Here is a 144179-nt window from a genome sequence, read left to right as displayed (position 1 = left end):
TTTACACTGGTAGCAATTATTCGTTTTATACAATGGGAAAATTGTTCTATTTATTTCGTATTTTATTCTCCGGGCGTTGACTTCTAAAGCCCTAACTGTGTGATCTGGTGGAGCAACGCGTCAGAGTGAAGCCTAGGTTGCCCGGAACGTAGAAATGACCATCACTTTCACACTGGTTGCTATTATTCGTTTTATACGATGGAAAAACTGTTGTATTTATATAGTATTTTATGCTTCTGGCGTTGACTTCTTAGGCCCTAACTATTCGATCTGGTGGAACAACGCCGTAGAGTGAAGCCTAGGTTGCCCGGATCGTAGAAATGACCATTATTTTCACACTGTTTGCAATTATTCCTTTTATACGATGGAAAAGCTGTTGTATTTATATCGTATTTTATGCTCTGGCGTTGACATCTAAGGACCTAACCATTCGATCTGGTGGAGCAGCGCCCTAGAGTGAAGCCTAGGTTGCTCGGAATGTAGAAATGACCATTACTTTCACACTGGTTGCAATCATTCGTTTTATACGATGGAAAAGCTGTTGTATTTATATTGTATTTTATGCCTCTGGCGTTGACTTCTACGGCCGTAGCTATTAGATGTGGTGGAGCGACGCCCTAGAGTGACGCCTAGGGTGTTCGGAACGTCGAAATGACCATTACTTTCACACTGGTTGCAATTATTCGTTTTATACGATGGAAAAGCTGTTGTATTTATATCGTATTTTATGCTTCTGGCGTTGACTTCTTAGGCCGTAACTATTCGATCTGGTGGAGCAACGCCCTGGAGTGAAACCTAGGTTTCCCGGAACGTAGAATTGGCCATCACTTTCAAACTGGTTGCAATTATTCCTGTTATATGATGGAAACACTGTCGTATTTTTTTTGCATTTTATGGTTGGGGCGTTGACTTCTAAGTCCCTAACTATTCAATCTGTTGGAGCAACGCCCTGTGGTGATGCCTAGGTTGCTCGGAACGTAGAAATGACCATAACTTTTACGCTGGTACCAATTATTCGTTTTATACAATGGAAAAACTGTTCTATTTATTTTGTATTTTATGCTTCGGGCGTTGACTTCTAAAGCCCTAACTGTTTGATCTGGTGGAGCAACGCCCTAGTGTGAAGCCTATGTTGCCCGGAACGTAGAAATGACCATAACTTTCACACTGGTTGCTATTATTCCTGTTACATGATGCAAACACTATTGAATTTTTTTTTCATTTTATGGTTCGGGCGTTGACTTCTAAGGCCCTAACTATTCAATCTGGTGGAACAACGCCGTAGAGTGAAGCCTCGGTTGCCCGGATCGTAGAAATGACCATTACTTTCACAATGTTTGCAATTATTCCTTTTATACGATGGAAAAGCTGTTGTATTTATATCGTACTTTATGCTTCTGGCGTTGACATCTAAGGACCTAACTATTCGATCTGGTGGAACAACGGCCTAGGGTGAAGCCTAGGTTGCCCGGAACGTAGAAATGACCATAACCTTTACACTGGTAGCAATTATTCGTTTTATACAATGGGAAAACTGTTCTATTTATTTCGTATTTTATTCTCCGGGCGTTGACTTCTAAAGCCCTAACTGTGTGATCTGGTGGAGCAACGCGTCAGAGTGAAGCCTAGGTTGCCCGGAACGTAGAAATGACCATCACTTTCACACTGGTTGCTATTATTCGTTTTATACGATGGAAAAACTGTTGTATTTATATTGTATTTTATGCTTCTGTCGTTCACTTCTAAGGCCCTAACTATTCGATCTGGTGGAGCAACGCCCTAGAGTGAAGCCTAGGTTGCCCGGTACGTAGAAATGACCATCACCGTCAAACTGGTTGCAATTATTCGTTTTATACGATGGAAAAGCTGTTGTATTTATATCGTATTTTATGCTTCTGGCGTTGACATCTAAGGACCTAACTATTCGATCTGGTGGAACAACGGCCTAGGGTGAAGCCTAGGTTGCCCGGAACGTAAAAATGACCATCACTTTCAAACTGGTTGCAATTAATCCTTTTATACGATGGAAAAACTGTTGTATTTTTATTGCATTTTATGCTTCGGGCATTGACTTCTAAGGTCCTAGCTATTCAATCTGTTGGAGCAACGCCCTAGGGTGAAGCCTAGGTTGCGCGGAAAGTAGAAAAGACAATAACTTTCACACTGGGTGCAATTATTCGCTTTATACGATGGAAAAGCTGTTGCATCTTTATTGTATTTTATGCTTCTGTCTTTGACGTCTAAGGCCGTAGCTATTAGATGTGGTGGAGCAACGCACTAGAGTGACGCCTAGGTTGCCCGGAACGTGGAATGACCATTACTTTCGCAATGTTTGCATTTTTCATTTTATACGATGGAAAAACTGTTGTACTTGTATTGTATTTTATGCTTCTGGCGTTGACTTCTTAGGCCCTAACAATTCGATCTGGTGAAACAACGCCCTAGAGTGAAGCCTAGGTTGCCTGGAACGTACAAATGACCATCACTTTCACACGGGTTGCAATTATTCCTGTTATATGATGAAAGAACTGTTGTATTTTTAATGTATTTTATGCTTCGGGCATTGACTTCTAAGGCCCTAACTATTCAATCTGTTGCAGCAACGCCCTGGGGTGTAGCCTAGGTTGCCCAGAACTTAGAAATGACCATAACTTTCACACTCATTTCTATTATTCGTTTTATACCATGGAAAAACTATTATAATTATATTGTATTGTATGCTTCTGGCGGTGCCTTCTTAGGCACTAACTATTCGATCTGTTGGAACAACGCCCTAGAGTGAAGCCTACGTTGCCTGGAACGTAGAAATGACCATCACTTTCACACTGGTTGCAATTATTCCTGATATACGATGGAAAAACTCTTGTATATTTATTGTATTTTATGCTTCGGGCGTTGACTTCTATGGCCCTACCTATTCGATCTGGTGGAGCAACACCCTGCAGTGAAGCCTAGGTTGCCCGGAAAGTAGAAATGACCATAACTTTCATACTGGTTGCAATTATTCGTTTTATACGATGGAAAAACTGTTGTATTTATATTGTATTTTATGCTTCTGGCGTTGACTTCTAAGGCCCTAGTTATTCGATCTGGTGGAGCAACGCCCTAGAGTGATGCCTAGGTTGCCCGGAACGTAGAAATGACCATCACTTTCAAACTGGTTGCAATTAATCCTTTTATACGATGGAAAATCTGTTGTATTTTTATTGCATTTTATGCTTCCGGCGCTGACTTCTAAGGCCCTAACTATTCAATCTGTTGGAGCAACGCCCTAGGGTGAAGCCTAGGTTGCCCGGAACGTAGGAATGACCATAACTTTTACACTGGTTGCTATTATTCGTTTTATACGATGGAAAAACTGTTATATTTATATTGTATTTTATGCTTCTGGCGCTGACTTCTTAGGCCCTAGCTATTCAATCTGTTGGAGCAACGCCCTTGGGTGAAGCCTAGGTAGCGCGGAAAGTAGAAATGACAATAACTTTCACACTGGGTGCAATTATTCGCTTTATACGATGGAAAAGCTGTTGCATCTTTATCGTATTTTATGCTTCTGGCGTTGACTTCTTAGGCCCTAGCAATTCGATCTGGTGGAACAACGCCCTAGAGTGAAGCCTAGGTTGCCTGGAACGTACAAATGACCATCACTTTCACACGGGTTGCAATTATTCCTGTTATAGGACGGAAAGACTGTTGTATTTTTACTGTATTTTATGCTTCAGGCGTTGACTTCTGAGGCAGCAGCTATTCGATGTGGTGGAAGAACGCCATAGAGTGAAGCCTAGGTTGCCCGGAACGTAGAAATGACCATAACTTTCACACTGTTTGCTATTATTCGTTCTACACGATGGAAAAACTGATCTATTTATTTTGTATTTTATGCTTCGGGCGTTGACTTCTTAGGCCCTAACTATTCGATCTGGTGGAACAACGCCGTAGAGTGAAGCCTAGGTTGCCCGGATCGTAGAAATGACCATTACTTTCACACTGTTTGCAATTACTCCTTTTATACGATGGAAAAGCTGTTGTATTTATATCGTATTTTATGCTCTGGCGTTGACATCTAAGGACCTAACCATTCGATCTGGTGGAGCAGCGCCCTAGAGTGAAGCCTAGGTTGCTCGGAATGTAGAAATGACCATTACTTTCACACTGGTTGCAATCATTCGTTTTATACGATGGAAAAACTGTTATATTTATATTGTATTTTATGCTTCTGTCGTTGACTTCTTAGGCCGTAACTATTCGATGTGGTGGAGCAACGCCCTAGAGTGAAGCCTAGGTTGCCCGGAACGTAGAAATGACCATCACTTTCAAACTGGGTGCAATTATTCGCTTTATACGATGGAAAAGCTGTTGCATCTTTATTGTATGTTATGCTTCTGTCTTTGACGTCTAAGGCCGTAGCTATTAGATGTGGTGGAGCAACGCACTAGAGTGACGCCTAGGTTGCCCGGAACGTGGAATGACCATTACTTTCGCAATGTTTGCATTTTTCATTTTATACGATGGAAAAACTGTTGTACTTGTATTGTATTTTATGCTTCTGGCGTTGACTTCTTAGGCCCTAACAATTCGATCTGGTGAAACAACGCCCTAGAGTGAAGCCTAGGTTGCCTGGAACGTACAAATGACCATCACTTCCACACGGGTTGTAATTATTCCTGTTATATGATGAAAGAACTGTTGTATTTTTAATGTATTTTATGCTTCGGGCATTGACTTCTAAGGCCCTAACTATTCAATCTGTTGCAGCAACGCCCTGGGGTGTAGCCTAGGTTGCCCAGAACTTAGAAATGACCATAACATTCACACTCATTTCTATTATTCGTTTTATACCATGGAAAAACTATTATAATTATATTGTATTGTATGCTTCTGGCGGTGCCTTCTTAGGCACTAACTATTCGATCTGTTGGAACAACGCCCTAGAGTGAAGCCTACGTTGCCTGGAACGTAGAAATGACCATCACTTTCACACTGGTTGCAATTATTCCTGATATACGATGGAAAAACTCTTGTATATTTATTGTATTTTATGCTTCGGGCGTAGACTTCTATGGCCCTACCTATTCGATCTGGTGGAGCAACACCCTGCAGTGAAGCCTAGGTTGCCCGGAAAGTAGAAATGACCATAACTTTCATACTGGTTGCAATTATTCGTTTTATACGATGGAAAAACTGTTGTATTTATATTGTATTTTATGCTTCTGGCGTTGACTTCTAAGGCCCTAGTTATTCGATCTGGTGGAGCAACGCCCTAGAGTGATGCCTAGGTTGCCCGGAACGTAGAAATGACCATCACTTTCAAACTGGTTGCAATTAATCCTTTTATACGATGGAAAATCTGTTGTATTTTTACTGCATTTTATGCTTCCGGCGTTGACTTCTAAGGCCCTAACTATTCAATCTGTTGGAGCAACGCCCTAGGGTGAAGCCTAGGTTGCCCGGAACGTAGGAATGACCATAACTTTTACACTGGTTGCTATTATTCGTTTTATACGATGGAAAAACTGTTATATTTATATTGTATTTTATGCTTCTGGCGCTGACTTCTTAGGCCCTAGCTATTCAATCTGTTGGAGCAACGCCCTTGGGTGAAGCCTAGGTAGCGCGGAAAGTAGAAATGACAATAACTTTCACACTGGGTGCAATTATTCGCTTTATACGATCGAAAAGCTGTTGCATCTTTATTGTATTTTATGCTTCTGGCGTTGACTTCTTAGGCCCTAACCATTCGATCTGGTGGAGCAGCGCCCTAGAGTGAAGCCTAGGTTGCTCGGAATGTAGAAATGACCATTACTTTCACACTGGTTGCAATCATTCGTTTTATACGATGGAAAAACTGTTATATTTATATTGTATTTTATGCTTCTGTCGTTGACTTCTTAGGCCGTAACTATTCGATGTGGTGGAGCAACGCCCTAGAGTGAAGCCTAGGTTGCCCGGAACGTAGAAATGACGTTAACTTTCATACTGGTTGCAATTATTCGTTTTATACCATGGAAAATCTGTTGTATTTATATTGTATTTTATGCTTCTGGCGTTGACTTGTTAGGCCCTAACAATTCGATCTGGTGGAACAACGACCTAGAGTGAGGCCTAGGTAGCCCGGAACGTAGAAATGACCATCACTTTCAAACTGGTTGCAATTAATCCTTTTATACGATGGAAAAACTGTTGTATTTTTATTGCATTTTATGCTTCGGGCATTGACTTCTAAGGTCCTAGCTATTCAATCTGTTGGAGCAACGCCCTAGTGTGAAGCCTAGGTTGCGCGGAAAGTAGAAATGACAATAACTTTCACACTGGGTGCAATTATTCGTTTTATACGATGGAAAAGCTGTTGCATCTTTATTGTATTTTATGCTTCTGGCGTTGACTTCTTAGGCCCTAACAATTCGATCTGGTGGAACAACGCCCTAGAGTGAAGCCTAGGTTGCCTGGAACGTACAAATGACCATCACTTTCACACGGGTTGCAATTATTCCTGTTATAGGACGGAAAGACTGTTGTATTTTTATTGTATTTTATGCTTCAGGCGTTGACTTCTGAGGCAGCAGCTATTCGATGTGGTGGAAGAACGCCATAGAGTGAAGCCTAGGTTGCCCGGAACGTAGAAATGACCATAACTTTCATACTGGTTGCAATTATTCGTTTTATATGATGGAAGATCTGTTGTATTTATATTGTATTTTATGCTGCTGGCGTTCACGTCTTAGGCCCTAACTATTCGATCTGGTGGAACAACGCCCTGTGGTGAAGTCTAGGTTGCCGGAACGTAGAAATGACCATAACTATCACACTGGTTGCTATTATTCGTTTTATACGATAGAAAAACTGTTCTATTTATTTTGTATTTTATGCTTCGGGCGCTGACTTCTAAGGACCTAACCATTCGATCTGGTGGAGCAGCGCCCTAGAGTGAAGCCTAGGTTGCTCGGAATGTAGAAATGACCATTACTTTCACACTGGTTGCTATTATTCGTGCTATACGATGGAAAAACTGATCTATTTATTTTGTATTTTATGCTTCGGGCGTTGACTTCTAAGGCCCTAACCGTTTGATCTGGTGGAGCAACGCCCTAGAGTGATGCCTAGGTTGCCCGGAACGTAGAAATGACCATAACTTTCACACTGCTTGCTATTATTCGTTTGATACGATGGAAAGACTGTTATATTTATATTGTATTTTATGCTTCTGGCGTTGACTTCTTAGGCCCTAACTATTCGATCTGGTGGAACAACGCCGTAGAGTGAAGCCTAGGTTGCCCGGATCGTAGAAATGACCATTACTTTCACACTGTTTGCAATTATTCCTTTTATACGATGGAAAAGCTGTTGTATTTATATCGTATTTTATGCTCTGGCGTTGACATCTAAGGACCTAACCATTCGATCTGGTGGAGCAGCGCCCTAGAGTGAAGCCTAGGTTGCTCGGAATGTAGAAATGACCATTACTTTCACACTGGTTGCAATCATTCGTTTTATACGATGGAAAAGCTGTTGTATTTATATTGTATTTTATGCCTCTGGCGTTGTCTTCTACGGCCGTAGCTATTAGATGTGGTGGAGCGACGCCCTAGAGTGACGCCTAGGGTGTTCGGAACGTCGAAATGACCATTACTTTCACACTGGTTGCAATTATTCGTTTTATACGATGGAAAAGCTGTTGTATTTATATCGTATTTTATGCTTCTGGCGTTGACTTCTTAGGCCGTAACTATGCGATCTGGTGGAGCAACGCCCTGGAGTGAAACCTAGGTTGCTCGGAACGTAGAATTGGCCATCACTTTCAAACTGGTTGCAATTATTCCTGTTATATGATGGAAACACTGTCGTATTTTTTTTGCATTTTATGGTTTGGGCGTTGACTTCTAAGTCCCTAACTATTCAATCTGTTGGAGCAACGCCCTGTGGTGATGCCTAGGTTGCTCGGAACGTAGAAATGACCATAACTTTTACGCTGGTACCAATTATTCGTTTTATACAATGGAAAAACTGTTCTATTTATTTTGTATTTTATGCTTCGGGCGTTGACTTCTAAAGCCCTAACTGTTTGATCTGGTGGAGCAACGCCCTAGAGTGAAGCCTAGGTTGCCCGGAACGTAGAAATGACCATAACTTTCACACTGGTTGCTATTATTCCTGTTACATGATGGAAACACTATTGAATTTTTTTTTCATTTTATGGTTCGGGCGCTGACTTCTAAGGCCCTAACTATTCAATCTGGTGGAACAACGCCGTAGAGTGAAGCCTCGGTTGCCCGGATCGTAGAAATGACCATTACTTTCACAATGTTTGCAATTATTCCTTTTATACGATGGAAAAGCTGTTGTATTTATATCGTACTTTATGCTTCTGGCGTTGACATCTAAGGACCTAACTATTCGATCTGGTGGAACAACGGCCTAGGGTGAAGCCTAGGTTGCCCGGAACGTAGAAATGACCATAACTTTTACACTGGTAGCAATTATTCGTTTTATACAATGGAAAAACTGTTCTATTTATTTTGTATTTAATGCTTCGAGCGTTGGCTTCTAAGGCCCTAACTGTCTTATCTGGTGGAGCAACGCCCTAGAGTGAAGCCTAAGTTGCCCGGAACGTAAAAATGACCATAACTTTCACACTGGTTGCTATTATTCGTTTTAAACGATGGAAAAACTGTTATATTTATATTGTATTTTATTCTTCTGGCGTTCACGTCTTAGGCCCGAACTATTCGATCTGGTGGAGCAACGCCCTAGGGTGAAGCCTAGGTAGCCCGGAACGTAGAAATGACCATAACCTTTACACTGGTAGCAATTATTCGTTTTATACAATGGGAAAATTGTTCTATTTATTTCGTATTTTATTCTCCGGGCGTTGACTTCTAAAGCCCTAACTGTGTGATCTGGTGGAGCAACGCGTCAGAGTGAAGCCTAGGTTGCCCGGAACGTAGAAATGACCATCACTTTCACACTGGTTGCTATTATTCGTTTTATACGATGGAAAAACTGTTGTATTTATATTGTATTTTATGCTTCTGGCGTTGACTTCTTAGGCCCTAACTATTCGATCTGGTGGAACAACGCCGTAGAGTGAAGCCTAGGTTGCCCGGATCGTAGAAATGACCATTACTTTCACACTGTTTGCAATTATTCCTTTTATACGATGGAAAAGCTGTTGTATTTATATCGTATTTTATGCTCTGGCGTTGACATCTAAGGACCTAACCATTCGATCTGGTGGAGCAGCGCCCTAGAGTGAAGCCTAGGTTGCTCGGAATGTAGAAATGACCATTACTTTCACACTGGTTGCAATCATTCGTTTTATACGATGGAAAAGCTGTTGTATTTATATTGTATTTTATGCCTCTGGCGTTGACTTCTACGGCCGTAGCTATTAGATGTGGTGGAGCGACGACCTAGAGTGACGCCTAGGGTGTTCGGAACGTCGAAATGACCATTACTTTCACACTGGTTGCAATTATTCGTTTTATACGATGGAAAAGCTGTTGTATTTATATCGTATTTTATGCTTCTGGCGTTGACTTCTTAGGCCGTAACTATTCGATCTGGTGGAGCAACGCCCTGGAGTGAAACCTAGGTTGCCCGGAACGTAGAATTGGCCATCACTTTCAAACTGGTTGCAATTATTCCTGTTATATGATGGAAACACTGTCGTATTTTTTTTGCATTTTATGGTTGGGGCGTTGACTTCTAAGTCCCTAACTATTCAATCTGTTGGAGCAACGCCCTGTGGTGATGCCTAGGTTGCTCGGAACGTAGAAATGACCATAACTTTTACGCTGGTACCAATTATTCGTTTTATACAATGGAAAAACTGTTCTATTTATTTTGTATTTTATGCTTCGGGCGTTGACTTCTAAAGCCCTAACTGTTTGATCTGGTGGAGCAACGCCCTAGTGTGAAGCCTATGTTGCCCGGAACGTAGAAATGACCATAACTTTCACACTGGTTGCTATTATTCCTGTTACATGATGGAAACACTATTGAATTTTTTTTTCATTTTATGGTTCGGGCGTTGACTTCTAAGGCCCTAACTATTCAATCTGGTGGAACAACGCCGTAGAGTGAAGCCTCGGTTGCCCGGATCGTAGAAATGACCATTACTTTCACAATGTTTGCAATTATTCCTTTTATACGATGGAAAAGCTGTTGTATTTATATCGTACTTTATGCTTCTGGCGTTGACATCTAAGGACCTAACTATTCGATCTGGTGGAACAACGGCCTAGGGTGAAGCCTAGGTTGCCCGGAACGTAGAAATGACCATAACTTTTACACTGGTAGCAATTATTCGTTTTATACAATGGAAAAACTGTTCTATTTATTTTGTATTTAATGCTTCGAGCGTTGGCTTCTAAGGCCCTAACTGTCTTATCTGGTGGAGCAACGCCCTAGAGTGAAGCCTAAGTTGCCCGGAACGTAAAAATGACCATAACTTTCACACTGGTTGCTATTATTCGTTTTATACGATGGAAAAACTGTTATATTTATATTGTATTTTATTCTTCTGGCGTTCACTTCTTAGGCCCGAACTATTCGATCTGGTGGAACAACGCCCTAGGGTGAAGCCTAGGTAGCCCGGAACGTAGAAATGACCATAACCTTTACACTGGTAGCAATTATTCGTTTTATACAATGGGAAAACTGTTCTATTTATTTCGTATTTTATTCTCCGGGCGTTGACTTCTAAAGCCCTAACTGTGTGATCTGGTGGAGCAACGCGTCAGAGTGAAGCCTAGGTTGCCCGGAACGTAGAAATGACCATCACTTTCACACTGGTTGCTATTATTCGTTTTATACGATGGAAAAACTGTTATATTTATATTGTATTTTATGCGCCTGGCGTTCACTTCTTAGGCCCTAACTATTCGATCTGGTGGAACAACGCCGTAGAGTGAAGCCTCGGTTGCCCGGATCGTAGAAATGACCATTACTTTCACACTGTTTGCAATTATTCTTTTTATACGATGGAAAAGCTGTTGTATTTATATCGTATTTTATGCTTCTGGCGTTGACATCTAAGGACGTAACTTTTCGATCTGGTGGAGCAGCGCCCTAGAGTGAAGCCTAGGTTGCTCGGAATGTAGAAATGACCATAACTTTCACACTGGTTGCTATTATTCGTTTTATACGATGGAAAAACTGTTGTATTTATATTGTATTTTATGCTTCTGTCGTTCACTTCTAAGGCCCTAACTATTCGATCTGGTGGAGCAACGCCCTAGAGTGAAGCCTAGGTTGCCCGGTACGTAGAAATGACCATCACCTTCAAACTGGTTGCAATTATTCGTTTTATACGATGGAAAAGCTGTTGTATTTATATCGTATTTTATGCTTCTGGCGTTGACATCTAAGGACCTAACTATTCGATCTGGTGGAACAACGGCCTAGGGTGAAGCCTAGGTTGCCCGGAACGTAAAAATGACCATAACTTTTACACTGGTAGCAATTATTCGTTTTATACAATGGAAAAACTGTTCTATTTATTTTGTATTTAATGCTTCGGGCGTTGGCTTCTAAGGCCATAACTGTCTTATCTGGTGGAGCAACGCCCTAGAGTGAAACCTAAGTTGCCCGGAACGTAAAAATGACCATAACTTTCACACTGGTTGCTATTATTCGTTTTATACGATGGAAAAACTGTTATATTTATATTGTATTTTATTCTTCTGGCGTTCACTTCCTAGGCCCGAACTATTCGATCTGGTGGAACAACGGCCTAGGGTGAAGCCTAGGTTGCCCGGAACGTAGAAATGACCATAACTTTTACACTGGTAGCAATTATTCGTTTTATACAATGGAAAAACTGTTCTATTTATTTTGTATTTTATGCTTCGGGCGTTGACTTCTAAGGCTCTAACTATTCGATCTGTTGGAGCAACGCCCTAGAGTGGAGTCTAGGTTGCCCGGAACGTAGAAATGACCATCACTTTCAAACTGGTTGCAATTATTCCTGTTATATGATGGAAAAACTGTTGTATTTTTATTGCATTTTATGCTTCGGGCATTGACTTCTAAGGTCCTAGCTATTCAATCTGTTGGAGCAACGCCCTAGGGTGAAGCCTAGGTTGCGCGGAAAGTAGAAATGACCATAACTTTCACACTGGTTGCTATTATTCGTTCTATACGATGGAAAAACTGTTATATTTATATTGTACCTTATGCTTCTGGCGTTGACTTCTTAGGCCCTAACAATTCGATCTGGTGGAACAAGGACCTAGAGTGAGGCCTAGGTAGCCCGGAACGTAGAAATGACCATCACTTCCATACTGGTAGCAATTATTCGTCTTATACTATGGAAAAACTGTGTTATTTATATTGTATTTTATGCTTCTGGCGTTGACTTCTAAGGCTCTAACTATTCGATCTGTTGGAGCAACGCCCTAGAGTGAAGCCTAGGTTGCCCGGAACGTAGAAATGACCATCACTTTCAAACTGGTTGCAATTATTCCTGTTATATGATGGAAAAACTGTTGTATTTTTATTGCATTTTATGCTTCGGGCATTGACTTCTAAGGTCCTAGCTATTCAATCTGTTGGAGCAACGCCCATGGGTGAAGCCTAGGTAGCGCGGAAAGTAGAAATGACAATAACTTTCACACTGGGTGCAATTATTCGCTTTATACGATGGAAAAGCTGTTGCATCTTTATTGTATTTTATGCTTCTGGCGTTGACTTCTTAGGCCCTAACAATTCGATCTGGTGGAACAACGCCCTAGAGTGAAGCCTAGGTTGCCTGGAACGTACAAATGACCATCACTTTCACACGGGTTGCAATTATTCCTGTTATAGGACGGAAAGACTGTTGTATTTTTATTGTATTTTATGCTTCAGGCGTTGACTTCTGAGGCAGCAGCTATTCGATGTGTTGGAAGAACGCCATAGAGTGAAGCCTAGGTTGCCCGGAACGTAGAAATGACCATAACTTTCATACTGGTTGCAATTATTCGTTTTATACGATAGAAAAACTGTTCTATTTATTTTGTATTTTATGCTTCGGGCGTTGACTTCTAAGGCCCTAACTATTCGATCTGGTGGAACAACGGCCTGGAGCGAAGCCTAGGTTGCCGGAACGTAGAAATGACCATAACTTTCACACTGGTTGCTATTATTCGTTTTATACGATAGAAAAACTGTTCTATTTATTTTGTATTTTATGCTTCGGGCGTTGACTTCTAAGGCCCTAACTATTCGATCTGGTGGAACAACGGCCTGGAGCGAAGCCTAGGTTGCCGGAACGTAGAAATGACCATAACTTTCACACTGGTTGCTATTATTCGTTCTATACGATGGAAAAACTGATCTATTTATTTTGTATTTTATGCTTCGGGCCTTGACTTCTAAGGCCCTAACCGTTTGATCTGGTGGAGCAGCGCCCTAGAGTGATGCCTAGGTTGCCCGGAACGTAGAAATGACAATAACTTTCACACTGCTTGCTATTATTCGTTTTATACGATGGAAAAACTGTTATATTTATATTGTATTTTATGCTTCTGGCGTTGACTTCTTAGGCCCTAACTATTCGATCTGGTGGAACAACGCCGTAGAGTGAAGCCTAGGTTGCCCGGATCGTAGAAATGACCATTACTTTCACACTGTTTGCAATTATTCCTTTTATACGATGGAAAAGCTGTTGTATTTATATCGTATTTTATGCTCTGGCGTTGACATCTAAGGACCTAACCATTCGATCTGGTGGAGCAGCGCCCTAGAGTGAAGCCTAGGTTGCTCGGAATGTAGAAATGACCATTACTTTCACACTGGTTGCAATCATTCGTTTTATACGATGGAAAAGCTGTTGTATTTATATTGTATTTTATGCCTCTGGCGTTGACTTCTACGGCCGTAGCTATTAGATGTGGTGGAGCAACGCCCTAGAGTGACGCCTAGGGTGTTCGGAACGTCGAAATGACCATTACTTTCACACTGGTTGCAATTATTCGTTTTATACGATGGAAAAGCTGTTGCATTTATATCGTATTTTATGCTTCTGGCGTTGACTTCTTAGGCCGTTACTATTCGATCTGGTGGAGCAACGCCCTGGAGTGAAACCTAGGTTGCCCGGAACGTAGAATTGGCCATCACTTTCAAACTGGTTGCAATTATTCCTGTTATATGATGGAAACACTGTCGTATTTTTTTTGCATTTTATGGTTGGGGCGTTGACTTCTAAGTCCCTAACTATTCAATCTGTTGGAGCAACGCCCTGTGGTGATGCCTAGGTTGCTCGGAACGTAGAAATGACCATAACTTTTACGCTGGTACCAATTATTCGTTTTATACAATGGAAAAACTGTTCTATTTATTTTGTATTTTATGCTTCGGGCGTTGACTTCTAAAGCCCTAACTGTTTGATCTGGTGGAGCAACGCCCTAGAGTGAAGCCTAGGTTGCCCGGAACGTAGAAATGACCATAACTTTCACACTGGTTGCTATTATTCCTGTTACATGATGGAAACACTATTGAATTTTTTTTTCATTTTATGGTTCGGGCGTTGACTTCTAAGGCCCTAACTATTCAATCTGGTGGAACAACGCCGTAGAGTGAAGCCTCGGTTGCCCGGATCGTAGAAATGACCATTACTTTCACACTGTTTGCAATTATTCCTTTTATACGATGGAAAAGCTGTTGTATTTATATCGTATTTTATGCTTCTGGCGTTGACATCTAAGGACCTAACTATTCGATCTGCTGGAACAACGGCCTAGGGTGAAGCCTAGGTTGCCCGGAACGTAGAAATGACCATAACTTTTACACTGGTAGCAATTATTCGTTTTATACAATGGAAAAACTGTTCTATTTATTTTGTATTTAATGCTTCGGGCGTTGGCTTCTAAGGCCCTAACTGTCTTATCTGGTGGAGCAACGCACTAGAGTGAAACCTAAGTTGCCCGGAACGTAAAAATGACCATAACTTTCACACTGGTTGCTATTATTCGTTTTATACGATGGAAAAACTGTTATATTTATATTGTATTTTATTCTTCTGGCGTTCACTTCCTGGGCCCGAACTATTCGATCTGGTGGAACAACGCCCTAGGGTGAAGCCTAGGTAGCCCGGAACGTAGAAATGACCATAACTTTTACACTGGTAGCAATTATTCGTTTTATACAATGGGAAAACTGTTCTATTTATTTCGTATTTTATTCTCCGGGCGTTGACTTCTAAAGCCCTAACTGTGTGATCTGGTGGAGCAACGCGTCAGAGTGAAGCCTAGGTCGCCCGGAACGTAGAAATGACCATCACTTTCACACTGGTTGCTATTATTCGTTTTATACGATGGAAAAACTGTTATATTTATATTGTATTTTATGCGCCTGGCGTTCACTTCTTAGGCCCTAACTATTCGATCTGGTGGAACAACGCCGTAGAGTGAAGCCTCGGTTGCCCGGATCGTAGAAATGATCATTACTTTCACACTGTTTGCAATTATTCCTTTTATACGATGGAAAAGCTGTTGTATTTATATCGTATTTTATGCTTCTGGCGTTGACATCTAAGGACGTAACTTTTCGATCTGGTGGAGCAGCGCCCTAGAGTGAAGCCTAGGTTGCTCGGAATGTAGAAATGACCATAACTTTCACACTGGTTGCTATTATTCGTTTTATACGATGGAAAAACTGTTGTATTTATATTGTATTTTATGCTTCTGTCGTTCACTTCTAAGGCCCTAACTATTCGATCTGGTGGAGCAACGCCCTAGAGTGAAGCCTAGGTTGCCCGGTACGTAGAAATGACCATCACCTTCAAACTGGTTGCAATTATTCGTTTTATACGATGGAAAAGCTGTTGTATTTATATCGTATTTTATGCTTCTGGCGTTGACATCTAAGGACCTAACTATTCGATCTGGTGGAACAACGGCCTAGGGTAAAGCCTAGGTTGCCCGGAACGTAGAAATGACCATAACTTTTACACAGGGTAGCAATTATTCGTTTTATACAATGGAAAAACTGTTCTATTTACTTTGTATTTAATGCTTCGGGCGTTGGCTTCTAAGGCCCTAACTGTCTTATCTGGTGGAGCAACGCCCTAGAGTGAAACCTAAGTTGCCCGGAACGTAAAAATGACCATAACTTTCACACTGGTTGCTATTATTCGTTTTATACGATGGAAAAACTGTTATATTTATATTGTATTTTATTCTTCTGGCGTTCACTTCCTGGGCCCGAACTATTCGATCTGGTGGAACAACGCCCTAGGGTGAAGCCTAGGTAGCCCGGAACGTAGAAATGACCATAACTTTTACACTGGTAGCAATTATTCGTTTTATACAATGGGAAAACTGTTCTATTTATTTCGTATTTTGTTCTCCGGGCGTTGACTTCTAAAGCCCTAACTGTGTGATCTGGTGGAGCAACGCGTCAGAGTGAAGCCTAGGTTGCCCGGAACGTAGAAATGACCATCACTTTCACACTGGTTGCTATTATTCGTTTTATACGATGGAAAAACTGTTATATTTATATTGTATTTTATGCGCCTGGCGTTCACTTCTTAGGCCCTAACTATTCGATCTGGTGGAACAACGCCGTAGAGTGAAGCCTCGGTTGCCCGGATCGTAGAAATGACCATTACTTTCACACTGTTTGCAATTATTCCTTTTATACGATGGAAAAGCTGTTGTATTTATATCGTATTTTATGCTTCTGGCGTTGACTTCTTAGGCCCTAACTATTCGATCTGGTGGAACAACGGCCTAGGGTGAAGCCTAGGTTGCCCGGAACGTAGAAATGACCATAACTTTTACACTGGTAGCAATTATTCGTTTTATACAATGGAAAAACTGTTCTATTTATTTTGTATTTTATGCTTCGGGCGTTGACTTCTAAGGCTCTAACTATTCGATCTGTTGGAGCAACGCCCTAGAGTGAAGCCTAGGTTGCCCGGAACGTAGAAATGACCATCACTTTCACACTGGTTGCTATTATTCGTTTTATACGATGGAAAAGCTGTTGTATTTATATCGTATTTTATGCTTCTGGCGTTGACATCTAAGGACCTAACTATTCGATCTGGTGGAACAACGGCCTAGGGTGAAGCCTAGGTTGCCCGGAACGTAAAAATGACCATAACTTTTACACTGGTAGCAATTATTCGTTTTATACAATGGAAAAACTGTTCTATTTATTTTGTATTTAATGCTTCGGGCGTTGGCTTCTAAGGCCATAACTGTCTTATCTGGTGGAGCAACGCCCTAGAGTGAAACCTAAGTTGCCCGGAACGTAAAAATGACCATAACTTTCACACTGGTTGCTATTATTCGTTTTATACGATGGAAAAACTGTTATATTTATATTGTATTTTATTCTTCTGGCGTTCACTTCCTAGGCCCGAACTATTCGATCTGGTGGAACAACGGCCTAGGGTGAAGCCTAGGTTGCCCGGAACGTAGAAATGACCATAACTTTTACACTGGTAGCAATTATTCGTTTTATACAATGGAAAAACTGTTCTATTTATTTTGTATTTTATGCTTCGGGCGTTGACTTCTAAGGCTCTAACTATTCGATCTGTTGGAGCAACGCCCTAGAGTGGAGTCTAGGTTGCCCGGAACGTAGAAATGACCATCACTTTCAAACTGGTTGCAATTATTCCTGTTATATGATGGAAAAACTGTTGTATTTTTATTGCATTTTATGCTTCGGGCATTGACTTCTAAGGTCCTAGCTATTCAATCTGTTGGAGCAACGCCCTAGGGTGAAGCCTAGGTTGCGCGGAAAGTAGAAATGACCATAACTTTCACACTGGTTGCTATTATTCGTTCTATACGATGGAAAAACTGTTATATTTATATTGTACCTTATGCTTCTGGCGTTGACTTCTTAGGCCCTAACAATTCGATCTGGTGGAACAAGGACCTAGAGTGAGGCCTAGGTAGCCCGGAACGTAGAAATGACCATCACTTCCATACTGGTAGCAATTATTCGTCTTATACTATGGAAAAACTGTGTTATTTATATTGTATTTTATGCTTCTGGCGTTGACTTCTAAGGCTCTAACTATTCGATCTGTTGGAGCAACGCCCTAGAGTGAAGCCTAGGTTGCCCGGAACGTAGAAATGACCATCACTTTCAAACTGGTTGCAATTATTCCTGTTATATGATGGAAAAACTGTTGTATTTTTATTGCATTTTATGCTTCGGGCATTGACTTCTAAGGTCCTAGCTATTCAATCTGTTGGAGCAACGCCCATGGGTGAAGCCTAGGTAGCGCGGAAAGTAGAAATGACAATAACTTTCACACTGGGTGCAATTATTCGCTTTATACGATGGAAAAGCTGTTGCATCTTTATTGTATTTTATGCTTCTGGCGTTGACTTCTTAGGCCCTAACAATTCGATCTGGTGGAACAACGCCCTAGAGTGAAGCCTAGGTTGCCTGGAACGTACAAATGACCATCACTTTCACACGGGTTGCAATTATTCCTGTTATAGGACGGAAAGACTGTTGTATTTTTATTGTATTTTATGCTTCAGGCGTTGACTTCTGAGGCAGCAGCTATTCGATGTGTTGGAAGAACGCCATAGAGTGAAGCCTAGGTTGCCCGGAACGTAGAAATGACCATAACTTTCATACTGGTTGCAATTATTCGTTTTATACGATAGAAAAACTGTTCTATTTATTTTGTATTTTATGCTTCGGGCGTTGACTTCTAAGGCCCTAACTATTCGATCTGGTGGAACAACGGCCTGGAGCGAAGCCTAGGTTGCCGGAACGTAGAAATGACCATAACTTTCACACTGGTTGCTATTATTCGTTTTATACGATAGAAAAACTGTTCTATTTATTTTGTATTTTATGCTTCGGGCGTTGACTTCTAAGGCCCTAACTATTCGATCTGGTGGAACAACGGCCTGGAGCGAAGCCTAGGTTGCCGGAACGTAGAAATGACCATAACTTTCACACTGGTTGCTATTATTCGTTCTATACGATGGAAAAACTGATCTATTTATTTTGTATTTTATGCTTCGGGCCTTGACTTCTAAGGCCCTAACCGTTTGATCTGGTGGAGCAGCGCCCTAGAGTGATGCCTAGGTTGCCCGGAACGTAGAAATGACAATAACTTTCACACTGCTTGCTATTATTCGTTTTATACGATGGAAAAACTGTTATATTTATATTGTATTTTATGCTTCTGGCGTTGACTTCTTAGGCCCTAACTATTCGATCTGGTGGAACAACGCCGTAGAGTGAAGCCTAGGTTGCCCGGATCGTAGAAATGACCATTACTTTCACACTGTTTGCAATTATTCCTTTTATACGATGGAAAAGCTGTTGTATTTATATCGTATTTTATGCTCTGGCGTTGACATCTAAGGACCTAACCATTCGATCTGGTGGAGCAGCGCCCTAGAGTGAAGCCTAGGTTGCTCGGAATGTAGAAATGACCATTACTTTCACACTGGTTGCAATCATTCGTTTTATACGATGGAAAAGCTGTTGTATTTATATTGTATTTTATGCCTCTGGCGTTGACTTCTACGGCCGTAGCTATTAGATGTGGTGGAGCAACGCCCTAGAGTGACGCCTAGGGTGTTCGGAACGTCGAAATGACCATTACTTTCACACTGGTTGCAATTATTCGTTTTATACGATGGAAAAGCTGTTGCATTTATATCGTATTTTATGCTTCTGGCGTTGACTTCTTAGGCCGTTACTATTCGATCTGGTGGAGCAACGCCCTGGAGTGAAACCTAGGTTGCCCGGAACGTAGAATTGGCCATCACTTTCAAACTGGTTGCAATTATTCCTGTTATATGATGGAAACACTGTCGTATTTTTTTTGCATTTTATGGTTGGGGCGTTGACTTCTAAGTCCCTAACTATTCAATCTGTTGGAGCAACGCCCTGTGGTGATGCCTAGGTTGCTCGGAACGTAGAAATGACCATAACTTTTACGCTGGTACCAATTATTCGTTTTATACAATGGAAAAACTGTTCTATTTATTTTGTATTTTATGCTTCGGGCGTTGACTTCTAAAGCCCTAACTGTTTGATCTGGTGGAGCAACGCCCTAGAGTGAAGCCTAGGTTGCCCGGAACGTAGAAATGACCATAACTTTCACACTGGTTGCTATTATTCCTGTTACATGATGGAAACACTATTGAATTTTTTTTTCATTTTATGGTTCGGGCGTTGACTTCTAAGGCCCTAACTATTCAATCTGGTGGAACAACGCCGTAGAGTGAAGCCTCGGTTGCCCGGATCGTAGAAATGACCATTACTTTCACACTGTTTGCAATTATTCCTTTTATACGATGGAAAAGCTGTTGTATTTATATCGTATTTTATGCTTCTGGCGTTGACATCTAAGGACCTAACTATTCGATCTGCTGGAACAACGGCCTAGGGTGAAGCCTAGGTTGCCCGGAACGTAGAAATGACCATAACTTTTACACTGGTAGCAATTATTCGTTTTATACAATGGAAAAACTGTTCTATTTATTTTGTATTTAATGCTTCGGGCTTTGGCTTCTAAGGCCCTAACTGTCTTATCTGGTGGAGCAACGCACTAGAGTGAAACCTAAGTTGCCCGGAACGTAAAAATGACCATAACTTTCACACTGGTTGCTATTATTCGTTTTATACGATGGAAAAACTGTTATATTTATATTGTATTTTATTCTTCTGGCGTTCACTTCCTGGGCCCGAACTATTCGATCTGGTGGAACAACGCCCTAGGGTGAAGCCTAGGTAGCCCGGAACGTAGAAATGACCATAACTTTTACACTGGTAGCAATTATTCGTTTTATACAATGGGAAAACTGTTCTATTTATTTCGTATTTTATTCTCCGGGCGTTGACTTCTAAAGCCCTAACTGTGTGATCTGGTGGAGCAACGCGTCAGAGTGAAGCCTAGGTCGCCCGGAACGTAGAAATGACCATCACTTTCACACTGGTTGCTATTATTCGTTTTATACGATGGAAAAACTGTTATATTTATATTGTATTTTATGCGCCTGGCGTTCACTTCTTAGGCCCTAACTATTCGATCTGGTGGAACAACGCCGTAGAGTGAAGCCTCGGTTGCCCGGATCGTAGAAATGACCATTGCTTTCACACTGTTTGCAATTATTCCTTTTATACGATGGAAAAGCTGTTGTATTTATATCGTATTTTATGCTTCTGGCGTTGACATCTAAGGACGTAACTTTTCGATCTGGTGGAGCAGCGCCCTAGAGTGAAGCCTAGGTTGCTCGGAATGTAGAAATGACCATAACTTTCACACTGGTTGCTATTATTCGTTTTATACGATGGAAAAACTGTTGTATTTATATTGTATTTTATGCTTCTGTCGTTCACTTCTAAGGCCCTAACTATTCGATCTGGTGGAGCAACGCCCTAGAGTGAAGCCTAGGTTGCCCGGTACGTAGAAATGACCATCACCTTCAAACTGGTTGCAATTATTCGTTTTATACGATGGAAAAGCTGTTGTATTTATATCGTATTTTATGCTTCTGGCGTTGACATCTAAGGACCTAACTATTCGATCTGGTGGAACAACGGCCTAGGGTAAAGCCTAGGTTGCCCGGAACGTAGAAATGTCCATAACTTTTACACAGGGTAGCAATTATTCGTTTTATACAATGGAAAAACTGTTCTATTTACTTTGTATTTAATGCTTCGGGCGTTGGCTTCTAAGGCCCTAACTGTCTTATCTGGTGGAGCAACGCCCTAGAGTGAAACCTAAGTTGCCCGGAACGTAAAAATGACCATAACTTTCACACTGGTTGCTATTATTCGTTTTATACGATGGAAAAACTGTTATATTTATATTGTATTTTATTCTTCTGGCGTTCACTTCCTGGGCCCGAACTATTCGATCTGGTGGAACAACGCCCTAGGGTGAAGCCTAGGTAGCCCGGAACGTAGAAATGACCATAACTTTTACACTGGTAGCAATTATTCGTTTTATACAATGGGAAAACTGTTCTATTTATTTCGTATTTTATTCTCCGGGCGTTGACTTCTAAAGCCCTAACTGTGTGATCTGGTGGAGCAACGCGTCAGAGTGAAGCCTAGGTTGCCCGGAACGTAGAAATGACCATCACTTTCACACTGGTTGCTATTATTCGTTTTATACGATGGAAAAACTGTTATATTTATATTGTATTTTATGCGCCTGGCGTTCACTTCTTAGGCCCTAACTATTCGATCTGGTGGAACAACGCCGTAGAGTGAAGCCTCGGTTGCCCGGATCGTAGAAATGACCATTACTTTCACACTGTTTGCAATTATTCCTTTTATACGATGGAAAAGCTGTTGTATTTATATCGTATTTTATGCTTCTGGCGTTGACTTCTTAGGCCCTAACTATTCGATCTGGTGGAACAACGGCCTAGGGTGAAGCCTAGGTTGCCCGGAACGTAGAAATGACCATAACTTTTACACTGGTAGCAATTATTCGTTTTATACAATGGAAAAACTGTTCTATTTATTTTGTATTTTATGCTTCGGGCGTTGACTTCTAAGGCTCTAACTATTCGATCTGTTGGAGCAACGCCCTAGAGTGAAGCCTAGGTTGCCCGGAACGTAGAAATGACCATCACTTTCAAACTGGTTGCAATTATTCCTGTTATATGATGGAAAAACTGTTGTATTTTTATTGCATTTTATGCTTCGGGCATTGACTTCTAAGGTCCTAGCTATTCAATCTGTTGGAGCAACGCCCTAGGGTGAAGCCTAGGTTGCGCGGAAAGTAGAAATGACCATAACTTTCACACTGGTTGCTATTATTCGTTCTATACGATGGAAAAACTGTTATATTTATATTGTACCTTATGCTTCTGGCGTTGACTTGTTAGGCCCTAACAATTCGATCTGGTGGAACAACGACCTAGAGTGAGGCCTAGGTAGCCCGGAACGTAGAAATGACCATCACTTTCAAACTGGTTGCAATTAATCCTTTTATACGATGGAAAAACTGTTGTATTTTTATTGCATTTTATGCTTCGGGCATTGACTTCTAAGGCCCTACCTATTCGATCTGGTGGAGCAACGCCCTAGAGTGATGCCTAGGTTGCCCGGAACGTAGAAATGACCATCACTTTCAAACTGGTTGCAATTAATCCTTTTATACGATGGAAAATCTGTTGTATTTTTATTGCATTTTATGCTTCCGGCGTTGACTTCTAAGGCCCTAACTATTCAATCTGTTGGAGCAACGCCCTAGGGTGAAGCCTAGGTTGCCCGGAACGTAGGAATGACCATAACCTTTACACTGGTTGCTATTATTCGTTTTATACGATGGAAAAACTGTTATATTTATATTGTATTTTATGCTTCTGGCGCTGACTTCTTAGGCCCTAGCTGTTTGATCTGGTGGAGCAACGCCCTAGAGTGAAGCCTAGGTTGCCGGGACGTAGAAATGTCCATAACTTTCACACTGGATGCTATTATTCGTTCTATACGATGGAAAAACTGTTCTATTTATTTTGTATTTTATGCATCGAGCGTTGACTTCTAAGTCCCTAACTTTTCAATCTGTTGGAGCAACGCCCGAGGGTGAAGCCTAGGTTGCCGGGACGTAGAAATGTCCATAACTTTCACACTGGATGCTATTATTCCTTCTATACAATGGAAAAACTGTTCTATTTATTTTGTATTTTATGCTTCGGGCGTTGACTTCTAAGGCTCTAACTATTCGATCTGTTGGAGCAACGCCCTAGAGTGAAGCCTAGGTTGCCCGGAACGTAGAAATGACCATCACTTTCAAACTGGTTGCAATTATTCCTGTTATATGATGGAAAAACTGTTGCATTTTTATTGCATTTTATGCTTCGGGCATTGACTTCTAAGGTCCTAGCTATTCAATCTGTTGGAGCAACGCCCTTGGGTGAAGCCTAGGTAGCGCGGAAAGTAGAAATGACAATAACTTTCACACTGGGTGCAATTATTCGCTTTATACGATGGAAAAGCTGTTGCATCTTTATTGTATTTTATGCTTCTGGCGTTGACTTCTTAGGCCCTAACAATTCGATCTGGTGGAACAACGCCCTAGAGTGAAGCCTAGGTTGCCTGGAACGTACAAATGACCATCACTTTCACACGGGTTGCAATTATTCCTGTTATAGGACGGAAAGACTGTTGTATTTTTATTGTATTTTATGCTTCAGGCGTTGACTTCTGAGGCAGCAGCTATTCGATGTGGTGGAAGAACGCCATAGAGTGAAGCCTAGGTTGCCGGGAACGTAGAAATGACCATAACTTTCATACTGGTTGCAATTATTCGTTTTATATGATGGAAGATCTGTTGTATTTATATTGTATTTTATGCTGCTGGCGTTCACGTCTTAGGCCCTAACTATTCGATCTGGTGGAACAACGCCCTGTGGTGAAGTCTAGGTTGCCGGAACGTAGAAATGACCATAACTATCACACTGGTTGCTATTATTCGTTTTATACGATAGAAAAACTGTTCTATTTATTTTGTATTTTATGCTTCGGGCGTTGACTTCTAAGGCCCTAACTATTCGATCTGGTGGAACAACGGCCTGGAGCGAAGCCTAGGTTGCCGGAACGTAGAAATGACCATAACTTTCACACTGGTTGCTATTATTCGTTCTATACGATGGAAAAACTGATCTATTTATTTTGTATTTTATGCTTCGGGCGTTGACTTCTAAGGCCCTAACCGTTTGATCTGGTGGAGCAACGCCCTAGAGTGATGCCTAGGTTGCCCGGAACGTAGAAATGACCATAACTTTCACACTGCTTGCTATTATTCGTTTTATACGATGGAAAAACTGTTATATTTATATTGTATTTTATGCTTCTGGCGTTGACTTCTTAGGCCCTAACTATTCGATCTGGTGGAACAACGCCGTAGAGTGAAGCGTAGGTTGCCCGGATCGTAGAAATGACCATTACTTTCACACTGTTTGCAATTATTCCTTTTATACGATGGAAAAGCTGTTGTATTTATATCGTATTTTATGCTCTGGCGTTGACATCTAAGGACCTAACCATTCGATCTGGTGGAGCAGCGCCCTAGAGTGAAGCCTAGGTTGCTCGGAATGTAGAAATGACCATTACTTTCACACTGGTTGCAATCATTCGTTTTATACGATGGAAAAGCTGTTGTATTTATATTGTATTTTATGCCTCTGGCGTTGACTTCTACGGCCGTAGCTATTAGATGTGGTGGAGCAACGCCCTAGAGTGACGCCTAGGGTGTTCGGAACGTCGAAATGACCATTACTTTCACACTGGTTGCAATTATTCATTTTATACGATGGAAAAGCTGTTGTATTTATATCGTATTTTATGCTTCTGGCGTTGACTTCTTAGGCCGTAACTATTCGATCTGGTGGAGCAACGCCCTGGAGTGAAACCTAGGTTGCCCGGAACGTAGAATTGGCCATCACTTTCAAACTGGTTGCAATTATTCCTGTTATATGATGGAAACACTGTCGTATTTTTTTTGCATTTTATGGTTGGGGCGTTGACTTCTAAGTCCCTAACTATTCAATCTGTTGGAGCAACGCCCTGTGGTGATGCCTAGGTTGCTCGGAACGTAGAAATGACCATAACTTTTACGCTGGTACCAATTATTCGTTTTATACGATGGAAAAACTGTTGTATTTATATTGTATTTTATGCTTCTGTCGTTCACTTCTAAGGCCCTAACTATTCGATCTGGTGGAGCAACGCCCTAGAGTGAAGCCTAGGTTGCCCGGTACGTAGAAATGACCATCACCTTCAAACTGGTTGCAATTATTCGTTTTATACGATGGAAAAGCTGTTGTATTTATATCGTATTTTATGCTTCTGGCGTTGACATCTAAGGACCTAACTATTCGATCTGGTGGAACAACGGCCTATGGTGAAGCCTAGGTTGCCCGGAACGTAAAAATGACCATAACTTTTACACTGGTAGCAATTATTCGTTTTATACAATGGAAAAACTGTTCTATTTATTTTGTATTTAATGCTTCGGGCGTTGGCTTCTAAGGCCATAACTGTCTTATCTGGTGGAGCAACGCCCTAGAGTGAAACCTAAGTTGCCCGGAACGTAAAAATGACCATAACTTTCACACTGGTTGCTATTATTCGTTTTATACGATGGAAAAACTGTTATATTTATATTGTATTTTATTCTTCTGGCGTTCACTTCCTAGGCCCGAACTATTCGATCTGGTGGAACAACGCCCTAGGGTGAAGCCTAGGTAGCCCGGAACGTAGAAATGACCATAACTTTTACACTGGTAGCAATTATTCGTTTTATACAATGGCAAAACTGTTCTATTTATTTCGTATTTTATTCTCCGGGCGTTGACTTCTAAAACCCTAACTGTGTGATCTGGTGGAGCAACGCGTCAGAGTGAAGCCTAGGTTGCCCGGAACGTAGAAATGACCATCACTTTCACACTGGTTGCTATTATTCGTTTTATACGATGGAAAAACTGTTATATTTATATTGTATTTTATGCGCCTGGCGTTCACTTCTTAGGCCCTAACTATTCGATCTGGTGGAACAACGCCGTAGAGTGAAGCCTCGGTTGCCCGGATCGTAGAAATGACCATTACTTTCACACTGTTTACAATTATTCCTTTTATACGATGGAAAAGCTGTTGTATTTATATCGTATTTTATGCTTCTGGCGTTGACTTCTTAGGCCCTAACTATTCGATCTGGTGGAACAACGGCCTAGGGTGAAGCCTAAGTTGCCCGGAACGTAGAAATGACCATAACTTTTACACTGGTAGCAATTATTCGTTTTATACAATGGAAAAACTGTTCTATTTATTTTGTATTTTATGCTTCGGGCGTTGACTTCTAAGGCTCTAACTATTCGATCTGTTGTAGCAACGCCCTAGAGTGAAGTCTAGGTTGCCCGGAACGTAGAAATGACCATCACTTTCAAACTGGTTGCAATTATTCCTGTTATATGATGGAAAAACTGTTGTATTTTTATTGCATTTTATGCTTCGGGCATTGGCTTCTAAGGTCCTAGCTATTCAATCTGTTGGAGCAACGCCCTAGGGTGAAGCCTAGGTTGCGCGGAAAGTAGAAATGACCATAACTTTCACACTGGTTGCTATTATTCGTTCTATACGATGGAAAAACTGTTATATTTATATTGTACCTTATGCTTCTGGCGTTGACTTCTAAGGCCCTAACTATTCGATCTGGTGGAGCAACGCCCTCGAGTTAAGCCTAGGTTGCCCGGTACGTAGAAATGACCGTCACTTTCAAATTGGTTGCAATTATTCCTGTTATAGGATGGAAAAACTGTTGTATTTTTATTGCATTTTATGCTTCGGGCATTGACTTCTAAGGCCCTAACTATTCAGTCTGTTGGAGCAATGCCCTAGGGTGAAGCCTAGGTTGCACGGAAAGTAGAAATGACCTTAACCTTCATACTGGTTGCAATCATTCGTTTTATACGATGGAAAAGCTGTTGTATTTATATTGTATTTTATGCCTCTGGCGTTGACTTCTACGGCCGTAGCTATTAGATGTGGTGGAGCAACGCCCTAGAGTGACGCCTAGGGTGTTCGGAACGTCGAAATGACCATTACTTTCACACTGGTTGCAATTATTCGTTTTATACGATGGAAAAGCTGTTGCATTTATATCGTATTTTATGCTTCTGGCGTTGACTTCTTAGGCCGTAACTATTCGATCTGGTGGAGCAACGCCCTGGAGTGAAACCTAGGTTGCCCGGAACGTAGAATTGGCCATCACTTTCAAACTGGTTGCAATTATTCCTGTTATATGATGGAAACACTGTCGTATTTTTTTTGCATTTTATGGTTGGGGCGTTGACTTCTAAGTCCCTAACTATTCAATCTGTTGGAGCAACGCCCTGTGGTGATGCCTAGGTTGCTCGGAACGTAGAAATGACCATAACTTTTACGCTGGTACCAATTATTCGTTTTATACAATGGAAAAACTGTTCTATTTATTTTGCATTTTATGCTTCGGGCGTTGACTTCTAAAGCCCTAACTGTTTGATCTGGTGGAGCAACGCCCTAGAGTGAAGCCTAGGTTGCCCGGAACGTAGAAATGACCATAACTTTCACACTGGTTGCTATTATTCCTGTTACATGATGGAAACACTATTGAATTTTTTTTTCATTTTATGGTTCGGGCGTTGACTTCTAAGGCCCTAACTATTCAATCTGGTGGAACAACGCCGTAGAGTGAAGCCTCGGTTGCCCGGATCGTAGAAATGACCATTACTTTCACACTGTTTGCAATTATTCCTTTTATACGATGGAAAAGCTGTTGTATTTATATCGTATTTTATGCTTCTGGCGTTGACGTCTAAGGACCTAACTATTCGATCTGCTGGAACAACGGCCTAGGGTGAAGCCTAGGTTGCCCGGAACGTAAAAATGACCATAACTTTTACACTGGTAGCAATTATTCGTTTTATACAATGGAAAAACTGTTCTATTTATTTTGTATTTAATGCTTCGTGCGTTGGCTTCTAAGGCCATAACTGTCTTATCTGGTGGAGCAACGCCCTAGAGTGAAACCTAAGTTGCCCGGAACGTAAAAATGACCATAACTTTCACACTGGTTGCTATTATTCGTTTTATACGATGGAAAAACTGTTATATTTATATTGTATTTTATTCTTCTGGCGTTCACTTCCTAGGCCCGAACTATTCGATCTGGTGGAACAACGCCCTAGGGTGAAGCCTAGGTAGCCCGGAACGTAGAAATGACCATAACTTTTACACTGGTAGCAATTATTCGTTTTATACAATGGCAAAACTGTTCGATTTATTTCGTATTTTATTCACCGGGCGTTGACTTCTAAAGCCCTAACTGTGTGATCTGGTGGAGCAACGCGTCAGAGTGAAGCCTAGGTTGCCCGGAACGTAGAAATGACCATCACTTTCACACTGGTTGCTATTATTCGTTTTATACGATGGAAAAACTGTTATATTTATATTGTATTTTATGCGCCTGGCGTTCACTTCTTAGGCCCTAACTATTCGATCTGGTGGAACAACGCCGTAGAGTGAAGCCTCGGTTGCCCGGATCGTAGAAATGACCATTACTTTCACACTGTTTGCAATTATTCCTTTTATACGATGGAAAAGCTGTTGTATTTATATCGTATTTTATGCTTCTGGCGTTGACTTCTTAGGCCCTAACTATTCGATCTGGTGGAACAACGGCCTAGGGTGAAGCCTAGGTTGCCCGGAACGTAGAAATGACCATAACTTTTACACTGGTAGCAATTATTCGTTTTATACAATGGAAAAACTGTTCTATTTATTTTGTATTTTATGCTTCGGGCGTTGACTTCTAAGGCTCTAACTATTCGGTCTGTTGGAGCAACGCCCTAGAGTGAAGTCTAGGTTGCCCGGAACGTAGAAATGACCATCACTTTCAAACTGGTTGCAATTATTCCTGTTATATGATGGAAAAACTGTTGTATTTTTATTGCATTTTATGCTTCGGGCATTGACTTCTAAGGTCCTAGCTATTCAATCTGTTGGAGCAACGCCCTAGGGTGAAGCCTAGGTTGCGCGGAAAGTAGAAATGACCATAACTTTCACACTGGTTGCTATTATTCGTTCTATACGATGGAAAAACTGTTATATTTATATTGTACCTTATGCTTCTGGCGTTGACTTCTTAGGCCCTAACAATTCGATCTGGTGGAACAAGGACCTAGAGTGAGGCCTAGGTAGCCCGGAACGTAGAAATGACCATCACTTCCATACTGGTAGCAATTATTCGTCTTATACTATGGAAAAACTGTGTTATTTATATTGTATTTTATGCTTCTGGCGTTGACTTCTAAGGCTCTAACTATTCGATCTGTTGGAGCAACCCCCTAGAGTGAAGCCTAGGTTGCCCGGAACGTAGAAATGACCATCACTTTCAAACTGGTTGCAATTATTCCTGTTATATGATGGAAAAACTGTTGTATTTTTATTGCATTTTATGCTTCGGGCATTGACTTCTAAGGTCCTAGCTATTCAATCTGTTGGAGCAACGCCCTTGGGTGAAGCCTAGGTAGCGCGGAAAGTAGAAATGACAATAACTTTCGCACTGGGTGCAATTATTCGCTTTATACGATGGAAAAGCTGTTGCATCTTTATTGTATTTTATGCTTCTGGCGTTGACTTCTTAGGCCCTAACAATTCGATCTGGTGGAACAACGCCCTAGAGTGAAGCCTAGGTTGCCTGGAACGTACAAATGACCATCACTTTCACACGGGTTGCAATTATTCCTGTTATAGGACGGAAAGACTGTTGTATTTTTATTGTATTTTATGCTTCAGGCGTTGACTTCTGAGGCAGCAGCTATTCGATGTGGTGGAAGAACGCCATAGAGTGAAGCCTAGGTTGCCCGGAACGTAGAAATGACCATAACTTTCATACTGGTTGCAATTATTCGTTTTATATGATGGAAGATCTGTTGTATTTATATTGTATTTTATGCTGCTGGCGTTCACTTCTTAGGCCCTAACTATTCGATCTGGTGTAACAACGCCATGTGGTGAAGTCTAGGTTGCCGGAACGTAGAAATGACCATAACTATCACACTGGTTGCTATTATTCGTTTTATACGATAGAAAAACTGTTCTATTTATTTTGTATTTTATGCTTCGGGCGTTGACTTCTAAGGCCCTAACTATTCGATCTGGTGGAACAACGGCCTGGAGCGAAGCCTAGGTTGCCGGAACGTAGAAATGACCATAACTTTCACACTGGTTGCTATTATTCGTTCTATACGATGGAAAAACTGATCTATTTATTTTGTATTTTATGCTTCGGGCGTTGACTTCTAAGGTCCTAACCGTTTGATCTGGTGGAGCAGCGCCCTAGAGTGATGCCTAGGTTGCCCGGAACGAAGAAATGACAATAACTTTCACACTGCTTGCTATTATTCGTTTTATACGATGGAAAAACTGTTATATTTATATTGTATTTTATGCTTCTGGCGTTGACTTCTTAGGCCCTAACTATTCGATCTGGTGGAACAACGCCGTAGAGTGAAGCCTAGGTTGCCCGGATCGTAGAAATGACCATTACTTTCACACTGTTTGCAATTATTCCTTTTATACGATGGAAAAGCTGTTGTACTTATATCGTATTTTATGCTCTGGCGTTGACATCTATGGACCTAACCATTCGATCTGGTGGAGCAGCGCCCTAGAGTGAAGCCTAGGTTGCTCGGAATGTAGAAATGACCATTACTTTCACACTGGTTGCAATCATTCGTTTTATACGATGGAAAAGCTGTTGTATTTATATTGTATTTTATGCCTCTGGCGTTGACTTCTACGGCCGTAGCTATTAGATGTGGTGGAGCAACGCCCTAGAGTGACGCCTAGGGTGTTCGGAACGTCGAAATGACCATTACTTTCACACTGGTTGCAATTATTCGTTTTATACGATGGAAAAGCTGTTGCATTTATATCGTATTTTATGCTTCTGGCGTTGACTTCTTAGGCCGTAACTATTCGATCTGGTGGAGAAACGCCCTGGAGTGAAACCTAGGTTGCCCGGAACGTAGAATTGGCCATCACTTTCAAACTGGTTGCAATTATTCCTGTTATATGATGGAAACACTGTCGTATTTTTTTTGCATTTTATGGTTGGGGCGTTGACTTCTAAGTCCCTAACTATTCAATCTGTTGGAGCAACGCCCTGTGGTGATGCCTAGGTTGCTCGGAACGTAGAAATGACCATAACTTTTACGCTGGTACCAATTATTCGTTTTATACAATGGAAAAACTGTTCTATTTATTTTGTATTTTATGCTTCGGGCGTTGACTTCTAAGGCCCTAACTATTCAATCTGGTGGAACAACGCCGTAGAGTGAAGCCTCGGTTGCCCGGATCGTAGAAATGACCATTACTTTCACACTGTTTGCAATTATTCGTTTTATACAATGGAAAAACTGTTCTATTTATTTTGTATTTAATGCTTCGGGCGTTGGCTTCTAAGGCCCTAACTGTCTTATCTGGTGGAGCAACGCCCTAGAGTGAAACCTAAGTTGCCCGGAACGTAAAAATGACCATAACTTTCACACTGGTTGCTATTATTCGTTCTATACGATGGAAAAACTGTTATATTTATATTGTATTTTATTCTTCTGGCGTTCACTTCTTAGGCCCGAACTATTCGATCTGGTGGAACAACGCCCTAGGGTGAAGCCTAGGTAGCCCGGAACGTAGAAATGACCATAACTTTTACACTGGTAGCAATTATTCGTTTTATACAATGGGAAAACTGTTCTATTTATTTCGTATTTTATTCTCCGGGCGTTGACTTCTAAAGCCCTAACTGTGTGATCTGGTGGAGCAACGCGTCAGAGTGAAGCCTAGGTTGCCCGGAACGTAGAAATAACCATCACATTCACACTGGTTGCTATTATTCGTTTTATACGATGGAAAAAGTGTTATATTTATATTGTATTTTATGCGCCTGGCGTTCACTTCTTAGGCCCTAACTATTCGATCTGGTGGAACAACGCCGTAGAGTGAAGCCTCGGTTGCCCGGATCGTAGAAATGACCATTACTTTCACACTGTTTGCAATTATTCCTTTTATACGATGGAAAAGCTGTTGGATTTATATCGTATTTTATGCTTCTGGAGTTGACATCTAAGGACCTAACTTTTCGATGTGGTGGAGCAGCGCCCTAGAGTGACGCCTAGGTTGGTCGGAATGTAGAAATGACCATAACTTTCACACTGGTTGCTATTATTCGTTTTATACGATGGAAAAACTGTTGTATTTATATTGTATTTTATGCTTCTGTCGTTCACTTCTAAGGCCCTAACTATTCGATCTGGTGGAGCAACGGCCCGGAGTGAAGCCTAGGTTGCCCGGTACGTAGAAATGACCATCACCTTCAAACTGGTTGCAATTATTCGTTTTATACGATGGAAAAGCTGTTGTATTTATATCGTATTTTATGCTTCTGGCGTTGACTTCTAAGGCCCTAACCGTTTGATCTGGTGGAGCAGCGCCCTAGAGTGATGCCTAGGTTGCCTGGAACGTAGAAATGACAATAACTTTCACACTGCTTGCTATTATTCGTTTTATACGATGGAAAAACTGTTATATTTATATTGTATTTTATGCTTCTGGCGTTGACTTCTTAGGCCCTAACTATTCGATCTGGTGGAACAACGCCGTAGAGTGAAGCCTAGGTTGTCCGGATCGTAGAAATGACCATTACTTTCACACTGTTTGCAATTATTCCTTTTATACGATGGAAAAGCTGTTGTATTTATATCGTATTTTATGCTCTGGCGTTGACATCTAAGGACCTAACCATTCGATCTGGTGGAGCAGCGCCCTAGAGTGAAGCCTAGGTTGCTCGGAATGTAGAAATGACCATTACTTTCACACTGGTTGCAATCATTCGTTTTATACGATGGAAAAGCTGTTGTATTTATATTGTATTTTATGCCTCTGGCGTTGACTTCTACGGCCGTAGCTATTAGATGTGGTGGAGCAACGCCCTAGGGTGACGCCTAGGGTGTTCGGAACGTCGAAATGACCATTACTTTCACACTGGTTGCAATTATTCGTTTTATACGATGGAAAAGCTGTTGCATTTATATCGTATTTTATGCTTCTGGCGTTGACTTCTTAGGCCGTAACTATTCGATCTGGTGGAGCAACGCCCTGGAGTGAAACCTAGGTTGCCCGGAACGTAGAATTGGCCATCACTTTCAAACTGGTTGCAATTATTCCTGTTATATGATGGAAACACTGTCGTATTTTTTTTGCATTTTATGGTTGTGGCGTTGACTTCTAAGTCCCTAACTATTCAATCTGTTGGAGCAACGCCCTGTGGTGATGCCTAGGTTGCTCGGAACGTAGAAATGACCATAACTTTTACGCTGGTACCAATTATTCGTTTTATACAATGGAAAAACTGTTCTATTTATTTTGTATTTTATGCTTCGGGCGTTGACTTCTAAAGCCCTAACTGTTTGATCTGGTGGAGCAACGCCCTAGAGTGAAGCCTAGGTTGCCCGGAACGTAGAAATGACCATAACTTTCACACTGGTTGCTATTATTCCTGTTACATGATGGAAACACTATTGAACTTTTTTTTTCATTTTATGGTTCGGGCGTTGACTTCTAAGGCCCTAACTATTCAATCTGGTGGAACAACGCCGTAGAGTGAAGCCTCGGTTGCCCGGATCGTAGAAATGACCATCACTTGCACACCGGTTGCTATTATTCGTTTTATACGATGGAAAAACTGTTATATTTATATTGTATTTTATGCGCCTGGCGTTCACTTCTTAGGCCCTAACTATTCGATCTGGTGGAACAACGCCGTAGAGTGAAGCCTCGGTTGCCCGGATCGTAGAAATGACCATTACTTTCACACTGTTTGCAATTATTCCTTTTATACGATGGAAAAGCTGTTGTATTTATATCGTATTTTATGCTTCTGGCGTTGACATCTAAGGACCTAAATATTCGATCTGGTGGAACAACGGCCTAGGGTGAAGCCTAGGTTGCCCGGAACGTAGAAATGACCATAACTTTTACACTGGTAGCAATTATTCGTTTTATACAATGGAAAAACTGTTCTATTTATTTTGTATTTAATGCTTCGGGCGTTGGCTTCTAAGGCCCTAACTGTCTTATCTGGTGGAGCAACGCCCTAGAGTGAAACCTAAGTTGCCCGGAACGTAAAAATGATCATAACTTTCACACTGGTTGCTATTATTCGTTTTATACGATGGAAAAACTGTTATATTTATATTGTATTTTATTCTTGTGGCGTTCACTTCCTAGGCCCGAACTATTCAATCTGGTGGAACAACGCCCTAGGGTGAAGCCTAGGTAGCCCGGAACGTAGAAATGACCATAACTTTTACACTGGTAGCAATTATTCGTTTTATACAATGGGAAAACTGTTCTATTTATTTCGTATTTTATTCTCCGGGCGTTGACTTCTAAAGCCCTAACTGTGTGATCTGGTGGAGCAACGCGTCAGAGTGAAGCCTAGGTTGCCCGGAACGTAGAAATGACCATCACTTTGACACTGGTTGCTATTATTCGTTTTATACGATGGAAAAACTGTTATATTTATATTGTATTTTATGCGCCTGGCGTTCACTTCTTAGGCTCTAACTATTCGATCTGGTGGAACAACGCCGTAGAGTGAAGCCTCGGTTGCCCGGATCGTAGAAATGACCATTACTTTCACACTGTTTGCAATTATTCCTTTTATACGATGGAAAAGCTGTTGTATTTATATCGTATTTTATGCTTCTGGCGTTGACATCTAAGGACCTAGCTATTCGATCTGGTGGAGCAGCGCCCTAGAGTGAAGCCTAGGTTGCTCGGAATGTAGAAATGACCATAACTTTCACACTGGTTGCTATTATTCGTTTTATACGATGGAAAAACTGTTGTATTTATATTGTATTTTATGCTTCTGTCGTACACTTCTAAGGCCCTAACTATTCGATCTGGTGGAGCAACGCCCTAGAGTGAAGCCTAGGTAGCCCGGTACGTAGAAATGACCATCACCTTCAAACTGGTTGCAATTATTCGTTTTATACGATGGAAAAGCTGTTGTATTTATATCGTATTTTATGCTTCTGGCGTTGACTTCTTAGGCCCTAACTATTCGATCTGGTGGAACAACGGCCTAGGGTGAAGCCTAGGTTGCCCGGAACGTAGAAATGACCATAACTTTTACACTGGTAGCAATTATTCGTTTTATACAATGGAAAAACTGTTCTATTTATTTCGTATTTAATGCTTCGGGCGTTGGCTTCTAAGGCCCTAACTGTCTTATCTGGTGGAGCAACGCCCTAGAGTGAAACCTAAATTGCCCGGAACGTAAAAATGACCATAACTTTCACACTGGTTGCTATTATTCGTTTTATACGATGGAAAAACTGTTATATTTATATTGTATTTTATTCTTCTGGCGTTCACTTCTTAGGCCCGAACTATTCGATCTGGTGGAACAACGCCCTAGGGTGAAGCCTATGTAGCCCGGAACGTAGAATTGACCATAACTTTTACACTGGTAGCAATTATTCGTTTTATACAATGGAAAAACTGTTCTATTTATTTTGTATTTTATGCTTCCGGCGTTGACTTCTAAGGCCCTAACTATTCGATCTGGTGGAGCAACGCCCTCGAGTTAAGCCTAGGTTGCCCGGTACGTAGAAATGACCGTCACTTTCAAATTGGTTGCAATTATTCCTGTTATAGGATGGAAAAAGTGTTGTATTTTTATTGCATTTTATGCTTCGGGCATTGACTTCTAAGGCCCTAACTATTCAATCTGTTGGAGCAATGCCCTAGGGTGAAGCCTAGGTTGCACGGAAAGTAGAAATGACCTTAACCTTCATACTGGTTGCAATTATTCGTTTTATATGATGGAAAAACTGTTGTATTCATTTTGTATTTTATGCTTCGGGCGTTGACTTCTAAGGCCCTAACTGTTTGATCTGGTGGAGCAACGCCCTAGAGTGAAGCCTAGGTTGCCCGGAACGTAGAAATGACCATAACTTTCACACTGGTTGCTATTATTCGTTTTATACGATGGAAAAACTGTTGTATTTATATTGTATTTTATGCTTCTGTCGTTCACTTCTTAGGCCCTAACTATTCGATCTGGTGGAGCAACACCCTAGAGTGAAGCCTAGGTTGCCCGGAACGTAGAAATGACCATAACTTTCATACTGGTTGCGATTATTCGTTTTATATGATGGAAAAACTGTTGTATTTATATTGTATTTTATGCTTCTGGCGTTCACTTCGTAGGCCCTAACTATTCGATCTGGGGGAACAACGGCGTAGGGTGAAGCCTAGGTTGCCCAGAACGTAGAAATGACCATAACTGTTACACTGGTAGCAATTATTCGTTTTATACAATGGAAAAACTGTTCTATTTGTTTTGTATTTAATGCTTCGGGCAATGGCTTCTAATGCCCTAACTGTTTGATCTTGTGGAGCAACGCCCTAGGGTGAAGCCTAGGTTGCCCGGAAAGAAGAAATGACCATAACTTTCACACTGGCAGCAATTATTCGTTTTATACGATGGAAAAACTGTTCTATTTATTCTGTATTTTATGCTTCGGGCGTTGACTTCTAAGGCCCTAACAATTCGATCTGGTCGAGCAACGCCCTCGAGTGAAGCCTAGGTTGCCCGGTACGTAGAAATGACCATCACTTTCAAACTGGTTGCAATTATTCCTGTTATATGATGGAAAAACTGGTGTATTTTTATTGCATTTTATGCTTCGGGCATTGACTTCTTAGGCCCTAACTATTCAATCTGTCGGAGCAACGCCCTAGGGTGAAGCCTAGGTTGCCCGGAAAGTAGAAATGACCATAACTTTCACACTGGTTGCGATTATTCGTTTTATATGATGGAAAAACTGTTGTATTTATATTGTATTTTATGCTTCTGGCGTTCACTTCTTAGGCCCTAACTACTCGATCTGGTGGAGTAACGCCCTAGAGTGAAGCCTAGGTTGCCCGGAACGTAGAAATGACCATCACTTTCAAACTGGTTGCAATTAATCCTGTTATACGATGGAAAAACTGTTGTATTTTTATTGCATTTTATGCTTCGGGCCTTGACTTCTAAGGCCCTAACTATACAATCTGTTGGAGCAACGCCGTAGGGTGAAGCCTAGGTTGCCCGGAAAGTAGAAATGCCCATAACTTTCATACTGGTTGCAATTATTCGTGTTATATGATGGAAAAACTGTTGTATTTATATTGTATTTTATGCTTCTGGCGTTCACTTCTTAGGCCCTCACTATTCGATCTGGTCGAACAACGGCCTAGGGTGAAACCTAGGTTGCCCGGAACGTAGAAATTACCATAACTTTTACACTGGTAGCAATTATTCGTTTTATACAATGGAAAAACTGTTCTATTTACTTTGTATTTAATGCTTCGGGCGTTGGCTTCTAATGCCCTAACTGTTTGATCTGGTGGAGCAACGCCCTAGGGTGAAGCCTACGTTGCCCGGAAAGTAGAAATGACCATAACTTTCACACTGGCAGCAATTATTCGTTTTATACGATGGAAAAACTGTTCTATTTAATTTGTATTTTATGCTTCGGGCATTGACTTCTAAGGCCCTAACTATTCAATCTGTCGGAGCAACGCCCTAGGGTGATGCCTAGGTTGCCCGGAAAGTAGAAATGACCATAACTTTCATACTGGTTGCAATTATTCGTTTTATATGATGGAAAAACTGTTGTATTTATATTGTATTTTATGCTTCGGGCATTGACTTCTAAGGCCCTAACTATTCGATCTGGTGCAGCAGCGCCCTAGCGTGAAGCCTAGGGTGCTCGGAACGTAGAAATGACCATTACTTTCACACTGGTTGCAATTACTCGTTTTATACGATGGAAAAACTGTTGCATTTATATTGTATTTTATTCTTCTGGCGATCACTTCTTAGGCCCGAACTATTCGATCTGGTGGAACAACGCCCTAGGGTGAAGCCTAGGTTGCCCGGAATGTAGAAATGACCATAACTTTCATACTGGTTGCAGTTATTCGTTTTATATGATGGAAAAACTGTTCTATTTATTTTGTATTTAATGCTTCGGGCGTTGGCTTTTAAGGCCCTAACTGTTTGATCTGGTGGAGCAACGCCCTAGGGTGAAACCTAGGTTGCCCGGAACGTAGAAATGACCATAACTTTTACACTGGTAGCAATTATTCGTTTTATACAATGGAAAAACTGTTCTATTTATTTTGTATTTAATGCTTCGGGCGTTGGCTTCTAATGCCCTAACTGTTTGATCTGGTGGAGCAACGCCCTAGGGTGAAGCCTAGGTTGCCCAGAAAGTAGAAATGACCATAACTTTCACACTGGCAGCAATTATTCGTTTTATACGATGGAAAAACTGTTCTTTTTATATTGTATTTTATGCTTCGGGCGTTGACTTCTAAGTCCCTAACTATTCGATCTATTCGAGCAACTCCCTCGAGTGAAGCCTTCGTTGCCCGGTAGGTAGAAATGACCATCACTTTCAAACTGGTTGCAATTATTCCTGTTATATGATGGAAAAACTGTTGTATTTTTATTGCATTTTATGCTTCAGGCATTGACTTCTAAGGCCCTAACTATTCAATCTGTCGGAGCAACGCCCTAGGGTGATGCCTAGGTTGCCCGGAAAGTAGAAATGACCATAACTTTCATACTGGTTGCAATTATTCGTTTTATATGATGGAAAAACTGTTGTATTTAGATTGTATTTTATGCTTCGGGCATTGACTTCTAAGGCCCTAACTATTCAATCTGTTGGAGCGACGCCCTAGGGTGAAGCCTAGGTTGCCCGGAAAGTAGAAATGACCATAACTTTCGCACTGGTAGCAATTATTCGTTTTATACGATGGAAAAACTGTTCTATTTATTCTGTATTTTATGCTTCGGGCGTTGACTTCTAAGGCCCTAACTATTCGATCTGGTGGAGCAACGCCCTAGGGTGAAGCCTAGGTTGCTCGGAAAGTAGATATAACCATAAGTTTCATACTGGTTGCAATTATTCTTTTTATACGATGGAAAAACTGTTCTATTCACTTTGTATTTAATGCTTCGGGCGTTGGCTTCTAAGGCCCTAACTGTCTGATCTGGTGGAACAACGCCCTAGAGTGAAGCCTAGGTTGCCCGGAACGTAGAAATGACCATAACTTTCACACTGGTTGCTATTATTCCTTTTATACGATGGAAAAACTGTTATATTTATATTGTAGTTTATGCGTCTGGCGTTCACTTCTTAGGCCCTAACTATTCGATCTGGTGGAACAACGCCGTAGAGTGAAGCCTCGGTTGCCCGGATCGTAGAAATGACCATTACTTTCACACTGTTTGCAATTATTCCTTTTATACGATGGAAAAGCTGTTGTATTTATATCGTATTTTATGCTTCTGGCGTTGACATCTAAGGACCTAACTATTCGATCTGGTGGAGCAGCGCCCTAGAGTGAAGCCTAGGTTGCTCTGAATGTAGAAATGACCATAACTTTCACACTGGTTGCTATTATTCGTTTTATACGATGGAAAAACTGTTGTATTTATATTGTATTTTATGCTTCTGTCGTTCACTTCTTAGGCCCTAACTATTCGATCTGGTGGAACAACGCCGTAGAGTGAAGCCTCGGTTGCCCGGATCGTAGAAATGACCATTACTTTCACACTGTTTGCAATTATTCCTTTTATACGATGGAAAAGCTGTTGTATTTATATCGTATTTTATGCTTCTGGCGTTGACATCTAAGGACCTAACTATTCGATCTGGTGGAGCAACGCCCTAGGGTGATGCCTAGGTTGCCCGGAAAGTAGAAATGACCATAACTTTCATACTGGTTGCAATTATTCGTTTTATATGATGGAAAAACTGTTGTATTTAGATTGTATTTTATGCTTCGGGCATTGACTTCTAAGGCCCTAACTATTCAATCTGTTGGAGCGACGCCCTAGGGTGAAGCCTAGGTTGCCCGGAAAGTAGAAATGACCATAACTTTCGCACTGGTAGCAATTATTCGTTTTATACGATGGAAAAACTGTTCTATTTATTCTGTATTTTATGCTTCGGGCGTTGACTTCTAAGGCCCTAACTATTCGATCTGGTGGAGCAACGCCCTAGGGTGAAGCCTAGGTTGCTCGGAAAGTAGATATGACCATAAGTTTCATACTGGTTGCAATTATTCTTTTTATACGATGGAAAAACTGTTCTATTCACTTTGTATTTAATGCTTCGGGCGTTGGCTTCTAAGGCCCTAACTGTCTGATCTGGTGGAACAACGCCCTAGAGTGAAGCCTAGGTTGCCCGGAACGTAGAAATGACCATAACTTTCACACTGGTTGCTATTATTCCTTTTATACGATGGAAAAACTGTTATATTTATATTGTAGTTTATGCGTCTGGCGTTCACTTCTTAGGCCCTAACTATTCGATCTGGTGGAACAACGCCGTAGAGTGAAGCCTCGGTTGCCCGGATCGTAGAAATGACCATTACTTTCACACTGTTTGCAATTATTCCTTTTATACGATGGAAAAGCTGTTGTATTTATATCGTATTTTATGCTTCTGGCGTTGACATCTAAGGACCTAACTATTCGATCTGGTGGAGCAGCGCCCTAGAGTGAAGCCTAGGTTGCTCTGAATGTAGAAATGACCATAACTTTCACACTGGTTGCTATTATTCGTTTTATACGATGGAAAAACTGTTGTATTTATATTGTATTTTATGCTTCTGTCGTTCACTTCTTAGGCCCTAACTATTCGATCTGGTGGAGCAACGCCCTAGAGTGAAGCCTAGGTTGCCCGGAACGTAGAAATGACCATAACTTTCATACTGGTTGCGATTATTCGTTTTATATGATGGAAAAACTGTTGTATTTATATTGTATTTTATGCTTCTGGCGTTCACTTCGTAGGCCCTAACTATTCGATCTGGTGGAACAACGGCGTAGGGTGAAGCCTAGGTTGCCCAGAACGTAGAAATGACCATAAGTTTTACACTGGTAGCAATTATTCGTTTTATACAATGGAAAAACTGTTCTATTTGTTTTGTATTTAATGCTTCGGGCAATGGCTTCTAATGCCCTAACTGTTTTATCTTGTGGAGCAACGCCCTAGGGTGAAGCCTAGGTTGCCCGGAAAGAAGAAATGACCATAACTTTCACACTGGCAGCAATTATTCGTTTTATACGATGGAAAAACTGGTGTATTTATATTGTATTTTATGCTTCGGGCGTTGACTTCTAAGGCCCTAACAATTCGATCTGGTCGAGCAACGCCCTCGAGTGAAGCCTAGGTTGCCCGGTACGTAGAAATGACCATCACTTTCAAACTGGTTGCAATTATTCCTGTTATATGATGGAAAAACTGTTGTATTTTTATTGCATTTTATGATTCGGGCATTGACTTCTTAGGCCCTAACTATTCAATCTGTCGGAGCAACGCCCTAGGGTGAAGCCTAGGTTGCCCGGAAAGTAGAAATGACCATAACTTTCACACTGGTTGCTATTATTCGTTTTATACGATGGAAAAACTGGTGTATTTATATTGTATTTTATGCTTCTGGCGTTCACTTCTTAGGCCCTAACTATTCGATCTGGTGGGGCAACGCCCTAGAGCGAAGCCTAGGTTGCCCGGAACGTAGAAATGACCATCACTTTCAAACTGGTTGCAATTAATCCTGTTATACGATGGAAAAACTGTTGTATTTTTATTGCATTTTATGCTTCGGGCGTTGACTTCTAAGGCCCTAACTATTCAATCTGTTGGAGCAACGCCCTAGGGTGAAGCCTAGGTTGTCCGGAAAGTAGAAATGACCATAAGTTTTACACTGGTAACAATTATCCGTTTTATACAATGGGAAAACTGTTGTATTTATTTTGTATTTAATGCTTCGGGCGTTGGCTTCTAATGCCCTAACTGTTTGATCTGGTGGAGCAACGCCCTAGGGTGAAGCCTAGGTTTCCCGGAAAGTAGAAATGACCATAACTTTCACACTGGTAGCAATTATTCGTTTTATACGATGGAAAAACTGTTCTATTTATTCTGTATTTTATGCTCCGGGCGTTGACTTCTAACGCCCTAACTATTCGATCTGGTGGAGCAACGCCCTAGAGCGAAGCGTAGGTTGCCCGGAACGTAGAAATGACCATCACTTTCAAAGTGGTTGCAATTAATCCTGTTATACGATGGAAAAACTGTTGTATTTTTATTGCATTTTATGCTTCGGGCCTTGACTTCTAAGGCCCTAACTATTCAATCTGTTGGAGCAACGCCCTAGGGTGAAGCCTAGGTTGCCCGGAAAGTAGAAATGACCATAACTTTCATTCTGGTTGCAATTATTCGTTTTATGTGATGGAAAAACTGTTGTATTTATATTGTATTTTATGCTTCTGGCGTTCACTTCTTAGGCCCTCACTATTCGATCTGGTGGAACAACGGCCTAGGGTGAAGCCTAGGTTGCTCGGAATGTAGAAATGACCATAACTTTCACACTGGTTGCTATTATTCGTTTTATACGATGGAAAAACTGTTGTATTTATATTGTATTTTATGCTTCTGGCGTTCACTTCTTAGGCCCTAACTACTCGATCTGGTGGAGTAACGCCCTAGAGCGAAGCCTAGGTTGCCCGGAACGTAGAAATGACCATCACTTTCAAACTGGTTGCAATTAATCCTGTTATACGATGGAAAAACTGTTGTATTTTTATTGCATTTTATGCTTCGGGCCTTGACTTCTAAGGCCCTACCTATACAATCTGTTGGAGCAACGCCGTAGGGTGAAGCCTAGGTTGCCCGGAAAGTAGAAATGCCCATAACTTTCATACTGGTTGCAATTATTCGTGTTATATGATGGAAAAACTGTTGTATTTATATTGTATTTTATGCTTCTGGCGTTCACTTTTTAGGCCCTCACTATTCGATCTGGTCGAACAACGGCCTAGGGTGAAACCTAGGTTGCCCGGAACGTAGAAATTACCATAACTTTTACACTGGTAGCAATTATTCGTTTTATACAATGGAAAAACTGTTCTATTTATTTTGTATTTAATGCTTCGGGCGTTGGCTTCTAATGCCCTAACTGTTTGATCTGGTGGAGCAACGCCCTAGGGTGCAGCCTAGGTTGCCCGGAAAGTAGAAATGACCATAACTTTCACACTGGCAGCAATTATTCGTTTTATACGATGGAAAAACTGTTCTATTTATTTTGTATTTTATGCTTCGGGCATTGACTTCTAAGGCCCTAACTATTCAATCTGTCGGAGCAACGCCCTAGGGTGATGCCTAGGTTGCCCGGAAAGTAGAAATGACCATAACTTTCATACTGGTTGCAATTATTCGTTTTATATGATGGAAAAACTGTTGTATTTATATTGTATTTTATGCTTCGGGCATTGACTTCTAAGGCCCTAACTATTCGATCTGGTGCAGCAGCGCCCTAGCGTGAAGCCTAGGGTGCTCGGAACGTAGAAATGACCATTACTTTCACACTGGTTGCAATTACTCGTTTTATACGATGGAAAAACTGTTGCATTTATATTGTATTTTATTCTTCTGGCGATCACTTCTTAGGCCCGAACTATTCGATCTGGTGGAACAACGCCCTAGGGTGAAGCCTAGGTTGCCCGGAATGTAGAAATGACCATAACTTTCATACTGGTTGCAATTATTCGTTTTATATGATGGAAGAACTGTTGTATTTATATTGTATTTTATTCTTCTGGCGATCACTTCTTAGGCTCGAACTATTCGATCTGGTGGAACAACGCCCTAGGGTGAAGCCTAGGTTGCCCGGAACGTTGAAATGACCATAACTTTTACACTGGTAGCAATTATTCGTTTTATACAATGGAAAATCTGTTCTATTTATTTTGTATTTTATGCTTCGGGCGTTGACTTCTAAGGCCCTAACTGTTTGATCTGGTGGAGCAACGCCCTAGAGTGAAGCCTAGGTTGCCCGGTACGTAGAAATGACCATCACTTTCAAACTGGCTGCAATTATTCGTTTTATACAATGGAAAAACTGTTCTATTTATTTTGCATTTTATGCTTCGGGCGTTGACTTCTAAGGCCCTAACTGTCTGATCTGGTGGAGCACGCCCTAGAGTGAAACCTAGGTTGCCCGGAACGTAGCAATGACCACAACTTTCACACAGGTTGGTATTATTCGTTTTATACGATGGAAAAACTGTTATATTTATATTGTATTTTATTCTTCTGGCGTTCACTTCTTAGGCCCGAACTATTCGATCTGGTGGAACAACGCCCTAGGGTGAAGCCTAGGTTGCCCGGAACGTTGAAATGACCATAACTTTTACACTGGTAGCAATTATTCGTTTTATACAATGGAAAATCTGTTCTATTTATTTTGTATTTTATGCTTCGGGCGTTGACTTCTAAGGCCCTAACTGTTTGATCTGGTGGAGCAACGCCCTAGAGTGAAGCCTAGGTTGCCCGGTACGTAGAAATGACCATCACTTTCAAACTGGTTGCAATTATTCGTTTTATACAATGGAAAAACTGTTCTATTTATTTTGAATTTTATGCTTCGGGCGTTGACTTCTAAGGCCCTAACTGTCTGATCTGGTGGAGCACGCCCTAGAGTGAAACCTAGGTTGCCCGGAACGTAGCAATGACCACAACTTTCACACAGGTTGGTATTATTCGTTTTATACGATGGAAAAACTGTTATATTTATATTGTATTTTATTCTTCTGGCGTTCACTTCTTAGGCCCGAACTATTCGATCTGGTGGAACAACGGCCTAGGGTGAAGCCTAGGTTGCTCGGAATGTAGAAATGACCATAACTTTCACACTGGTTACTATTATTCGTTTTATACGATGGAAAAACTGTTGTATTTTTATTGCATTTTATGCTTCGGGCCTTGACTTCTAAGGCCCTAACTATACAATCTGTTGGAGCAACGCCGTAGGGTGAAGCCTAGGTTGCCCGGAAAGTAGAAATGCCCATAACTTTCATACTGGTTGCAATTATTCGTGTTATATGATGGAAAAACTGTTGTATTTATTTTGTATTTTATGCTTCGGGCATTGACTTCTAAGGCCCTAACTATTCAATCTGTCGGAGCAACGCCCTAGGGTGATGCCTAGGTTGCCCGGAAAGTAGAAATGACCATAACTTTCATACTGGTTGCAATTATTCGTTTTATATGATGGAAAAACTGTTGTATTTATATTGTATTTTATGCTTCGGGCATTGACTTCTAAGGCCCTAACTATTCGATCTGGTGCAGCAGCGCCCTAGCGTGAAGCCTAGGGTGCTCGGAACGTAGAAATGACCATTACTTTCACACTGGTTGCAATTACTCGTTTTATACGATGGAAAAACTGTTGCATTTATATTGTATTTTATTCTTCTGGCGATCACTTCTTAGGCCCGAACTATTCGATCTGGTGGAACAACGCCCTAGGGTGAAGCCTAGGTTGCCCGGAATGTAGAAATGACCATAACTTTCATACTGGTTGCAATTATTCGTTTTATATGATGGAAGAACTGTTGTATTTATATTGTATTTTATTCTTCTGGCGATCACTTCTTAGGCTCTAACTATTCGATCTGGTGGAACAACGCCCTAGGGTGAAGCCTAGGTTGCCCGGAACGTTGAAATGACCATAACTTTTACACTGGTAGCAATTATTCGTTTTATACAATGGAAAATCTGTTCTATTTATTTTGTATTTTATGCTTCGGGCGTTGACTTCTAAGGCCCTAACTGTTTGATCTGGTGGAGCAACGCCCTAGAGTGAAGCCTAGGTTGCCCGGTACGTAGAAATGACCATCACTTTCAAACTGGCTGCAATTATTCGTTTTATACAATGGAAAAACTGTTCTATTTATTTTGCATTTTATGCTTCGGGCGTTGACTTCTAAGGCCCTAACTGTCTGATCTGGTGGAGCACGCCCTAGAGTGAAACCTAGGTTGCCCGGAACGTAGCAATGACCACAACTTTCACACAGGTTGGTATTATTCGTTTTATACGATGGAAAAACTGTTACATTTATATTGTATTTTATTCTTCTGGCGTTCACTTCTTAGGCCCGAACTATTCGATCTGGTGGAACAACGCCCTAGGGTGAAGCCTAGGTTGCCCGGAACGTTGAAATGACCATAACTTTTACACTGGTAGCAATTATTCGTTTTATACAATGGAAAATCTGTTCTATTTATTTTGTATTTTATGCTTCGGGCGTTGACTTCTAAGGCCCTAACTGTTTGATCTGGTGGAGCAACGCCCTAGAGTGAAGCCTAGGTTGCCCGGTACGTAGAAATGACCATCACTTTCAAACTGGTTGCAATTATTCGTTTTATACAATGGAAAAACTGTTCTATTTATTTTGAATTTTATGCTTCGGGCGTTGACTTCTAAGGCCCTAACTGTCTGATCTGGTGGAGCACGCCCTAGAGTGAAACCTAGGTTGCCCGGAACGTAGCAATGACCACAACTTTCACACAGGTTGATATTATTCGTTTTATACGATGGAAAATCTGTTATATTTATATTGTATTTTATTCTTCTGGCGTTCACTTCTTAGGCCCGAACTATTCGATCTGGTGGAACAACGGCCTAGGGTGAAGCCTAGGTTGCTCGGAATGTAGAAATGACCATAACTTTCACACTGGTTGCTATTATTCGTTTTATACGATGGAAAAACTGTTGTATTTATATTGTATTTAATGCTTCGGGCGTTGGCTTCTAATGCCCTAACTGTTTGATCTGGTGGAGCAACGCCCTAGGGTGAAGCCTACGTTGCCCGGAAAGTAGAAATGACCATAACTTTCACACTGGCAGCAATTATTCGTTTTATACGATGGAGAAACTGTTCTATTTATTTTGTATTTTATGCTTCGGGCATTGACTTCTAAGGCCCTAACTATTCAATCTGTCGGAGCAACGCCCTAGGGTGATGCCTAGGTTGCCCGGAAAGTAGAAATGACCATAACTTTCATACTGGTTGCAATTATTCGTTTTATATGATGGAAAAACTGTTGTATTTATGTTGTATTTTATGCTTCGGGCATTGACTTCTAAGGCCCTAACTATTCGATCTGGTGCAGCAGCGCCCTAGCGTGAAGCCTAGGGTGCTCGGAACGTAGAAATGACCATTACTTTCACACTGGTTGCAATTACTCGTTTTATACGATGGAAAAACTGTTGCATTTATATTGTATTTTATTCTTCTGGCGATCACTTCTTAGGCCCGAACTATTCGATCTGGTGGAACAACGCCCTAGGGTGAAGCCTAGGTTGCCCGGAATGTAGAAATGACCATAACTTTCATACTGGTTGCAATTATTCGTTTTATATGATGGAAGAACTGTTGTATTTATATTGTATTTTATTCTTCTGGCGATCACTTCTTAGGCTCGAACTATTCGATCTGGTGGAACAACGCCCTAGGGTGAAGCCTAGGTTGCCCGGAACGTTGAAATGACCATAACTTTTACACTGGTAGCAATTATTCGTTTTATACAATGGAAAATCTGTTCTATTTATTTTGTATTTTATGCTTCGGGCGTTGACTTCTAAGGCCCTAACTGTTTGATCTGGTGGAGCAACGCCCTAGAGTGAAGCCTAGGTTGCCCGGTACGTAGAAATGACCATCACTTTCAAACTGGCTGCAATTATTCGTTTTATACAATGGAAAAACTGTTCTATTTATTTTGCATTTTATGCTTCGGGCGTTGACTTCTAAGGCCCTAACTGTTTGATCTGGTGGCGCAACGCCCTAGGGTGAAGCCTAGGTTGCCCGGAAAGTAGAAATGACCATAACTTTCACACTGGTAGCAATTATTCGTTTTATACAATGGAAAAACTGTTCTATTTATTCTGTATTTTATGCTTCGGGCGTTGACTTCTAAGGCCCCAACTATTCGATCTGGTGGAGCAACGCCCTCGAGTGAAGCCTAGGTTGCCCGGCAAGTAGAAATGACCATAACCTTCATACTGGTTGCAATCATTCGATTTATATGATGGAAAAACTGTTGTATTTATATTGTATTTTATGCTTCTGGCGTTCACTTCTTAGGCCCTAACTATTCAATCTGGTGGAACAACGGCCTAGGGTGAATCCTAGGTCGCCCGGTACGTAGAAATGACCATAACTTTTACACTGGTAGCAATTATTCGTTTTATACAATGGAAAACTGTTCTATTTATTTTGTATTTAATGCTTCGGGCGTTGGCTTCTAAGGCCCTAACTGTTTGACCTGGTGGAGCAACGCCCTATAGTGAAGCCTAGGTTGCCCGGGACGTAGAAATGACCATCACTTTCAAACTGGCTGCAATTATTCGTTTTATACGATGGAAAAGCTGTTGTATTTTTATTGCATTTTATGCTTCGGGCCTTGACTTCTAAGGCCCTAACTATTCAATCTGTTGGAGCAACGCCCTAGGGTGAAGCCTAGGTTGCCCGGAAAGTAGAAATGACCATAACTTTCATACTGGTTGCAATTATTCGTTTTATATGATGGAAAAACTGTTGTATTTATATTGTATTTTATGCTTCTGGCGTTCACTTCTTAGGCCCTAACTATTCGATCTGGTGGAACAACGGCCTAGGGTGAAGCCTAGGTTGCCCGGAACGTAGAAATGACCATAACTTTTCCACTGGTAGCAATTATTCGTTCTATACAATGGAAAAACTGTTCTATCTATTTTGCATTTAATGCTTCGGGCGTTGGCTTCTAATGCCCTAACTGTTTGATCTGGTGGAGCAACGCCCTAGGGTGAAGCCTAGGTTGCCCGGAAAGTAGAAATGACCATAACTTTCACACTGGCAGCAATTATTCGTTTTATACGATGGAAAAACTGTTCTATTTATTTTGTATTTTATGCTTCGGGCGTTGACTTCTAAGTCCCTAACTATTCAATCTGTTGGAGCAACGCCCTAGCGTGAAGCCTAGGTTGCCCGGAAAGTAGAAATGACCATAACTTTCATACTGGTTGCAGTTATTCGTTTTATATGATGGAAAAGCTGTTCTATTTATTCTGTATTTTATGCTTCGGGCGTTGACTTCTAAGGCCCTAACTATTCGATCTGGTGGAGCAACGCCCCCGAGTGAAGTCTAGGTTGCCCGGTACGTAGAAATAACCATCACTTTCACACTGGTTGCTATTATTCGTTTTATACGATGGAAAAACTGTTATATTTATATTGTATTTTATGCTTCTGGCGTTGTCTTCTTAGGCCCTAACTATTCGATCTGGTGGAACAACGCCCTAGCGTGAAGCGTAGGTTGCCTGGAACGCAGATATGACCATCACCTTCACACGGGTTGCAATTATTCCTGTTATAGGATGGAAAGACTGTTGTATTTTTATTGTATTTTAGACTTCAGGTGTTGACTTCTGAGGCCGTAGCTGTTCGATGTGGTGGAAGAACGCCATAGAGTGAAGCCTAGGTTGCCCGGAACGCAGAAATGACCATAAGTTTCATAGTGGTTGCAATTATACGTTTTATACGATGGAAAAACTGTTGTATTTATATTGTATTTTATGCTTTCGGCGATCACTTCTTAGGCCCGAACTATTCGATCTGGTTGAACAACGCCCTAGGGTGAAGCCTAGGTTGCCCGGAACGTTGAAATGACCATAACCTTTACACTGGTAGCAATTATTCGTTTTATACAATGGAAAATCTGTTCTATTTATATTGTATTTTATGCGTCTGGCTTTCACTTCTTAGGCCGTAACTATTCGATATGGTGGAGCACCGCCCTAGAGTGAAGCCTAGGATGCTCGGAACGTAGAAATGACCACTACTTTCACACTGTTTGCAATTATACATTTAATACGATGGAAAAGCTGTTGTATTTATATCGTATTTTATGCTTCGGGCGTAGACTTCTTAGGCCCTAACATTTCGATCAGGTGCAGCAACGCCCTACAGTGAACCCTAGGTTGCCCGGAACGTAGATATGACCATAACCTTCACACAGGTTGCAATTATTCGTTTTATACGGTGTAAAGGCTGTTGTATTTATTTTGTACTTTATTCTTCTGGTGTTGACTTCTTAGGCCCTAACTATCCGATCTGGTGGAACAACGCCGTAGAGTGAAGCCTAGGTTGCCCGGAACGTAGAAATGACCATTACTTTCACACTGTTTGCAATTAATCCTGTTATACGATGGAAAAACTGTTGTATTTTTATTGCATTTTATGCTTCGGGCATTGACTTCTAAGGCCCAAACTATTCAATCTGTTGGAGCAACGCCCCAGGGTGAAGCCTAGGTTGCCCGAAAAGTGGAAATGACCATAACTTTCGTACTGGTTGCAATTATTCGTTTTATATGATGGAAAAGCTGTTGTATTTATATTGTATTTTATGCTTCTGGCGTTCACTCCTTAGGCCCTAACTATTCGATCTGGTGGAACAACGGCTTAGGGTGAAGCGTAGGTAGCCCGGAACGTAGAAATGGCCATAACTTTTACACTGGTAGCAATTATTCGTTTTATACAATGGAAAAACTCTTCTATTTATCTTGTATTTTATGCTTCGGGCGTTGACTTCTAAGGCCCTAACTGTTTGATCTGGTGGAGCAACGCCCTAGAGTGAAGCCTAGGTTGCCCGGAACGTAGTAATGACCATAACTTTCACACTGGTTGCTATTATTCGTTTTATACGATGGAAAAACTGTTATATTTATATTGTATTTTATTCTTCTGGCGTTCACATCTTAGGCCCGAACTTTTCGATCTGGTGGAACAACGCCCTGGGGTGAAGCCTAGGTAGCCCGGAACGTAGAAATGACCATAACTTTTACTATGGTAGCAATTATTCGTTTTATACAATGGAAACACTCTTCTATTTATCTTGTATTTTATGCTTCGGGCGTTGACTTCTAAGGCCCTAACTGTTTGATCTGGTGGAGCAACGCCCTAGAGTGAAGCCTAGGTTGCCCGGTACGTAGAAATGACCATCACTTTCAAACTGGTTGCAATTATTCGTTTTATACGATGGAAAAGCACTTGTATTTATATCGTATTTTATGTCTCTGGCGTTGACTTCTAAGGCCGTATCTATTAGATGTGGTGGAGCAACGCCCTAGAGTGACGCCTAGGGTACTCGGAACGTAGAAATGACCATTACTTTCACACTGGTTGCAATTATTCGTTTTATACGATGGAAAAGATGTTGTATTTATATTGTATTTTATGCTTCTGGCGTTGACTTCTAAGGCCCTAGCTATTCGATCTGGTGGAGCAACGCCCTCGAGTGAAGCCTAGGTTGCCCGGTACGTAGAAATGACCATCACTTTCAAACTGGTTGCAATTATTCTTTTATACGATGGAAAAGCTGTTGTATTTATATCGTATTTTATGCTTCTGGCGTTGACTTCATAGGCCCTAACTATTCCATCAGGCGGAACAACGCCCTAGCGTGAAGCCTAGGTTGCCCAGCAAGTAGAAATGACCATGACTTTCACACTGGCAGCAATTATACGTTTTATACGATGAAAAAACTGTTCTATTTATCTTGTATTTTATGCTTCGGGCGTTGACTGCTAAAGCCCTAACTATTCGATCTGGTGGAGCAACGCCCTCGAGTGAAGCGTAGGTTGCCCGGTACGTAGAAATGACCATCACTTTCAAAGTGGTTGCAATTATTCCTGTTATATGATGGAAAAACTGTTGTATTTTTATTGCATTTTATGCTTCGGGCCTTGACTTCTAAGGCCCTAACAATTCAGTCTGTTGGAGCAACGCCCTTGGGTGAAGCCTAGGTTGCCCGGAAAGTAGAAATGCCCATAACTTTCATACTGGTTGCAATTATTCGTGTTATATGATGGAAAAACTGTTGTATTTATATTGTATTTTATGCTTCTGGCGTTCACTTCTTAGGCCCTCACTATTCGATCTGGTCGAACAACGGCCTAGGGTGAAACCTAGGTTGCCCGGAACGTAGAAATTACCATAACTTTTACACTGGTAGCAATTATTCGTTTTATACAATGGAAAAACTGTTCTATTTATTTTGTATTTAATGCTTCGGGCGTTGGCTTCTAATGCCCTAACTGTTTGATCTGGTGGAGCAACGCCCTAGGGTGAAGCCTACGTTGCCCGGAAAGTAGAAATGACCATAACTTTCACACTGGCAGCAATTATTCGTTTTATACGATGGAAAAACTGTTCTATTTATTTTGTATTTTATGCTTCGGGCATTGACTTCTAAGGCCCTAACTATTCAATCTGTCGGAGCAACGCCCTAGGGTGATGCCTAGGTTGCCCGGAAAGTAGAAATGACCATAACTTTCACACTGGTTGCAATTATTCGTTTTATATGATGGAAAAACTGTTGTATTTATATTGTATTTTATGCTTCGGGCATTGACTTCTAAGGCCCTAACTATTCGATCTGGTGCAGCAGCGCCCTAGCGTGAAGCCTAGGGTGCTCGGAACGTAGAAATGACCATTACTTTCACACTGGTTGCAATTACTCGTTTTATACGATGGAAAAACTGTTGCGTTTATATTGTATTTTATTCTTCTGGCGATCACTTCTTAGGCCCGAACTATTCGATCTGGTGGAACAACGACCTAGGGTGAAGCCTAGGTTGCCCGGAATGTAGAAATGACCATAACTTTCATACTGGTTGCAATTATTCGTTTTATATGATGGAAGAACTGTTGTATTTATATTGTATTTTATTCTTCTGGCGATCACTTCTTAGGCTCGAACTATTCGATCTGGTGGAACAACGCCCTAGGGTGAAGCCTAGGTTGCCCGGAACGTTGAAATGACCATAACTTTTACACTGGTAGCAATTATTCGTTTTATACGATGGAAAAACTGTTCTATTTATTTTGTATTTTATGCTTCGGGCATTGACTTCTAAGGCCCTAACTATTCAATCTGTCGGAGCAACGCCCTAGGGTGAAGCCTAGGTTGCCCGGAAAGTAGAAATGACCATAACTTTCATACTGGTTGCAATTATTCGTTTTATATGATGGAAAAACTGTTGTATTTATATTGTATTTTATGCTTCTGGCGTTCACTTCTTAGGCCCTAACTATTCGATCTGGTGGAACAACGGCCTAGGGTGAAGCCTAGGTTGCCCGGAACGTAGAAATGACCATAACTTTTCCACTGGTAGCAATTATTCGTTTTATACAATGGAAAAACTGTTCTATCTATTTTGCATTTAATGCTTCGGGCGTTGGCTTCTAATGCCCTAACTGTTTGATCTGGTGGAGCAACGCCCTAGGGTGAAGCCTAGGTTGCCCGGAAAGTAGAAATGACCATAACTTTCACACTGGCAGCAATTATTCGTTTTATACGATGGAAAAACTGTTCTATTTATTTTGTATTTTATGCTTCGGGCGTTGACTTCTAAGTCCCTAACTATTCAATCTGTTGGAGCAACGCCCTAGCGTGAAGCCTAGGTTGCCCGGAAAGTAGAAATGACCATAACTTTCATACTGGTTGCAGTTATTCGTTTTATATGATGGAAAAGCTGTTCTATTTATTCTGTATTTTATGCTTCGGGCGTTGACTTCTAAGGCCCTAACTATTCGATCTGGTGGAGCAACGCCCCCGAGTGAAGTCTAGGTTGCCCGGTACGTAGAAATAACCATCACTTTCACACTGGTTGCTATTATTCGTTTTATACGATGGAAAAACTGTTATATTTATATTGTATTTTATGCTTCTGGCGTTGTCTTCTTAGGCCCTAACTATTCGATCTGGTGGAACAACGCCCTAGCGTGAAGCGTAGGTTGCCTGGAACGCAGATATGACCATCACCTTCACACGGGTTGCAATTATTCCTGTTATAGGATGGAAAGACTGTTGTATTTTTATTGTATTTTAGACTTCAGGTGTTGACTTCTGAGGCCGTAGCTGTTCGATGTGGTGGAAGAACGCCATAGAGTGAAGCCTAGGTTGCCCGGAACGCAGAAATGACCATAAGTTTCATAGTGGTTGCAATTATACGTTTTATACGATGGAAAAACTGTTGTATTTATATTGTATTTTATGCTTTCGGCGATCACTTCTTAGGCCCGAACTATTCGATCTGGTTGAACAACGCCCTAGGGTGAAGCCTAGGTTGCCCGGAACGTTGAAATGACCATAACCTTTACACTGGTAGCAATTATTCGTTTTATACAATGGAAAATCTGTTCTATTTATATTGTATTTTATGCGTCTGGCTTTCACTTCTTAGGCCGTAACTATTCGATATGGTGGAGCACCGCCCTAGAGTGAAGCCTAGGATGCTCGGAACGTAGAAATGACCACTACTTTCACACTGTTTGCAATTATACATTTAATACGATGGAAAAGCTGTTGTATTTATATCGTATTTTATGCTTCGGGCGTAGACTTCTTAGGCCCTAACATTTCGATCAGGTGCAGCAACGCCCTACAGTGAACCCTAGGTTGCCCGGAACGTAGATATGACCATAACCTTCACACAGGTTGCAATTATTCGTTTTATACGGTGTAAAGGCTGTTGTATTTATTTTGTACTTTATTCTTCTGGTGTTGACTTCTTAGGCCCTAACTATTCGATCTGGTGGAACAACGGCTTAGGGTGAAGCGTAGGTAGCCCGGAACGTAGAAATGGCCATAACTTTTACACTGGTAGCAATTATTCGTTTTATACAATGGAAAAACTCTTCTATTTATCTTGTATTTTATGCTTCGGGCGTTGACTTCTAAGGCCCTAACTGTTTGATCTGGTGGAGCAACGCCCTAGAGTGAAGCCTAGGTTGCCCGGAACGTAGTAATGACCATAACTTTCACACTGGTTGCTATTATTCGTTTTATACGATGGAAAAACTGTTATATTTATATTGTATTTTATTCTTCTGGCGTTCACATCTTAGGCCCGAACTTTTCGATCTGGTGGAACAACGCCCTGGGGTGAAGCCTAGGTAGCCCGGAACGTAGAAATGACCATAACTTTTACTATGGTAGCAATTATTCGTTTTATACAATGGAAACACTCTTCTATTTATCTTGTATTTTATGCTTCGGGCGTTGACTTCTAAGGCCCTAACTGTTTGATCTGGTGGAGCAACGCCCTAGAGTGAAGCCTAGGTTGCCCGGTACGTAGAAATGACCATCACTTTCAAACTGGTTGCAATTATTCGTTTTATACGATGGAAAAGCACTTGTATTTATATCGTATTTTATGTCTCTGGCGTTGACTTCTAAGGCCGTATCTATTAGATGTGGTGGAGCAACGCACTAGAGTGACGCCTAGGGTACTCGGAACGTAGAAATGACCATTACTTTCACACTGGTTGCAATTATTCGTTTTATACGATGGAAAAGATGTTGTATTTATATTGTATTTTATGCTTCTGGCGTTGACTTCTAAGGCCCTAGCTATTCGATCTGGTGGAGCAACGCCCTCGAGTGAAGCCTAGGTTGCCCGGTACGTAGAAATGACCATCACTTTCAAACTGGTTGCAATTATTCTTTTATACGATGGAAAAGCTGTTGTATTTATATCGTATTTTATGCTTCTGGCGTTGACTTCATAGGCCCTAACTATTCCATCAGGCGGAACAACGCCCTAGCGTGAAGCCTAGGTTGCCCAGCAAGTAGAAATGACCATGACTTTCACACTGGCAGCAATTATACGTTTTATACGATGAAAAAACTGTTCTATTTATCTTGTATTTTATGCTTCGGGCGTTGACTGCTAAAGCCCTAACTATTCGATCTGGTGGAGCAACGCCCTCGAGTGAAGCGTAGGTTGCCCGGTACGTAGAAATGACCATCACTTTCAAAGTGGTTGCAATTATTCCTGTTATATGATGGAAAAACTGTTGTATTTTTATTGCATTTTATGCTTCGGGCCTTGACTTCTAAGGCCCTAACAATTCAGTCTGTTGGAGCAACGCCCTTGGGTGAAGCCTAGGTTGCCCGGAAAGTAGAAATGCCCACAACTTTCATACTGGTTGCAATTATTCGTGTTATATGATGGAAAAACTGTTGTATTTATATTGTATTTTATGCTTCTGGCGTTCACTTCTTAGGCCCTCACTATTCGATCTGGTCGAACAACGGCCTAGGGTGAAACCTAGGTTGCCCGGAACGTAGAAATTACCATAACTTTTACACTGGTAGCAATTATTCGTTTTATACAATGGAAAAACTGTTCTATTTATTTTGTATTTAATGCTTCGGGCGTTGGCTTCTAATGCCCTAACTGTTTGATCTGGTGGAGCAACGCCCTAGGGTGAAGCCTACGTTGCCCGGAAAGTAGAAATGACCATAACTTTCACACTGGCAGCAATTATTCGTTTTATACGATGGAAAAACTGTTCTATTTATTTTGTATTTTATGCTTCGGGCATTGACTTCTAAGGCCCTAACTATTCAATCTGTCGGAGCAACGCCCTAGGGTGATGCCTAGGTTGCCCGGAAAGTAGAAATGACCATAACTTTCACACTGGTTGCAATTATTCGTTTTATATGATGGAAAAACTGTTGTATTTATATTGTATTTTATGCTTCGGGCATTGACTTCTAAGGCCCTAACTATTCGATCTGGTGCAGCAGCGCCCTAGCGTGAAGCCTAGGGTGCTCGGAACGTAGAAATGACCATTACTTTCACACTGGTTGCAATTACTCGTTTTATACGATGGAAAAACTGTTGCGTTTATATTGTATTTTATTCTTCTGGCGATCACTTCTTAGGCCCGAACTATTCGATCTGGTGGAACAACGACCTAGGGTGAAGCCTAGGTTGCCCGGAATGTAGAAATGACCATAACTTTCATACTGGTTGCAATTATTCGTTTTATATGATGGAAGAACTGTTGTATTTATATTGTATTTTATTCTTCTGGCGATCACTTCTTAGGCTCGAACTATTCGATCTGGTGGAACAACGCCCTAGGGTGAAGCCTAGGTTGCCCGGAACGTTGAAATGACCATAACTTTTACACTGGTAGCAATTATTCGTTTTATACAATGGAAAATCTGTTCTATTTATTTTGTATTTTATGCTTCGGGCGTTGACTTCTGAGGCCCTAACTGTTTGATCTGGTGGAGCAACGCCCTAGAGTGAAGCCTAGGTTGCCCGGTACGTAGAAATGACCATCACTTTCAAACTGGCTGCAATTATTCGTTTTATACAATGGAAAAACTGTTCTATTTATTTTGCATTTTATGCTTCGGGCGTTGACTTCTAAGGCCCTAACTGTCTGATCTGGTGGAGCACGCCCTAGAGTGAAACCTAGGTTGCCCGGAACGTAGCAATGACCACAACTTTCACACAGGTTGGTATTATTCGTTTTATACGATGGAAAAACTGTTACATTTATATTGTATTTTATTCTTCTGGCGTTCACTTCTTAGGCCCGAACTATTCGATCTGGTGGAACAACGCCCTAGGGTGAAGCCTAGGTTGCCCGGAACGTTGAAATGACCATAACTTTTACACTGGTAGCAATTATTCGTTTTATACAATGGAAAATCTGTTCTATTTATTTTGTATTTTATGCTTCGGGCGTTGACTTCTAAGGCCCTAACTGTTTGATCTGGTGGAGCAACGCCCTAGAGTGAAGCCTAGGTTGCCCGGTACGTAGAAATGACCATCACTTTCAAACTGGTTGCAATTATTCGTTTTATACAATGGAAAAACTGTTCTATTTATTTTGAATTTTATGCTTCGGGCGTTGACTTCTAAGGCCCTAACTGTCTGATCTGGTGGAGCACGCCCTAGAGTGAAACCTAGGTTGCCCGGAACGTAGCAATGACCACAACTTTCACACAGGTTGGTTTTATTCGTTTTATACGATGGAAAAACTGTTATATTTATATTGTATTTTATTCTTCTGGCGTTCACTTCTTAGGCCCGAACTATTCGATCTGGTGGAACAACGGCCTAGGGTGAAGCCTAGGTTGCTCGGAATGTAGAAATGACCATAACTTTCACACTGGTTGCTATTATTCGTTTTATACGATGGAAAAACTGTTGTATTTATATTGTATTTTATGCTTCTGGCGTTCACTTCTTCGGCCCTAACTATTCGATCTGGTGGAGTAACGCCCTAGAGCGAAGCCTAGGTTGCCCGGAACGTAGAAATGACCATCACTTTCAAACTGGTTGCAATTAATCCTGTTATACGATGGAAAAACTGTTGTATTTTTATTGCATTTTATGCTTCGGGCCTTGACTTCTAAGGCCCTAACTATACAATCTGTTGGAGCAACGCCGTAGGGTGAAGCCTAGGTTGCCCGGAAAGTAGAAATGCCCATAACTTTCATACTGGTTGCAATTATTCGTGTTATATGATGGAAAAACTGTTGTATTTATATTGTATTTTATGCTTCTGGCGTTCACTTCTTAGGCCCTCACTATTCGATCTGGTCGAACAACGGCCTAGGGTGAAACCTAGGTTGCCCGGAACGTAGAAATTACCATAACTTTTACACTGGTAGCAATTATTCGTTTTATACAATGGAAAAACTGTTCTATTTATTTTGTATTTAATGCTTCGGGCGTTGGCTTCTAATGCCCTAACTGTTTGATCTGGTGGAGCAACGCCCTAGGGTGAAGCCTACGTTGCCCGGAAAGTAGAAATGACCATAACTTTCACACTGGCAGCAATTATTCGTTTTATACGATGGAAAAACTGTTCTATTTATTTTGTATTTTATGCTTCGGGCATTGACTTCTAAGGCCCTAACTATTCAATCTGTCGGAGCAACGCCCTAGGGTGATGCCTAGGTTGCCCGGAACGCAGAAATGACCATAAGTTTCATAGTGGTTGCAATTATACGTTTTATACGATGGAAAAACTGTTGTATTTATATTGTATTTTATGCTTCTGGCGATCACTTCTTAGGCCCGAACTATTCGATCTGGTGGAACAACGCCCTAGGGTGAAGCCTAGGTTGCCCGGAACGTTGAAATGACCATAACTTTTACACTGGTAGCAATTATACATTTAATACGATGGAAAAGCTGTTGTATTTATATCGTATTTTATGCTTCGGGCGTAGACTTCTTAGGCCCTAACATTTCGATCAGGTGCAGCAACGCCCTACAGTGAACCCTAGGTTGCCCGGAACGTAGATATGACCATAACCTTCACACAGGCTGCAATTATTCGTTTTATACGGTGTAAAGGCTGTTGTATTTATTTTGTACTTTATTCTTCTGGTGTTGACTTCTTAGGCCCTAACTATCCGATCTGGTGGAACAACGCCGTAGAGTGAAGCCTAGGTTGCCCGGAACGTAGAAATGACCATTACTTTCACACTGTTTGCAATTAATCCTGTTATACGATGGAAAAACTGTTGTATTTTTATTGCATTTTATGCTTCGGGCATTGACTTCTAAGGCCCAAACTATTCAATCTGTTGGAGCAACGCCCCAGGGTGAAGCCTAGGTTGCCCGAAAAGTGGAAATGACCATAACTTTCGTACTGGTTGCAATTATTCGTTTTATATGATGGAAAAGCTGTTGTATTTATATTGTATTTTATGCTTCGGGCATTGACTTCTAAGGCCCTAACTATTCAATCTGTCGGAGCAACGCCCTAGGGTGATGCCTAGGTTGCCCGGAAAGTAGAAATGACCATAACTTTCATACTGGTTGCAGTTATTCGTTTTATATGATGGAAGAACTGTTGTATTTATATTGTATTTTATTCTTCTGGCGATCACTTCTTAGGCTCGAACTATTCGATCTGGTGGAACAACGCCCTAGGGTGAAGCCTAGGTTGCCCGGAACGTAGAAATGACCATAACTTTTACACTGGTAGCAATTATTCGTTTTATACAATGGAAAAACTGTTCTATCTATTTTGCATTTAATGCTTCGGGCGTTGGCTTCTAATGCCCTAACTGTTTGATCTGGTGGAGCAACGCCCTAGGGTGAAGCCTAGGTTGCCCGGAAAGTAGAAATGACCATAACTTTCACACTGGCAGCAATTATTCGTTTTATACGATGGAAAAACTGTTCTATTTATTTTGTATTTTATGCTTCGGGCGTTGACTTCTAAGTCCCTAACTATTCAATCTGTTGGAGCAACGCCCTAGGGTGAAGCCTAGGTTGCCCGGAAAGTAGAAATGACCATAACTTTCATACTGGTTGCAGTTATTCGTTTTATATGATGGAAAAACTGTTCTATTTATTCTGTATTTTATGCTTCGGGCGTTGACTTCTAAGGCCCTAACTATTCGATCTGGTGGAGCAACGCCCCCGAGTGAAGTCTAGGTTGCCCGGTACGTAGAAATAACCATCACTTTCACACTGGTTGCTATTATTCGTTTTATACGATGGAAAAACTGTTATATTTATATTGTATTTTATGCTTCTGGCGTTGTCTTCTTAGGCCCTAACTATTCGATCTGGTGGAACAACGCCCTAGCGTGAAGCGTAGGTTGCCTGGAACGCAGATATGACCATCACCTTCACACGGGTTGCAATTATTCCTGTTATAGGATGGAAAGACTGTTGTATTTTTATTGTATTTTAGACTTCAGGTGTTGACTTCTGAGGCCGTAGCTGTTCGATGTGGTGGAAGAACGCCATAGAGTGAAGCCTAGGTTGCCCGGAACGCAGAAATGACCATAAGTTTCATAGTGGTTGCAATTATACGTTTTATACGATGGAAAAACTGTTGTATTTATATTGTATTTTATGCTTCTGGCGATCACTTCTTAGGCCCGAACTATTCGATCTGGTTGAACAACGCCCTAGGGTGAAGCCTAGGTTGCCCGGAACGTTGAAATGACCATAACCTTTACACTGGTGGCAATTATTCGTTTTATACAATGGAAAATCTGTTCTATTTATATTGTATTTTATGCGTCTGGCTTTCACTTCTTAGGCCGTAACTATTCGATATGGTGGAGCACCGCCCTAGAGTGAAGCCTAGGATGCTCGGAACGTAGAAATGACCACTACTTTCACACTGTTTGCAATTATACATTTAATACGATGGAAAAGCTGTTGTATTTATATCGTATTTTATGCTTCGGGCGTAGACTTCTTAGGCCCTAACATTTCGATCAGGTGCAGCAACGCCCTACAGTGAACCCTAGGTTGCCCGGAACGTAGATATGACCATAACCTTCACACAGGTTGCTATTATTCGTTTTATACGATGGAAAAACTGTTATATTTATATTGTATTTTATTCTTCTGGCGTTCACATCTTAGGCCCGAACTTTTCGATCTGGTGGAACAACGCCCTGGGGTGAAGCCTAGGTAGCCCGGAACGTAGAAATGACCATAACTTTTACACTGGTAGCAATTATTCGTTTTATACAATGGAAACACTCTTCTATTTATCTTGTATTTTATGCTTCGGGCGTTGACTTCTAAGGCCCTAACTGTTTGATCTGGTGGAGCAACGCCCTAGAGTGAAGCCTAGGTTGCCCGGTACGTAGAAATGACCATCACTTTCAAACTGGTTGCAATTATTCGTTTTATACGATGGAAAAGCACTTGTATTTATATCGTATTTTATGTCTCTGGCGTTGACTTCTAAGGCCGTATCTATTAGATGTGGTGGAGCAACGCCCTAGAGTGACGCCTAGGGTACTCGGAACGTAGAAATGACCATTACTTTCACACTGGTTGCAATTATTCGTTTTATACGATGGAAAAGATGTTGTATTTATATTGTATTTTATGCTTCTGGCGTTGACTTCTAAGGCCCTAGCTATTCGATCTGGTGGAGCAACGCCCTCGAGTGAAGCCTAGGTTGCCCGGTACGTAGAAATGACCATCACTTTCAAACTGGTTGCAATTATTCTTTTATACGATGGAAAAGCTGTTGTATTTATATCGTCTTTTATGCTTCTGGCGTTGACTTCTTAGGCCCTAACTATTCCATCAGGCGGAACAACGCCCTAGCGTGAAGCCTAGGTTGCCCAGCAAGTAGAAATGACCATAACTTTCACACTGGCAGCAATTATACGTTTTATACGATGAAAAAACTGTTCTATTTATCTTGTATTTTATGCTTCGGGCGTTGACTGCTAAAGCCCTAACTATTCGATCTGGTGGAGCAACGCCCTCGAGTGAAGCGTAGGTTGCCCGGTACGTAGAAATGACCATCACTTTCAAAGTGGTTGCAATTATTCCTGTTATATGATGGAAAAACTGTTGTATTTTTATTGCATTTTATGCTTCGGGCATTGACTTCTAAGGCCCTAACAATTCAGTCTGTTGGAGCAACGCCCTTGGGTGAAGCCTAGGTTGCCCGGCAAGTAAAAATGACCATAACCTTCATACTGGTTGCAATTATTCGTTTTATATGATGGAAAAACTGTTGTATTTATATTGTATTTTATGCTTCGGGCATTGACTTCTAAGGCCCTAACTATTCAATCTGTTGGAGCAACGCCCTAGGATGAAGCCTAGGTTGCCCGGAAAGTAGAAATGACCATAACTTTCACACTGGTAGCAATTATTCGTTTTATACAATGGAAAAACTGTTCTATTTATTCTGTATTTTATGCTTCGGGCGTTGACTTCTAAGGCCCCAACTATTCGATCTGGTGGAGCAACGCCCTCGAGTGAAGCCTAGGTTGCCCGGCAAGTAGAAATGACCATAACCTTCATACTGGTTGCAATCATTCGATTTATATGATGGAAAAACTGTTGTATTTATATTGTATTTTATGCTTCTGGCGTTCACTTCTTAGGCCCTAACTATTCAATCTGGTGGAACAACGGCCTAGGGTGAATCCTAGGTCGCCCGGTACGTAGAAATGACCATAACTTTTACACTGGTAGCAATTATTCGTTTTATACAATGGAAAACTGTTCTATTTATTTTGTATTTAATGCTTCGGGCGTTGGCTTCTAAGGCCCTAACTGTTTGACCTGGTGGAGCAACGCCCTATAGTGAAGCCTAGGTTGCCCGGGACGTAGAAATGACCATCACTTTCAAACTGGCTGCAATTATTCGTTTTATACGATGGAAAAGCTGTTGTATTTATATCGTATTTTATGCTTCTGGCGTTGACATCTAAGGACCTAACTATTCGATCCGGTGGAGCAGCGCCTTAGAGTGAAGCATAGGTTTCTCGGAATGTAGAAATGACCATTACTTTCACACTGGTTGCAATCATTCGTTTTATACGATGGAAAAGCTGTTGTATTTATATTGTATTTTATGCCTCTGGCGTTGACTTCTAAGGCCGTAGCTATTAGATGTGGTGGAGCAACGCCCTAGAGTGACGCCTAGGGTGCTCGGAACGTAGAAATGACCATTACTTTCACACTGGTTGCAATTATTCGTTTGATACGATGGAAAAGCTGTTGTATTTATATTGTATTTCATGCTTCTGGCGTTGACTTCTAAGGCCCTAGCAATTCGATCTAGTGGAGCAACGCCCTAGAGTGAAGCCTAGGTTGCCCGGAAAGGAGAAATGACCATCACTTTCAAACAGGTTGCAATTATTCCTGTTATATGATGAAAACACTGTTGTATTTTTTCTTGTATTTTATGGTTCGGGCGTTGATTTCTAAGGCCCTAACTGTTTGATCTGGTGGAGCAACGCCATAGAGTGAAGCCTAGCTTGCCCGGAACGTAGAAATGACCATAACATAAACACTGGTTGCTATTACTCGTTTTATACGATGAAAAAACTGTTATATTTATATTGTATTTTATGCTCCTGGCGTTCACTTCTTAGGCCCTAACTATTCGATCTGGTGGAACAACACCGTAGGGTGAAGCCTAGGTTGCCCGGAACGTAGAAATGACCATTACTTTCACACTGTTTGCAATTACTCCTTTTATACAATGGAAAAGCTGTTGTATTTATATCGTATTTTATGCTTCTGGTGTTGACATCTAAGGACCTAACTATTCGATCTGGTGCAGCAGCGCCCTAGCTTGAAGCCTAGGTTGCTCGGAATGTAGAAATGACCATTACTTTCACACTGGTTGCAATCATTCGTTCTATACGATGGAAAAGCTGTTGTATTTCTACTGTATTTTATGCCTCTGGCGTTGACTTCTAAGGCCGTAGCTATTAGATGTGGTGGAGCAACGCCCTAGAGTGACGCCTAGGGTGCTCGGAACGTAGAAATGACCATTACTTTCACACTGGTTGCAATTATTCGTTTTATAAGATGGTAAAACTGTTGCATTTATATTGTATTTTATGCTTCTGCCGTTCACTTCTTAGGCCCTAACTATTCGATCTGGTGGAGCAACGCCCTAGAGTGAAGCCTAGGTTGCCCGGAACGTAGAAATGACCATCACTTTCAAACTGGTTGCAATTAATCCTGTTATACGATGGAAAAACTGTTGTATTTTTATTGCATTTTATGGTTCGGGCATTGACTTCTAAGGCCCTAACTATACAATCTGTTGGAGCAACGCCCTAGGGTGAAGCCTAGGTTGCCCGGAAAGTAGATATGACCATAACTTTCATACTGGTTGCAATTATTCGTTTTATATGATGGAAAAACTGTTGTATTTATATTGTATTTTATGCTTCTGGCGTTCACTTCTTAGGCCCTAACTATTCGATCTGGTGGAACAACGGCCTAGGGTGAAGCCTAGGTTGCCCGGACCGTAGAAATGACCATAACTTTTACACTGGTAGCAATTATTCGTTTTATACAATGGAAAAACTGTTCTATTTATTTTGTATTTAATGCTTCGGGCGTTGGCTTCTAATGCCCTAACTGTTTGATCTGGTGGTGCAACGCCCTAGGGTGAAGCCTAGGTTGCCCGGAAAGTAGAAATGACCATAACTTTCACACTGGCAGAAATTATTCGTTTTATACGATGGAAATGTGTTCTATTTATTCTGTATTTTATGCTTCGGGCGTTGACTTCTAAGGCCCTAACTATTCGATCTGGTGGAGCAACGCCCTCGAGTGAAGCCTAGGTTGCCCGGTACGTAGAAATGACCATCACTTTCAAATTGGTTGCAATTATTCCTGTTATATGATGGAAAAACTGTTGTATTTTTATTGCATTTTATGCTTCGGGCATGACTTCTAAGGCCCTAACTATTCAATCTGTTGGAGCAACGCCCTAGGGTGAAGCCTAGGTTTCCCGGAAAGTAGAAATGACCATAACTTTCATACTGGTTGCAGTTATTCGTTTTATACGATGGAAAAGATGTTGTATTTATATTGTATTTTATGCTTCTGGCGTTGACTTCTAAGGCCCTAGCTATTCGATCTAGTGGAGCAACGTCCTAGAGTAAAGCCTAGGTTGCCCGGAAAGGAGAAATGACCATCACTTTCAAACTGGTTGCAATTATTCCTGTTATATGATGGAAACACTGTTGCATTTTTTTTGTATTTTATGGTTCGGGCGTTGACTTCTAAGGCCCTAACTGTTTGATCTGGTGGAGCAACGCCCTAGAGTGAAGCCTAGCTTGCCCGGAACGTAGAAATGACCATAACTTTAACACTGGTTTCTATTATTCGTTTTATACGATGGAAAAACTGTTATATTTATATAGTATTTTATGCTTCTGGCGTTCACTTCTTAGGCCCTAACTATTCGATCTGGTGGAACAACACCGTAGAGTGAAGCCTAGGTTGCCCGGAACGTAGAAATGACCATACCTTTCACACTGTTTGCAATTATTTGTTTTATACAATGGAAAAGCTGTTGTATTTATATCGAATTTAAGCTTCTGGCGTTGACATCTAAGGACCTAACTATTCGATCCGGTGGAGCAGCGCCCTAGAGTGAAGCCTAGGTTTCTCGGAATGTAGAAATGACCATTACTTTCACACTGGTTGCAATCATTCGTTTTATACGATGGAAAAGCTGTTGTATTTATATTGTATTTTATGCCTCTGGCGTTGACTTCTAAGGCCGTAGCTATTAGATGTGGTGGAACATCACCGTAGAGTGAAGCCTAGGTTGCCCAGAACGTAGAAATGACCATTACTTTCACACTGTTTGCAATTATTCGTTTTATACGATAGAAAAGCTGTTGTATTTATATCGTATTTTATGCTTCTGGCGTTGACATCTAAGGACCTAACTATTCGATCTGGTGCAGCAGCGCCCTAGCGTGAAGCCTAGGTTGCTCGGAATGTAGAAATGATCATTACTTTCACACTGGTTGCAATCATTCGTTTTATACGATGGAAAAGCTGTTGTATTTATACTGTATTTTATGCCTCTGGCGTTGACTTCTAAGGCCGTAGCTATTAGATGTGGTGGAGCAACGCCCTAGAGTGACGCCTAGGGTGCTCGGAACGTAGAAATGACCATAACTTTCATACTGGTTGCAATTATTCGTTTTATATGATGGAAAAACTGTTGTATTTATATTGTCTTTTATGCTTCTGGCGTTCACTTCTTAGGCCCTTACTATTCGATCTGGTGGAACAACGGCCTGGGGTGAAGCCTAGGTTGCCCGGAACGTAGAAATGACCATAACTTTCACACTGGCAGCAATTATTCGTTTTATACGATGGAAAAACTGTTGTATTTATATTGTATTTTATGCTTCTGGCGTTCACTTCTTAGGCCCTAACTATTCGATCTGGTGGAACAACGGCCTAGGGTGAAGCCTAGGTTGCCCGGACCGTAGAAATGACCATAACCTTTACACTGGTAGCAATTATTCGTTTTATACAATGGAAAAACTGTTCTATTTATTTTGTATTTAATGCTTCGGGCGTTGGCTTCTAATGCCCTAACTGTTTGATCTGGTGGAGCAACGCCCTAGGGTGAAGCCTAGGTTGCCCGGAAAGTAGAAATCACCATAACTTTCACACTGGCAGCAATTATTCGTTTTATACGATGCAAAAACTGTTCTATTTATTTTGTATTTTATGCTTCGGGCGTTGACTTCTAAGTCCCTAACTATTCGATCTGGTCGAGCAACGCCCTCGAGTGAAGCCTAGGTTGCCCGGTACGTAGAAATGACCATCACTTTCAAACTGGTTGCAATTATTCCTGTTATATGATGGAAAAACTGTTGTATTTTTATTGCATTTTATGCTTCGGGCATTGACTTCTAAGGCCCTAACTATTCAATCTGTTGGAGCAACGCCCTAGGGTGAAGCCTAGGTTGCCCGGAAAGTAGAAATGACCATAACTTTCACACTGGCAGCAATTATTCGTTTTATACGATGGAAAAACTGTTCTATTTATCTTGTATTTTATGCTTCGGGCAGTGACTTCTAAAGCCCTAACTATTCGATCTGGTGGAGGAACGCCCTCGAGTGAAGCCTAGGTTGCCCGGAACGTAGAAATGACCATTACTTTCACACTGTTTGCAATTACTCCTTTTATACAATGGAAAAGCTGTTGTATTTATATCGTATTTTATGCTTCTGGCGTTGACATCTAAGGACCTAACTATTCGATCTGGTGCAGCAGCGCCCTAGCGTGAAGCCTAGGTTGCTCGGAATGTAGAAATGATCATTAGTTTCACACTGGTTGCAATCATTCGTTTTATACGATGGAAAAACTGTTGCATTTATATTGTATTTTAGACTTCAGGTGTTGACATCTGAGGCCGTAGCTATTCGATGTGGTGGAAGAACGCCGTAGAGTGAAGCCTAGGTTGCCCGGAACGTAGAAATGACCATAAGTTTCATTGTGGTTGCAATTATTCGTTTTAAACGATGGAAAAACTGTTGTATTTATATTGTATTTTATGCTTCTGGCGTTCACTTCTTAGGCCCTACCTATTCGATCTGGTGGAACAACGCCCTAGAGTGAAGCCTAGGTCGCTCGAAATGTGCAAATGACCATAACTTTCACACTGGTAGCAATTATTCATTTCATACGATGAAAAAGCTTTTGTACTTATATTGTATTTTACTCTTCTGGCGTCGACTTCTTAGGCCCTAACTATTCGATCTAGTGGAACAACGCCCTAGAGTGAAGACTTGGTTTCCCGGAACATGGAAATGACCATTACTTTCACACTGTTTGCAGTTATTCCTGTTATACGATGGAAAGACTTTTGCATCTTTATTGCATTTTATGCTTCTGGTGTTGACTTCTAAGGCCCTAGCAATTCGATTTGGTGGAGCAACGCCCGACAGAGAAGCCTAGGTTGCCCGGAACGTAGAAATGACCATTACATTCACACTGGTTGCAATTATTCGTCTTATACGATGGAAAAGCTGTTGTATTTATATCGTATTTTATGCTTCTCGCGATGACTTCGTAGGCCCTAACTATTCCATCTGGTGGAACAACGCCCTTGGGTGAAGCCTAGGTTGTGCGGAACGAAGAAATGACCATAACTTTCACACTGGTAGCAATTATTCGTTTTATACGATGGAAAAACTGTTTTATTTATTTTGTATTTTATGCTTCTGACGTTGACTTCTAGGGCCCTAGCTATTCGATCTGGAAGAGCAACGCCCTAGAGTGAAGCCTAGGTTGCCCGGAACGGAGAAATGACCATAACTTTCACACCGGTAGCAATTATTCGTTTTATACGATGGTAAAACTGTTCTGTTTATTTTGTATTTTATGCTTCGGGCGTTGACCTCTAAGGCCCTAACTACTCAATCTGTTGGAGCAACGACCTAGGGCGAAGCCTATGTTGCCCGGAAAGTAGAAATGACCATAACTTTAATCCTGGTTGCAATTATTCGTTTTATATGATGGAAAAACTGTTGCATTTATATAGTGTTCTATGCTTCTGTCGTTGACTTCTTAGGCCCTAACTATTCCATCTGGTGGAACAACGCCCTTGGGTGAAGCCTAGGTTGCGCGGAACGTAGCAATGACCATAACTTTCACCCTGGTAGCAATTATTCGTTTTATACGATGGAAAAACTGTTCTATTTATTTTGTATTTTATGCTTCGGGCGTTGACTTCTAAGGCCCTAGCTATTCGATCTGGTCGAGCAACGCCCTAGTGTGAAGCCTAGGTTGCACGGAACGTAGAAATGACGATAACTTCCACACTGGTTGCAATTATTCGTTTTATACGATGGAAAAGCTGTTGTATTTATATCGGAAGTTAAGCTTCTGGCGTTGACTTCTTAGTCCCTAACTATTCCATCTGTTGGAACAACGCCCTAGGGTGAAGCCTAGGTTGCGCGGAACGTAGAAATGACCATAACTTTCACACTGGTAGCAATTATTCGTTTTATACGATGGAAAAGCTGTTCCATTTATTTTGTATTTTATGCTTCGGGCGTTGACTTCTAAGGCCCTAACTATTCGATCTGGTGGAACAACGCCCTAGGGTGAAGCCTAGGTTGCGCGGAACGTAGAAATGACCATAACTTTCACACTGGTAGCAATTATACGTTTTATACGATGGAAAAACTGTTTTATTTATTTTGCATTTTATGCTTCTGGCGTTGACTTCTTATGCCCTAACTATTCCCTCTGGAGGATCAACGCCCTAGAGTGAAACCTACGTTGCCCGGAACGTAGAAATGACTATTACTTTCACACTGGTTGCAATTATTCGTTTTATACGATGGAAAAGCTGTTACATCTATTTTGTATTTTATGCTTCGGGCGTTGACTTCTAAGGCCCTAGCTATTCCTTCTGGTGGAACAACGCCCTAGGGTGAAGCCTAGGTTGCCTGGAACGTAGAAATGACCATCACTTTCACACGGGTTGCAATTATTCCTGTTATAGGATGGAAAGACTGTTGTACTTTTATTGTATTTTATACTTCAGGCGTTGGCTTCTAAGGCCCTAGCTATTCGATCTGGTCGAGCAACGCCCTAGAGTGAAACCTAGGTTGCCCGGAACGTAGAAATGACCATAACTTCCACACTGGTTGCAATTATTCGTTTTATACGATGGAAAAGCTGTTGTATTTATATCGTATTTTATGCTTCTGGCGTTGACCTCTTAGGCCCTAACTATTCCATCTGGTGGAACAACGCCGTCGGGTGAAGCCTAGGTTGCGCGGAACGTAGAAATGACCATCACTTTCAAACTGGTTGCAATTATTCCTGTTATATGATGGAAAAACTGTTGTATTTTTATTGCATTTTATGCTTCGGGCAGTGACTTCTAAAGCCCTAACTATTCGATCTGGTGGAGGAACGCCCTCGAGTGAAGCCTAGGTTGCCCGGAACGTAGAAATGACCATTACTTTCACACTGTTTGCAATTACTCCTTTTATACAATGGAAAAGCTGTTGTATTTATATCGTATTTTATGCTTCTGGCGTTGACATCTAAGGCCCTAGCTATTCGATCTGGTGCAGCAACGCCCTAGAGTGAAACCTAGGTTGCCCGGAACGTAGAAATGACCATAACTTCCACACTGGTTGCAATTATTCGTTTTATACGATGGAAAAGCTGTTGTATTTATATCGTATTTTATGCTTCTGGCGTTGACCTCTTAGGCCCTAACTATTCCATCTGGTGGAACAACGCCGTCGGGTGAAGCCTAGGTTGCGCGGAACGTAGAAATGACCATCACTTTCAAATTGGTTGCAATTATTCCTGTTATACGATGGAAAAACTGTTCTATTTATTCTGTATTTTATGCTTCGGGCGTTGACTTCTAAGGCCCTAACTATCCGACCTGGTGAAACAACGCCCTAGAGTGAAGCCTAGGTTGCCCGGAATGTAGAATTGGCCATCACTTTCAAACTGGTTGCAATTATTCCTGTTATATGATAGAAACACTGTTGTATTTTTATTGCATTTTATGCTTCGGGCGTTGACTTCTAAGGCCCTAACTATTGAATCTGTTGGAGCAGCGCCCTAGGGTGAAGCCTAGGTTGCCCGGAAAGTAGAAATGACCATAACTTTCATACTGGTTGCAATTATTCGTTTTATATGATGGAAAAACTGTTGTATTTATTTTGTATTTTATGCTTCTGGCGTTCACTTCTTAGGCCCTAACTATTCGATCTGGTGGAAGAGCGGCCTAGGGTGAAGCCTAGGTCGCCCGGAACGTAGAAATGACCATAACTTTTACACTGGTAGCAATTATTCGTCTTATACAATGGAAAAACTGTTCTATTTATTTTGTATTTAATGCTTCGGGCGTTGGCTTCTAAGGCCCTAACTGTTTGAACTGGTGGAGCAACGCCCTATAGTGAAGCCTAGGTTGCCCGGTACGTAGAAATGACCATTACTTTCATGCTGGTTCCAATTATTCGTTTTATATGATGGAAAACTGTTGTATTTATATTGTATTTTATGCTTCTGGCGTTCACTTCTTAGGCCCTAACTATTCGACCTGGTGGAACAACGGCCTAGGGTGAAGCCTAGGTTGCCCGGAACGTAGAAATGACCATAACTTTTACACTGCTAGCGATTATTCGTTTTATACAATGGAAAAACTGTTCTATTTATTTTGTATTTAATGCTTCGGGCGTTGGCTTCTAAGGCCCTAACTGTTTGACCTGGTGGAGCAACGCCCTATAGTGAAGCCTAGGTTGCACGGTACGTAGAAATGACCATCACTTTCAAACTGGTTGCAATTATTCGTTTTATACGATGGAAAAGTTGTTGTATTTATATCGTATTTTATGCTTCTGGCGTTGACTTCTTAGGCCCTAACTATTCGATCTGGTGGAACAACGCCCTAGCGTGAAGCCTAGGTTGCCCGGAACGTAGAATTGGCCATCACATTCAAACTGGTTGCAATTATTCCTGTTATATGATGGAAACACTGTTGTATTTTTATTGCATTTTATGCTTCGGGCGTTGACTTCTAAGGCCCTAACTATTCAATCTGTTGGAGCATCGCCCTAGGGTGAAGTGTAGGTTGCTCGGAAAGTAGAAATGACCGTAAGTTTCATACTGGTTGCAATTATTCGCTTTATACGATGGAAAATGTGTTGTATTTATATTGTATTTTATGCTTCTGGCGTTGACTTCTAAGGCCCTAGCTATTCGATCTAGTGGAGCAACGCCCTAGTGTGAAGCCTGGGTTGCCCGGAAGGTAGAAATGACCATAACTTTCAAACTGGTTGCAATTAACCGTGTTATACGATGGAAAAACTGTTGTATTTTTATTGCATTTTATGCCTCGGGCATTGACTTCTAAGGCCCTATCTACGCAATCTGTTGGAGCAACGCCCTAGGGTGAAGCCTTGGTTGCCCGACAAGTAGAAATGACCATAACCTTCATACTGGTTGCAATTATTCGTTTTATATGATGGAAAAACTGTTGTATTTATATTGTATTTTATGCTTTGGGCATTGACTTCTAAGGCCCTAACTATTCAATCTGTTGGAGCAACGCCCTAGGGTGAAGCCTAGGTTGCCCGGAAAGTAGAAATGACCATAACTTTCACACTGGTAGCAATTATTCGTTCTATGCAATGGAAAAACTGTTGTATTTATTCTGTGTTTTATGCTTCGGGCGTTGACATCTAAGGCCCTAACTATTCGATCTGGTGCAGCAACGCCCTCGAGTGAAGCCTAGGTTGCCCGGTACGTATAAATGACCATCACTTTCAAATTGGTTGCAATTATTCCTGTTATATGATGGAAAAACTGTTGTATTTTTATTGCATTTTATGCTTCGGGCATTGACTTCTAAGGCCCTAACTATACAATCTGTTGGAGCAGCGCCCTAGGGTGAAGCCTAGGTTGCCCGGAAAGTAGAAATGACCAAAGCTTTCATACTGGTTGCAATTATTCGTTTTATATGATGGAAAAACTGTTGTATTTATATTGTATTTTATGCTTCTGGCGTTCACTTCTTAGGCCCTAACTATTCGATCTGGTGGAACAACGGCCTAGGGTGAAGCCTAGGTCGCCCGGAACGTAGAAATGACCATAACTTTTACACTGGTAGCAATTATTCGTTTTATACAATGGAAAATATGTTCTATTTATTTTGTATTTAATGCTTCGGGCGTTGGCTTCTAAGGCCCTAACTGTTTGACCTGGTGGAGCAACGCCCTAGGGTGAAGCCTTGGTTGCCCGACAAGTAGAAATGACCATAACCTTCATACTGGTTGCAATTATTCGTTTTATATGATGGAAAAACTGTTGTATTTACATTGTATTTTATGCTTTGGGCATTGACTTCTAAGGCCCTAACTATTCAATCTGTTGGAGCAACGCCCTAGGGTGAAGCCTAGGTTGCCCGGAAAGTAGAAATGACCATAACTTTCACACTGGTAGCAATTATTCGTTTTATGCAATGGAAAAACTGTTCTATTTATTCTGTATTTTATGCTTCGGGCGTTGACTTCTAAGGCCCTAACTATTCGATCTGGTGGAGCAACGCCCTCGAGTGAAGCCTAGGTTGCCCGGTACGTATAAATGACCATCACTTTCAAATTGGTTGCAATTATTCCTGTTATATGATGGAAAAACTGTTGTATTTTTATTGCATTTTATGCTTCGGGCATTGACTTCTAAGGCCCTAACTATACAATCTGTTGGAGCAGCGCCCTAGGGTGAAGCCTAGGTTGCCCGGAAAGTAGAAATGACCAAAGCTTTCGTACTGGTTGCAATTATTCGTTTTATATGATGGAAAAACTGTTGTATTTATATTGTATTTTATGCTTCTGGCGTTCACTTCTTAGGCCCTAACTATTCGATCTGGTGGAACAACGGCCTAGGGTGAAGCCTAGGTCGCCCGGAACGTAGAAATGACCATAACTTTTACACTGGTAGCAATTATTCGTTTTATACAATGGAAAAACTGTTCTATTTATTTTGTATTTAATGCTTCGGGCGTTGGCTTCTAAGGCCCTAACTGTTTGATCTGATGGAGCGACGCCCTAGAGTGAAACCTAGGTTGCCCGGAACGTAGAACTGACCCCAACTTTCACACTGGTTGCTATTATTCGTTTTATACGATGGAAAAACTGTTATATTTAAACTGTATTTTACTCTTCTGGCGTTCACTTCTAAGGCCCTAACTATTCGATCTGGTGGAACATCGCCCTAGGGTGAAGCCTAGGTTGCCCGGAACGTAGAAATGACCATACCTTTCACACTGTTTGCAATTATTCGTTCTATGCAATGGAAAAACTGTTGTATTTATTCTGTGTTTTATGCTTCGGGCGTTGACATCTAAGGCCCTAACTATTCGATCTGGTGCAGCAACGCCCTCGAGTGAAGCCTAGGTTGCCCGGTACGTATAAATGACCATCACTTTCAAATTGGTTGCAATTATTCCTGTTATATGATGGAAAAACTGTTGTATTTTTATTGCATTTTATGCTTCGGGCATTGACTTCTAAGGCCCTAACTATACAATCTGTTGGAGCAGCGCCCTAGGGTGAAGCCTAGGTTGCCCGGAAAGTAGAAATGACCAAAGCTTTCATACTGGTTGCAATTATTCGTTTTATATGATGGAAAAACTGTTGTATTTATATCGTATTTTATGCTTCTGGCGTTCACTTCTTAGGCCCTAACTATTCGATCTGGTGGAACAACGGCCTAGGGTGAAGCCTAGGTCGCCCGGAACGTAGAAATGACCATAACTTTTACACTGGTAGCAATTATTCGTTTTATACAATGGAAAAACTGTTCTATTTATTTTGTATTTAATGCTTCGGGCGTTGGCTTCTAAGGCCCTAACTGTTTGACCTGGTGGAGCAACGCCCTAGGGTGAAGCCTTGGTTGCCCGACAAGTAGAAATGACCATAACCTTCATACTGGTTGCAATTATTCGTTTTATATGATGGAAAAACTGTTGTATTTACATTGTATTTTATGCTTTGGGCATTGACTTCTAAGGCCCTAACTATTCAATCTGTTGGAGCAACGCCCTAGGGTGAAGCCTAGGTTGCCCGGAAAGTAGAAATGACCATAACTTTCACACTGGTAGCAATTATTCGTTTTATGCAATGGAAAAACTGTTCTATTTATTCTGTATTTTATGCTTCGGGCGTTGACTTCTAAGGCCCTAACTATTCGATCTGGTGGAGCAACGCCCTCGAGTGAAGCCTAGGTTGCCCGGTACGTATAAATGACCATCACTTTCAAATTGGTTGCAATTATTCCTGTTATATGATGGAAAAACTGTTGTATTTTTATTGCATTTTATGCTTCGGGCATTGACTTCTAAGGCCCTAACTATACAATCTGTTGGAGCAGCGCCCTAGGGTGAAGCCTAGGTTGCCCGGAAAGTAGAAATGACCAAAGCTTTCGTACTGGTTGCAATTATTCGTTTTATATGATGGAAAAACTGTTGTATTTATATTGTATTTTATGCTTCTGGCGTTCACTTCTTAGGCCCTAACTATTCGATCTGGTGGAACAACGGCCTAGGGTGAAGCCTAGGTCGCCCGGAACGTAGAAATGACCATAACTTTTACACTGGTAGCAATTATTCGTTTTATACAATGGAAAAACTGTTCTATTTATTTTGTATTTAATGCTTCGGGCGTTGGCTTCTAAGGCCCTAACTGTTTGACCTGGTGGAGCAACGCCCTATAGTGAAGCCTAGGTTGCCCGGTACGTAGAAATGACCATCACTTTCAAACTGGTTGCAATTATTCGTTTTATACGATGGAAAAGCTGTTGTATTTATTTCGTATTTTATGCTTCTGGCGTTGACTTCTTGGGCCCTAACTATTCCATCAGGTGGAACAACGCCCTAGGGTGAAGCCTAGGTTGCCCGGAAAGTAGAAATGACCATAACTTTCACACTGGTAGCAATTATTCGTTTTATACGATGGAAAAGCTGTTGTATTTATATCGTATTTTATGCTTCTGGCGATGACTTATAAGTCCATAACTATTCGATCTGGTGGAGCAACGCCCTAGAGTGACGCCTAGGGTGCTCGGAACGTAGAAATGACCAAAGCTTTCATACTGGTTGCAATTATTCGTTTTATATGATGGAAAAACTGTTGTATTTATATTGTATTTTATGCTTCTGGCGTTCACTTCTTAGGCCCTAACTATTCGATCTGGTGGAACAACGGCCTAGGGTGAAGCCTAGGTCGCCCGGAACGTAGAAATGACCATAACTTTTACACTGGTAGCAATTATTCGTTTTATACAATGGAAAATATGTTCTATTTATTTTGTATTTAATGCTTCGGGCGTTGGCTTCTAAGGCCCTAACTGTTTGACCTGGTGGAGCAACGCCCTAGGGTGAAGCCTTGGTTGCCCGACAAGTAGAAATGACCATAACCTTCATACTGGTTGCAATTATTCGTTTTATATGATGGAAAAACTGTTGTATTTACATTGTATTTTATGCTTTGGGCATTGACTTCTAAGGCCCTAACTATTCAATCTGTTGGAGCAACGCCCTAGGGTGAAGCCTAGGTTGCCCGGAAAGTAGAAATGACCATAACTTTCACACTGGTAGCAATTATTCGTTTTATGCAATGGAAAAACTGTTCTATTTATTCTGTATTTTATGCTTCGGGCGTTGACTTCTAAGGCCCTAACTATTCGATCTGGTGGAGCAACGCCCTCGAGTGAAGCCTAGGTTGCCCGGTACGTATAAATGACCATCACTTTCAAATTGGTTGCAATTATTCCTGTTATATGATGGAAAAACTGTTGTATTTTTATTGCATTTTATGCTTCGGGCATTGACTTCTAAGGCCCTAACTATACAATCTGTTGGAGCAGCGCCCTAGGGTGAAGCCTAGGTTGCCCGGAAAGTAGAAATGACCAAAGCTTTCGTACTGGTTGCAATTATTCGTTTTATATGATGGAAAAACTGTTGTATTTATATTGTATTTTATGCTTCTGGCGTTCACTTCTTAGGCCCTAACTATTCGATCTGGTGGAACAACGGCCTAGGGTGAAGCCTAGGTCGCCCGGAACGTAGAAATGACCATAACTTTTACACTGGTAGCAATTATTCGTTTTATACAATGGAAAAACTGTTCTATTTATTTTGTATTTAATGCTTCGGGCGTTGGCTTCTAAGGCCCTAACTGTTTGATCTGATGGAGCGACGCCCTAGAGTGAAACCTAGGTTGCCCGGAACGTAGAACTGACCCCAACTTTCACACTGGTTGCTATTATTCGTTTTATACGATGGAAAAACTGTTATATTTAAACTGTATTTTACTCTTCTGGCGTTCACTTCTAAGGCCCTAACTATTCGATCTGGTGGAACATCGCCCTAGGGTGAAGCCTAGGTTGCCCGGAACGTAGAAATGACCATACCTTTCACACTGTTTGCAATTATTCGTTCTATGCAATGGAAAAACTGTTGTATTTATTCTGTGTTTTATGCTTCGGGCGTTGACATCTAAGGCCCTAACTATTCGATCTGGTGCAGCAACGCCCTCGAGTGAAGCCTAGGTTGCCCGGTACGTATAAATGACCATCACTTTCAAATTGGTTGCAATTATTCCTGTTATATGATGGAAAAACTGTTGTATTTTTATTGCATTTTATGCTTCGGGCATTGACTTCTAAGGCCCTAACTATACAATCTGTTGGAGCAGCGCCCTAGGGTGAAGCCTAGGTTGCCCGGAAAGTAGAAATGACCAAAGCTTTCATACTGGTTGCAATTATTCGTTTTATATGATGGAAAAACTGTTGTATTTATATCGTATTTTATGCTTCTGGCGTTCACTTCTTAGGCCCTAACTATTCGATCTGGTGGAACAACGGCCTAGGGTGAAGCCTAGGTCGCCCGGAACGTAGAAATGACCATAACTTTTACACTGGTAGCAATTATTCGTTTTATACAATGGAAAAACTGTTCTATTTATTTTGTATTTAATGCTTCGGGCGTTGGCTTCTAAGGCCCTAACTGTTTGACCTGGTGGAGCAACGCCCTAGGGTGAAGCCTTGGTTGCCCGACAAGTAGAAATGACCATAACCTTCATACTGGTTGCAATTATTCGTTTTATATGATGGAAAAACTGTTGTATTTACATTGTATTTTATGCTTTGGGCATTGACTTCTAAGGCCCTAACTATTCAATCTGTTGGAGCAACGCCCTAGGGTGAAGCCTAGGTTGCCCGGAAAGTAGAAATGACCATAACTTTCACACTGGTAGCAATTATTCGTTTTATGCAATGGAAAAACTGTTCTATTTATTCTGTATTTTATGCTTCGGGCGTTGACTTCTAAGGCCCTAACTATTCGATCTGGTGGAGCAACGCCCTCGAGTGAAGCCTAGGTTGCCCGGTACGTATAAATGACCATCACTTTCAAATTGGTTGCAATTATTCCTGTTATATGATGGAAAAACTGTTGTATTTTTATTGCATTTTATGCTTCGGGCATTGACTTCTAAGGCCCTAACTATACAATCTGTTGGAGCAGCGCCCTAGGGTGAAGCCTAGGTTGCCCGGAAAGTAGAAATGACCAAAGCTTTCGTACTGGTTGCAATTATTCGTTTTATATGATGGAAAAACTGTTGTATTTATATTGTATTTTATGCTTCTGGCGTTCACTTCTTAGGCCCTAACTATTCGATCTGGTGGAACAACGGCCTAGGGTGAAGCCTAGGTCGCCCGGAACGTAGAAATGACCATAACTTTTACACTGGTAGCAATTATTCGTTTTATACAATGGAAAAACTGTTCTATTTATTTTGTATTTAATGCTTCGGGCGTTGGCTTCTAAGGCCCTAACTGTTTGACCTGGTGGAGCAACGCCCTATAGTGAAGCCTAGGTTGCCCGGTACGTAGAAATGACCATCACTTTCAAACTGGTTGCAATTATTCGTTTTATACGATGGAAAAGCTGTTGTATTTATTTCGTATTTTATGCTTCTGGCGTTGACTTCTTGGGCCCTAACTATTCCATCAGGTGGAACAACGCCCTAGGGTGAAGCCTAGGTTGCCCGGAAAGTAGAAATGACCATAACTTTCACACTGGTAGCAATTATTCGTTTTATACGATGGAAAAGCTGTTGTATTTATATCGTATTTTATGCTTCTGGCGATGACTTATAAGTCCATAACTATTCGATCTGGTGGAGCAACGCCCTAGAGTGACGCCTAGGGTGCTCGGAACGTAGAAATGACCATAACTTTCATACAGGTTCCAATTATTCGTTTCATATGATGGAAAACTGTTGTATTTATATTGTATTTTATGCTTCTGGCGTTCACTTCTTAGGCCCTAACTATTCGACCTGGTGGATCAACGGCCTAGGGTGAAGCCTAGGTTGCCCGGAACGTAGACATGAACATAACTTTTACACTGGTAGCAATTATTCGTTTTATACAATGGAAAAACTGTTCTATTTATTTTGTATTTAATGCTTCGGGCGTTGGCTTCTAAGGCCCTAACTGTTTGATCTGATGGAGCGACGCCCTAGAGTGAAACCTAGGTTGCCCGGAACGTAGAACTGACCCCAACTTTCACACTGGTTGCTATTATTCGTTTTATACGATGGAAAAACTGTTATATTTAAACTGTATTTTACTCTTCTGGCGTTCACTTCTTAGGCCCGAACTATTCGATCTGGTGGAACATCGCCCTAGGGTGAAGCCTAGGTTGCCCGGAACGTAGAAATGACCATACCTTTCACACTGTTTGCAATTATTTGTTTTATACAATGGAAAAGCTGTTGTATTTATATCGAATTTAAGCTTCTGGCGTTGACATCTAAGGACCTAACTATTCGATCCGGTGGAGCAGCGCCCTAGAGTGAAGCCTAGGTTTCTCGGAATGTAGAAATGACCATTACTTTCACACTGGTTGCAATCATTCGTTTTATACGATGGAAAAGCTGTTGTATTTATATTGTATTTTATGCCTCTGGCGTTGACTTCTAAGGCCGTAGCTATTAGATGTGGTGGAACATCACCGTAGAGTGAAGCCTAGGTTGCCCAGAACGTAGAAATGACCATTACTTTCACACTGTTTGCAATTATTCGTTTTATACGATAGAAAAGCTGTTGTATTTATATCGTATTTTATGCTTCTGGCGTTGACATCTAAGGACCTAACTATTCGATCTGGTGCAGCAGCGCCCTAGCGTGAAGCCTAGGTTGCTCGGAATGTAGAAATGATCATTACTTTCACACTGGTTGCAATCATTCGTTTTATACGATGGAAAAGCTGTTGTATTTATACTGTATTTTATGCCTCTGGCGTTGACTTCTAAGGCCGTAGCTATTAGATGTGGTGGAGCAACGCCCTAGAGTGACGCCTAGGGTGCTCGGAACGTAGAAATGACCATAACTTTCATACTGGTTGCAATTATTCGTTTTATATGATGGAAAAACTGTTGTATTTATATTGTCTTTTATGCTTCTGGCGTTCACTTCTTAGGCCCTTACTATTCGATCTGGTGGAACAACGGCCTGGGGTGAAGCCTAGGTTGCCCGGAACGTAGAAATGACCATAACTTTCACACTGGCAGCAATTATTCGTTTTATACGATGGAAAAACTGTTGTATTTATATTGTATTTTATGCTTCTGGCGTTCACTTCTTAGGCCCTAACTATTCGATCTGGTGGAACAACGGCCTAGGGTGAAGCCTAGGTTGCCCGGACCGTAGAAATGACCATAACCTTTACACTGGTAGCAATTATTCGTTTTATACAATGGAAAAACTGTTCTATTTATTTTGTATTTAATGCTTCGGGCGTTGGCTTCTAATGCCCTAACTGTTTGATCTGGTGGAGCAACGCCCTAGGGTGAAGCCTAGGTTGCCCGGAAAGTAGAAATGACCATAACTTTCACACTGGCAGCAATTATTCGTTTTATACGATGCAAAAACTGTTCTATTTATTTTGTATTTTATGCTTCGGGCGTTGACTTCTAAGTCCCTAACTATTCGATCTGGTCGAGCAACGCCCTCGAGTGAAGCCTAGGTTGCCCGGTACGTAGAAATGACCATCACTTTCAAACTGGTTGCAATTATTCCTGTTATATGATGGAAAAACTGTTGTATTTTTATTGCATTTTATGCTTCGGGCATTGACTTCTAAGGCCCTAACTATTCAATCTGTTGGAGCAACGCCCTAGGGTGAAGCCTAGGTTGCCCGGAAAGTAGAAATGACCATAACTTTCACACTGGCAGCAATTATTCGTTTTATACGATGGAAAAACTGTTCTATTTATCTTGTATTTTATGCTTCGGGCAGTGACTTCTAAAGCCCTAACTATTCGATCTGGTGGAGGAACGCCCTCGAGTGAAGCCTAGGTTGCCCGGAACGTAGAAATGACCATTACTTTCACACTGTTTGCAATTACTCCTTTTATACAATGGAAAAGCTGTTGTATTTATATCGTATTTTATGCTTCTGGCGTTGACATCTAAGGACCTAACTATTCGATCTGGTGCAGCAGCGCCCTAGCGTGAAGCCTAGGTTGCTCGGAATGTAGAAATGATCATTAGTTTCACACTGGTTGCAATCATTCGTTTTATACGATGGAAAAACTGTTGCATTTATATTGTATTTTAGACTTCAGGTGTTGACATCTGAGGCCGTAGCTATTCGATGTGGTGGAAGAACGCCGTAGAGTGAAGCCTAGGTTGCCCGGAACGTAGAAATGACCATAAGTTTCATTGTGGTTGCAATTATTCGTTTTAAACGATGGAAAAACTGTTGTATTTATATTGTATTTTATGCTTCTGGCGTTCACTTCTTAGGCCCTACCTATTCGATCTGGTGGAACAACGCCCTAGAGTGAAGCCTAGGTCGCTCGAAATGTGCAAATGACCATAACTTTCACACTGGTAGCAATTATTCATTTCATACGATGAAAAAGCTTTTGTACTTATATTGTATTTTACTCTTCTGGCGTCGACTTCTTAGGCCCTAACTATTCGATCTAGTGGAACAACGCCCTAGAGTGAAGACTTGGTTTCCCGGAACATGGAAATGACCATTACTTTCACACTGTTTGCAGTTATTCCTGTTATACGATGGAAAGACTTTTGCATCTTTATTGCATTTTATGCTTCTGGTGTTGACTTCTAAGGCCCTAGCAATTCGATTTGGTGGAGCAACGCCCGACAGAGAAGCCTAGGTTGCCCGGAACGTAGAAATGACCATTACATTCACACTGGTTGCAATTATTCGTCTTATACGATGGAAAAGCTGTTGTATTTATATCGTATTTTATGCTTCTCGCGATGACTTCGTAGGCCCTAACTATTCCATCTGGTGGAACAACGCCCTTGGGTGAAGCCTAGGTTGTGCGGAACGAAGAAATGACCATAACTTTCACACTGGTAGCAATTATTCGTTTTATACGATGGAAAAACTGTTTTATTTATTTTGTATTTTATGCTTCTGACGTTGACTTCTAGGGCCCTAACTATTCGATCTGGAAGAGCAACGCCCTAGACTGAAGCCTAGGTTGCCCGGAACGGAGAAATGACCATAACTTTCACACCGGTAGCAATTATTCGTTTTATACGATGGTAAAACTGTTCTGTTTATTTTGTATTTTATGCTTCGGGCGTTGACCTCTAAGGCCCTAACTACTCAATCTGTTGGAGCAACGACCTAGGGCGAAGCCTATGTTGCCCGGAAAGTAGAAATGACCATAACTTTAATCCTGGTTGCAATTATTCGTTTTATATGATGGAAAAACTGTTGCATTTATATAGTGTTCTATGCTTCTGTCGTTGACTTCTTAGGCCCTAACTATTCCATCTGGTGGAACAACGCCCTTGGGTGAAGCCTAGGTTGCGCGGAACGTAGCAATGACCATAACTTTCACCCTGGTAGCAATTATTCGTTTTATACGATGGAAAAACTGTTCTATTTATTTTGTATTTTATGCTTCGGGCGTTGACTTCTAAGGCCCTAGCTATTCGATCTGGTCGAGCAACGCCCTAGTGTGAAGCCTAGGTTGCACGGAACGTAGAAATGACGATAACTTCCACACTGGTTGCAATTATTCGTTTTATACGATGGAAAAGCTGTTGTATTTATATCGGAAGTTAAGCTTCTGGCGTTGACTTCTTAGTCCCTAACTATTCCATCTGTTGGAACAACGCCCTAGGGTGAAGCCTAGGTTGCGCGGAACGTAGAAATGACCATAACTTTCACACTGGTAGCAATTATTCGTTTTATACGATGGAAAAGCTGTTCCATTTATTTTGTATTTTATGCTTCGGGCGTTGACTTCTAAGGCCCTAACTATTCGATCTGGTGGAACAACGCCCTAGGGTGAAGCCTAGGTTGCGCGGAACGTAGAAATGACCATAACTTTCACACTGGTAGCAATTATACGTTTTATACGATGGAAAAACTGTTTTATTTATTTTGCATTTTATGCTTCTGGCGTTGACTTCTTATGCCCTAACTATTCCCTCTGGAGGATCAACGCCCTAGAGTGAAACCTACGTTGCCCGGAACGTAGAAATGACTATTACTTTCACACTGGTTGCAATTATTCGTTTTATACGATGGAAAAGCTGTTACATCTATTTTGTATTTTATGCTTCGGGCGTTGACTTCTAAGGCCCTAGCTATTCCTTCTGGTGGAACAACGCCCTAGGGTGAAGCCTAGGTTGCCTGGAACGTAGAAATGACCATCACTTTCACACGGGTTGCAATTATTCCTGTTATAGGATGGAAAGACTGTTGTACTTTTATTGTATTTTATACTTCAGGCGTTGGCTTCTAAGGCCCTAGCTATTCGATCTGGTCGAGCAACGCCCTAGAGTGAAACCTAGGTTGCCCGGAACGTAGAAATGACCATAACTTCCACACTGGTTGCAATTATTCGTTTTATACGATGGAAAAGCTGTTGTATTTATATCGTATTTTATGCTTCTGGCGTTGACCTCTTAGGCCCTAACTATTCCATCTGGTGGAACAACGCCGTCGGGTGAAGCCTAGGTTGCGCGGAACGTAGAAATGACCATCACTTTCAAACTGGTTGCAATTATTCCTGTTATATGATGGAAAAACTGTTGTATTTTTATTGCATTTTATGCTTCGGGCAGTGACTTCTAAAGCCCTAACTATTCGATCTGGTGGAGGAACGCCCTCGAGTGAAGCCTAGGTTGCCCGGAACGTAGAAATGACCATTACTTTCACACTGTTTGCAATTACTCCTTTTATACAATGGAAAAGCTGTTGTATTTATATCGTATTTTATGCTTCTGGCGTTGACATCTAAGGCCCTAGCTATTCGATCTGGTGCAGCAACGCCCTAGAGTGAAACCTAGGTTGCCCGGAACGTAGAAATGACCATAACTTCCACACTGGTTGCAATTATTCGTTTTATACGATGGAAAAGCTGTTCTATTTATATCGTATTTTATGCTTCTGGCGTTGACCTCTTAGGCCCTAACTATTCCATCTGGTGGAACAACGCCGTCGGGTGAAGCCTAGGTTGCGCGGAACGTAGAAATGACCATCACTTTCAAATTGGTTGCAATTATTCCTGTTATACGATGGAAAAACTGTTCTATTTATTCTGTATTTTATGCTTCGGGCGTTGACTTCTAAGGCCCTAACTATCCGACCTGGTGAAACAACGCCCTAGAGTGAAGCCTAGGTTGCCCGGAATGTAGAATTGGCCATCACTTTCAAACTGGTTGCAATTATTCCTGTTATATGATAGAAACACTGTTGTATTTTTATTGCATTTTATGCTTCGGGCGTTGACTTCTAAGGCCCTAACTATTGAATCTGTTGGAGCAGCGCCCTAGGGTGAAGCCTAGGTTGCCCGGAAAGTAGAAATGACCATAACTTTCATACTGGTTGCAATTATTCGTTTTATATGATGGAAAAACTGTTGTATTTATTTTGTATTTTATGCTTCTGGCGTTCACTTCTTAGGCCCTAACTATTCGATCTGGTGGAAGAGCGGCCTAGGGTGAAGCCTAGGTCGCCCGGAACGTAGAAATGACCATAACTTTTACACTGGTAGCAATTATTCGTCTTATACAATGGAAAAACTGTTCTATTTATTTTGTATTTAATGCTTCGGGCGTTGGCTTCTAAGGCCCTAACTGTTTGAACTGGTGGAGCAACGCCCTATAGTGAAGCCTAGGTTGCCCGGTACGTAGAAATGACCATTACTTTCATGCTGGTTCCAATTATTCGTTTTATATGATGGAAAACTGTTGTATTTATATTGTATTTTATGCTTCTGGCGTTCACTTCTTAGGCCCTAACTATTCGACCTGGTGGAACAACGGCCTAGGGTGAAGCCTAGGTTGCCCGGAACGTAGAAATGACCATAACTTTTACACTGCTAGCGATTATTCGTTTTATACAATGGAAAAACTGTTCTATTTATTTTGTATTTAATGCTTCGGGCGTTGGCTTCTAAGGCCCTAACTGTTTGACCTGGTGGAGCAACGCCCTATAGTGAAGCCTAGGTTGCCCGGTACGTAGAAATGACCATCACTTTCAAACTGGTTGCAATTATTCGTTTTATACGATGGAAAAGTTGTTGTATTTATATCGTATTTTATGCTTCTGGCGTTGACTTCTTAGGCCCTAACTATTCGATCTGGTGGAACAACGCCCTAGCGTGAAGCCTAGGTTGCCCGGTACGTAGAAATGACCATCACTTTCAAACTGGTTGCAATTATTCCTGTTATAGGATGGAAAGACTGTTGTATTTTTATTGTATTTTAGACTTCAGGTGTTGACATCTGAGGCCGTAGCTATTCGATGTGGTGGAAGAACGCCGTAGAGTGAAGCCTAGGTTGCCCGGAACGTAGAAATGACCATAAGTTTCATTGTGGTTGCAATTATTCGTTTTAAACGATGGAAAAACTGTTGTATTTATATTGTATTTTATGCTTCTGGCGTTCACTTCTTAGGCCCTACCTATTCGATCTGGTGGAACAACGCCCTAGAGTGAAGCCTAGGTCGCTCGAAATGTGCAAATGACCATAACTTTCACACTGGTTGCAATTATTCATTTCATACGATGGAAAAACTGTTGTACTTATATTGTATTTTATTCTTAAGGCGTTGAATTCTAAGTCCCTAGCTATTCGACCTGGTGGAGCAACGCCCTAGCGTGAAACCTAGGTTACCCAGAACGTAGAAATGACCAGTACTTTCATACTGTTTGCAGTTATTCCTGTTATACGATGGAAAAACTTTTGCATCTTTATTGTATTTTATGCTTCTTTCGTTGACTTCTAAGGACCTAGCTATTCGGTTTGGTGGAGCAACGCCCTAGAGTAGAGCCTAGCTTGCCCGGAAAGTAGAAATGACCATAACTTTCACACTGGTAGCAATTATTCGTTTTATACGATGGAAAAACTGTTCTATTTATTCTGTATTTTATGCTTCGGGCGTTGACTTCTAAGGCCCTAACTATCCGATCTGGTGGAGCAACGCCCTAGAGTGAAGCCTAGGTTGCCCGGAACGTAGAATTGGCCATCACATTCAAACTGGTTGCAATTATTCCTGTTATATGATGGAAACACTGTTGTATTTTTATTGCATTTTATGCTTCGGGCGTTGACTTCTAAGGCCCTAACTATTCAATCTGTTGGAGCATCGCCCTAGGGTGAAGTGTAGGTTGCTCGGAAAGTAGAAATGACCGTAAGTTTCATACTGGTTGCAATTATTCGCTTTATACGATGGAAAATGTGTTGTATTTATATTGTATTTTATGCTTCTGGCGTTGACTTCTAAGGCCCTAGCTATTCGATCTAGTGGAGCAACGCCCTAGTGTGAAGCCTGGGTTGCCCGGAAGGTAGAAATGACCATAACTTTCAAACTGGTTGCAATTAACCGTGTTATACGATGGAAAAACTGTTGTATTTTTATTGCATTTTATGCCTCGGGCATTGACTTCTAAGGCCCTATCTACGCAATCTGTTGGAGCAACGCCCTAGGGTGAAGCCTTGGTTGCCCGACAAGTAGAAATGACCATAACCTTCATACTGGTTGCAATTATTCGTTTTATATGATGGAAAAACTGTTGTATTTATATTGTATTTTATGCTTTGGGCATTGACTTCTAAGGCCCTAACTATTCAATCTGTTGGAGCAACGCCCTAGGGTGAAGCCTAGGTTGCCCGGAAAGTAGAAATGACCATAACTTTCACACTGGTAGCAATTATTCGTTCTATGCAATGGAAAAACTGTTGTATTTATTCTGTGTTTTATGCTTCGGGCGTTGACATCTAAGGCCCTAACTATTCGATCTGGTGCAGCAACGCCCTCGAGTGAAGCCTAGGTTGCCCGGTACGTATAAATGACCATCACTTTCAAATTGGTTGCAATTATTCCTGTTATATGATGGAAAAACTGTTGTATTTTTATTGCATTTTATGCTTCGGGCATTGACTTCTAAGGCCCTAACTATACAATCTGTTGGAGCAGCGCCCTAGGGTGAAGCCTAGGTTGCCCGGAAAGTAGAAATGACCAAAGCTTTCATACTGGTTGCAATTATTCGTTTTATATGATGGAAAAACTGTTGTATTTATATTGTATTTTATGCTTCTGGCGTTCACTTCTTAGGCCCTAACTATTCGATCTGGTGGAACAACGGCCTAGGGTGAAGCCTAGGTCGCCCGGAACGTAGAAATGACCATAACTTTTACACTGGTAGCAATTATTCGTTTTATACAATGGAAAAACTGTTCTATTTATTTTGTATTTAATGCTTCGGGCGTTGGCTTCTAAGGCCCTAACTGTTTGACCTGGTGGAGCAACGCCCTAGGGTGAAGCCTTGGTTGCCCGACAAGTAGAAATGACCATAACCTTCATACTGGTTGCAATTATTCGTTTTATATGATGGAAAAACTGTTGTATTTACATTGTATTTTATGCTTTGGGCATTGACTTCTAAGGCCCTAACTATTCAATCTGTTGGAGCAACGCCCTAGGGTGAAGCCTAGGTTGCCCGGAAAGTAGAAATGACCATAACTTTCACACTGGTAGCAATTATTCGTTTTATGCAATGGAAAAACTGTTCTATTTATTCTGTATTTTATGCTTCGGGCGTTGACTTCTAAGGCCCTAACTATTCGATCTGGTGGAGCAACGCCCTCGAGTGAAGCCTAGGTTGCCCGGTACGTATAAATGACCATCACTTTCAAATTGGTTGCAATTATTCCTGTTATATGATGGAAAAACTGTTGTATTTTTATTGCATTTTATGCTTCGGGCATTGACTTCTAAGGCCCTAACTATACAATCTGTTGGAGCAGCGCCCTAGGGTGAAGCCTAGGTTGCCCGGAAAGTAGAAATGACCAAAGCTTTCGTACTGGTTGCAATTATTCGTTTTATATGATGGAAAAACTGTTGTATTTATATTGTATTTTATGCTTCTGGCGTTCACTTCTTAGGCCCTAACTATTCGATCTGGTGGAACAACGGCCTAGGGTGAAGCCTAGGTCGCCCGGAACGTAGAAATGACCATAACTTTTACACTGGTAGCAATTATTCGTTTTATACAATGGAAAAACTGTTCTATTTATTTTGTATTTAATGCTTCGGGCGTTGGCTTCTAAGGCCCTAACTGTTTGACCTGGTGGAGCAACGCCCTATAGTGAAGCCTAGGTTGCCCGGTACGTAGAAATGACCATCACTTTCAAACTGGTTGCAATTATTCGTTTTATACGATGGAAAAGCTGTTGTATTTATTTCGTATTTTATGCTTCTGGCGTTGACTTCTTGGGCCCTAACTATTCCATCAGGTGGAACAACGCCCTAGGGTGAAGCCTAGGTTGCCCGGAAAGTAGAAATGACCATAACTTTCACACTGGTAGCAATTATTCGTTTTATACGATGGAAAAGCTGTTGTATTTATATCGTATTTTATGCTTCTGGCGATGACTTATAAGTCCATAACTATTCGATCTGGTGGAGCAACGCCCTAGAGTGACGCCTAGGGTGCTCGGAACGTAGAAATGACCATAACTTTCATACAGGTTCCAATTATTCGTTTCATATGATGGAAAACTGTTGTATTTATATTGTATTTTATGCTTCTGGCGTTCACTTCTTAGGCCCTAACTATTCGATCTGGTGGAACATCGCCCTAGGGTGAAGCCTAGGTTGCCCGGAACGTAGAATTGACCATAGATTTTACACTGGTAGCAATTATTCGTTTTATACAATGGAAAAACTGTTCTATTTATCTTGTATTTTATGCTTCTGGCATTGACTTCTAAGGCCCTAACTATTCAATCTGTTGGAGCAACGGCCTCGAGTGAAGCCTAGGTTGCCCGGTCCGTAGAAATGACCATCACTTTCAAATTGGTTGAAATTATTCCTGTTATATGATGGAAAAACTGTTGTATTTTTATTGCATTTTATGCTTCGGGCATTGACAGCTAAGGCCCTAACTATTCGATCTGGTGGAGCAACGCCCTAGAGTGAAGCCTGGGTTGCCCGGAACGTAGAAATGACCATCACTTTCAAACTGGTTGCAATTAACCGTGTTATACGATGGAAAAACTGTTGTATTTTTATTGCATTTTATGCCTCGGGCATTGACTTCTAAGGCCCTAACTACGCAATCTGTTGGAGCAACGCCCTAGGGTGAAGCCTAGGTTGCCCGGCAAGTAGAAATGACCATAACCTTCATACTGGTTGCAATTCTTCGTTTTATACAGTGGAAAAACTGTTCTATTTATTCTGTATTTTATGCTTCGGGCGTTGACTTCTAAGGCCCTAACTATTCGATCTGGTGGAGCAACGCCCTCGAGTGAAGCCTAGGTTGCCCGGTACGTATAAATGACCATCACTTTCAAATTGGTTGCAATTATTCCTGTTATATGATGGAAAAACTGTTGTTTTTTTAGTGCATTTTATGCTTCGGGCATTGACTTCTAAGGCCCTAACTATACAATCTGTTGGAGCAGCGCCCTAGGGTGAAGCCTAGGTTGCCCGGTACGTAGAAATGACCATCACTTTCAAACTGGTTGCAATTATTCGTTTTATACGATGGAAAAGTTGTTGTATTTATATCGTATTTTATGCTTCTGGCGTTGACTTCTTAGGCCCTAACTATTCGATCTGGTGGAACAACGCCCTAGCGTGAAGCCTAGGTTGCCCGGTACGTAGAAATGACCATCACTTTCAAACTGGTTGCAATTATTCCTGTTATAGGATGGAAAGACTGTTGTATTTTTATTGTATTTTAGACTTCAGGTGTTGACATCTGAGGCCGTAGCTATTCGATGTGGTGGAAGAACGCCGTAGAGTGAAGCCTAGGTTGCCCGGAACGTAGAAATGACCATAAGTTTCATTGTGGTTGCAATTATTCGTTTTAAACGATGGAAAAACTGTTGTATTTATATTGTATTTTATGCTTCTGGCGTTCACTTCTTAGGCCCTACCTATTCGATCTGGTGGAACAACGCCCTAGAGTGAAGCCTAGGTCGCTCGAAATGTGCAAATGACCATAACTTTCACACTGGTTGCAATTATTCATTTCATACGATGGAAAAACTGTTGTACTTATATTGTATTTTATTCTTAAGGCGTTGAATTCTAAGTCCCTAGCTATTCGACCTGGTGGAGCAACGCCCTAGCGTGAAACCTAGGTTACCCAGAACGTAGAAATGACCAGTACTTTCATACTGTTTGCAGTTATTCCTGTTATACGATGGAAAAACTTTTGCATCTTTATTGTATTTTATGCTTCTTTCGTTGACTTCTAAGGACCTAGCTATTCGGTTTGGTGGAGCAACGCCCTAGAGTAGAGCCTAGCTTGCCCGGAAAGTAGAAATGACCATAACTTTCACACTGGTAGCAATTATTCGTTTTATACGATGGAAAAACTGTTCTATTTATTCTGTATTTTATGCTTCGGGCGTTGACTTCTAAGGCCCTAACTATCCGATCTGGTGGAGCAACGCCCTAGAGTGAAGCCTAGGTTGCCCGGAACGTAGAATTGGCCATCACATTCAAACTGGTTGCAATTATTCCTGTTATATGATGGAAACACTGTTGTATTTTTATTGCATTTTATGCTTCGGGCGTTGACTTCTAAGGCCCTAACTATTCAATCTGTTGGAGCATCGCCCTAGGGTGAAGTGTAGGTTGCTCGGAAAGTAGAAATGACCGTAAGTTTCATACTGGTTGCAATTATTCGCTTTATACGATGGAAAATGTGTTGTATTTATATTGTATTTTATGCTTCTGGCGTTGACTTCTAAGGCCCTAGCTATTCGATCTAGTGGAGCAACGCCCTAGTGTGAAGCCTGGGTTGCCCGGAAGGTAGAAATGACCATAACTTTCAAACTGGTTGCAATTAACCGTGTTATACGATGGAAAAACTGTTGTATTTTTATTGCATTTTATGCCTCGGGCATTGACTTCTAAGGCCCTATCTACGCAATCTGTTGGAGCAACGCCCTAGGGTGAAGCCTTGGTTGCCCGACAAGTAGAAATGACCATAACCTTCATACTGGTTGCAATTATTCGTTTTATATGATGGAAAAACTGTTGTATTTATATTGTATTTTATGCTTTGGGCATTGACTTCTAAGGCCCTAACTATTCAATCTGTTGGAGCAACGCCCTAGGGTGAAGCCTAGGTTGCCCGGAAAGTAGAAATGACCATAACTTTCACACTGGTAGCAATTATTCGTTCTATGCAATGGAAAAACTGTTGTATTTATTCTGTGTTTTATGCTTCGGGCGTTGACATCTAAGGCCCTAACTATTCGATCTGGTGCAGCAACGCCCTCGAGTGAAGCCTAGGTTGCCCGGTACGTATAAATGACCATCACTTTCAAATTGGTTGCAATTATTCCTGTTATATGATGGAAAAACTGTTGTATTTTTATTGCATTTTATGCTTCGGGCATTGACTTCTAAGGCCCTAACTATACAATCTGTTGGAGCAGCGCCCTAGGGTGAAGCCTAGGTTGCCCGGAAAGTAGAAATGACCAAAGCTTTCATACTGGTTGCAATTATTCGTTTTATATGATGGAAAAACTGTTGTATTTATATTGTATTTTATGCTTCTGGCGTTCACTTCTTAGGCCCTAACTATTCGATCTGGTGGAACAACGGCCTAGGGTGAAGCCTAGGTCGCCCGGAACGTAGAAATGACCATAACTTTTACACTGGTAGCAATTATTCGTTTTATACAATGGAAAAACTGTTCTATTTATTTTGTATTTAATGCTTCGGGCGTTGGCTTCTAAGGCCCTAACTGTTTGACCTGGTGGAGCAACGCCCTAGGGTGAAGCCTTGGTTGCCCGACAAGTAGAAATGACCATAACCTTCATACTGGTTGCAATTATTCGTTTTATATGATGGAAAAACTGTTGTATTTACATTGTATTTTATGCTTTGGACATTGACTTCTAAGGCCCTAACTATTCAATCTGTTGGAGCAACGCCCTAGGGTGAAGCCTAGGTTGCCCGGAAAGTAGAAATGACCATAACTTTCACACTGGTAGCAATTATTCGTTTTATGCAATGGAAAAACTGTTCTATTTATTCTGTATTTTATGCTTCGGGCGTTGACTTCTAAGGCCCTAACTATTCGATCTGGTGGAGCAACGCCCTCGAGTGAAGCCTAGGTTGCCCGGTACGTATAAATGACCATCACTTTCAAATTGGTTGCAATTATTCCTGTTATATGATGGAAAAACTGTTGTATTTTTATTGCATTTTATGCTTCGGGCATTGACTTCTAAGGCCCTAACTATACAATCTGTTGGAGCAGCGCCCTAGGGTGAAGCCTAGGTTGCCCGGAAAGTAGAAATGACCAAAGCTTTCGTACTGGTTGCAATTATTCGTTTTATATGATGGAAAAACTGTTGTATTCATATTGTATTTTATGCTTCGGGCGTTGACTTCTAAGGCCCTAACTATTCGATCTGGTGGAGCAACGCCTTCGAGTGAAGCCTAGGTTGCCCGGTACATATAAATGACCATCACTATCAAATTGGTTGCAATTATTCCTGTTATATGATGGAAAAACTGTTGTATTTTTATTGCATTTTATGCTTCGTGCATAGACTTCTAAGGCCCTAACTATTCAATCTGTTGGAGCAACGCCCTAGGGTGAAGCCTAGGTTGCCCGGAAAGTAGAAATGACCATAGCTTTCATACTGGTGGCAATTATTCGTTTTATATGATGGAAAAACTGTTCTATTTATTTTGTATTTTATGCTTCGGGCCCTGACTTCTAAGGCACTTACTGTTTGATCTGGTGGAGCAACGCCCTATAGTGAAGCCTAGGTTGCCCGGTACGTAGAAATGACCATCACTTTCAAACTGGTTGCAATTATTCGTTTTATGCGATGGAAAAGCTGTTGTATTTATATCGTATTTTATGCTTCTGGCGTTGACTTCTTAGGCCCTAACTATTTCATCATGTGGAACAACGCCCTAGGGTGAAGCCTAGGTTGCCCGGAAAGTAGAAATGACCATAACTTTCACACGGGTTGCAATTATTCCTGTTATATGATGGAAAGACTGTTGTATTTTTATTGCATTTTATGCTTCGTGCATAGACTTCTAAGGCCCTAACTATTCAATCTGTTGGAGCAACGCCCTAGGGTGAAGCCTAGGTTGCCCGGAAAGTAGAAATGACCATAGATTTCATACTGGTGGCAATTATTCGTTTTATATGATGGAAAAACTGTTCTATTTATTTTGTATTTTATGCTTCGGGCGCTGACTTCTAAGGCACTTACTGTTTGATCTGGTGGAGCAACGCCCTGTAGTGAAGCCTAGGTTGCCCGGTACGTAGAAATGACCATCACTTTCAAACTGGTTGCAATTATTCGTTTTATGCGATGGAAAAGCTGTTGTATTTATATCGTATTTTATGCTTCTGGCGTTGACTTCGTAGGCCCTAACTATTTGATCATGTGGAACAACGCCCTAGGGTGAAGCCTAGGTTGCCCGGAAAGTAGAAATGACCATAACTTTCACACGGGTTGCAATTATTCGTTTTATACAATGGAAAAACTGTTCTATTTATTTTGTATTTAATGCTCCGGGTGTTGGCTTCTAAGGCCCTAACTGTTTGAACTGGTGGAGCAACGCCAAAGAGTGAAGCCTAGGTTGCCCGGTACATATAAATGACCATCACTATCAAATTGGTTGCAATTATTCCTGTTATATGATGGAAAAACTGTTGTATTTTTATTGCATTTTATGCTTCGTGCATAGACTTCTAAGGCCCTAACTATTCAATCTGTTGGAGCAACGCCCTAGGGTGAAGCCTAGGTTGCCCGGAAAGTAGAAATGACCATAGCTTTCATACTGGTGGCAATTATTCGTTTTATATGATGGAAAAACTGTTCTATTTATTTTGTATTTTATGCTTCGGGCGCTGACTTCTAAGGCACTTACTGTTTGATCTGGTGGAGCAACGCCCTATAGTGAAGCCTAGGTTGCCCGGTACGTAGAAATGACCATCACTTTCAAACTGGTTGCAATTATTCGTTTTATGCGATGGAAAAGCTGTTGTATTTATATCGTATTTTATGCTTCTGGCGTTGACTTCTTAGGCCCTAACTATTTCATCATGTGGAACAACGCCCTAGGGTGAAGCCTAGGTTGCCCGGAAAGTAGAAATGACCATAACTTTCACACGGGTTGCAATTATTCGTTTTATACAATGGAAAAACTGTTCTATTTATTTTGTATTTAATGCTCCGGGCGTTGGCTTCTAAGGCCCTAACTGTTTGAACTGGTGGAGCAACGCCAAAGAGTGAAACCTAGGTTGCCCGGAACGTAGAAATGACCATAACTTTCGCACTGGTTGCTATTATTCGTTTTATACGATGGAAAAACTGTTATGTTTATATTGTATTTTATGCTTCGGGCATTGACTTCTAAGGCCCTAACTATTCAATCTGTTGGAGCAACGCCCTAGGGTGAAGCCTAGGTTGCCCGGAAAGTAGAAATGACCACAACTTTCACACTGGTAGCAATTATTCGTTTTATACAATGGAAAAACTGTTCTATTTATTCTGTACTTTATGCTTCGGGCGTTGACTTCTAAGGCCCTAACTATTCGATCTGGTGGAGCAACGCCTTCGAGTGAAGCCTAGCTTGCCCGGTACATATAAATGACCATCACTATCAAATTGGTTGCAATTATTCCTGTTATATGATGGAAAAACTGTTGTATTTTTATTGCATTTTATGCTTCGTGCATAGACTTCTAAGGCCCTAACTATTCAATCTGTTGGAGCAACGCCCTAGGGTGAAGCCTAGGTTGCCCGGAAAGTAGAAATGACCATAGCTTTCATACTGGTGGCAATTATTCGTTTTATATGATGGAAAAACTGTTCTATTTATTTTGTATTTTATGCTTCGGGCGCTGACTTCTAAGGCACTTACTGTTTGATCTGGTGGAGCAACGCGCTATAGTGAAGCCTAGGTTGCCCGGTACGTAGAAATGACCATCACTTTCAAACTGGTTGCAATTATTCGTTTTATGCGATGGAAAAGCTGTTGTATTTATATCGCATTTTATGCTTCTGGCGTTGACTTCTTAGGCCCTAACTATTTCATCATGTGGAACAACGCCCTAGGGTGAAGCCTAGGTTGCCCGGAAAGTAGAAATGACCATAACTTTCACACGGGTTGCAATTATTCGTTTTATACAATGGAAAAACTGTTCTATTTATTTTGTATTTAATGCTCCGGGTGTTGGCTTCTAAGGCCCTAACTGTTTGAACTGGTGGAGCAACGCCAAAGAGTGAAGCCTAGGTTGCCCGGTACATATAAATGACCATCACTATCAAATTGGTTGCAATTATTCCTGTTATATGATGGAAAAACTGTTGTATTTTTATTGCATTTTATGCTTCGTGCATAGACTTCTAAGGCCCTAACTATTCAATCTGTTGGAGCAACGCCCTAGGGTGAAGCCTAGGTTGCCCGGAAAGTAGAAATGACCATAGCTTTCATACTGGTGGCAATTATTCGTTTTATATGATGGAAAAACTGTGGCACCTTTATTGTATTTTATTCATCTGGGGTTGACTTCTAAGGCCGTAGCTATTAGGTGTGGTGGGGCAACGCCCTAGCGTTACGCCTAGGTTGCCCGGAACGTAGAAATGACCAATACTTTCACAATGTTTGCTATTACTCATTTTATACGATGGAAAAACTTTTGTACTTATATTGTATTTTATTCTTCTGGCGTTGACTTCTTAGGCCCTAACTATTCGACCTGGTGGAACAACGCCCTGGAGTGAAGACTAGGTTGCCCGGAACATGGAAATGACCACTACCTTCACACTGTTTGCAAATATACATTATATACAATGGAAAAGCTGTTGTATTTATATTGTGTTTTATGCTTCTGGCGTTGACTTCTTAGGCCCTAACTATATAATCTGGTAGAGCACGGCCCTAGAGTGAAGCATAGGTTGCCCGGAACGTAGAACATACCATTACCTTCACACTGGTTGCAATTATTCCTGTTATACGATGGAAAAACTGTTGCATCTTTATTGTATTTTATGCTTCTGGCGTTGACTTATAAGGCCCTAACTATTCGATCTGGTGGAGCAACGCCCTAGAGTGAAGTCTAGGTTGCCCGGAACGTAGAAGTGACCATAACTTTCACACTGGTTGCAATTATTCGTTTTGTACGATGGAAAAGCTGTGGCATCTTTATTGTATTTTATTCATCTGGGGTTGACTTCTAAGGCCGTAGCTATTAGGTGTGGTGGAGCAACGCCCTAGAGTGACGCCTAGGTTGCCCGGAACGTAGAAATGACCATTACTTTCACAATGTTTGCAATTATTCATTTTATACGATGGAAAAACTTTTGTACTTATATTGTATTTTATTCTTCTGGCGTTGACTTCTTAGGCCCAAACTATTCGATCTGGTGGAACAACGCCCTGGAGTGACGACTAGGTTGCCCGGAACATGGAAATGACCACTACTTTCACACTGTTTGCAAATATACATTATATACGATGGAGAAGCTGTTGTATTTATATTGTGTTTTATGCTTGTGGCGTTGACTTCTTAGGCCCTAACTATTTAATCTGGTAGAGCACCGCCCTAGAGTGAAGCATAGGTTGCCCGGAACGTAGAACATACCATTACCTTCACACTGGTTGCAATTATTCCTGTTATACGATGGAAAAACTGTTGCATCTTTATTGTATTTTATGCTTCTGGCGTTGACTTCTAAGGCCCTAACTATTCGATCTGGTGGAGCAACGCCCTAGAGTGAAGTGTAGGTTGCCCGGAACGTAGAAGTGACCATAAATTTCACACTGGTTGCTATCATTCGTTTTATACGATAGAAAAACTGTTATATTTATATTGTATTTTATGCTTCTGGCGTTGACTTCTTAGGCCCTAACTGTTCAATCTGGTGGAACAACGCCCTAGGGTGAAGCCTAGGTTGCCCGGAAAGTAGAAATGACCATAACTTTCACACTGGTTACAATTATTCGTTTTATACGATGGAAAAGCAGTGGCATTTTATTGTATTTTATTCATCTGGGGTTGACTTCTAAGGCGGTAGCTATTAGGTGTGTTGGAGCAACGCCCTAGAGGGACGCCTAGGTTGCCCGGAACGTAGAAATGACCATTACTTTCACAATGTTTGCAATTATTCATTTTATACGATGGAAACACTTTTGTACTTATATTGTATTTTATTCTTCTGGCGTTGACTTCTTAGGCTTTAACTATTCGATCTGGTGGAACAACGCCCTAGAGTGAAGACTAGGTTGCCCGGAACATGGAAATCACCATTACTTTCACACTGTATGCAGATATACATTCTATACGATGGAAAAGCTGTTTTATTTATATTGTGTTTTACGCTTCTGGCGTTGACTTCTTAGGCCCTAACTATTTAATCTGGTAGAGCACCGCCCTAGAGTGACGCATAGGTTGCCTGGAACGTAGAAATGACCATTACTTTCACACTGTTTACAGTTATTCCTGTTATACGGTGGAAAAGCTTTTGCATCTTTATTGCATTTTATGCTTCTGGCGTTGACTTCTAAGGCCCTAACTACCCGATCTGGAGGAGCAACGCCCTAGAGTGAAGCCTAGGTTGCCGGGAACGTAGAAATGACCATTACATTCACACTGCTTGCAATTATTCGTCTTATACGATGGAAAAGCTGTTCTATTTATTTTGTATTTAATGCATCGGGCTTTGACTTCTAAGGCCCTAACTGTTTGATCTAGTGGAGCAACGCTCTAGAGTGAAGCCTATGTTGGCCGGAACGTAGAAATGATCAGAACTTTCACAGTGGTTGCTATTATTCGTTTTAGACGGTGGAAAAGCTGTTATAATTATATTGTATTTTATGCTTCTGGCGTTGCCTTCTTAGGCCCTAACTATTCGACCTTGTGGAGCAACGCCCTAGAGTGAAGCCTAGGTAGCCCGGAACGTAGAAATGTCCATATCTTTCGCACTGTTTGCAATTATTCATTTAATACGATGGAAATGCTGTTGTATGTATATCGTATTTTATGCTTCGGGCGTTGACTTCTAAGGCCCTAACTGTTTGATCTGGTGGAGCAACGCCCCAGAGTGAATCCTAGGTTGCCCGGAGCGTAGAATTGGCCATCACTTTCAAACTGGTTGCAATTATTCCTATTATATGATGGAAACACTGTTGTATTTTTTTTGCATTTTATGGTTCGGGCGTTGACTTCTAAGACCCTAACTATTCAATCTGTTGGAGCAACGCCCTAGGGTGAAGCCTAGGTTGCTCGGAAAGTAGAAATGTCCATAAGATTCATACTGGTTGCAATTATTCGTTTTATACAATGAAAAAACTGTTGTATTTATATTGTATTTTATGCTTCTGGCGTTGACTTCTAAAGCACTAACTATTCGATCTGGTGGAGCAACGCCCTAGAGTGAATCCTAGGTTGCCCAGAACGTAGAATTGGCCATCACTTTCAAACTGGTTGCAATTATTCCTGTTATATGATGGAAACACTGTTGTATTTTTTTTGCATTTTATGGTTCGGGCGTTGGCTTCTGAGGCCCTAACTATTCAATCTGTTGGAGCAACGCCCTAGGGTGAAGCCTAGGTTGCTCGGAATGTAGAAATGACCATAAGTTTCATACTGGTTGCAATTATTCGTTTTATACAATGGAAAAACTGTTCTATTTATTTGGTATTTAATGCTTCGGGCGTTGGCTTCTAAGGCCCTAACTTTTTGATCTGGTGGAGCAACGCCCTAGAGTGAAGCCTAGGTTGCCCGGAACGAAGAAATGACCATAACTTTCACACTGGCTGCTATTATTCGTTTTATGCGATGGAAAAACTGATATATTTATATTGTATTTTATGCTTCTGTCGTTGACTTTTGAGGCCGTAGCTATTCGATGTGGTGGAAGAACGCCATAGAGTGAAGCCTAGGTTGCCCGGAATGTAGAAATGACCATAACTTTTACACTGGTAGCAATTATTCGTTTTATACAATGGAAAAACTGTTCTATTTATTTTGTATTTTATGCTTCGGGCGTTGACTTCTAAGCCCCTAACTGTTTGATCTGGTGGAGCAACGCCCTAGAGTGTAGCCTAGGTTGCCCGGAAAGGAGAAATGACCATCACTTTCAAACTGGTTGCAATTAATCGAGTTATACGATGGAAAAACTGTTGTATTTTTATTGCATTTTATGCTTCTGGCGTTCACTTCTTAGGCCCTAACTATTCGATCTGGTGGAACAACGCCCTAGAGTGAAGCCTACGTTGCCTGGAACGTAGAAATGACCATCACTTTCACACGGGTTGCAATTATTCCGGTTATAGGATGGAAAGACTGTTGTATTTTTATTGTATTTTATACTTCAGGCGTTGACTTCTGAGGCCGTAGCTATTCGATGTGGTGGAAGAACGCCATAGAGTGAAGCCTAGGATGCCCGGAACGTAGAAATGGCCATCACTTTCAAACTGGTTGCAATTATTCCGGTAATATGATGGAAACACTGTTGTATTTATATTGTATTTTATGCCTCTGGCGTTGACTTCTAAGGCCGTAGCTATTAGATGTGGTGGAGCAACGCCCTAGAGAGACGCCTAGGGTGCTCGGAACGTAGAAATGACCATTACTTTCACACTGGTTGCAATTATTCGTATTATACGATGGAAAAGCTGTTGTATTTATATCGTATTTTATGCTTCTGGCGTTGACTTCTAAGGCACTAACTATTCGATCTGGTGGAGCAACGCCCTAGAGTGAATCCTAGGTTGCCCGGAGCGTAGAATTGGCCATCACTTTCAAACTGGTTGCAATTATTCCTGTTATATGATGGAAACACTGTTGTATTTTTATTGCATTTTATGCTTCGGGCGTTGACTTCTAAGGCCCTAACAATTCAATCTGTTGGAGCAACGCCCTAGGGTGAAGCCTAGGTTGCTCGGAAAGTAGAAATGACCATAAGTTTCATACTGGTTGCAATTATTCGTTTTATACGATGGAAAATCTGTTGTATTTATATTGTATTTTATGCTTCTGGCGTTGGCTTCTAAGGCACTAACTATTCGACCTGGTGGAGCAACGCCCTAGAGTGAATCCTAGGTTGCCCGGAACGTAGAATTTGCCATCACTTTCAAACTGGTTGCAATTAATCCAGTTATACGATGGAAAAACTGTTGTATTTTTATTGCATTTTATGCTTCTGGCGTTCACTTCTTAGGCCCTAACTATTCGATCTGGTGGAACAACGGCTTAAGGTGAAGCCTAACTTGCTCGGAAAGTAGAAATGACCATAAGTTTCATACTGGTTTCAATTATTCGTTTTATACGATGGAAATGCTGTTGTATTTATATTGTATTTTATGCTTCTGGCGTTGACTTCTAAGGCACTAACTATTCGATCTGGTGGAGCAACGCAATAGAGTGATGCCTAGGTTGCCGGAACGTAGAATTGGCCATAACTTTTACACTGGTAGCAATTATTCGTTTTATACAATGGAAAAACTGTTCTATTTATTTGGTATTTAATGCTTCGAGCGTTGGCTTCTGAGGCCCAAACTGTTTGATCTGGTGGCGCAACGCCCTAGAGTGAAGCCTAGGTTCCCCGGAATGTAGAAATGACCATAACTTTCACACTGGCTGCTATTATTCGTTTTATACGATGGAAAAACTGATATATTTATATTGTATTTTATGCTTCTGTCGTTGACTTCTTAGGCCCTAACTATTCGATCTGGTGGAACAACGGCTTAGGGTGAAGCCTAGGTTGCCCGGAACGTAGAATTGGCCATCACTTTCAAACTGGTTGCAATTATTCCTGATAGATGATGGAAACACTGTTGTATTTTTTTTGCATTTTATGGTTCGGGCGTTGACTTCTAAGGCCCTAACTATTCCATCTGTTGGAGCAACGCCCTAGTGTGAAGCCTAGGTAGCTCGGAAAGTAGAAATGACCATAAGTTTCATACTGGTTGCAATTATTCGTTTTATACGATGGAAAAACTGTTGTATTTATATTGTATTTTATGCTTCTGGCGTTGTCTTCTAAGGCACTAGCTATTCGATCTGGTGGAGCAACGCCCTAGAGTGAAGCCTAGGTTGCCCGGAACGTAGAATTGGCCATCACTTTCAAACTGGTTGCAATTATTCCTGTTATATGATGGAAACACTGTTGTATTTTTATTGTATTTTATACTTCAGGCGTTGACTTCTGAGGCCGTAGCTATTCGATGTGGTGGAAGAACGCCATAGAGTGAAGCCTAGGTTCCCCGGAACGTAGAAATGACCATAACTTTCACACTGGCCGCTATTATTCGTTTTATACGATGGAAAAACTGATATATTTATATTGTATTTTATGCTTCTGTCGTTGACTTCTTAGGCCCTAACTATTCGATCTGGTGGAACAACGCCCTAGAGTGAAGCCTACGTTGCTTGGAACGTAGAAATGACCATCACTTTCACACGGGTTGCAATTATTCCGGTTATAGGATGGAAAGACTGTTGTACTTTTATTGTATTTTATACTTCAGGCGTTGACTTCTGAGGCCGTAGCTATTCGATGTGGTGGAAGAACGCCATAGAGTGAAGCCTAGGATGCCCGGAACGTAGAAATGGCCATCACTTTCAAACTGGTTGCAATTATTCCTGTTATATGATGGAAACACTGTTGTATTTATATTGTATTTTATGCCTCTGGCGTTGACTTCTAAGGCCGTAGCTATTAGATTTGGTGGAGCAACGCCCTAGAGAGACGCCTAGGGTGCTCGGAACGTAGAAATGACCATTACTTTCACACTGGTTGCAATTATTCGTATTATACGATGGAAAAGCTGTTGTATTTATATCGTATTTTATGCTTCTGGCGTTGACTTCTAAGGCACTAACTATTCGATCTGGTGGAGCAACGCCCTAGAGTGAATCCTAGGTTGCCCGGAGCGTAGAATTGGCCATCACTTTCAAACTGGTTGCAATTATTCCTGTTATATGATGGAAACACTGTTGTATTTTTATTGCATTTTATGCTTCGGGCGTTAACTTCTAAGGCCCTAACAATTCAATCTGTTGGAGCAACGCCCTAGGGTGAAGCCTAGGTTGCTCGGAAAGTAGAAATGACCATAAGTTTCATACTGGTTGCAATTATTCGTTTTATACAATGGAAAAACTGTTCTATTTATTTGGTATTTAATGCCTCGGTCGTTGGCTTCTAAGGCCCTAACTGTTTGATCTGGTGGAGCAACGCCCTAGAGTGAAGCCTAGGTTGCCCGGACCGAAGAATTGACCATAACTTTCACACTGGCTGCTAATATTCGTTTTATACGATGGAAAAACTGATATATTTATATTGTATTTTATGCTTCTGTCGTTGACTTCTTAGGCCCTAACTATTCGATCTGGTGGAACAACGGCTTAGGGTGAAGCCTAGGTTGCCCGGAACGTAGAATTGGCCATCACTTTCAAACTGGTTGCAATTATTCCTGATAGATGATGGAAACACTGTTGTATTTTTTTTGCATTTTATGGTTCGGGCGTTGACTTCTAAGGCCCTAACTATTGAATCTGTTGGAGCAACGCCCTAGGGTGAAGCCTAGGTAGCTCGGAAAGTAGAAATGACCATAAGTTTCATACTGGTTGCAATTATTCGTTTTATACGCTGGAAAAACTGTTGTATATATATTGTATTTTATGATTCTGGCGTTGTCTTCTAAGGCACTAACTATTCGATCTGGTGGAGCAACGCCCTAGAGTGAATCCTAGGTTGCCCAGAACGTAGAATTGGCCATCACTTTCAAACTGGTTGCAATTATTCCTGTTATATGATGGAAACACTGTTGTATTTTTTTTGCATTTTATGGTTCGGGCGTTGGCTTCTGAGGCCCTAACTATTCAATCTGTTGGAGCAACGCCCTAGGGTGAAGCCTAGGTTGCTCGGAATGTAGAAATGACCATAAGATTCATACTGGTTGCAATTATTCGTTTTATACAATGGAAAAACTGTTCTATTTATTTGGTATTTAATGCTTCGGGCGTTGGCTTCTAAGGCCCTAACTTTTTGATCTGGTGGAGCAACGCCCTAGAGTGAAGCCTAGGTTGCCCGGAACGAAGAAATGACCATAACTTTCACACTGGCTGCTATTATTCGTTTTATGCGATGGAAAAACTGATATATTTATATTGTATTTTATGCTTCTGTCGTTGACTTCTGAGGCCGTAGTTTTTCGATGTGGTGGAAGAACGCCATAGAGTGAAGCCTAGGTTGCCCGGAATGTAGAAATGACCATAACTTTTACACTGGTAGCAATTATTCGTTTTATACAATGGAAAATCTGTTCTATTTATTTTGTATTTTATGCTTCGGGCGTTGACTTCTAAGGCCCTAACTGTTTGATCTGGTGGAGCAACGCCCTAGAGTGAAGCCGAGGTTGCCCGGAACGAAGAAATGACCATAACTTTCACACTGGCTGCTATTATTCGTTTTATACGATGGAAAAACTGATATATTTATATTGTACTTTATGCTTCTGGCGTTGACTTCTAAGGCCCTAGCTGTTCGATCTAGTAGAGCAACGCCCTAGAGTGTAGCCTAGGTTGCCCGGAAAGGAGAAATGACCATCACTTTCAAACTGGTTGCAATTAATCGAGTTATACGATGGAAAAACTGTTGTATTTTTATTGCATTTTATGCTTCTGGCGTTCACTTCTTAGGCCCTAACTATTCGATCTGGTGGAACAACGCCCTAGAGTGAAGCCTACGTTGCCTGGAACGTAGAAATGACCATCACTTTCACACGGGTTGCAATTATTCCGGTTATAGGATGGAAAGACTGTTGTATTTTTATTGTATTTTATACTTCAGGCGTTGACTTCTGAGGCCGTAGCTATTCGATGTGGCGGAAGAACGCCATAGAGTGAAGCCTAGGATGCCCGGAACGTAGAAATGGCCATCACTTTCAAACTGGTTGCAATTATTCCTGTTATATGATGGAAACACTGTTGTATTTATATTGTATTTTATGCCTCTGGCGTTGACTTCTAAGGCCGTAGCTATTAGATGTGGTGGAGCAACGCCCTAGAGAGACGCCTAGGGTGCTCGGAACGTAGAAATGACCATTACTTTCACACTGGTTGCAATTATTCGTATTATACGATGGAAAAGCTGTTGTATTTATATCGTATTTTATGCTTCTGGCGTTGACTTCTAAGGCACTAACTATTCGATCTGGTGGAGCAACGCCCTAGAGTGAATCCTAGGTTGCCCGGAGCGTAGAATTGGCCATCACTTTCAAACTGGTTGCAATTATTCCTGTTATATGATGGAAACACTGTTGTATTTTTATTGCATTTTATGCTTCGGGCGTTGACTTCTAAGGCCCTAACAATTCAATCTGTTGGAGCAACGCCCTAGGGTGAAGCCTAGGTTGCTCGGAAAGTAGAAATGACCATAAGTTTCATACTGGTTGCAATTATTCGTTTTATACGATGGAAAATCTGTTGTATTTATATTGTATTTTATGCTTCTGGCGTTGGCTCCTAAGGCACTAACTATTCGACCTGGTGGAGCAACGCCCTAGAGTGAATCCTAGGTTGCCCGGAACGTAGAATTGGCCATCACTTTCAAACTGGTTGCAATTAATCCAGTTATACGATGGAAAAACTGTTGTATTTTTATTGCATTTTATGCTTCTGGCGTTCACTTCTTAGGCCCTAACTATTCGATCTGGTGGAACAACGGCTTAAGGTGAAGCCTAACTTGCTCGGAAAGTAGAAATGACCATAAGTTTCATACTGGTTTCAATTATTCGTTTTATACGATGGAAAAGCTGTTGTATTTATATTGTATTTTATGCTTCTGGCGTTGACTTCTAAGGCACTAACTATTCGATCTGGTGGAGCAACGCAATAGAGTGATGCCTAGGTTGCCCGGAACGTAGAATTGGCCATAACTTTTACACTGGTAGCAATTATTCGTTTTATACAATGGAAAAACTGTTCTATTTATTTGGTATTTAATGCTTCGAGCGTTGGCTTCTGAGGCCCAAACTGTTTGATCTGGTGGCGCAACGCCCTAGAGTGAAGCCTAGGTTCCCCGGAATGTAGAAATGACCATAACTTTCACACTGGCTGCTATTATTCGTTTTATACGATATAAAAAACTGATATATTTATATTGTATTTTATGCTTCTGTCGTTGACTTCTTAGGCCCTAACTATTCGATCTGGTGGAACAACGGCTTAGGGTGAAGCCTAGGTTGCCCGGAACGTAGAATTGGCCATCACTTTCAAACTGGTTGCAATTATTCCTGATAGATGATGGAAACACTGTTGTATTTTTTTTGCATTTTATGGTTCGGGCGTTGACTTCTAAGGCCCTAACTGTTCGATCTGGTGGAACAACGGCTTAAGGTGAAGCCTAGGTTGCCCGGAACGTAGAAATGACCATAACTTTTACACTGGCTTCTATTATTCGTTTTATACGATGGAAAAACTGATATATATATATTGTATTTTATGCTTCTGTCGTTGACTTCTTAGGCCCTAACTATTCGATCTGGTGGAACAACGCCCTAGAGTGAAGCCTAGGTTGCCTGGAACGTAGAAATGACCATTACTTTCACACGGGTTGCAATTATTCCTGTTATAGGATGGAAAGACTGTTGTATTTTTATTGTATTTTATACTTCAGGCGTTGACTTCTGAGGCCGTAGCTATTCGATGTGGTGGAAGAACGCCATAGAGTGAAGCCTAGGTTGCCCGGAACGTAGAAATGGCCATCACCTTCAAACTGGTTGCAATTATTCCTGTTATACGATGGAAAAGCTGTTGTATTTATATCGTATCTTATGCTTCTGGCGCTGACTTCTTAGGCCGTAACTATTCGATCTGGTGGAGCAACGCCATGGAGTGAAACCTAGGTTGCCCGGAACGTAGAAATGACCATCACTTTGACAGGGGTTGCAATTATTCCTGTTATAGGATGGAAAGACTGTTATATTTATATTGTGTTTTATGCTTCTGGCGTTCACTTCTTAGGCCCTAACTATTCGCCATGGAGTGAAACCTAGGTTGCCCGGAACGTAGAATTGGACATCACTTTCAAACTGGTTGCAGTTATTCCTGATATATGATGGAAACACTGTTGTATTTTTTTTGCATTTTATGGTTCGGGCGTTGACTTCTAAGGCCCTAACTATTCAGTCTGTTGGAGCAAGGCCCTAGGGTGAAGCCTAGGTTGCCCGGAAAGGAGAAATGACCATCACTTTCAATCTGGTTGCAATTAATCCTGTTATACATTGGAAAAACTGTTGTATTTTTATTGCATTTTATGCTTCTGGCGTTCACTTCTTAGGCCCTAACTATACGATCTGGTGTAACAATGGCATAGGGTGAAGCCTAGCTTGCCCGGAACGTAGAAATGACCATTACCTTCACACTGTTTGCAATTATTCCCTTTATACGATGGAAAAGATGTTGTATTTATATCGTATTTTATGCTTCAGGCGTTTACTTCTAAAGACCTAACTATTCGATCTGGTGGAGCAACGCCCTAGAGTGAATCCTAGGTTGCTCGGAATGTAGAAATGACCATAACTTTCACACTGGCTGCAAATATTCGTTTTAGACGATGCAAACGCTGTTGTATTTATATCGTATTTTATGCTTCTGGCGTTTACTTCTAAGGACCTAACTATTCGATCTGGTGGAGCGACGCCCTAGAGTGGATCCTGGGTAGCTCGGAATGTAGAAATGACCATAACTTTCACACTGGTTGCAATTATTCGTTTTATACGATGGAAACGCTGTTGTATTTATATCGTATTTTATGCTTCTGGCGTTTACTTCTAAGGACCTAACTATTCGATCTGGTGGAGCAACGCCCTAGAGTGAATCCTAGGTTGCTCGGAATGTAGAAATGACCATAACTTTCACACTGGCTGCAAATATTCGTTTTAGACGATGCAAACGCTGTTGTAATTATATCGTATTTTATGCTTCTGGCGTTTACTTCTAAAGACCTAACTATTCGATTTGGTGAAGCAACGCCCTAGAGTGAATCCTAGGTTGCTCGGAATGTAGAAATGACCACAACTTTCACACTGGCTGCAAATATTCGTTTTATACGATGCAAACGCTGTTGTATTTATATCGTATTTTATGCTTCTGGCGTTTACTTCTAAGGCACTAACTATTCAATCTGTTGGAGCAACGCCCAAGGGTGAAGCCTCGGTTGCTCGGAAAGTAGAAAAGTCCATAAGTTTCATACTGGTTGCAATTATTCGTTTTATACGATGGAAAAGCTGTTGTATTTATATTGTATTTTATGCTTCTGGCGTTGACTTCTAAGGCACTAACTATTCGATCTGGTGGAGCAACGCCCTAGAGTGAATCCTAGGTTGCCCGGAACGTAGAATTGGCCATCACTTTCAAACTGGTTGCAATTAATCCAGTTATACGATGGAAACACTGTTGTATTTTTATTGCATTTTATGCTTCGGGCGTTGACCTCTAAGGCCCTAACAATTCAATCTGTTGGAGCAACGCCCTAGGGTGAAGCCTAGGTTGCTCGGAAAGTAGAAATGACCATAAGTTTCATACTGGTTGCAATTATTCGTTTTATACGATGGAAAAAGTGTTGTATTTATATTGTACTTTTTGCTTCTGGCGTTGACTTCTAAGGCCCTAGCTATTCGATCTAGTACAGCAACGCCCTAGAGTGTAGCCTAGGTTGCCCGGAAAGGAGAAATGGCCATCACTTTCAAACTGGTTGCAATTAATCCAGTTATACGATGGAAAGACTGTTGTATTTTTATTGCATTTTATGCTTCTGGCGTTCACTTCTTAGGCCCTAACTATTCGATCTGGTGGAACAACGGCTTAGGGTGAAGCCTAGGTTGCCCGGAACGTAGAATTGGCCATCACTTTCAAACTGGTTGCAATTATTCCTGATAGATGAAGGAAACACTGTTGTATTTTTTTTGCATTTTATGGTTCGGGCGTTGACTTCTAAGGCCCTAACTATTGAATCTGTTGGAGCAACGCCCTAGGGTGAAGCCTAGGTAGCTCGGAAAGTAGAAATGACCATAAGTTTCATACTGGTTGCAATTATTCGTTTTATACGCTGGAAAAACTGTTGTATATATATTGTATTTTATGCTTCTGGCGTTGTCTTCTAAGGCACTAACTATTCGATCTGGTGGAGCAACGCCCTAGAGTGCAGCCTAGGTTGCCCGGAACGAAGAAATGACCATAACATTCACACTGGCTGCTTTTATTCGTTTTATGCGATGGAAAAACTGATATATTTATATTGTATTTTATGCTTCTGTCGTTGACTTCTGAGGCCGTAGCGATTCGATGTGGTGGAAGAACGCCATAGAGTGAAGCCTAGGTTGCCCGGAATGTAGAAATGACCATAACTTTTACACTGGTAGCAATTATTCGTTTTATACAATGGAAAAACTGTTCTATTTATTTTGTATTTTATGCTTCGGGCGTTGACTTCTAAGGCCCTAACTGTTTGATCTGGTGGATCAACGCCCTAGAGCGAAGCCTAGGTTGCCCGGAACGTAGAATTGGCCATCACTTTCAAACTGGTAGCAATTATTCGTTTTATACAATGGAAAAACTGTTCTATTTATTTGGTATTTAATGCTTCGGGCGTTGGCTTCTAAGGCCCTAACTGTTTGATCTGGTGGAGCAACGCCATAGAGTGAAGCCTAGGCTGCCCGGAACGAAGAAATGACCATAACTTTCACACTGACCGCTATTATTCGTTTTATACGATGGAAAAACTGATATATTTATATTGTATTTTATGCTTCTGTCGTTGACTTCTTAGGCCCTAACTATTCGATCTGGTGGAACAACGCCCTAGAGTGAAGCCTACGTTGCCTGGAACGTAGAAATGACCATCACTTTCACACGGGTTGCAATTATTCCGGTTATAGGATGGAAAGACTGGTGTACTTTTATTGTATTTTATACTTCAGGCGTTGACTTCTGAGGCCGTAGCTATTCGATGTGGTGGAAGAATGCCATAGAGTGAAGCCTAGGATGCCCGGAACGTAGAAATGGCCATCACTTTCAAACTGGTTGCAATTATTCCTGTTATATGATGGAAACAGTGTTGTATTTATATTGTATTTTATGCCTCTGGCGTTGACTTCTAAGGCCGTAGCTATTAGATGTGGTGGAGCAACGCCCTAGAGAGACGCCTAGGGTGCTCGGAACGTAGAAATGACCAGTACTTTCACACTGGTTGCAATTATTCGTATTATACGATGGAAAAGCTGTTGTATTTATATCGTATTTTATGCTTCTGGCGTTGACTTCTAAGGCCCTAACAATTCAATCTGTTGGAGCAACGCGCTAGGGTGAAGCCTAGGTTGCTCGGAAAGTAGAAATGACCATATGTTTCATACTGGTTGCAATTATTCGTTTTATACGATGGAAAATCTGTTGTATTTATATTGTATTTTATGCTTCTGGCGTTGGCTTCTAAGGCACTAACTATTCGATCTGGTGGAGCAACGCCCTAGAGTGAATCCTAGGTTGCCCGGAACGTAGAATTGGCCATCACTTTCAAACTGGTTGCAATTAATCCAGTTATACGATGGAAAAACTGTTGTATTTTTATTGCACTTTATGCTTCTGGCGTTCACTTCTTAGGCCCTAACTATTCGAACTGGTGGAACAACGGCTTAGGGTGAAGCCTAGGTTGCCCGGAGCGTAGAATTGGCCATCACTTTCAAACTGGTTGCAATTATTCCTGATAGATGAAGGAAACACTGTTGTATTTTTTTTGCATTTTATGGTTCGGGCGTTGACTTCTAAGGCCCTAACTATTCAATCTGTTGGAGCAACGCCCTAGGGTGAAGCCTAGGTTGCTCGGAAAGTAGAAATGACCATAAGTTCCATACTGGTTGCAATTACTCGTCTTATACAATGGAAAAACTGTTCTATTTATTTGGTATTTTATGATTCGGGCGTTGGCTTCTAAGGCCCTAACTGTTTGATCTGGTGGAGTAACGCCCTAGAGTGAAGCCTAGGTTGCCCGGAACGAAGAAATGACCATAACATTCACACTGGCTGCTTTTATTCGTTTTATGCGATGGAAAAACTGATATATTTATATTGTATTTTATGCTTCTGTCGTTGACTTCTGAGGCCGTAGCGATTCGATGTGGTGGAAGAACGCCATAGTGTGAAGCCTAGGTTGCCCGGAATGTAGAAATGACCATAACTTTTACACTGGTAGCAATTATTCGTTTTATACAATGGAAAAACTGTTCTATTTATTTTGTATTTTATGCTTCGGGCGTTGACTTCTAAGGCCCTAACTGTTTGATCTGGTGGATCAACGCCCTAGAGCGAAGCCTAGGTTGCCCGGAACGTAGAATTGGCCATCACTTTCAAACTGGTAGCAATTATTCGTTTTATACAATGTAACAACTGTTCTATTTATTTGGTATTTAATGCTTCGGGCGTTGGCTTCTAAGGCCCTAACTGTTTGATCTGGTGGAGCAACGCCATAGAGTGAAGCCTAGGCTGCCCGGAACGAAGAAATGACCATAACTTTCACACTGGCCGCTATTATTCGTTTTATACGATGGAAAAACTGATATATTTATATTGTATTTTATGCTTCTGTCGTTGACTTCTTAGGCCCTAACCATTCGATCTGGTGGAACAACGCCCTAGAGTGAAGCCTACGTTGCCTGGAACGTAGAAATGACCATCACTTTCACACGGGTTGCAATTATTCCGGTTATAGGATGGAAAGACTGGTGTACTTTTATTGTATTTTATACTTCAGGCGTTGACTTCTGAGGCCGTAGCTATTCGATGTGGTGGAAGAATGCCATAGAGTGAAGCCTAGGATGCCCGGAACGTAGAAATGGCCATCACTTTCAAACTGGTTGCAATTATTCCTGTTATATGATGGAAACAGTGTTGTATTTATATTGTATTTTATGCCTCTGGCGTTGACTTCTAAGGCCGTAGCTATTAGATGTGGTGGAGCAACGCCCTAGAGAGACGCCTAGGGTGCTCGGAACGTAGAAATGACCATTACTTTCACACTGGTTGCAATTATTCGTATTATACGATGGAAAAGCTGTTGTATTTATATCGTATTTTATGCTTCTGGCGTTGACTTCTAAGGCACTAACTATTCGATCTGGTGGAGCAACGCCCTAGAGTGAATCCTAGGTTGCCCGGAGCGTAGAATTGGCCATCACTTTCAAACTGGTTGCAATTATTCCTGTTATATGATGGAAACACTGTTGTATTTTTATTGCATTTTATGCTTCGGGCGTTAACTTCTAAGGCCCTAACAATTCAATCTGTTGGAGCAACGCCCTAGGGTGAAGCCTAGGTTGCTCGGAAAGTAGAAATGACCATATGTTTCATACTGGTTGCAATTATTCGTTTTATACGATGGAAAATCTGTTGTATTTATATTGTATTTTATGCTTCTGGCGTTGGCTTCTAAGGCACTAACTATTCGATCTGGTGGAGCAACGCCCTAGAGTGAATCCTAGGTTGCCCGGAACGTAGAATTGGCCATCACTTTCAAACTGGTTGCAATTAATCCAGTTATACGATGGAAAAACTGTTGTATTTTTATTGCACTTTATGCTTCTGGCGTTCACTTCTTAGGCCCTAACTATTCGAACTGGTGGAACAACGGCTTAGGGTGAAGCCTAGGTTGCCCGGAACGTAGAAATGACCATAACTTTTACACTGGTAGCAATTATTCGTTTTATACAATGGAAAAACTGTTCTATTTATTTGGTATTTAATGCTTCGGTCGTTGGCTTCTAAGGCCCTAACTGTTTGATCTGGTGGAGCAACGCCCTAGAGTGAAGCCTAGGTTGCCCGGAACGTAGAAATGGCCATCACCTTCAAACTGGTTGCAATTATTCCTGTTATACGATGGAAAAGCTGTTGTATTTATATCGTATCTTATGCTTCTGGCGCTGTCTTCTTAGGCCGTAACTATTCGGTCTGGTGGAGCAACGCCATGGAGTGAAACCTAGGTTGCCTGGAACGTAGAAATGACCATCACTTTGACAGGGGTTGCAATTATTCCTGTTATAGGATGGAAAGACTGTTATATTTATATTGTGTTTTATGCTGCTGGCGTTCACTTCTTAGGCCCTAACTATTCGGTCTGGTGGAGCAACGCCATGGAGTGAAACCTAGGTTGCCCGGAACGTAGAATTGGACATCACTTTCAAACTGGTTGCAGTTATTCCTGATATATGATGGAAACACTGTTGTATTTTTATTGTATTTTATACTTCAGGCGTTGACTTCTGAGGCCGTAGCTATTCGATGTGGTGGAAGAACGCCATAGAGTGAAGCCTAGGTTGCCCGGAACGTAGAAATGACCATAACTTTCACACTGGCCGCTATTATTCGTTTTATACGATGGAAAAACTGATATATTTATATTGTATTTTATGCTTCTGTCGTTGACTTCTTAGGCCCTAACTATTCGATCTGGTGGAACAACGCCCTAGAGTGAAGCCTACGTTGCCTGGAACGTAGAAATGACCATCACTTTCACACGGGTTGCAATTATTCCGGTTATAGGATGGAAAGACTGTTGTACTTTTATTGTATTTTATACTTCAGGCGTTGACTTCTGAGGCCGTAGCTATTCGATGTGGTGGAAGAACGCCATAGAGTGAAGCCTAGGATGCCCGGAACGTAGAAATGGCCATCACTTTCAAACTGGTTGCAATTATTCCTGTTATATGATGGAAACACTGTTGTATTTATATTGTATTTTATGCCTCTGGCGTTGACTTCTAAGGCCGTAGCTATTAGATGTGGTGGAGCAACGCCCTAGAGAGACGCCTAGGGTGCTCGGAACGTAGAAATGACCATTACTTTCACACTGGTTGCAATTATTCGTATTATACGATGGAAAAGCTGTTGTATTTATATCGTATTTTATGCTTCTGGCGTTGACTTCTAAGGCACTAACTATTCGATCTGGTGGAGCAACGCCCTAGAGTGAATCCTAGGTTGCCCGGAGCGTAGAATTGGCCATCACTTTCAAACTGGTTGCAATTATTCCTGTTATATGATGGAAACACTCTTGTATTTTTATTGCATTTTATGCTTCGGGCGTTAACTTCTAAGGCCCTAACAATTCAATCTGTTGGAGCAACGCCCTAGGGTGAAGCCTAGGTTGCTCGGAAAGTAGAAATGACCATAAGTTTCATACTGGTTGCAACTATTCGTTTTATACGATGGAAAATCTGTTGTATTTATATTGTATTTTATGCTTCTGGCGTTGGCTTCTAAGGCACTAACTATTCGATCTGGTGGAGCAACGCCCTAGAGTGAATCCTAGGTTGCCCGGAACGTAGAATTGGCCATCACTTTCAAACTGGTTGCAATCAATCCAGTTATACGATGGAAAAACTGTTGTATTTTTATTGCACTTTATGCTTCTGGCGTTCACTTCTTAGGCCCTAACTATTCGAACTGGTGGAACAACGGCTTAGGGTGAAGCCTAGGTTGCCCGGAACGTAGAAATGACCATAACTTTTACACTGGTAGCAATTATTCGTTTTATACGATGGAAAAACTGTTCTATTTATTTGGTATTTAATGCTTCGGTCGTTGGCTTCTAAGGCCCTAACTGTTTGATCTGGTGGAGCAACGCCCTAGAGTGAAGCCTAGGTTGCCCGGACCGAAGAATTGACCATAACTTTCACACTGGCTGCTAATATTCGTTTTATACGATGGAAAAACTGATATATTTATATTGTATTTTATGCTTCTGTCGTTGACTTCTTAGGCCCTAACTATTCGATCTGGTGGAACAACGGCTTAGGGTGAAGCCTAGGTTGCCCGGAACGTAGAATTGGCCATCACTTTCAAACTGGTTGCAATTATTCCTGTTATATGATGGAAACACTGTTGTATTTTTATTGTATTTTATACTTCAGGCGTTGACTTCTGAGGCCGTAGCTATTCGATGTGGTGGAAGAACGCCATAGAGTGAAGCCTAGGTTGCCCGGAACGTAGAAATGACCATAACTTTTACACTGGTAGCAATTATTCGTTTTATACAATGGAAAAACTGTTCTATTTATTTTGTATTTTATGCTTCGGGCGTTGACTTCTAAGGCCCTAACTGTTTGATCTGGTGGAGCAACGCCCTAAAGTGAATCCTAGTTTGCCCGGAGCGTAGAATTGGCCATCACTTTCAAACTGGTTGCAATTATTCCTGTTATATGATGGAAACACTGTTGTATTTTTATTGCATTTTATGCTTCGGGCGTTGACCTCTAAGGCCCTAACAATTCAATCTGTTGGAGCAACGCCCTAGAGTGAAGCCTAGGTTGCTCGGAAAGTAGAAATGACCATAAGTTTCATACTGGTTGCAATTATTCGTTTTATACGATGGAAAAAGTGTTGTATTTATATTGTACTTTTTGCTTCTGGCGTTGACTTCTAAGGCCCTAGCTATTCGATCTAGTACAGCAACGCCCTAGAGTGTAGCCTAGGTTGCCCGGAAAGGAGAAATGGCCATCACTTTCAAACTGGTTGCAATTAATCCAGTTATACGATAGAAAGACTGTTGTATTTTTATTGCATTTTATGCTTCTGGCGTTCACTTCTTAGGCCCTAACTATTCGATCTGGTGGAACAACGGCTTAGGGTGAAGCCTAGGTTGCCCGGAACGTAGAATTGGCCATCACTTTCAAACTGGTTGCAATTATTCCTGATAGATGAAGGAAACACTGTTGTATTTTTTTTGCATTTTATGGTTCGGGCGTTGACTTCTAAGGCCCTAACTATTCAATCTGTTGGAGCAACGCCCTAGGGTGAAGCCTAGGTTGCTCGGAAAGTAGAAATGACCATAAGTTCCATACTGGTTGCAATTACTCGTCTTATACAATGGAAAAACTGTTCTATTTATTTGGTATTTTATGATTCGGGCGTTGGCTTCTAAGGCCCTAACTGTTTGATCTGGTGGAGTAACGCCCTAGAGTGAAGCCTAGGTTGCCCGGAACGAAGAAATGACCATAACATTCACACTGGCTGCTTTTATTCGTTTTATGCGATGGAAAAACTGATATATTTATATTGTATTTTATGCTTCTGTCGTTGACTTCTGAGGCCGTAGCGATTCGATGTGGTGGAAGAACGCCATAGTGTGAAGCCTAGGTTGCCCGGAATGTAGAAATGACCATAACTTTTACACTGGTAGCAATTATTCGTTTTATACAATGGAAAAACTGTTCTATTTATTTTGTATTTTATGCTTCGGGTGTTGACTTCTAAGGCCCTAACTGTTTGATCTGGTGGATCAACGCCCTAGAGCGAAGCCTAGGTTGCCCGGAACGTAGAATTGGCCATCACTTTCAAACTGGTAGCAATTATTCGTTTTATACAATGTAACAACTGTTCTATTTATTTGGTATTTAATGCTTCGGGCGTTGGCTTCTAAGGCCCTAACTGTTTGATCTGGTGGAGCAACGCCATAGAGTGAAGCCTAGGCTGCCCGGAACGAAGAAATGACCATAACTTTCACACTGGCCGCTATTATTCGTTTTATACGATGGAAAAACTGATATATTTATATTGTATTTTATGCTTCTGTCGTTGACTTCTTAGGCCCTAACTATTCGATCTGGTGGAACAACGCCCTAGAGTGAAGCCTACGTTGCCTGGAACGTAGAAATGACCATCACTTTCACACGGGTTGCAATTATTCCGGTTATAGGATGGAAAGACTGGTGTACTTTTATTGTATTTTATACTTCAGGCGTTGACTTCTGAGGCCGTAGCTATTCGATGTGGTGGAAGAATGCCATAGAGTGAAGCCTAGGATGCCCGGAACGTAGAAATGGCCATCACTTTCAAACTGGTTGCAATTATTCCTGTTATATGATGGAAACAGTGTTGTATTTATATTGTATTTTATGCCTCTGGCGTTGACTTCTAAGGCCGTAGCTATTAGATGTGGTGGAGCAACGCCCTAGAGAGACGCCTAGGGTGCTCGGAACGTAGAAATGACCATTACTTTCACACTGGTTGCAATTATTCGTATTATACGATGGAAAAGCTGTTGTATTTATATCGTATTTTATGCTTCTGGCGTTGACTTCTAAGGCACTAACTATTCGATCTGGTGGAGCAACGCCCTAGAGTGAATCCTAGGTTGCCCGGAGCGTAGAATTGGCCATCACTTTCAAACTGGTTGCAATTATTCCTGTTATATGATGGAAACACTGTTGTATTTTTATTGCATTTTATGCTTCGGGCGTTAACTTCTAAGGCCCTAACAATTCAATCTGTTGGAGCAACGCCCTAGGGTGAAGCCTAGGTTGCTCGGAAAGTAGAAATGACCATATGTTTCATACTGGTTGCAATTATTCGTTTTATACGATGGAAAATCTGTTGTATTTATATTGTATTTTATGCTTCTGGCGTTGGCTTCTAAGGCACTAACTATTCGATCTGGTGGAGCAACGCCCTAGAGTGAATCCTAGGTTGCCCGGAACGTAGAATTGGCCATCACTTTCAAACTGGTTGCAATTAATCCAGTTATACGATGGAAAAACTGTTGTATTTTTATTGCACTTTATGCTTCTGGCGTTCACTTCTTAGGCCCTAACTATTCGAACTGGTGGAACAACGGCTTAGGGTGAAGCCTAGGTTGCCCGGAACGTAGAAATGACCATAACTTTTACACTGGTAGCAATTATTCGTTTTATACAATGGAAAAACTGTTCTATTTATTTGGTATTTAATGCTTCGGTCGTTGGCTTCTAAGGCCCTAACTGTTTGATCTGGTGGAGCAACGCCCTAGAGTGAAGCCTAGGTTGCCCGGAACGTAGAAATGGCCATCACCTTCAAACTGGTTGCAATTATTCCTGTTATACGATGGAAAAGCTGTTGTATTTATATCGTATCTTATGCTTCTGGCGCTGTCTTCTTAGGCCGTAACTATTCGGTCTGGTGGAGCAACGCCATGGAGTGAAACCTAGGTTGCCCGGAACGTAGAAATGACCATCACTTTGACAGGGGTTGCAATTATTCCTGTTATAGGATGGAAAGACTGTTATATTTATATTGTGTTTTATGCTGCTGGCGTTCACTTCTTAGGCCCTAACTATTCGGTCTGGTGGAGCAACGCCATGGAGTGAAACCTAGGTTGCCCGGAACGTAGAATTGGACATCACTTTCAAACTGGTTGCAGTTATTCCTGATATATGATGGAAACACTGTTGTATTTTTATTGTATTTTATACTTCAGGCGTTGACTTCTGAGGCCGTAGCTATTCGATGTGGTGGAAGAACGCCATAGAGTGAAGCCTAGGTTGCCCGGAACGTAGAAATGACCATAACTTTCACACTGGCCGCTATTATTCGTTTTATACGATGGAAAAACTGATATATTTATATTGTATTTTATGCTTCTGTCGTTGACTTCTTAGGCCCTAACTATTCGATCTGGTGGAACAACGCCCTAGAGTGAAGCCTACGTTGCCTGGAACGTAGAAATGACCATCACTTTCACACGGGTTGCAATTATTCCGGTTATAGGATGGAAAGACTGTTGTACTTTTATTGTATTTTATACTTCAGGCGTTGACTTCTGAGGCCGTAGCTATTCGATGTGGTGGAAGAACGCCATAGAGTGAAGCCTAGGATGCCCGGAACGTAGAAATGGCCATCACTTTCAAACTGGTTGCAATTATTCCTGTTATATGATGGAAACACTGTTGTATTTATATTGTATTTTATGCCTCTGGCGTTGACTTCTAAGGCCGTAGCTATTAGATGTGGTGGAGCAACGCCCTAGAGAGACGCCTAGGGTGCTCGGAACGTAGAAATGACCATTACTTTCACACTGGTTGCAATTATTCGTATTATACGATGGAAAAGCTGTTGTATTTATATCGTATTTTATGCTTCTGGCGTTGACTTCTAAGGCACTAACTATTCGATCTGGTGGAGCAACGCCCTAGAGTGAATCCTAGGTTGCCCGGAGCGTAGAATTGGCCATCACTTTCAAACTGGTTGCAATTATTCCTGTTATATGATGGAAACACTGTTGTATTTTTATTGCATTTTATGCTTCGGGCGTTAACTTCTAAGGCCCTAACAATTCAATCTGTTGGAGCAACGCCCTAGGGTGAAGCCTAGGTTGCTCGGAAAGTAGAAATGACCATAAGTTTCATACTGGTTGCAACTATTCGTTTTATACGATGGAAAATCTGTTGTATTTATATTGTATTTTATGCTTCTGGCGTTGGCTTCTAAGGCACTAACTATTCGATCTGGTGGAGCAACGCCCTAGAGTGAATCCTAGGTTGCCCGGAACGTAGAATTGGCCATCACTTTCAAACTGGTTGCAATTAATCCAGTTGTACGATGGAAAAACTGTTGTATTTTTATTGCACTTTATGCTTCTGGCGTTCACTTCTTAGGCCCTAACTATTCGAACTGGTGGAACAACGGCTTAGGGTGAAGCCTAGGTTGCCCGGAACGTAGAAATGACCATAACTTTTACACTGGTAGCAATTATTCGTTTTATACGATGGAAAAACTGTTCTATTTATTTGGTATTTAATGCTTCGGTCGTTGGCTTCTAAGGCCCTAACTGTTTGATCTGGTGGAGCAACGCCCTAGAGTGAAGCCTAGGTTGCCCGGACCGAAGAATTGACCATAACTTTCACACTGGCTGCTAATATTCGTTTTATACGATGGAAAAACTGATATATTTATATTGTATTTTATGCTTCTGTCGTTGACTTCTTAGGCCCTAACTATTCGATCTGGTGGAACAACGGCTTAGGGTGAAGCCTAGGTTGCCCGGAACGTAGAATTGGCCATCACTTTCAAACTGGTTGCAATTATTCCTGTTATATGATGGAAACACTGTTGTATTTTTATTGTATTTTATACTTCAGGCGTTGACTTCTGAGGCCGTAGCTATTCGATGTGGTGGAAGAACGCCATAGAGTGAAGCCTAGGTTGCCCGGAACGTAGAAATGACCATAACTTTTACACTGGTAGCAATTATTCGTTTTATACAATGGAAAAACTGTTCTATTTATTTTGTATTTTATGCTTCGGGCGTTGACTTCTAAGGCCCTAACTGTTTGATCTGGTGGAGCAACGCCCTCAAGTGAATCCTAGTTTGCCCGGAGCGTAGAATTGGCCATCACTTTCAAACTGGTTGCAATTATTCCTGTTATATGATGGAAACACTGTTGTATTTATATTGTATTTTATGCCTCTGGCGTTGACTTCTAAGGCCGTAGCTATTAGATGTGGTGGAGCAACGCCCTAGAGAGACGCCTAGGGTGCTCGGAACGTAGAAATGACCATTACTTTCACACTGGTTGCAATTATTCGTATTATACGATGGAAAAGCTGTTGTATTTATATCGTATTTTATGCTTCTGGCGTTGACTTCTAAGGCACTAACTATTCGATCTGGTGGAGCAACGCCCTAGAGTGAATCCTAGGTTGCCCGGAGCGTAGAATTGGCCATCACTTTCAAACTGGTTGCAATTATTCCTGTTATATGATGGAAACACTGTTGTATTTTTATTGCATTTTATGCTTCGGGCGTTAACTTCTAAGGCCCTAACAATTCAATCTGTTGGAGCAACGCCCTAGGGTGAAGCCTAGGTTGCTCGGAACGTAGAAATGACCATAACTTTTACACTGGTAGCAATTATTCGTTTTATACAATGGAAAAACTGTTCTATTTATTTGGTATTTAATGCTTCGGTCGTTGGCTTCTAAGGCCCTAACTGTTTGATCTGGTGGAGCAACGCCCTAGAGTGAAGCCTAGGTTGCCCGGAACGTAGAAATGGCCATCACCTTCAAACTGGTTGCAATTATTCCTGTTATACGATGGAAAAGCTGTTGTATTTATATCGTATCTTATGCTTCTGGCGCTGTCTTCTTAGGCCGTAACTATTCGGTCTGGTGGAGCAACGCCATGGAGTGAAACCTAGGTTGCCCGGAACGTAGAAATGACCATCACTTTGACAGGGGTTGCAATTATTCCTGTTATAGGATGGAAAGACTGTTATATTTATATTGTGTTTTATGCTGCTGGCGTTCACTTCTTAGGCCCTAACTATTCGGTCTGGTGGAGTAACGCCATGGAGTGAAACCTAGGTTGCCCGGAACGTAGAATTGGACATCACTTTCAAACTGGTTGCAGTTATTCCTGATATATGATGGAAACACTGTTGTATTTTTATTGTATTTTATACTTCAGGCGTTGACTTCTGAGGCCGTAGCTATTCGATGTGGTGGAAGAACGCCATAGAGTGAAGCCTAGGTTGCCCGGAACGTAGAAATGACCATAACTTTCACACTGGCCGCTATTATTCGTTTTATACGATGGAAAAACTGATATATTTATATTGTATTTTATGCTTCTGTCGTTGACTTCTTAGGCCCTAACTATTCGATCTGGTGGAACAACGCCCTAGAGTGAAGCCTACGTTGCCTGGAACGTAGAAATGACCATCACTTTCACACGGGTTGCAATTATTCCGGTTATAGGATGGAAAGACTGTTGTACTTTTATTGTATTTTATACTTCAGGCGTTGACTTCTGAGGCCGTAGCTATTCGATGTGGTGGAAGAACGCCATAGAGTGAAGCCTAGGATGCCCGGAACGTAGAAATGGCCATCACTTTCAAACTGGTTGCAATTATTCCTGTTATATGATGGAAACACTGTTGTATTTATATTGTATTTTATGCCTCTGGCGTTGACTTCTAAGGCCGTAGCTATTAGATGTGGTGGAGCAACGCCCTAGAGAGACGCCTAGGGTGCTCGGAACGTAGAAATGACCATTACTTTCACACTGGTTGCAATTATTCGTATTATACGATGGAAAAGCTGTTGTATTTATATCGTATTTTATGCTTCTGGCGTTGACTTCTAAGGCACTAACTATTCGATCTGGTGGAGCAACGCCCTAGAGTGAATCCTAGGTTGCCCGGAGCGTAGAATTGGCCATCACTTTCAAACTGGTTGCAATTATTCCTGTTATATGATGGAAACACTGTTGTATTTTTATTGCATTTTATGCTTCGGGCGTTAACTTCTAAGGCCCTAACAATTCAATCTGTTGGAGCAACGCCCTAGGGTGAAGCCTAGGTTGCTCGGAAAGTAGAAATGACCATAAGTTTCATACTGGTTGCAACTATTCGTTTTATACGATGGAAAATCTGTTGTATTTATATTGTATTTTATGCTTCTGGCGTTGGCTTCTAAGGCACTAACTATTCGATCTGGTGGAGCAACGCCCTAGAGTGAATCCTAGGTTGCCCGGAACGTAGAATTGGCCATCACTTTCAAACTGGTTGCAATTAATCCAGTTATACGATGGAAAAACTGTTGTATTTTTATTGCACTTTATGCTTCTGGCGTTCACTTCTTAGGCCCTAACTATTCGAACTGGTGGAACAACGGCTTAGGGTGAAGCCTAGGTTGCCCGGAACGTAGAAATGACCATAACTTTTACACTGGTAGCAATTATTCGTTTTATACGATGGAAAAACTGTTCTATTTATTTGGTATTTAATGCTTCGGTCGTTGGCTTCTAAGGCCCTAACTGTTTGATCTGGTGGAGCAACGCCCTAGAGTGAAGCCTAGGTTGCCCGGACCGAAGAATTGACCATAACTTTCACACTGGCTGCTAATATTCGTTTTATACGATGGAAAAACTGATATATTTATATTGTATTTTATGCTTCTGTCGTTGACTTCTTAGGCCCTAACTATTCGATCTGGTGGAGCAACGCCCTAGAGTGCAGTCTAGGTTGCCCGGAACGTAGAATTGGCCATCACTTTCAAACTGGTTGCAATTATTCCTGTTATATGATGGAAACACTGTTGTATTTTTTTTGCATTTTATGGTTCGGGCGTTGACTTCTAAGGCCCTAACAATTCAATCTGTTGGAGCAACGCCCTAGGGTGAAGCCTAGGTTGCTCGGAAAGTAGAAATGACCATATGTTTCATACTGGTTGCAATTATTCGTTTTATACGATGGAAAATCTGTTGTATTTATATTGTATTTTATGCTTCTGGCGTTGGCTTCTAAGGCACTAACTATTCGATCTGGTGGAGCAACGCCCTAGAGTGAATCCTAGGTTGCCCGGAACGTAGAATTGGCCATCACTTTCAAACTGGTTGCAATTAATCCAGTTATACGATGGAAAAACTGTTGTATTTTTATTGCACTTTATGCTTCTGGCGTTCACTTCTTAGGCCCTAACTATTCGAACTGGTGGAACAACGGCTTAGGGTGAAGCCTAGGTTGCCCGGAACGTAGAAATGACCATAACTTTTACACTGGTAGCAATTATTCGTTTTATACCATCGAAAAACTGTTCTATTTATTTGGTATTTAATGCTTCGGTCGTTGGCTTCTAAGGCCCTAACTGTTTGATCTGGTGGAGCAACGCCCTAGAGTGAAGCCTAGGTTGCCCGGAACGTAGAAATGGCCATCACCTTCAAACTGGTTGCAATTATTCCTGTTATACGATGGAAAAGCTGTTGTATTTATATCGTATCTTATGCTTCTGGCGCTGTCTTCTTAGGCCGTAACTATTCGGTCTGGTGGAGCAACGCCATGGAGTGAAACCTAGGTTGCCCGGAACGTAGAAATGACCATCACTTTGACAGGGGTTGCAATTATTCCTGTTATAGGATGGAAAGACTGTTATATTTATATTGTGTTTTATGCTGCTGGCGTTCACTTCTTAGGCCCTAACTATTCGGTCTGGTGGAGCAACGCCATGGAGTGAAACCTAGGTTGCCCGGATCGTAGAATTGGACATCACTTTCAAACTGGTTGCAGTTATTCCTGATATATGATGGAAACACTGTTGTATTTTTATTGTATTTTATACTTCAGGCGTTGACTTCTGAGGCCGTAGCTATTCGATGTGGTGGAAGAACGCCATAGAGTGAAGCCTAGGTTGCCCGGAACGTAGAAATGACCATAACTTTCACACTGGCCGCTATTATTCGTTTTATACGATGGAAAAACTGATATATTTATATTGTATTTTATGCTTCTGTCGTTGACTTCTTAGGCCCTAACTATTCGATCTGGTGGAACAACGCCCTAGAGTGAAGCCTACGTTGCCTGGAACGTAGAAATGACCATCACTTTCACACGGGTTGCAATTATTCCGGTTATAGGATGGAAAGACTGTTGTACTTTTATTGTATTTTATACTTCAGGCGTTGACTTCTGAGGCCGTAGCTATTCGATGTGGTGGAAGAACGCCATAGAGTGAAGCCTAGGATGCCCGGAACGTAGAAATGGCCATCACTTTCAAACTGGTTGCAATTATTCCTGTTATATGATGGAAACACTGTTGTATTTATATTGTATTTTATGCCTCTGGCGTTGACTTCTAAGGCCGTAGCTATTAGATGTGGTGGAGCAACGCCCTAGAGAGACGCCTAGGGTGCTCGGAACGTAGAAATGACCATTACTTTCACACTGGTTGCAATTATTCGTATTATACGATGGAAAAGCTGTTGTATTTATATCGTATTTTATGCTTCTGGCGTTGACTACTAAGGCACTAACTATTCGATCTGGTGGAGCAACGCCCTAGAGTGAATCCTAGGTTGCCCGGAGCGTAGAATTGGCCATCACTTTCAAACTGGTTGCAATTATTCCTGTTATATGATGGAAACACTGTTGTATTTTTATTGCATTTTATGCTTCGGGCGTTAACTTCTAAGGCCCTAACAATTCAATCTGTTGGAGCAACGCCCTAGGGTGAAGCCTAGGTTGCTCGGAAAGTAGAAATGACCATAAGTTTCATACTGGTTGCAACTATTCGTTTTATACGATGGAAAATCTGTTGTATTTATATTGTATTTTATGCTTCTGGCGTTGGCTTCTAAGGCACTAACTATTCGATCTGGTGGAGCAACGCCCTAGAGTGAATCCTAGGTTGCCCGGAACGTAGAATTGGCCATCACTTTCAAACTGGTTGCAATTAATCCAGTTATACGATGGAAAAACTGTTGTATTTTTATTGCACTTTATGCTTCTGGCGTTCACTTCTTAGGCCCTAACTATTCGAACTGGTGGAACAACGGCTTAGGGTGAAGCCTAGGTTGCCCGGAACGTAGAAATGACCATAACTTTTACACTGGTAGCAATTATTCGTTTTATACGATGGAAAAACTGTTCTATTTATTTGGTATTTAATGCTTCGGTCGTTGGCTTCTAAGGCCCTAACTGTTTGATCTGGTGGAGCAACGCCCTAGAGTGAAGCCTAGGTTGCCCGGACCGAAGAATTGACCATAACTTTCACACTGGCTGCTAATATTCGTTTTATACGATGGAAAAACTGATATATTTATATTGTATTTTATGCTTCTGTCGTTGACTTCTTAGGCCCTAACTATTCGATCTGGTGGAACAACGGCTTAGGGTGAAGCCTAGGTTGCCCGGAACGTAGAATTGGCCATCACTTTCAAACTGGTTGCAATTATTCCTGTTATATGATGGAAACACTGTTGTATTTTTATTGTATTTTATACTTCAGGCGTTGACTTCTGAGGCCGTAGCTATTCGATGTGGTGGAAGAACGCCATAGAGTGAAGCCTAGGTTGCCCGGAACGTAGAAATGACCATAACTTTTACACTGGTAGCAATTATTCGTTTTATACAATGGAAAAACTGTTCTATTTATTTTGTATTTTATGCTTCGGGCGTTGACTTCTAAGGCCCTAACTGTTTGATCTGGTGGAGCAACGCCCTAAAGTGAATCCTAGTTTGCCCGGAGCGTAGAATTGGCCATCACTTTCAAACTGGTTGCAATTATTCCTGTTATATGATGGAAACACTGTTGTATTTTTATTGCATTTTATGCTTCGGGCGTTGACCTCTAAGGCCCTAACAATTCAATCTGTTGGAGCAACGCCCTAGAGTGAAGCCTAGGTTGCTCGGAAAGTAGAAATGACCATAAGTTTCATACTGGTTGCAATTATTCGTTTTATACGATGGAAAAAGTGTTGTATTTATATTGTACTTTTTGCTTCTGGCGTTGACTTCTAAGGCCCTAGCTATTCGATCTAGTACAGCAACGCCCTAGAGTGTAGCCTAGGTTGCCCGGAAAGGAGAAATGGCCATCACTTTCAAACTGGTTGCAATTAATCCAGTTATACGATAGAAAGACTGTTGTATTTTTATTGCATTTTATGCTTCTGGCGTTCACTTCTTAGGCCCTAACTATTCGATCTGGTGGAACAACGGCTTAGGGTGAAGCCTAGGTTGCCCGGAACGTAGAATTGGCCATCACTTTCAAACTGGTTGCAATTATTCCTGATAGATGAAGGAAACACTGTTGTATTTTTTTTGCATTTTATGGTTCGGGCGTTGACTTCTAAGGCCCTAACTATTCAATCTGCTGGAGCAACGCCCTAGGGTGAAGCCTAGGTTGCTCGGAAAGTAGAAATGACCATAAGTTCCATACTGGTTGCAATTACTCGTCTTATACAATGGAAAAACTGTTCTATTTATTTGGTATTTTATGATTCGGGCGTTGGCTTCTAAGGCCCTAACTGTTTGATCTGGTGGAGTAACGCCCTAGAGTGAAGCCTAGGTTGCCCGGAACGAAGAAATGACCATAACATTCACACTGGCTGCTTTTATTCGTTTTATGCGATGGAAAAACTGATATATTTATATTGTATTTTATGCTTCTGTCGTTGACTTCTGAGGCCGTAGCGATTCGATGTGGTGGAAGAACGCCATAGTGTGAAGCCTAGGTTGCCCGGAATGTAGAAATGACCATAACTTTTACACTGGTAGCAATTATTCGTTTTATACAATGGAAAAACTGTTCTATTTATTTTGTATTTTGTGCTTCGGGCGTTGACTTCTAAGGCCCTAACTGTTTGATCTGGTGGATCAACGCCCTAGAGCGAAGCCTAGGTTGCCCGGAACGTAGAATTGGCCATCACTTTCAAACTGGTAGCAATTATTCGTTTTATACAATGTAACAACTGTTCTATTTATTTGGTATTTAATGCTTCGGGCGTTGGCTTCTAAGGCCCTAACTGTTTGATCTGGTGGAGCAACGCCATAGAGTGAAGCCTAGGCTGCCCGGAACGAAGAAATGACCATAACTTTCACACTGGCCGCTATTATTCGTTTTATACGATGGAAAAACTGATATATTTATATTGTATTTTATGCTTCTGTCGTTGACTTCTTAGGCCCTAACTATTCGATCTGGTGGAACAACGCCCTAGAGTGAAGCCTACGTTGCCTGGAACGTAGAAATGACCATCACTTTCACACGGGTTGCAATTATTCCGGTTATAGGATGGAAAGACTGGTGTACTTTTATTGTATTTTATGCTTCTGGCGTTGACTTCTAAGGCACTAACTATTCGATCTGGTGGAGCAACGCCCTAGAGTGAATCCTAGGTTGCCCGGAGCGTAGAATTGGCCATCACTTTCAAACTGGTTGCAATTATTCCTGTTATATGATGGAAACACTGTTGTATTTTTATTGCATTTTATGCTTCGGGCGTTAACTTCTAAGGCCCTAACAATTCAATCTGTTGGAGCAACGCCCTAGGGTGAAGCCTAGGTTGCTTGGAAAGTAGAAATGACCATATGTTTCATACTGGTTGCAATTATTCGTTTTATACGATGGAAAATCTGTTGTATTTATATTGTATTTTATGCTTCTGGCGTTGGCTTCTAAGGCACTAACTATTCGATCTGGTGGAGCAACGCCCTAGAGTGAATCCTAGGTTGCCCGGAACGTAGAATTGGCCATCACTTTCAAACTGGTTGCAATTAATCCAGTTATACGATGGAAAAACTGTTGTATTTTTATTGCACTTTATGCTTCTGGCGTTCACTTCTTAGGCCCTAACTATTCGAACTGGTGGAACAACGGCTTAGGGTGAAGCCTAGGTTGCCCGGAACGTAGAAATGACCATAACTTTTACACTGGTAGCAATTATTCGTTTTATACAATGGAAAAACTGTTCTATTTATTTGGTATTTAATGCTTCGGTCGTTGGCTTCTAAGGCCCTAACTGTTTGATCTGGTGGAGCAACGCCCTAGAGTGAAGCCTAGGTTGCCCGGAACGTAGAAATGGCCATCACCTTCAAACTGGTTGCAATTATTCCTGTTATACGATGGAAAAGCTGTTGTATTTATATCGTATCTTATGCTTCTGGCGCTGTCTTCTTAGGCCGTAACTATTCGGTCTGGTGGAGCAACGCCATGGAGTGAAACCTAGGTTGCCCGGAACGTAGAAATGACCATCACTTTGACAGGGGTTGCAATTATTCCTGTTATAGGATGGAAAGACTGTTATATTTATATTGTGTTTTATGCTGCTGGCGTTCACTTCTTAGGCCCTAACTATTCGGTCTGGTGGAGCAACGCCATGGAGTGAAACCTAGGTTGCCCGGAACGTAGAAATGACCATAACTTTCACACTGGCCGCTATTATTCGTTTTATACGATGGAAAAACTGATATATTTATATTGTATTTTATGCTTCTGTCGTTGACTTCTTAGGCCCTAACTATTCGATCTGGTGGAACAACGCCCTAGAGTGAAGCCTACGTTGCCTGGAACGTAGAAATGACCATCACTTTCACACGGGTTGCAATTATTCCGGTTATAGGATGGAAAGACTGTTGTACTTTTATTGTATTTTATACTTCAGGCGTTGACTTCTGAGGCCGTAGCTATTCGATGTGGTGGAAGAACCCCATAGAGTGAAGCCTAGGATGCCCGGAACGTAGAAATGGCCATCACTTTCAAACTGGTTGCAATTATTCCTGTTATATGATGGAAACACTGTTGTATTTATATTGTATTTTATGCCTCTGGCGTTGACTTCTAAGGCCGTAGCTATTAGATGTGGTGGAGCAACGCCCTAGAGAGACGCCTAGGGTGCTCGGAACGTAGAAATGACCATTACTTTCACACTGGTTGCAATTATTCGTATTATACGATGGAAAAGCTGTTGTATTTATATCGTATTTTATGCTTCTGGCGTTGACTTCTAAGGCACTAACTATTCGATCTGGTGGAGCAACGCCCTAGAGTGAATCCTAGGTTGCCCGGAGCGTAGAATTGGCCATCACTTTCAAACTGGTTGCAATTATTCCTGTTATATGATGGAAACACTGTTGTATTTTTATTGCATTTTATGCTTCGGGCGTTAACTTCTAAGGCCCTAACAATTCAATCTGTTGGAGCAACGCCCTAGGGTGAAGCCTAGGTTGCTCGGAAAGTAGAAATGACCATAAGTTTCATACTGGTTGCAACTATTCGTTTTATACGATGGAAAATCTGTTGTATTTATATTGTATTTTATGCTTCTGGCGTTGGCTTCTAAGGCACTAACTATTCGATCTGGTGGAGCAACGCCCTAGAGTGAATCCTAGGTTGCCCGGAACGTAGAATTGGCCATCACTTTCAAACTGGTTGCAATTAATCCAGTTATACGATGGAAAAACTGTTGTATTTTTATTGCACTTTATGCTTCTGGCGTTCACTTCTTAGGCCCTAACTATTCGAACTGGTGGAACAACGGCTTAGGGTGAAGCCTAGGTTGCCCGGAACGTAGAAATGACCATAACTTTTACACTGGTAGCAATTATTCGTTTTATACGATGGAAAAACTGTTCTATTTATTTGGTATTTAATGCTTCGGTCGTTGGCTTCTAAGGCCCTAACTGTTTGATCTGGTGGAGCAACGCCCTAGAGTGAAGCCTAGGTTGCCCGGACCGAAGAATTGACCATAACTTTCACACTGGCTGCTAATATTCGTTTTATACGATGGAAAAGCTGATATATTTATATTGTATTTTATGCTTCTGTCGTTGACTTCTTAGGCCCTAACTATTCGATCTGGTGGAACAACGGCTTAGGGTGAAGCCTAGGTTGCCCGGAACGTAGAATTGGCCATCACTTTCAAACTGGTTGCAATTATTCCTGATAGATGATGGAAACACTGTTGTATTTTTTTTGCATTTTATGGTTCGGGCGTTGACTTCTAAGGCCCTAACTATTGAATCTGTTGGAGCAACGCCCTAGGGTGAAGCCTAGGTAGCTCGGAAAGTAGAAATGACCATAAGTTTCATACTGGTTGCAATTATTCGTTTTATACGCTGGAAAAACTGTTGTATATATATCGTATTTTATGATTCTGGCGTTGTCTTCTAAGGCACTAACTATTCGATCTGGTGGAGCAACGCCCTAGAGTGCAGTCTAGGTTGCCCGGAACGTAGAATTGGCCATCACTTTCAAACTGGTTGCAATTATTCCTGTTATATGATGGAAACACTGTTGTATTTTTTTTGCATTTTATGGTTCGAGCGTTGACTTCTAAGACCCTAACTATTCAATCTGTTGGAGCAACGCCCTAGGGTGAAGCCTAGGTTGCTCGGAAAGTAGAAATGTCCATTAGATTCATACTGGTTGCAATTATTCGTTTTATACAATGAAAAAACTGTTGTATTTATATTGTATTTTATGCTTCTGGCGTTGACTTCTAAAGCACTAACTATTCGATCTGGTGGAGCAACGCCCTAGAGTGAATCCTAGGTTGCCCAGAACGTAGAATTGGCCATCACTTTCAAACTGGTTGCAATTATTCCTGTTATATGATGGAAACACTGTTGTATTTTTTTTGCATTTTATGGTTCGGGCGTTGGCTTCTGAGGCCCTAACTATTCAATCTGTTGGAGCAACGCCCTAGGGTGAAGCCTAGGTTGCTCGGAATGTAGAAATGACCATAAGTTTCATACTGGTTGCAATTATTCGTTTTATACAATGGAAAAACTGTTCTATTTATTTGGTATTTAATGCTTCGGGCGTTGGCTTCTAAGGCCCTAACTTTTTGATCTGGTGGAGCAACGCCCTAGAGTGAAGCCTAGGTTGCCCGGAACGAAGAAATGACCATAACTTTCACACTGGCTGCTATTATTCGTTTTATGCGATGGAAAAACTGATATATTTATATTGTATTTTATGCTTCTGTCGTTGACTTCTGAGGCCGTAGCTATTCGATGTGGTGGAAGAACGCCATAGAGTGAAGCCTAGGTTGCCCGGAATGTAGAAATGACCATAACTTTTACACTGGTAGCAATTATTCGTTTTATACAATGGAAAAACTGTTCTATTTATTTTGTATTTTATGCTTCGGGCGTTGACTTCTAAGGCCCTAACTGTTTGATCTGGTGGAGCAACGCCCTAGAGTGAAGCCGAGGTTGCCCGGAACGAAGAAATGACCATAACTTTCACACTGGCTGCTATTATTCGTTTTATACGATGGAAAATCTGTTGTATTTATATTGTATTTTATGCTTCTGGCGTTGGCTCCTAAGGCACTAACTATTCGACCTGGTGGAGCAACGCCCTAGAGTGAATCCTAGGTTGCCCGGAACGTAGAATTGGCCATCACTTTCAAACTGGTTGCAATTTATCCAGTTATACGATGGAAAAACTGTTGTATTTTTATTGCATTTTATGCTTCTGGCGTTCACTTCTTAGGCCCTAACTATTCGATCTGGTGGAACAACGGCTTAAGGTGAAGCCTAACTTGCTCGGAAAGTAGAAATGACCATAAGTTTCATACTGGTTTCAATTATTCGTTTTATACGATGGAAAAGCTGTTGTATTTATATTGTATTTTATGCTTCTGGCGTTGACTTCTAAGGCACTAACTATTCGATCTGGTGGAGCAACGCAATAGAGCGATGCCTAGGTTGCCCGGAACGTAGAATTGGCCATAACTTTTACAGTGGTAGCAATTATTCGTTTTATACAATGGAAAAACTGTTCTATTTATTTGGTATTTAATGCTTCGAGCGTTGACTTCTTAGGCCCTAACTATTCGATCTGGTGGAACAACGGCTTAGGGTGAAGCCTAGGTTGCCCGGAACGTAGAATTGGCCATCACTTTCAAACTGGTTGCAATTATTCCTGATAGATGATGGAAACACTGTTGTATTTTTTTTGCATTTTATGGTTCGGGCGTTGACTTCTAAGGCCCTAACTGTTCGATCTGGTGGAACAACGGCTTAAGGTGAAGCCTAGGTTGCCCGGAACGTAGAAATGACCATAACTTTTACACTGGTAGCAATTATTCGTTTTATACAATGGAAAAACTGTTCTATTTATTTGGTATTTAATGCTTCGAGCGTTGGCTTCTGAGGCCCTAACTGTTTGATCTGGTGGCGCAACGCCCTAGAGGGAAGCCTAGGTTGCCCGGAATGTAGAAATGACCATAACTTTCACACTGGCTTCTATTATTCGTTTTATACGATGGAAAAACTGATATATATATATTGTATTTTATGCTTCTGTCGTTGACTTCTTAGGCCCTAACTATTCGATCTGGTGGAACAACGCCCTAGAGTGAAGCCTAGGTTGCCTGGAACGTAGAAATGACCATTACTTTCACACGGGTTGCAATTATTCCTGTTATAGGATGGAAAGACTGTTGTATTTTTATTGTATTTTATACTTCAGGCGTTGACTTCTGAGGCCGTAGCTATTCGATGTGGTAGAAGAACGCCATAGAGTGAAGCCTAGGTTGCCCGGAACGCAGAAATGGCCATCACCTTCAAACTGGTTGCAATTATTCCTGTTATACGATGGAAAAGCTGTTGTATTTATATCGTATCTTATGCTTCTGGCGCTGACTTCTTAGGCCGTAACTATTCGGTCTGGTGGAGCAACGCCATGGAGTGAAACCTAGGTTGCCCGGAACGTAGAAATGACCATCACTTTGACAGGGGTTGCAATTATTCCTGTTATAGGATGGAAAGACTGTTATATTTATATTGTGTTTTATGCTTCTGGCGTTCACTTCTTAGGCCCTAACTATTCGGTCTGGTGGAGCAACGCCATGGAGTGAAACCTAGGTTGCCCGGAACGTAGAATTGGACATCACTTTCAAACTGGTTGCAGTTATTCCTGATATATGATGGAAACACTGTTGTATTTTTTTTGCATTTTATGGTTCGGGCGTTGACTTCTAAGGCCCTAACTATTCAGTCTGTTGGAGCAAGGCCCTAGGGTGAAGCCTAGGTTGCTTGGAAAGTAGAAATGACCATAAGTTACATACTGGTTGCAATTATTCGTTTTATACAATGGACAAACTGTTGTATTTATATTGTGTTTTATGCTTCTGGCGTTGACTTCTAAGGCACTAACCATTCGATCTGGTGGAGCCACGCCCTAGAGTGAAGCCTAGGTTGCCCGGAAAGGAGAAATGACCATCACTTTCAATCTGGTTGCAATTAATCCTGTTATACATTGGAAAAACTGTTGTATTTTTATTGCATTTTATGCTTCTGGCGTTCACTTCTTAGGCCCTAACTGTACGATCTGGTGTAACAACGGCATAGGGTGAAGCCTAGCTTGCCCGGAACGTAGAAATGACCATTACCTTCACACTGTTTGCAATTATTCCTTTTATACGATGGAAAAGATGTTGTATTTATAACGTATTTTATGGTTCAGGCGTTTACTTCTAAAGACCTAACTATTCGATCTGGTGGAGCAACGCCCTAGAGTGAATCCTAGGTTGCTCGGAATGTAGAAATGACCATAACTTTCACACTGGCTGCAAATATTCGTTTTAGACGATGCAAACGCTGTTGTATTTACATCGTATTTTATGCTTCTGGCGTTTACTTCTAAGGACCTAACTATTCGATCTGGTGGAGCAACGCCCTAGAGTGGATCCTGGGTAGCTCGGAATGTAGAAATGACCATAACTTTCACACTGGTTGCAATTATTCGTTTTATACGATGGAAACGCTGTTGTATTTATATCGTATTTTATGCTTCTGGCGTTTACTTCTAAGGACCTAACTATTCGATCTGGTGGAGCAACGCCCTAGTGTGGATCCTAGGTGGCTCGGAATGTAGAAATGACCATAACGTTCACACTGGTTGCAATTATTCGTTTTATACGATGCAAACGCTGTTGTATTTATATCGTATTTTATGCTTCTGGCGTTTACTTCTAAGGACCTAACTATTCGATCTGGTGGAGGAACGCCCTGGAGTGGATCCTGGGTTGCTCGGAAGGTAGAAATGACCATAACTTTCACACTGGTTGCAATTATTCGTTTTATACGATGCAAACGCTGTTGTATTTATATCGTATTTTATGCTTCTGGCTTTGACTTCTAAGGCACTAACTATTCAATCTGTTGGAGCAACGCCCAAGGGTGAAGCCTAGGTTGCTCGGAAAGTAGAAATGTCCATAAGTTTCATACTGGTTGCAATTATTCGTTTTATACGATGGAAAAGCTGTTGTATTTATATCGTATCTTATGCTTCTGGCGCTGACTTCTTAGGCCGTAACTATTCGGTCTGGTGGAGCAACGCCATGGAGTGAAACCTAGGTTGCCCGGAACGTAGAAATGACCATCACTTTGACAGGGGTTGCAATTATTCCTGTTATAGGATGGAAAGACTGTTATATTTATATTGTGTTTTATGCTTCTGGCGTTCACTTCTTAGGCCCTAACTATTCGGTCTGGTGGAGCAACGCCATGGAGTGAAACCTAGGTTGCCCGGAACGTAGAATTGGACATCACTTTCAAACTGGTTGCAGTTATTCCTGATATATGATGGAAACACTGTTGTATTTTTTTTGCATTTTATGGTTCGGGCGTTGACTTCTAAGGCCCTAACTATTCAGTCTGTTGGAGCAAGGCCCTAGGGTGAAGCCTAGGTTGCTTGGAAAGTAGAAATGACCATAAGTTACATACTGGTTGCAATTATTCGTTTTATACAATGGACAAACTGTTGTATTTATATTGTGTTTTATGCTTCTGGCGTTGACTTCTAAGGCACTAACCATTCGATCTGGTGGAGCCACGCCCTAGAGTGAAGCCTAGGTTGCCCGGAAAGGAGAAATGACCATCACTTTCAATCTGGTTGCAATTAATCCTGTTATACATTGGAAAAACTGTTGTATTTTTATTGCATTTTATGCTTCTGGCGTTCACTTCTTAGGCCCTAACTGTACGATCTGGTGTAACAACGGCATAGGGTGAAGCCTAGCTTGCCCGGAACGTAGAAATGACCATTACCTTCACACTGTTTGCAATTATTCCTTTTATACGATGGAAAAGATGTTGTATTTATAACGTATTTTATGGTTCAGGCGTTTACTTCTAAAGACCTAACTATTCGATCTGGTGGAGCAACGCCCTAGAGTGAATCCTAGGTTGCTCGGAATGTAGAAATGACCATAACTTTCACACTGGCTGCAAATATTCGTTTTAGACGATGCAAACGCTGTTGTATTTACATCGTATTTTATGCTTCTGGCGTTTACTTCTAAGGACCTAGCTATTCGATCTGGTGGAGCAACGCCCTAGAGTGGATCCTGGGTAGCTCGGAATGTAGAAATGACCATAACTTTCACACTGGTTGCAATTATTCGTTTTATACGATGGAAACGCTGTTGTATTTATATCGTATTTTATGCTTCTGGCGTTTACTTCTAAGGACCTAACTATTCGATCTGGTGGAGCAACGCCCTAGTGTGGATCCTAGGTGGCTCGGAATGTAGAAATGACCATAACGTTCACACTGGTTGCAATTATTCGTTTTATACGATGCAAACGCTGTTGTATTTATATCGTATTTTATGCTTCTGGCGTTTCCTTCTAAGGACCTAACTATTCGATCTGGTGGAGGAACGCCCTGGAGTGGATCCTGGGTTGCTCGGAATGTAGAAATGACCATAACTTTCACACTGGTTGCAATTATTCGTTTTATACGATGCAAACGCTGTTGTATTTATATCGTATTTTATGCTTCTGGCTTTGACTTCTAAGGCACTAACTATTCAATCTGTTGGAGCAACGCCCAAGGGTGAAGCCTAGGTTGCTCGGAAAGTAGAAATGTCCATAAGTTTCATACTGGTTGCAATTATTCGTTTTATACGATGGAAAAGCTGTTGTATTTATATTGTATTTTATGCTTCTGGCGTTGACTTCTAAGGCACTAACCATTCGATCTGGTGGAGCCACGCCCTAGAGTGAAGCCTAGGTTGCCCGGAAAGGAGAAATGACCATCACTTTCAAACTGGTTGCAATTAATCCTGTTATACATTGGAAAAACTGTTGTATTTTTATTGCATTTTATGCTTCTGGCGTTCACTTCTTAGGCCCTAACTATACGATCTGGTGGAACAACGGCATAGGGTGAAGCCTAGCTTGCCCGGAACGTAGAAATGACCATTACCTTCACACTGTTTGCAATTATACCTTTTATACGATGGAAAAGCTGTCGTATTTATATCGTATTTTATGCTTCAGGCGTTTACTTCTAAAGACCTAACTATTCGATCTGGTGAAGCAACACCCTAGAGTGAATCCTAGGTTGCTCGGAATGTAGAAATGACCATAACTTTCACACTGGCTGCAATTATTCGTTTTATACGATGGAAACGCTGTTGTATTTATATCGTATTTTATGCTTCCGGCGTTTACTTCTAAAGACCTAACTATTCGATCTGGTGGAGCAACGCCCTAGAGTGAATCCTAGGTTGCTCGGAATGTAGAAATAACCATAACTTTCACACTGGCTGCAAATATTCGTTTTATACGATGCAAACGCTGTTGTATTTATATCGTATTTTATGCTTCTGGCGTTTACTTCTAAGGACCTAACTATTCGATCTGGTGGAGCAACGCCGTAGAGTGGATCCTGGGTAGCTCGGAATGTAGAAATGACCATAACTTTCACACTGGTTGCAATTATTCGTTTTATACGATGGAAACGCTGTTGTATTTATATTGTATTTTATGCTTCTGACGTTCACTTCTTAGGCCCTAACTATTCGATCTGGTGGAACAACGCCGTAGAGTGAAGCCTAGGTTGCCCGGAACATAGAAATGACCATTACTTTCACACTGGTTGCAATTATTCCTTTTATACGATGGAAAAACTGTTGCATCTTTATTGTATTTTATGCTTCGGGCGTTGACTTCTAAGGCCCTAACTATTCAATCTGGTGCAGCAACGCCCTAGAGTGAAGCCTAGGTTGCCCGGAACAATGATATACCATTACTTTCACACTGGTTGCAATAATTCCTGATATACGATGGAAAATCTGTTGTATTTATATTGTATTTTATGCTTCCGGTGTTGACTTCTTAGACCCAAACTCTCCGATCTGGTGGAGCAACGCCTCAGAGATAAGTCTAGGATGCCCGAAACGTCGAAATGATCGTTACTTTCGCACTGGTTGCAATTAGTCATGCTATACAATGGAGAAACTGTTGTATTTATACTGTATTTTATGCTTCTGGCGTTGACTTCTAAGGCCGTAGCTATTCGGTGTGGTGGAGCTACGCCCTAGAGTGAAGCCTAGGTTGCCCGGAACGTAGAAATGCCCATTACTTTCACAATGGTTGCAATTATTAGTTTTATACGATGGAAAAACTGTTCTATTTATTTAGTATTTTATTCTTCTGGCGTTGACTTCTAAGGCCCTAACTATTGAATCTGTTGGAGCAACGCCCTAAGGTGAAGCCTAGGTTGCCCGGAAAGTAGAAATGACCATACCTTTCATACTGGTTGCCATTACTTGTTCTATACGATGGAAAAGCTGTTGTATCTATACCGTATTTTATGCTTCTGGCGTTGACTTCTTATGCCCTAACTATTCCATCTGGTGGAACAACGCCATAGGGTGAAGCCTGGGTTGCCCGGAACGTAGAAATGACCATAACTTTCACACCGGTTGCAATTATTCGTTTTATACGATGGAAAAACTGTTCTATGTATTTTGTATTTTATGCTTCGGGCGTTGACTTCTAAGGCCCTAACTATTCAATCTGTTGGAGCAACGCCCTAGGGTGAAGCCTAGGTTGCCCGGAAAGTAGAAATAACCACAACTTTCATACTTGTTGCAATTATTCGTTTTATACGATGGAAAAACTGTTATATTTATATTATATTTTATGCTTCTGGCGTTGACTTCTTAGGCCCTAACTATTCGATTTCGTGGAGCAACACTCTACAGTGAAGCCTAGGTTGTCAGAAACGTAGAAATGAACATAACTTTCACACTGGTAGCAATTATTCGTTTTATACAATGGAAAAACTGTTCTATTTATTTTGTATTTTATGCTTCGGGCGTTGACTTCTAAGGCCCTAACTATTCGATATGGTGGAGTAACGCCCCTAGGGTGAAGCCTAGGTTGCCCGGAACGTAGAAATGACCAGAACTTTCACACTGGTTGCTATTATTCGTTTTATACGATGGAAAAACTGTTATATTTATATTGTATTTTATGCTTCTGGCGTTGACTTCTATGGCCCTACCTATTCGATTTGGGGGAGCCACACCCTACAGTGAAGCCTAGGTTGTCAGAAACGTAGAAATGAATATAACTTTCACACTGGTAGCAATTATTCGCTTTATACAATGGAAAAACTGTTCTGTTTATTTTGCATTTTATGCTTCGGTCGTTGACTTCTAAGGCCCTAACTATTCGATCTGTTGGAGCAACGCACTAGAGTGAAGCCTAGGTTGCCCGGAACGTAGAAATGACCATAACTTTCATACTGGCTGCAATTATTCGTTTTATACGATGGAAAAACTGTTGTATTTATATTGTATTTTATGCTTCTGGCGCTGACTTCTTGGGTACTAACTATTCGATCTGGTGGAGCAGCGCCCTAGGGTGAAGCCTAGATTGCCCGGAACGTAGAAGTGACCATTACTTTCACACTGTTTGCAATTATTCATTTTATACGATGGAAAAGCTGTTGTATTTATATTGTATTTTATGCTTCTGGCGTTGACTTCTAAGGCCGTAGCTATTAGCTGTGGTGGAGCAACGCCCTACAGTGACGCCTAGGTTGCCCGGAACGTAGAAATGACCATAACTTTCACACCGGTAGCAATTATTCGTTTTATACGATGGAAAAACTGTTCTATTAGTATTGCATTTTATGATTCTGGCGATGACTTCTTAGGTCCTAACTATTCGATCTGGTGGAACAACGCCCTAGAGTGAAGCCTAGGTTGCTCGGAATGTAGAAATGACCATAACTTTCACACTGGTCCCAATTATTCGTTTTATACGATGGAAAAGCTGTTGTGTTTGTATCGTATTTTATGATTCGGGCGTTGACTTCTAAGGCCCTAACTATTCGATCTAGTGGAGCAACGGCCTAGAGTGAAGCCTAGGTTGCCGGGAACGTAGAAATGACCAGAACTTTCACCCTGGTTGCTATTATTCGTTTTATACGATGGAAAAACTGTTATATTTATATTGTATTTTATGCTTCTGGCGTTGACTTCTTAGGCCCTAACTTCTCGATCTGGTGGAACAACGCCCTAGAGTGAAGCCTAGGTTGCCCGGAACGTAGAAATGACCATCACTTTCACACTGGTTGCAATTATTCCTGTTATACGACGGAAAAGCTCTTGTATATTTAGTGTATTTTATGCTTCGGGCGTTGACTTCTATGGCCCTACCTATTCGATCTGGTGGAGCAACACCCTACAGTCAAGCCTAGGTTGCCCGGAACGTAGAAATGAAAATAACATTCACACCGGTTGCAATTATTCATGCTATACGATGGAAAAACTCTTGCATTTTTATTGTATTTTATGCTTCTAGCGTTGACTTCTAAGGCCGTAGCTATTCGATGTGGTGGAACAACGCCCTAGAGTGAAGCCTAGGTTGTCCGGAACGTAGAAATGACCATTACCTTCACACTGTGTGCTATTATTCATTTTATACGATGGAAAAGGTGTTGTATTTATATTGTATTTAATGCTTCTGGCGTTGACTTCTAAGGCCGTAGCTATTAGATGTGGTGGAGTAACGCCCTAGAGTGACGCCTAGGTTGCCTGGAACGTAGACATGACCATTACTTTCACAATGTTTCCAATTATTCATTTTATACGATGGAAAAACTGTTGTACTTATATTGTATTTTATTCTTATGGTGTTGAATTCTGAGTCCCTAGCTATGCGATCTGGTGGAGCAACGCCCTAGAGTGAAACCTAGGTTGGCCGGAACGTAGAAATTACTCTAACTTTCACACTGATAGCAATTATTCGTTTTATACGGTGGAAAAACTGTTCTATTTATATTGTATTTTATGCTTCTGGCGCTGACTTCTAGGGCACTAACTATTCGATCTGGTGGAGCAGCGCCCTAGGGTGAAGCCTAGGTTGTCCGGAACGTAGAAATGACCATAACTTTCACACCGGTAGCAATTATTCGTTTTATACGGTGGAAAAACTGTTGTTTTAATATTGCATTTTATGATTCTGGCGTTGACTTCTTAGGTCTTAACTATTCGATCTGGTGGAACAACGCCCTAGAGTGAAGCCTAGGTTGCCCGGAACGTAGAAATGACCATAACTTTCATACTGGCTGCAATTATTCGTTGTATACGATGGAAAAACTGTTGTATTTATATTGTATTTTATGCTTCTGGCGCTGACTTCTGGGGTACTAACTATTCGATCTGGTGGAGCAGCGCCCTAGAGTGAAGCGTAGGTTGCCCGGAACGTAGAAATGACCATAACTTTCACACTGGTTGCAATTATTCATGCTATACGATGGAAAAGCTGTTGTATTCATATCGTATTTTATGTCTCTGGCGTTGACTTCTTAGGCCCTAACTATTCGATCTGGTGGAGCAATGCCATAGAGTGAAACGTAGGTTGCCCAGAACGTAGAAGTGACCATTACTTTCACACTGTTTGCAATTATTCATTTTATACGATGGAAAAGCTGTTGTATTTATATTGTATTTTATGCTTCTGGCGTTGACTTCTAAGGCCGTAGCTATTAGCTGTGGTGGAGCAACGCCCTACAGTGACGCCTAGGTTGCCCGGAACGTAGAAATGACCATTAATTTCACAATGTTTGCAATTATTCATTTTATACAATGGAAAAAGTGTTGTACTTATATTGTATTTTATTCTTATGGCGTTGAATTCTAAGTCCCTAGCTATGCGATCTGGTGGAGCAACGCCCTAGAGTGAAACCTAGGTTGGCCGGAACGTAGAAGTTACTCTAACTTTCACACTGATAGCAATTATTCGTTTTATACGGACGAAAAACTGTTCTATTTATGTTGTATTTCATGCTTCGGGCGTTGACTTCTAGGGCACTAACTATTCGATCTGGTGGAGCAGCGCCCTAGGGTGAAGCCTAGGTTGCCCGGAACGTAGAAATGACCATAACTTTCATACTGGTTGCAATTATTCGTTTTATACGATGGAAAAACTGTTGTATTTATATTGTATTTTATGCTTCTGGCGCTGACTTCTAGGGTACTAACTATTCGATCTGGTGGAGCAGCGCCCTAGGGTGAAGCCTTGATTGCCCGGAACGTAGAAGTGACCATTACTTTCACACTGTTTGCAATTATTCATTTTATACGATGGAAAAGCTGTTGTATTTATATTGTATTTTATGCTTCTGGCGTTGACTTCTAAGGCCGTAGCTATTAGCTGTGGTGGAGCAACGCCCTACAGTGACGCCTAGGTTGCCCGGAACGTAGAAATGACCATAACTTTCACACCGGTAGCAATTATTCGTTTTACACGATGGAAAAACTGTTGTATTAATATTGCATTTTATGATTCTGGCGATGACTTCTTAGGTCCTAACTATTCGATCTGGTGGAACAACGCCCTAGAGTGAAGCCTAGGTTGCTCGGAATGTAGAAATGACCATAACTTTCACACTGGTCCCAATTATTTGTTTTATACGATGGAAAAGCTGTTGTGTTTGTATCGTATTTTATGATGCGGGCGTTGACTTCTAAGGCCCTAACTATTCGATCTAGTGGAGCAACGGCCTAGAGTGAAGCCTAGGTTGCCGGGAACGTAGAAATGACCAGAACTTTCACCCTGGTTGCTATTATTCGTTTTATACGATGGAAAAACTGTTATATTTATATTGTATTTTATGCTTCTGGCGTTGACTTCTTAGGGCCTAACTTCTCGATTTGGTGGAACAACGCCCTAGAGTGAAGCCTAGGTTGCCCGGAACGTAGAAATGACCATCACTTTCACACTGTTTGCAATTATTCATTTTATACGATGGAAAAACTGTTATATTTATGTTGCATTTCATGCTTCGGGCGTTGACTTCTAGGGCACTAACTATTCGATCTGGTGGAGCAGCGCCCTAGGGTGAAGCCTAGGTTGCCCGGAACGTAGAAATGACCATAACTTTCATACTGGTTGCAATTATTCGTTTTATACGATGGAAAAGCTGTTGTATTTATATCGTATTTTATGCTTCTGGCGTTGACTTCTTAGGCCGTAACTATTCGGTCTGGTGGAGCAACGCCCTGGAGTGAAACCTCGGTTGCCCGGAACGTAGAATTGGCCATCACTTTCAAACTGGTTGCAATTATTGCTGTTATATGAAGGAAACACTGTTGTATTTTTTTTGCATTTTATGGTTCGGGCGTTGACTTCTAAGGCCCTAACTATTCAATCCGTTGGAGCAACGCCCTGGGGTGAAGCCTAGGTTGCTCAGAAAGTAGAAATGACCATAAGTTTCATACTGGATACAATTATTCGTTTTATACGATGGAAAAACTGTTGTATTTATATTGTATTTTATGCTTCTGGCGTTGACTTCTAAGGCACTAACTATTCGATCTGGTGGAGCAACGCCCTAGAGTGCAGCCTAGGTTGCCCGGAAGGTAGAATTGGCCATCACTTTCAAACTGGTTGCAATTATTCGTTTTATACGATGGAAAAACTGTTGTATTTATGTTGTATTTTATGCTTCTGGCGTTGACTTCTAAGGCACTAGCTATGCGATCTGGTGGAGCAACGCCCTAGAGTGATACCTAGGTTTCCCGGAACGTAGAAATTACCATAACTTTCACACTGATAGCAATTATTCGTTATATACAATGGAAAAACTGTTCTATTTATTTTGTATTTTATGCTACGGGCGTTGACTTCTATGGCCCTACCTATTCGATCTGGTGGTGTAACACCCTACAGTCAAGCCTAGGTTGCCCGGAAAGTAGAAATGAAAATAACATTCACACCGGTTGCAATTATTCATGCTATACGATGGAAAAACTGTTGCATTTTTATTGTATTTTATGCTTCTGTCGTTGACTTCTAAGGCCGTAGCTATTAGATGTGGTGGAGTAACGCCCTAGAGTGACGCCTAGGTTGCCTGGAACGTAGAAATGACCACTACTTTCACAATGTTTCCAATTATTCATTTTATACGATGGAAAAACTGTTGTACTTAAATTGTATTTTATTCTTATGGCGTTGAATTCTAAGTCCCTAGCAATGCGATCTGGTGGAGCAACGCCATAGAGTGAAACCTAGGTTGCCCGGAACGTAGAAATTATCATAACTTACACACTGATAGCAATTATTCGTTTTATTAGATGGAAAAACTGATCTATTTATGTTGTATTTCATGCTTCGGGCGTTGACTTCTAAGGCCCTAACTATTCAATCTGTTGGAACAACGCCCTAGGGTGAAGCCTAGGTTGCCCGGAAAGTAGAAATGACCATAACTTTCACACTGGCTGCAATTATTCGTTTTATACGATGGAAAAACTGTTGTATTTATATTGTATTTTATGCTTCTGGCGCTGACTTCTAGGGTACTAACTATTCGATCTGGTGGAGCAGCGCCCTAGAGTGAAGCCTAGTTTGCCCGGAACGCAGAAATGACCATCACTTTCAAACTGGTTGCAATTACTGCTGTTATATGATGGAAATGCTGTTGTATTTTTATTGCATTTTATGCTTCGGGCATTGACTTATAAGGCCCTAACTATTCAATCTGTTGGAGCAACGCCCTAGGGTGAAGCGTAGCTTGCTCGGAAAGTAGAAATGACCATAAGTTTCATACTGGTTTCAATTATTCGTTTTATACGATGGAAAAACTGTTGAATTTATATTGTATTTTATGCTTCTGGCGTTGACTTCTAAGGCCCTAGCTATTCGATCTAGTGGAGCAACGCCCTAGAGTGAAGCCTAGGTTGCCCGGAAAGGAGAAATGACCATCACTTTCAAACTGGTTGCAATTAATCCTGTTATAGATTGGAAAAACTGTTGTATTTTTATTGTATTTTATGCTCCTGGCGTTCACTTCTTAGGCCCTAACTATTCGATCTGGTGGAACAACGGCATAGGGTGAAGCCTAGCTTGCCCGGAACGTAGATATGACCATTACCTTCACACTGTTTGCAATTATTCCTTTTATACGATGGAAAAGCTGTTGTATTTATATAGTTTTTTATGCTTCTGGCGTTTACTTCTAAAGACCTAACTATTCGATCTGGTGGAGCAACGCCCTAGAGTGAATCCTAGGCTGCTCGGAATGTAGAAATAACCATAACTTTCACACTGGTTGCAATTATTCGCTTTATACAATGCAAACGCTGTTGTATTTATATCGTATTTTATGCTTCTGGCGTTGACTTCTAAGGCACTAACTATTCGGTCTGGTGGTGCAACGCCCTAGAGTGAAGCCTAGGTTGCCCGGAA

The sequence above is a fragment of the Calliopsis andreniformis genome, unplaced genomic scaffold (genome assembly GCF_051401765.1).
Source record: "Calliopsis andreniformis isolate RMS-2024a unplaced genomic scaffold, iyCalAndr_principal scaffold0002, whole genome shotgun sequence".
In the NCBI taxonomy this organism is placed as follows: domain Eukaryota; kingdom Metazoa; phylum Arthropoda; class Insecta; order Hymenoptera; family Andrenidae; genus Calliopsis; species Calliopsis andreniformis.
The sequence above is the reverse complement of the archived record's forward strand: the minus strand, read 5'-3'. Positions refer to the sequence as shown.